This window comes from Micromys minutus (genome assembly GCF_963924665.1).
Source record: "Micromys minutus genome assembly, chromosome: 13".
In the NCBI taxonomy this organism is placed as follows: Eukaryota; Metazoa; Chordata; class Mammalia; order Rodentia; family Muridae; genus Micromys; species Micromys minutus.
In genome coordinates this window covers 4,750,510-4,872,150 of record NC_137982.1, presented here as the reverse complement: position 1 = coordinate 4,872,150, position 121,641 = coordinate 4,750,510, and the positions used below count along the sequence as shown (strand labels likewise).

The window sequence follows — 121,641 nt, the reverse complement described above, 5'->3', positions numbered from 1 at the left end:
AAGAGATCTGATGCCCTCTTCCGGTATGCAGGTTTACATTCAGACAGAGCACTCATAGATTAAACAAACAAACAAACAAAAATGGAGTTCTTTAAGATAGAGGTACAGAGGTCAGCTATCAAGGAGCTGCTCTCGTCACATGTCACTGTAGTCATGCAGTCCCAAGGCCCTGGGTAGGCCTGGCTGTCACCTTTCTTTCCCTGCCTCTACAGGGAAAATTCCTTGGTGGGGGATTGTGTACCTCTGCCAAGAATCTTGGATAGTCTTTTAATTTTTCTGACAAAAGTGTGGGTGAGCTTGTAGCTCTCCCAGGGGACCCAAGTTTAGTTTTCAGCACTAGGGAAAACTCCTTCTTTTGGCCTCAGCAGACACCCACATTCATGAGACATATACTCAAACATACACACACACACAGACTAAATCTTTAAAAATACATGCCCTGCCTCTGGTACTTTATGCTTTTATTACATATTTTATAGATTATAAACTTTAATAAAAACACTTATTATCTTCTTCTTTTTTAGATTTATTTATTTATACAAGTACACTGTAGCTGTCTTCAGACACACCAGAAGAGGGCATCAGATCCAATTACAGATGGTTGTGAGCCACCATGTGGTTACTGGGAATTGAACTCAGGACCTGTGGAAGAGCAGTCAGTGCTCGTAACCACTGAGCCGTCTCTCCAGCCATGTTATTTTCTTCTTAAAGAATCAATTACTTGCTGAGTGTAGTGGCACAATCCCAGCACTCAGGAAGCAAAGACAGGTGGATCTCTGAATTAGAGGTCAACCTGGTCTACAGAGCAGGACAGCCGGGACTGCATAGAGAAGTACTATCTAAAATAAAGAATCCGTTTCACGGGGAGCTACAAAGATGGCTCCATGGTTAAAAGCACTTGCTCTCCTTGCAGAGGACACATGTGACGGCTCACAAGGACCTGTGACTCCAGCCTCAGGGGATTAACAACCTCTTCTGACTTCCAAGGACATCTGCACACACATAAGCACATTCCTGAACACAGATGTACATATAGACACATAATTAAAATAAATCTCTTTAGTTTTTAATTTGTTTGTTTGCTTGTTTGTTTATGATTTTTCTTTTTTAATTAATTAATTTTTATAAGTACACTGTAGCTGTCTTCAAACACACCAGAAGAGGGTATCAGATCCCATTACAGATGGTTGTGAGCTACCATGTGGTAGCTGGAATTTGAACTCAGGACATCTGGAAGAGCAGTCAGTGCACTTCACCACTGAACCATCTCTCCAGCCCTATTTGTGGTTTTTCAACATAGGGTTACTCTATGCAGCTTTGGTTATCGTGGAACTTCCTCTGTAGACTAGGCTGACCTCAAACTCAGAGATCCTCCAGTCTCTCTACTTCCCTGGTGCTGGGACTAAAGGCATGTACCACCACCACAGCCAGTACACACACACACACACACACACACACACACACACACACGTGAATAAACTATGTTTTGTTTTGAGATAGTTTTACCATGTAACCCTGGATGTGTGGAACTCAATAATAGACCAAGAGTTTACACCTGCCTCTTGGTTCCAAATGCTGAGATGAAAGGTATGCACTACTACAGCTAATTTAGGATCAACTACCTTTTTTAATGTAAGTAGATGCTTCCCCTGCCTATGTGCCTGTACACCATATGCATTCTTGGTGCCCATGGAGTCCAGAAGAGGGTGTGGGATCCCCTGGACCCGGAGTTACAGACAGTTGTGAGCTGCCACAAAAGTGCAGTGCTGGGAACTGAACTCATGTCCTCTGCGGGAGCGGCCTCTTACCCATTGAGCCATCTCTCCAGCCTCAAACCTACTGTGTGTGGGGGGGGGGTGTTCTTTTTACATAGCCCTGGCTGTCCTGGAACTTACTATGTAGACCAGGTTGGCCTCAAACTCGAAGAGATACACCTACCTCTGCCTTTGAAGTACTGGGATTAAAGGTCTGTGCCGCCATGTTTGCCTTCTCAAATCTGCTGTTTAAAGAAAGAAGTATATTGAGAAAATGTTCAGATGTTCACTCCCCATTCCTAGCATCCTTCTTATTGTTTAAGACTTATTTTGTGTGCATGAGTGCTCCATCTGCACATACTCTTGCATGCCAGAAGAGGGCATCATATCCCAGAATAGATAGTTGTGGGGTACCCTGTGGCTGCTGGGGGTTGAACTGCCTCTGGAAGAGCTGCCAGTGCTCTTCCCGAGAAGCCATCTCTCCAGCCCACATCTGTCATTTTTCAATGGAGAGCTACATTCTCATCTGCACCGTTTTCTCTTCCCTCACCACTGAGTTGAATTCCCAACCCCTCAGTGGTTCTTAACATAATTGTTAACTGATTGGTTCTAAAGTATAAGGATTCTCTAGGAAAATTGAACACACACATACAGAGGGAGGGAGGGAGAAAGGGAAGGAGGGAGGGAGATTAAGATCCTTGGTCTACACCATTATGGAGCCTAGGAAGTCCAAACTCTTCAGGGTGCATTTGCAAGTTGCCAAACAGAAGGGGAAAAAATATTGCAAATCAAATCCAAAGGCCAACTATAGCAAAACTTATCCCAGCTTGATGGAGAGGAGTCTGTTCTACTTAACATTGCTCCAATGTGTCATGGCCCACCCACTTTATGGTACAAAATGTTCTTTCCTCATAGTCTACTGATGTAAATGCTAATCTCCTTCCAAATGCTCTCACGGAACAATGGTTGATCACACTTGGTCCCTCAGAAGTATAGGAGAGGGCTACTCATGAACTTTATAGACCAGAGAAACAGGAACATTTAAGGATCATTATAATGCCACCCAGCAGGTGTTCCAGTGGACTTAAGCAAAGGGCACTGTAACAGCACACACACCCAACACCTCTCCTGCTGATGACAACACTTCAAAGGTGGAGAAGAGCAGTTAGGCAGGGAGACAGAAGCCTGTTAAGACCAGTCTAGGAAGAACAAGAATAAGTGTGGAAAAGACAAGGACATGAATGAGGGTCAGGAAGCTGCTGGCCTAACTAGGCTAGGAGGTACAGGAGACAAGAGACAGGTGACATGAACCAGACCCCCGTGCTGTTCTGAGCTTTTACGTGTGTACATATAACCTTCAGAGCAACCCAATTCTATAAAGAAATCAAGTAAAGTGGGTGGTGGCACACACGTTTAATCCTAGCACTTGGGAAGCAGAGGTAGGCAGATCTCTGAGTTCAAGACTAGCCTGATCTACAGAGTCAGTTTCAGGACAGCCAAGGCTAAACAGAGAAACCCTGACTTAAATACAAAAACAAACACCAATAAACAAACAAACAAACAGAAACAAAGAAAAAGGAAGAAGAAAAGAAAAAGGGGGCAGAAACTGAGTCACACAGTCTGGCCTCATCAGTTAATGGGCCTGTGCTGGGACCACTGGAGATGTGAGCAGGCCAGGACCCGAGGAACCCAGCACGTGAAGAAACTTCATCTTGATGTAAGCTGGGATGTGGAGAATGGGTAGAGGAGTCAGGGCCATTTCAGACTGGACTGGTGAGCTCCAGTTTCAGAGACGAACCCTGTCAAAAACAAACAAAAGAAACCAATGTGGGGATTAATAGAAGAAATACTTGAAGTTGTTCTCTGGCCTCCGTACTCGTGCATGAGCACTCACAACAGAGAGAGAAGAAAAACCTTGAGGGAAAAAATAGAGAGAAAGGAAGAAGGGAGGGAGGGAGGGAGGGAGGGAGGGAGGGAGGGAGGAAGGGAGGGAGGAAACTAAAGGTTTGAGAACTGGCAGTGACTATGATGGCTAGCTATTGGACAGCCTTAGAAAATGTCCATTTTTTGTATACTTATGTGATAACTATTCTTAGTTTCAGAAGAAATATACTCAAATGTGGATGAAGTGTTCTGGTTTCAAACTATTCTATCAGAGCTGAGCATGTAATGTAAACTATGTGGATCTATAGAGAAAGGGCAGATTTGGCAATGAGCTAACGGAGATGGTGGATCTGGAATGGTCATGAGATGTGGCTTGCTTTCCTGTTTGAGTTTTGTATACAACATGACTTTAGAAGGTATTTGAAGAGCGACATGTAGTCAGGTGGAGAACCGTGCTCAGGCTTCTGAGGAACTCTGACCAAATCCAGTTGGAAGGAAAGTTCTCTAATGGCAGCCCTGCTTGCAAAAAGACATGCAAATTGGGTACAAATCCTGACTTCCTTATTGACTCTACCTCTGCCTCTGTCTTCCAGTCTTCTCCTTGTTCTGATCTGCATGGAGGTGGAGCCCATAGGGCAGATGGGGACAGTCCCCTGCAAAGGGGTATTCACTCTGCTGAGGTCTTATCCCTTACTTTGAAGCTTCGCATCTTCTATCTGCAGTGAGAACTCCTTTTCACCATGAGGCAGACAAGAGGGAACCCACTTACAGTAATGAACACACACACACACACACACACACACACACACACACACATACACACAGCTTGCTGAGCAAAACACGGATTATATTCATTCATGTGCCACACACGTCAGTAAGTGTGTATGGTCCATTGAGATGGCATCTTAACAGTGCAAGGTTCTGTACACTATTGAGCAAGGCACTCTTCTGCTGGGGCCAGTGTGCCCTTGGCCATGGAGTCAGCATGCCCAGGGACTGGTGCTTGGATCCCCATCATAGAATCCTATTGACCATATCCCCAGTCATCCCAAAATGGTCCCTAGGACCAATGAAGAGTCCCACCAACCCTTCCACACCACTTGGCCCACTACCCAGGACTTTCACTTTCTCCTTTGCCTCCGGCAGTCTCGGGATGGAATTTCTCAGTCTCTTGAGACAAAGCAAAGTCTCTGCAAGTTTATAGAGCAGTAACCAAGTGCCAGGTGTTTCATTAATGATCAACCCACATGTAAATTTACACAGCTTGGCTGATTGGTCCCAGGCTGACTTCTGTCTGCCCTGTCCTCCTCCCCTCTTCACTCCTCCTACCCACCTCTCCTAACCACCCTTCCTACCTACCCCGACCCCAGCTACCAAGGCTGCTCTTGACCATGTGATTAAAGAGAAAAAGGCCAGAGCACGAGTGTGTAGTCAGCTGCCAGTTAAGTCAGCTAAGATCTAACTACAGTTCACCCTTCTCCTGATGACACCATGGGAGCATCCTCGAGTCTCGCTCTGCAGATGCTAAGTCTGAGACCTGTTCACCACCACGTGCTGCTGGAGTGGGTCAAATCCAGCTGCAGTATACAGCCCATACATCACAGCTGGAGGCTGTCTGCCTGGCTGATGGCCAGTGGGAATTTATGTTTTGTGGATTGAGACATCAAGATTACAGGCCATAAGACAAAGGCTTTCAGAAAGGAGGTGAGAAGGGGGTGGAGGTAGGGCCCTTCTCTGCCCTGGCTGTTTCTTGGGGGCCAAGTGAATTGCCTCTCTCTGTGCTGTCCAAACACCTGGCAAAGTCTCTGAGCCAAGAAGGGTTGACTCTGCTCAGGATACCTTCCGTTGCAGCAGGGCGGGTGGCCTGAGGTAGCTGGTTACAATGCACCTGCAGTCAGCTCATTCCTCGGTTTCACTCGGTTCAGCCTGCGGAATGGCACCGCCTCATATTCAGGGTGGGTCTTTCCACCTCAGTTAACCCAGGCTAGACGCTCCCTTACAGATACACCCAGAGGTCTTCTGGCTAATTCTAGATTCTGACATGTTAAGAACATCGTATTAGGTAACCCAATGGGTCTCTCACTGAGACTCAGTTTCCCTTCAAGGTTGGCAGCATGTCTGTCCCTTCCCTGAAGCAGCCAGACAGGCTCCTCGGTCTTACCCTGTCCATCGGTTCAGTGTGGCAGGAAGGGTTATTGGCTCTGCCCTGAGTTACGACACACTCATGCTAGCTGGCTACTCCTCAGACAAAGGAGGAGAGTCCAGAGTCCTGGTCATCTCAGGTCCAGACAGCTCACTTGACTGTAAAAAGTCAGGTGATGCCCAGTGGTGGTGACACATGCCTTTAATCCCAGAACTTGAGAAGCAGAGGCAGAGATCTTTGAGCTCAAGTCTACAGAGTGAGTTCCAGGACAGCCAGGACAACTTAGAGAAACTCTGTCTCAGAACAAAACAAAGCAAATAAAACAAAACAAAATCAGAAATGACATCCCTTGAGGTGAGGGTGTATAAGGCATAAACAGAGGGAATTTGGGGTGAAAGTACGGAAAGCTCTGTGATACCCACCCAGGGAGCCCATGCTCCCTTTGATAAACACCACACCTGGCCTTTCCCACTGAGCACCAGGACAAGCCTTCAGCTGTGTATGGGATAGCTTCAATATTCTTAAGAAAATCTAGACTTTCTGAATTCCAACGTAAGAAGGGTTCTCAATGGTCTTCCTAAACCCAGAAACCGGTTGCTGGAGATATCAGAGGAAGGATTTGAACTCTGCTCCCACCACACTGTTCTTTCTCCCCACCATGCTCAGTTGACCAGGGGTTCATTCACCCCATGCTCTTTCTCAGAATGTCACCTCGTGGGGGATTGTGGGAGGACTTTGAAACGCTGTTTCTCCACCTTGGGAAGATTCTTCTAGCAATATGGCTACCCAGGCAAATGTCAGTAATGATGAGGTTGAAATGAAACCATTACATTCACATAATGGGTGAAAAACACAGAGAGAGGGGAAGGGGCCGGGAGGGGGGAGCCAGGCAAAGAGAGGAGACAGGCATATGAAGGCAGGATAAGAGAAAAACAGAAGACACGAAAATTTTAAAAATTAACATAGAAAATATCAATAAAGAGGTGAATTTTAAATCTGTGTTTCTATTTGATCGTATATTATTCTTGTGATTCAAACCGTGCCTTTAAATTAGTTTTGTTTTCAGACTTTTTGTTCAACGAAAAGGAGGAGAGAGTGCCACCGTGTGGTCACATAGTAAATTACTTCTCTAGGAGCTAGAGTACCCACAGCCTGCGAGAGGTTCCCCACTGCGGGTCGGGTTGATCCTGGAAAGAAGAATGAAGAGGCCACAGCCCACCCACCACCCAGCCCCGGTCGAGTCCAGGTCCTTTCCTCTGCCTACTACCCACTGAACTTGCACTTAAAGCAACGCATGCAAATGGGTGTTTGCCCACATCAAAATACATAAAGGAAGATAAATCCCAGATTCAGCCAGCTCCCTGGAAGCCTCACAGAGGACAAGGGCCAGTCAGCCTATTCTTGAGTTCCTCCTCTTCTGTATGTGCAATTGTAAAAGGCCAGAGGGGACCCAAGTTCAAGTCTCAGCACCTACATGGTAGCTCAAAATGACCTGTAGCTCTAGCTTCAAGGGACCTGATGCTTTCTTCTCATGTCCAGAGGTACCAGGCGTCCACACAGTGAGCATACATACTGTTTGGTTTCAGAAGAGAGACTGAGGTGCATACTTTACATATCAAAGCAGACCTGGCCCCCAGGTTCTCCCAGCATCCCTCAGTCCCTACCTGGCACACCCTGTCCCTGACCCAGAACTTTCCAGCCCAGGGGCTGGTTTGCCCTTTCCCCCAGGGGCTCTTTCCTATATAATTCAGACATTTCAATCTCTTTTTTCCCCCTCTCCTTCTCTCTCTGCCGGCAAACCCTTTTTCTCTTTCTCCCCACTCCCAACTTCCCTCCCCCATTGTGACTCCCCTGGCCTGAGTCCTTTGGGTCAATGAACTCACCAGAGAGCAGCTTCCCAATAAACCCACATCTAATCCGGCTTGAATTGGCTCACTTCGCTGGCAGAGAAATAATGTATCACATATCTTTAGGCAAAATGCTCAAACACATGAAATCGATAAATCTAAAACAAAAATTTTAATAGCTTGTACTGAGTTTCTGCAACTGGCACCTGAAAGTGAATTGTTATCTAACAGGGTGCTGACATTGTGGGAAAACGCTGACTGCTACGTTCTGACAAATACATTTTGGGCCTGCAGGTAAAGGAAAATCAGAGGCAGATTGTACAGGTCCCCTTCTTGGTTTTTGTTTCTTCTCCTCGCTGAGCTCCCCTTGCTTTAGTCTTTCACTTGAACTTGGCTATGGCCTGTTACCTGGGTTCCTGGCCCCTAGCTCTTTGTCTGTGTTGTTTCTCTTCTCAGCCACTCCTCTCAGTCCTGGCATCCATTTAGAGACCACTTCCCGGGGACTGGAGAGATAACTCAGCCGTTAAGAGCACCTGCTGCTCTTCCAGAGGACCCATGTTTGATTCCTAGCACCTGGTCACAACCTTCTGTAACTCCAGATCCAGTGGATTTGATGCCCTCTTCTGGCTCTGGTCAGTACTGCATGTTCACAGTGCACAGGCTTATGTGCAGGCAAAAGCCCATACACATAAAACAAAGTAATACACAGAAGTCACTTTTTTTTTTTTTTACTGGACCCACATGCATCTGGGTCCATGCTCCAAAGTTCTGTGCTCACACTGCATTTCCCACTTTTACATCACAGCGCTTGTCACTCCAAACCGTGAGTTTCTTTCAGATTGCTCTGCCCTACCTCACAGACCAGGAATGAGTTGGCATGGCTCCTTGTCTAAAATCTGCTGTGGTGTAAACATGCCCTTTCAAGATTCACATTAGAATATGAGACCTACACCAATGATAGGGGAGGTGATCTTTTAGGAGGGAACTGGACCAAGAGGTCTCTGGTTTCCTCATCCATAGCTCAGTGCTGCTATAAATGGGGCTGTGAGGGGCTGGAAAGACAGCTCAGTGGTTAAGGATGCTTGCTGCTTTTTCAGAGGACATGAGTCTGGTTCCCAGCTCACAGCTGCCTTTTACTTCAGCTCTAGGGCCCTGACACTCTCTCCTGGCCTCTGTGGGTGCTGAGTGCACGTACAAACATTCAAATGCAGCCACATTTGTATACATAAATAAAAATAAAACATTTAAAAGGGACTGGTGGGACAGAAGCATTTCTTTTAGTCTTCCGTCATTTGCCCTGCCTTAGAATATGTTTACCTCTATAGCCATGTGAGAAGGTACAACGGGGTTAACAGACCTTAACCAAGCACAGAAAAGGGAGGGGGAGGAGGAGGAGGAGGAGGAGAAAGAGAAGTACCTCATTTAAGAATGGATCCACGGAGTAGCTGTTGAATAAGCAAATGAATGACCATATCTTAAGGACAAAAGGAAGGCATGGCTTCCAGGACTGACCACTTACAGAAGCAGTGTTGGCTCCAGAGGCCAGCTGAACTGGCTTGGTCCAGGGCTGTGTGGGCCTGTCATGTCAAGTGGGGGTCTTGGTGTGAAGGCGCTGTGTCCTGGTCACTGCTCTCCCAGAGAGGGGAGGAATCTTAGCCTTATCCTTCAGTGGCAGCAAGCCCCACCCCTCCTATAGTGTGGCCACAGCTTCAGAGCTACTGTTGAACTGTTTGTGAGACACAGCAGCTTGAGGCTAGAGATCAGTAAACAATTGTGCATTCAGAAAGCAAAAGCTTGGGTAAGGTTACTGGAGGGAAGGGGGCGGGTACCATTATCGATATCAGTAGAGAAAGATTTGAATGAGACTTGGCTCAGCAGGAAAGACAGGCAAGTGTGAATGTATGTGACAAAAAAAAATGAGGGCTGGCCCCTGTCAGGGAAGGGCTTAAAAATGTTCTAAGTATGGTCTATTAAGTTTTCTGCATAGTGACTCAGTTCCCTCTGGGAGCTGGCTGGCAACATGTACCATCCAAAGAATATTCAAGATGTCTTCCTAAATCTCTTTGATGAAGAGAGAACAAGAGGCTGGATGTAGCTGTCTCCTACCTATGGCCACCAGCTGGGACCTGTATCCCCCGGAGCTTCTGTTGTGGTCTCCCGCTGCCGTCACAGGTCGGGTTCCCTCAGCAGAAAGGCCTCAAACGAAACATCTCTTTTCCTTACTCACCGAACCTTGGACTTGCAGTTTCAATGGGGCTTCCTGTCCCCACGTTTGTTTTCTTTGTGAGGGAAGTTTAATCTCTCCAGTCCTGGCTGCAAGAGCATGCAAATCAGCTAACAGTGCTGTTTGGTGGAGTTCTCTCTGTATGCAAAACCTCCTGGAATAAATCAGTCATCCCCAAACGGAAGGAGGCCGTGGGGCAAAGCAAGGAAAAGAAAGTGGGAACCAGGGAATGGGTTCTGTTCAAATGGGGGTGAAATGGCCCATGCTGGCCTGGGTACCCAGAGCAGCCCCCATTGACCTTTGTCTCTTTTGCTGCCACTAGATGGCAGCACGTGCCGGCCCTAGTACTTGGTATTCAATCTGTTCTTGAAGTTAGCCAGGCACAGGGTGGGTCCAAGGCCCCCACATTCACTACCTTACTTTTTTCTGTTTTGCTCTGCTGGTCTGTGGTTGTCTGGGAGAAACTCCATCTTTAAAAAGTGAGCTGAGAGGGAAATGGAATCTTGTTGGTTATGCATGCCCTGTAGTGGCCCAGGATCTAAGAACACGGGGACTACTCCTCGGAAGCCCCAGCTTCCGAGGAGTGTGATGCGGGAAGCCGGCACAGGAGAAGCAAAGGAGAGAAAAAGAGGACAGAGACAGAGGAGGAAAAAGAAAGGGGGAAGAAAAGGAGGAATGATGGGGAAAGAAGAAAAGAGGAAGAGGAAAGAGGGAGGGAGGGGAGGAAGGGGAAGAAATAAAACCTAAAGCAAGAGCCAGCTCCTTTGCGCAGCCCCCAGAGTCAGGGACTGTAAGTAAATGCTTGACTTTTAAATTTTAATAAGTTAGCTACTCTATTTCACCCAAATGCTACTCAAAGTTTCTGGAGAAATTTCCAGTGGGTTAGAAGCTTCTGTGAAGTTTTGATAAGCAAATGTGGCTGCACTTGCGCGCCCTGGTCATTGGCTGACGCTGCAGCCGCCAGATTTTGACACAAATAATCAGATTGAAAATCAGGGAGGGGAAGAGAAGAGGAGGAAAAACACAGAAACGAAAAGGAGAAGTGTCTGTGTAGAGACTCGTAAAGTTGACGGAGCTGAGAGCGGTCAGTGTGGAGGTTCTCGGCTCTCAGGACTCGGGCAGGACTCAGAAGAGGGACAGCTCCCTGAGGTGAGTGCCACCAGACCGGTGCTGGCTGGGCTCCGCTGAAAAGTTCCTGTCCTGAGTGCCCAAGGCAGGGAGGGTGTCTGCTTCCCTTTATAGTGAGAGGAAAATACTGTGATAGTCTCTCTTCTGGATGCAGCGATCAACACCAGGGGAGGGAAGGAGGAAGGAACACAGGCCAGTGCGAGATGTCCCCACAATAGCACAGGAATCATATTTTCTTCCTGTGAATTTTGTGAAACTTCATTTTAGGTGGCAAACTTCACCAAGATGCACAAAGCCTCTCTCTCTCTCTCTCTCTCTCTCTCTCTCTCTCCACACACACACACACACACACACACACACACACACACAAGGCACTTTTCTAGAGGCACCTAGAAGGCTCCGCATCGGTGTCTCCCTGGGCTAGAGCTGCCCTGTGCCAGGACCTCAGAAGAAATTGGTAGGTCTGACAACCTCAAAAGTTCCTGGAATAACTAGGGAGTCAGACAACCTCTCCTTGGGAATTTACTGAAGGGGAGTGTCAAGGTGAGGCAGACCAGCCTCTGGAAAGCACAGGATTAGGAGGGGAGACGCTGCCAGGGTTTCTTGGCTCTTTGAGCATCTGTAGCTCTTCTCACTTAGAGGAAAAGGTGAGTTTGAGTTGTGGGTTCTTTAGAAAACACGGCTCATGGCAGAGATGCCCACAGAGGCTGTGGTCTGTGACTGGGTCCTGAGAAAGCCAGCATCTTTAGGGGACTACTATGGGGAAAGTCAAATCACCTCTGGCTGTGGGGTCTGGCAGCCTGAGTGCTGGCAGAGCTGTGCCTACGCACCCATGCTCTTCCAAGTCCTGCAACGTCCTGTATCAGGAGAGGGGTTAACATTTTGTTCAGGGATCACCCTGTAGCAAGCTCTTTGGGAAAGTCAGTTCTGGATGACTTAGGTCTGACAGGTGGGATCACCCCAGTGGTCCTCACCATTCCCGGCATTTCAAAGAAGGTGGGTGCGGGTCCCTCTAGAGGTTCTGGGGAACAGATAGCTCAAGGTCTCCCTTCACTGGGACACAAAACTTGCTCCCAGGCAGAAATAGCAGAAGGCTCCTAGGCTGAAAGTATTTGCATTGATTCCTTTCTGGTGGCTATCCTGGCCATGGTGTGTGTGTGTGTGTGTGTGTGTGTGTGTGTGTGCGCGCGCGCACGTGCGCGCGCGTGTTTTTTGTTTTTTGTTTTTGTTTTTTTGCTCAGTTTTGTTTCTGTGAAGGCAAAACATGTCCATAAAATTAACCATTTTTTGCTTTTGAGTTGTGTCGTGTTCTTGTGCATGGGTGTGAGATTGAGTCTGCCACAGATGTGCACTCCCAGGTCCCCAGCTCCTCCCTTCTCCCCTTTTACACTATGTAGTAAAAAAACAAAAAAAGGCCCTTAATTTCTGATCCTTCTCCTCCACCTCCTGCCCTGTGTCCTGAGCTACTTCCCCAGCCCCTTTCTTCTTTTATTTCATTATTTTTTAATCTCTCCTGTCGGTTTTTAATTTACGATTACTATCGTTAACTAGGCATGGAGGCCTTTAATCCTGGCACTCAGGAGGCAGAGGCAGGTGGATCTCTATGAGTTTGAGGTCAGCCTGGTCTACACAGAGAGTTCCAGAACAGCCAGTGTCTCTTAGAGATACTCTGCCTCAGAAGAACTACAGAGAGTACTGCTGTTGTTCGTTCGTTTTGCGTGTAAGAGAGATTCAGGACTCACATGCCACAGCACGCACGTGGAGGCCAGAGAACAATTTTATGGAGTCCATTTTCTTTCTGCCCTGTGGGGTTCTGGGGGCTGAATACAAGTCCTCAGGCCTGTGTGACATGTGTTTCACCTATTGAGATAGCTCACTGACTCACTTTCTCCCGTGTTTGACCAGGCTAGTCCAGAACTCACCGGCTCAAGCAATCCTCCCAAATTCCTCCCAAGTGTCCAGGATTTGAGATGCTTCCCCCCTATGCTGAACTCATCTTATGAGCTATTCCTTAGCTATGGAGTAGATCCATCTTGCTCAACCGTGGTCACCACGAATCCCCAAAGCTGTGTCCTTTTGTGAAACCGAGATCCCACACCTATTAACCAATAACTGTTCCCCCTGCCCCCCCCACTAACCTCAAATCTACCCCAGTCTCTATGAGCTTGCCTAGTCAGTGCAACTAGATATTTGTCCTTCTGTGGCTGGCTTATCTTGATCTCCATATTTGAGGGGTTCATCCTGACACGCATGCTGAAATTTCCTTCAATTAAAAGTCTGAATCATATTGCGTGCCTGGCTGTACCTTGCCTATCCATCCTGCCCGGACAGACACCTCTCAGCTCTTGAGGATGGTGTTTCTGTGAATGTCGATGCTCAGAGTCTCTGAACTCTATGCCTTGGTGTACCCCTGAAGGTCATGACTTCGTGTATTTATTTGGTGGGATTGGGGATTGAACCCTGGGCCTTGCACATGCTAGTCATGACTTTAGGCTCCCTAAGGTGACCCAGGCTGTGATCCTGGCTGTGACTCCGTGATATGATTCTGCAGCTTCTGTGTTACCTCCTTCCCTTCTGTCCTTACACATAAGGAAGTCCAAAGGGTCCCCTGTAGCTAACCCTGAGAATCAACCCAGTCTTGCCCAACCCTCCTGAAAAGGGAACCTAACTGGCCAGTGTCTCAGGCAAGGTAGGCCAGTCCTGAGCTGAAGGTCAACAGATTGTACATGGGATTTTAGAGTAAAGGGGAAGTTTAGAAATCTCTTAGCCCAACCGTCTCCTCTGAGAGATAGGAAAACCAAACCCAGGTTAGCAGTGCACGCGGTCACAGAATCAGACTCATCTCCCATAGGCTGTACATGGTGCCTGGAGTCAGGAAAACCAAACCCTGGTGAGCCCACTACACTCAAAACATGGGAGTATAGGATGCTACAGCCCTCCGGGCAGCCCCAGCTGCGGTTCTGACTAAGGGTCCATGGACTATGTATAGGGATGGAAACTTTATAAAGGATGCTGACAAGGGGCCTCTTTCCGGAGGCCAGATACCATCACTGTCTCTGTTTTATGAAGAAATCCGAGTGTCTTTCACAATCTCTGCCCTGAGCTCTTTCTCAGAATGGTCCGGGTGAATCAAAACTGAGAGGTTGTTAATTAACTACATTATAGGTAATTGGTTCCTCTTTCTTTCCTCCTTCTTGCCTTCTTTCTTTCTTCCTTCTTTCCTTCCTTTCCTCCCTCCTTCCCTCCCTCCCTCCCTCCCTCCCTCCCTCCTTTCTTTCTTTCTTTCTTTCTTTCTTTCTTTTAACTCAGCTAACAGAGACCCAAAAGAAATTCTCTGGGTGCACTTGGCCACTGTAGGCTTGGGCGTCTGACCAAGTGCTGGCTCTCCTGGCCCAGAAGGGGAAGGGTAGAGTTAAGGCAGCCCAGTTGGAGGAAGCCAGAGACCCAGGACCCAAGTTGCTCTGGGTTTGGGTCACTGACCTAGGGTGTTCGTTAACTGGACCACAGGTGAAACTGCCTTGAAGGAAATCTGTTTTTATCTGCTTTCCAAGTGAAGCTGGTTAACCCTGTGTGCAGTCTTTGGGGATCAGAGGATCAGACCTTTGTTTCTAGCTCCCACCTTCCTTTGATACTATAATCTATACCAGTGGCTACTGTGAGGAGCAGAGAGTCAGCATCCTCTCTAAGCTTTGAGATCCCCACCTGCAACCCAGGGACACTTCCTACTTCCCTGTCCCTTGGGACACAAGGCATGGAGTAGAGCAGCCGCCATGGCTTGGTTTCCACTTTGATGTAGTGACTGTCTCAGTGAGGACTTGACATGAAAGGCCTGGCATAGCCTGTGGCACACAGACCACACTGAATAACATTTGTCTCTCTGCCGTGAGTATAGAGGCCCTGGGCATCCACCCCCTCCCCCTGCTCAGGATTTAGAGTCCCTCAAGTGAAGGGTTGGGGAGATTTGGGGACTGGGGGCCAGAGGGAGAAGCTCAGGAAGGGAGGGGGCAGGAGAGGAAGGCTGGCCCTGGGAGATAAGGTCTGGCTGCTATGTGTACCAGGATGAGCAGAGGCCCTTCCAAATCCTTTGTTTAGAGAACGAAGAATCTGTGGGTGGAAGAGACCCAAAAGGCTAAGTCCTGTCCTTCATTTTAGAGTTCAGAGAACAGAGGACACTAAACTTATGCAGGCTCTCTGGTCCATCCACAGAGAGCCCACTGGGTTGAGCCTAGCCTCCCTCCTGGTCCTTTCTTGGTTGCAGCAATGACTGATACGGAATCAGGCCCCTTCTTCGCTGATCTAAATATAGGCCTCACAGCAAGAAGTGCTTGACCTGGTTACCCTGCAAACAGCCCCAACCACTGATACTTCCCAGAGGGCTCTGGGCCATGGAGCAAGTGGACTTAAGACCTCTCCTGCATGGTTTTGGTTCACCCCCTGGAACAGAGGTGACTCAAGTGCCCTTGCCACAAGGCTGTCTTTCCTAATCTTGCCTCCCACCCTGCTCAGAGCCGAGGTCTTATCACCCAGCCTTCACTGTTATTCAGAGGCAGCCAAATCCTTTTTCCCCGCCTTTGCTGAGCATATCAGAGATGCAGCCTTCAGTGAGGGGCTGGTCCTGGGTGGGCCTGGAACTCCTCCCAGGCTTTCTGAGCTTTGGCTGAACAGTCAGGAGTATGGTGAGGATATAGGACTCCAAGGGGACTCTCTCTCTCCTGGGACCATGGGGGCATTGCAGACTAGGCCAGGGGTAGGAGCCACCAGTGGGAGAGCAGTCCTATGCTGTCTTAGAGGGCTCAGCAGAAGACATCTAGGGAGGTCAGCATGGCTCCTACCTTATGATCTGGAAGGACCCTTTGACTCATTTGGGCCTCCAGTTCACTCCCCGTCCCTGACTAGGAAGTTAAATGATGATACCCACCACTGGCACTGGTGGACATTCACCGCTCTATCCCCATCCACAAGAAAACTGAACCTCCAGATAAAGTGGACGGGTCTCCTCAGGTCTCTTTCCATGATTAGCAAATGGAAATCCCCACCATTTCTGGACAGCGGACTGCAGCAGCTCCCCCTGCAGGGAAACACAGGCTTTCAATTAAGTCTCTGCCTCACTAGCCTCAAGTCCCTTTAAGCGCCGCCCCACCCCCACAACCCCTGCCAAGGGTGGGCAGTGAGAACCTGAGATGCTCACCAGCGTTCTAGGCTGGATAGCACACCTTAAAGTAAAGGAAACCAGCCCGGAGAAGTGAAGAGTGCCCAAACTGAACGACGGGCAAGCTGAGGGTCTTCCCTCATGAGCTTCCGTTTTGGGGGTATTGTTGTTTGTTTTGCTTTGTTGAAACAGGGTCTCACTGTGCTTGTCCTGGCTGGCCTGGAATAGGCTCTATAGGCCACACTGGCCTTGAACTCAGGGAGATCCAACTGCCTCTGCCTCCCGAGTGCTGGGACTAAAGGCATGCACCACACACCTGGCTTCTCCATGAGCATTTGGTCTAACCTCAGATTGTGTAGTCTCTTACGTGTGTCAAACTGGGACTCAAGAACAACTTTCTAAAATTTGTTGTTTGAGGCAGGGTTTCATATAACCCAGGCTAGCCCTGAACTCAGATATAGCTGAGGATCACTTTGACCTGTTACTTCCTCAGCCTCCACTTCCCAAGAGCTGGGGTTATAAGAATGCACTGTCATAACTGGTCTTATACCATGCGGGAGAATGCAGCATGCACCATTCCAATGAAGCTGCACCCCAACCCTAAATGCACTCACTCCACCAACTGGGCTGCAGCTCAACCCCTCAAGTACAACCAACTGGGGTCCACATGTGCCTGCTTCAGGGACCCCAGGTCTGCCGTTCCTTCTCTTACCCAACACAGTCCAGGCTGATTCAAGTTTCCAAGTATGAGTACACACTTGTTTAGTGACTATTCACCATTCTGGGGGGCCAGGTGGTCAAATTAAAGCGTCAGTAAGTTGGGTTCCTTCTGGAAGTCCCAAGAAAATCAGTTCATGAGTCTCTCTGAGCTCTTGATAGCAAGAAGCAGTCCTTAGCATCCTGAATCTCAGAGAGGCATGACTCTAATCCCCGCTTCTGATACAGAAGCAGTCTCCCTGCACCCACTTTTCTCTCTTCTTGTAGGGAGGGACACTGGTCACTTGGGGAGCAAGGCCTATATCTTCAGGCACATCTTAACTTGAAGTGATAGTCACAGGTTTTGGGTGGATGTGAACTTTTGGAGAACATTATACAAACCAGCATGGGGTGGCATGCCATGGTTTCAAAGGAATACTGTGCTCTCAGCCTCTCCCATTCCTCCCTTCCTCCCCAGCAGGTGTGGAGCACACTCTGAAAAATGCCAAGGTCCTTTCTAGTGAAGAGTAAGAAGGCACACACCTACCACCAGCCCCGAGCACAGGGTGATGACCTGGTCTGGCCTCCTGCCATAATTCCTGGTAAGTCTGAGCTTAGGTATGGCCCACGTCATGCCCACTTGGCACTGTCATGATGATGCTGTGGGATCTCTTCTGCATCTCTTAGCTGTCACTGAATGAATGAATGAACAAGTGAATGAATGAATGAATGAATGAATGAATGAATGAAATACTCATCTCCTCTAGCTTTTGGAGTTCTGAGAGCATTGAATTTGGAGCCAGGGAGGGACTATGGCTCCAATTGAAGACTAAAGTCAGGGTGCTCTGGGTTCTCCCACCTTTACCTGTCCTGGCGCAGCAACAGGCCGTCCCTGGGTCCCTTCTCCCTGAAAATATGATACTCCTCGCTCTCTGTGGGCATTTCAGAACTAATGGTCGTGACTCATGGGTCTTGTCTCCTCACAGTGGCAAAAGAGCATACCCAGAGTGACAGCCCTGTTTTCAGTACACTGCTTCCAAGCCAGACCTTGGAATGGAACTCAGTCAAACAGAAGCAGGAGATACTGCTGAACCAGAGCCTTCCCAAGATGGCCTCAGCCCCAGGTACCCAACCAGGGTCTCCACTGCCCCCTTCAGGTGCCAGAGAGAAAAGTGATTGGCTCTGTGGTAGCATTTCGTTCGCTGGGTCATGAAGTTGAGGAGCATCAGTCACTAGACGCCATCTAGACTCTCAGCTTCGGCTGGACACTTCTGGACAGGCATTTGCTCTAGATGAGGAGTTCTGTGTGTGTGTGTGTGTGTGTGTGTGTGTGGCAGCTGTGAGGTCCACAGGGCAGTGGGTGGCCTGGTTGTCCCCTAGTGGGAGGGAGTTGAAACTTCAGTGAAGACTCACACCAGTGGTACACAGTGGAGCTGCACATTGGAATCTTCAACAAGGAGTCACCAGAAGAGATAGAGCACCAAAGCACCTTATTTCAAAAGTAATCACCTGAACCAGGAGTGCCAGTCCATGCGTTTAATCCCAGCACTTGGGAGGCAGAGGCAGGCAGATCTCTGTGAGTTGAAAGCCAGTCTGGTCTATGTAGAGAGTACTAGAACAGCCAAGGCTACATAGAGAAACCATGTTTAAAAGGAAAAAGAGAGTAAGGGAAGGAAGAAAGGAAGAAAGGAAGAAGGGAAGGAAGGAAGGAAGAATGAATGAATCCTCTGGTGGTAGTTAGGAATACTCACTTGAGTACCACAAGGCAGCTTACAGTTTTCTGTGGCTCCATCTGGAGAATCCAGCACCCTCTTCTAGCCTCTAAGGGCACCTGCACACACATAGTACACACACAAGTACACACGTATGTATAGAAAGTTAAAAGCAAATCCTTAAAATAAATCTCCCACACGTGTCTTTGTACAGAGGGGCCTCTTGTGACATCCCAGCCCCAGGATGGGGAATCACCACTCTCTGAGTCACCCCCTTTCTACAAGCCCAGCTTCTCTTGGGATTCGCTCGCCTCCTCATACAGCCACAACTACCAACAGACCCCCTCCACCATGCAGTCGGCTTTCCTGGAGCGCTCCGTGAGGCTGTATGGCAGCCCCCTTGTGCCCAGCACTGAGTTCCCCTTGGACTTCAGCCTTCGCTACTCCCCAGGCATGGACACCTACCACTGTGTCAAGTGCAACAAGGTGAGTGATGGGCGCGGGTGGCATGTGGGCCCTGCTCAGCACCCTTTCTTTCTAGGACACTGGGCCCTGCTCCTATTTATGGTTGGATTGTTCCTATGCTGGGAATCTTGAGGCCATGCTGGGTTCAGACCACGCCCTGACTGTCTTGCCTTTGCTTGACTCGAATAAATTCTTGGGGGATAGAGAGAGGTCAAAACACCTGCCCCAGCCCACAATAAGAAGATATCAGGAACAGCATCGATGTGGTTCTGGCTAGCTCTGGCATTTATTTATTTATTTATTTATTTATTTATCTATTTATTTATTTATTTAGAGACAAGACCTCGTGTAACTCAGGCTAGACCTGAGCTCTCTTTGCAACCCAGGACGATCTTGAACTCTTAATCCTTTTCCCTCCATCTCCTAAGTGTTAGGATTGCTAATATGCACCACCACTACTAAAAACCAGTGGTTTTATGCAACAGGCTAGCACTCTGTCACCTGAGCTACCCCTCCAGTCTCCTAGCCCTGAGATCTTACCCAACGGGTTATTCAGCCTCCAGATGGGCATGGAGGTGCCTTCTGGCTCCCTCCCAAGCCCCCATTTTATAGACAGGAAACTGCCACAGAGAGTAAGAGACTCCCTGAGGTGTGTAGCCGAGCCACGGGACCGCCAATGAGGTTCCCTTTTCCTGCTCCATCCTGCTCTGGAGCTAGCCCGTGGCCAGGATGACCACAGGCCTGGCTTCTTCCAGGGACCTGACTCTTTGCTCTGCCCCAGGTGTTCTCCACCCCTCATGGGCTAGAAGTGCATGTCCGCCGTTCTCACAGTGGAACCCGGCCCTTTGCCTGTGACGTCTGTGGCAAAACTTTTGGCCATGCTGTGAGTTTGGAGCAGCACGCCCATGTGCATTCCCAGGTAAGCAACTGACAAAGGCTGAAGGGGACACAGACAGGTGGGGGAGGAGCGAATTCTCTCTCTTTGCCTCCTTGGGTCTGAGTTGCCTAACATACTAGGTCTCTGATTGGTTGGCATGGCTTCGCACCCAGTTGGAAGGAACTGGGGTTTAGGGACAGGAGCTGGAGCATATCTGTGAGAAACCACCTTAGGCTCTGGGTGGTCCCCGCGGGCATTCTCAGTTCTTGGAGTTTTAGAGTTCAATTTAAATGCATACCTCACCCCATCTCTCTCTGTGGAACAGGTATCTAGCCAGCACTATGCCTGCTTCCAGGTCACATAGGCCAGATGAAAGTGGGTTACCAGCACCTGGGGAGGTGGGAAAGGTGGTGGGACATGACCCTAGGGGCTTCCACCCCTCAGCAATGGACCAGCCAGACCACAGCCAGAACTGCCCCGGTGCAGAGATGAGGAAACCAACCGACACCAGAAATGGCTCCCCCAAAGCATATGGTTACTGAGCCGGTGGGTGGGTCTCAGTTGGTAGAGCTCTTGCCTAGCATATACAAAGCCCTTGGTTTGAACCCTAACACCAGATGAACCAGGAATGGCGGTGCCTATAACAGAACTTGGGAGGTGGAGGCAGGAGGATCAGAAGCTCAAGGCTATCCTTACCTACATAAGTTCAAGGCCAAGCTGGACTACACAAGAGCCTGTCTTAACTAAATTCAGTCAGCATGTCGACAGCTTTGAGAAACTCACTCTGTGTTACTGGTGATTCCCTGAAAAACTTCGACCAGTTGTTTCATCAGTCAGTCAACAAACACACCCTGAGGCTGATTTTGAGAAGCATACTGAGAAAGGTACAAGTAGATATCTCATAGGAAACAAGTCAGACCCCAAGCCTCAGTTCAAGCCAAGGAAGGAGGAATAGGATGGGGTTCTTCCTGCTCCTCTGGACCCCTGTTCTTGAGGCCACCCCAACGGAGTGTCCTCTTTCTCAGGGTGTCCCAGCCGGGTCCAGTCCTGTGCCCAGCTTGGCTGTCCCGGGCCTCAAGGCCCCACCTGCACCTGACCCCCCAGGGCCTCGTTTCCTCCGGCAGGAGCGGAGCTTCGAGTGCCGGATGTGTGGCAAAGCCTTCAAGCGCTCATCCACCCTGTCCACCCACCTGCTCATCCATTCGGACACTCGGCCCTATCCCTGCCATTTCTGTGGAAAGCGCTTCCACCAGAAGTCGGACATGAAGAAGCACACCTACATCCACACAGGTGAGCCCTCACACCTACATCCACACAGGTGAGCCTTCACACCTACATCTGAGCACTCACACCTACATCCACACAGGTGAGCCCTCACACCTACATCCACACAGGTGAGCTCTCACACCTACATCCACACAGGTGAGCCTTCACATCTACATCTGAGCACTCACACCTACATCCACACAGGTGAGCTCTCACACCTACATCCACACAGGTGAGCATTCACACCTACATCCACACAGGTGAGCGCCCATGCTGAGCCTGAGGAAAGGCCATATAATCATCTTCCTGGGTTCTAGGCACCCCATCATTGCCAAGAGCCTCCTTGAGAAGGAGCTGGAGGGCTGGACAATCACTTGATGTAAAGAAACACTAGCAGGAGAGCCAAGTCAACAAGGGCCCAAGGGCAGAAGGAGGCCAGCATGCGGATTCACCCACCTCTAATGTTCACTTTGTTCGGTGTACCTCCGTGCTTCTGTGGGTCAGTCCTTGCTCAGCCATGGTGGTCTATTGAGAAATAAGAAGGCCTGTGCCAGCTTGGACCAGCTGAGAAATCCAGAAATCCCGAGAAAGACCGTACCAGTCACCTGACATATTATTGTGGCATAGATGTCTGACAAAGGCAGCTTAAGAAAGAGTTACTGTGCCCCATAGTTTGAAATGGAGCCCATCACAACAAGATGGCTCAGTGGTAGGAGCATAAGGCAGCTGGTCACACCTCTGTAGGAAAGAGAGGCCAGAAATGGGCAACTTGCTGTCTTCCTTTCATGGAGTCAGTCCCACCCCCGGAAAATGGGATGGTGCCAGCCATGTTTAAGTGAGACTTCAGTTAGACCAATCCAGAAAATCCCTCATAGATGTTCCCAGTAGTGTGTCTCTTGGGTGATCTCACGTCCCATCAACTGACAGTCAGAAAGGCATTTGGCAGTTTTGCTTTCTTGCTTACTGAGACAAATTCTCATGTAGCCGAAGCTAGCCTTAAAGTTAATATGTAGCTAAGGTTGACCTAAACCTCAAACTTCTCTGCCTCTACTTCCAGGTTGCGGGGGTTACAGATGTATACATTCTCCCCCCCCACTCTTGTTTTGGTTTGGTTTGGGGATATTTGGGTTTTTTTTTTTTTTTCTTTTTTTTCTTTTTGGTTTTTTGTTGTTGCTGTTGTTGTTTTGGAGGGAGGACAAGGTTTCTCTGTGTAGCCCTGGCTGTCCTGGAACTCACTCTGTAGACCAGGCTGACCTCAAACTCAGGGATCAGATTGTCTCTGCCTCCCAAGGGCTGGGCTCAAAGGTGTGGCCACCACACTTGGCTATTTCCCCATTTTCTAAGGTTGCCCATAAGAATGAGTGTGTGCAGGGTAGTGGCTGCAAGCCTGGCACTGCCACCTGCCTCAACACTGCTGTTCGTCCCTCCCCTAGGTGAGAAGCCCCACAAGTGCCAGGTGTGTGGGAAAGCCTTCAGCCAAAGCTCCAACCTCATCACCCACAGCCGCAAGCACACCGGCTTCAAGCCCTTCAGCTGTGAGCTGTGTACCAAGGGCTTCCAGCGCAAGGTGGACCTGCGACGTCACCGCGAGAGCCAACATAACCTCAAGTAAGACTACTGGTCAGCCTGAAGGCCAGCCTCGAGATGCCAGTCTTGATCCCAAGCCTCCTGGAAGCAGCATTACCCATGAGCCTCTCTGCTTCTTTAGAGACTGGGTGACCTCAACCAAGCCATGCTCCTTCTCTGACTGCAACAAGGCGTAGGAGGAGTCCACTCTGGCCTTTCTGAACCGAAGCAGCCACAGATGACAGATGTACTCTGGTCTCATCCACTGCCAGATCATAGGAAGCTACAAACCCCTTGTGGGCAGGGATGGCAAAAACAGGCAAGAGTCAGGATCCACAGAGATCTCTTGCTTGCTTCTCTGGGTCTGGTGACTGAATTTTTTAGGGATTCTCTTTCTGGCTGCCACAGTCAGAGTTATCCCCTGCCCTAGAGGTCTGGCACCCCTCTGCTTCGGCCAGATATGCCGGCTGTCCCCCACCTCTGACCAAATTCTTCTGCCCACTGGGAGTCTGGCTCCACAGGCTGTGAAACCAGCAGTTGGCTTACAGAAGCCTGCTCCTGTCGGTTGATATAAACATAAATAAAGATGGGTTTGTTTACATGTGTCCCTGTGTGTAAAGTGCCTACTAGGTGCAGGGGACTGCCAGAGGACTTGAGGGCCTTGATGAGGAGCTAACATACCAAATGAGAAGCATCATGACAGGCGTCCAGGAGGATGTGCCTAGGGCTGCTGGGGGCAGTTATTAGTTTCCGGCCGCAGCTATAAGGAATCCCAGACCTCTTTAGCATTGCTCTGTGAGTGTGGCAGAGGGAACTTGGCAGGAGTGATTAGGTAAAGCCTGACGAGCTGTGTTACTTCACATGGGACTCTAAACCTCTCTGGCCTTCAGCTTCATTGAGCTACACTGTAGTCATGACAGTCCTGTCCTGGTGGGGATATTGGCAGGATTCTCTGACTACTCATGGAAAACAGTGCAAGCACTACTCACTATTCCTGTTTAGCGTCCTGCCCCCCACCCCCTGAAACAAGGCCATTCCAATGCCACCTCTTCCATGAAGCCTCCCTTGGTCATCCCAGCCAGAGGTTCTCTCCTCTGACACTAAGCTACTGTGTCCCATGCCCATGACCCAGGAGCTGCTTATAGACCTCTGTACACTGTTCTGGCATTGGTGTAGGCAGGAGAGTTTGTGGACATTTCCTCTAGTCCATACACCCCTCCACAAGGCACATGACATTGTCCTATTTTACAGATGAGACAACTTAGGTTCACAGAGCCCAGTGTATATGTCTTTGTGTGTGTGTGTGTATGTGTGTGTCTGTGTCTGTGTGTGAATGTGTGTATCTATGTGTATGTGTGTGTGTGTATGTGTGTCTGTGTGCATGTATATGTGTGTGCATGTCTGTGTCTGCATGTATGTATGTGTGTATGTATGTGTGTGAGTGTATATGTGTGTGTTGTGTGTGGTGGTGGAGTGTGTGTGTGTGTATGTGTGTGTGTGTATGTGTGTTTGTGTGTGCATATAGAGGATCAAGTTCAGGTCCTGGTACTTGCAAGTCAAGCTCTTTAACTACTGAACCATCAGTTGAACCCAACCATGGTCTCTTGAACTGACTTACTTATGATGTTTGGCCCCTGGCAACAAATGTAAGGCTTTTCCTGACCAGAGAAGGCAAGGAACTGGCCCAAAGCCACACTTAGTGTTCTAGGTGTGTGTGTGTGTGTGTGTGTGTGTGTGTGTGTGTGTGTGTGTGTGAAATCCTAAGGAGATAAGTGTGAAGGTAGTGGGTACTCTGAGCCTACATGCATTCATGTACATTTGCGTTCGAGCGCACACACACACACACACACCTGATTTGCATGTGCTTTGTTTGCTAAACAAAACTAAGACAATATCAGGGTTTCAGCCACTTCTGCAGTGGGGCAGGGTAGGGCCAGGACAAAGCCAAGCAGAGAAGGGAAAGCCAGTGGACATGGTCCTCCAGGTTGGCTGAGGTAGAGGGTGGGTGAGGTCACGGGCAGTCTGTGTGCCCCCAATACAGAATGGGAAAGGACCACAGCCTCAGGAAAAGATGTAGGCTGGATCTCCATTTCATATCACAGACCAACGTAATATGGGCACAGGTGCCAGGGCCCAGGCTGGGAAGGCTTTGTGGCCCAGGCTGAGCTGGAGTGGTTCCATGCCCAGAAGTCAGTGGGTTCTGAAGGATGGGGTTCACATAGGCAGCAGCCCAGGGGCTGAGGAAGTCTGGACACAGCCAGCTATAGTCTCTGTCTCTATCATGGCACCTCACATCGAGGAAGGTGGAGTCAGTGGCCTGCCCACCTATTGGAATTTGCCAGAAGTTAAAGACCCTTCCTAGCTTCCTATCTGGCCAGAAATTCCCACCACCTGTATCACTGGATGAGCTAAGAGACACCACCCAGCCCTGTGGAAATCACCTGTCTCCTGCCATTTGTTACAGAGCAGACAGGGCAACCCTCACTCCAGGTCACAGGGCCTCAGGAGCTGCCAAGTGTGTTGGGAGGATGGGAGTTCAAAGAAGGCTGCCAGCCCTCCCGCCTCTGTGGAGGGCAGGGTAGGTATGGTGGGGGAGGGCAGGGTAGGTATGGTGGGGGAGGGCAGGGTAAGTATGGTGGGGGAGGGCAGGGTAGGTATGGTGGGGGAGGGCAGGGTAAGTATGGTGGGGGAGGACAGGGTAGGTATGGTGGGGGAGGGCAGGGTAAGTATGGTGGGGGAGGGCAGGGTAAGTATGGTGGGGGAGGGCAGGGTAGGTATGGTGGGGGAGGGCAGGGTAGGTATGGTGGGGAGGACAGGGTAGGTATGGTGGGGGAGGGCAGGGTAAGTATGGTGGGGGAGGGCAGGGTAAGTATGGTGGGGGAGGGCAGGGTAGGTATGGTGGGGGAGGGCAGGGTAGGTATGGTGGGGGAGGGCAGGGTAGGTATGGTGGGGGAGGGCAGGGTAGGTATGGTGGGGGAGGGCAGGGTAAGTATGGTGGGGGAGGGCAGGGTAGGTATGGAGGGGAACCTATACCAGGTGGTGCTGGGGAGCCCATACAGAGCATCAGCCAACTACTCACTGGAGAAGAACCAAACAAACGCTCTCAGGCTGTAAAAATGGCTCAGTGCTTAAGAGCTGCTACTCTTGCAGAGGACCCAAGTTTGACTCGCAGCACCCACCTCAGGTAGCTTCAGGAAAATCCAGCCTATGGCCTCCAGGGGCACCAGCACTTCTGTGTACACATGCACATGAACACACAAAAAATATTTTAAAAAACAATATTTTAATATCAAAACAAATTGGCCACATTAGGAAATGAACTGTCATATAAAAATCTCTCCTTAGTCGGCTGCTTGACACTGCACCCCCAGTTCTGGGCTCCTTTTGAATATGGGTGAAGCCTGGCCCATGGCTGCCATGTAAATCACTGATAAGGATGGAAATGGTCCCTAGGTCAGCTAGGACTGTGAGTGGCTGAGTTGGCCCCATACTGTCTGTCTGTACGGCTGCCAGAGAAGAGGAGACGGGGGTCGGAGGTCAGGAGGCAAGGCCGGATCTTGGACATTTGAGAGCGAGAAGTAGGAGTCCATTCTACCTTACGATTGAAATGGCCCCGAGGGGTCCCTAAAGCCCAGCTGTGGCCCTTCCCATCATTCAGTTGAGCCCTAGTCCTTGCTGCTCTTGGTGACCCCACTTTCATGGGTGACCTCAGCTTCCAGATTTGAGAGCCTTTTCTCCACCCTGTCAATGCCCTGTACACCCCATACATCCTCTCAAGGGGCTGTGTAGAGTTCCAGAGGGGAAGATCTGAGGATGCGGGAGAATCTTGGCTCTCTGGGTTCAAATACAGCCAATGCATCCTTGTGGTCATATGGATCCAAATGGAGCCAACGTGGACCAACACAAGGGAACCATGCTTTGGCGGGTGACTGAAGTGGACAGGCACCACCATGGCCCTCCTTGGGGAGTGGGAAGTGTCCCAGGACAAAAGAAGGAGGTGAGGATAGACCATGAGAGAAACACACTCTGCCGGACCCTCTAGTCCCAAGTACTCCAGGAGAACAGCAGGTCTTCTCCTCACGTGCACGGTGTCTCCTCTGTGGGAGCACAGTCTTCTTTCCCTTCTGTAAGTCCACTCAGTCTCACATCCTAGCTCAGGGGCCTCAGAAAACTGTGATCAACCCTCAACTCTTATTCCACTCCTGGGGGGTGGGGATGGGTGTGTATCCTGTCCATGAAAAAAGGAGGAAAAAAGCACTCTCAGGGACCATGAGAACGAGCTGGCCACATGGCTGGTGGTACATCTGTACAAGCCTAAAAAAAAAAAAAAAAAAAAAAAAAAAAAAAAAAAAAAAACGAGAGTGTGCGTTTTAAGAGCTGATCTGAAGGGGTGTGCCTATACAGCTGACCAGAAGCACCAAAGTATCACAGCACAGCATTGTTAAAACAGCAGAGATCTTCTGGCCTGGCGCCCCTCATGACCTCTGAGCCTGCAAGCTGAGGAGAGGAACTTCATGGAGGATACCGAGGTTGAACTAACCACACCCAAGCCTTTCCCTATGGGGTTTTTCTTTATGATTCGCTTGTTTTATTTTATGTGTATGTGCACTCAGGCCTTCACAGGCAGGTGCCTGCAGAAGCCAGAGCGACGGCACTGGATCCCCTGGATCCTGAACTACAGATGGTTGTAAGCCTGCCATGTGGATGCTGAGGCATGAACCTAGTCCTCTGCAAGAGCAGCCAGTGTGTTTCCCTGCAGAGTCGCCTCTCTGTCCCCTTTACCCGTTATTTCTCATCATCCCTAAACAACATAACAATCATTTACATCACGTTAGCTGTTATCAAGTCACGGGGAAATGGCTTAAAAATACGAGAGGAAAATGGGGGAAGAACAGTCTAAAATAAATAGAGTAGGGCTGGAGAGAAGGCTCCGTGGTTAAGAGCACTGACTGCCCTTCCAGAGGTCCTGACTTCAGGTCCCAGCAACCACATGGTGGCTCACAACCATCTGAAATGAGATCTGATGCCTTCTTCTGGTGTGTCTGAAGACAGCTACAGTGTACTTACATATAATAAATAAATAAATATAAATAGATAGATAGATAGAGTATTCACGGGGCTGTGCATAGGTTGTTTGCAAGTATTGGGCCACAGTGTGTGCCAAAAATACCAGCTCTCATGAGGTAGAGGCCAGAGGATCAGAAGTTCAAGTTACATAGAAGGTTCAAAGTCAGCCTCCAGTAGGAAGAGGTGTGCGTCTATGTGTGTGTGTGCCTGTGCACACTATATATCCATGCAACAGGCGTGAATGATAACACTATCATTGGTATTTAAGGTATTTAAAAAAGACTCCCTCAGCCCAAATATAACTTGAGTTTTATATTTGAGGTTTATATTAATTTGAGGTTTGCCTTTCTGCCCTTCCTTTCAAACTGCCGGCCCCTCCAGGATCCTGTTCATGGCTCCTTGGGGACAAGCTTCTTTTTGCCTTAGCAATGTTGGATAGCAGATGCTAGGTTCTGTCATTTGGGGCCGATACCTAGTTGTCCCTAGTAAATTTAGGTCCATGGGGACCTGGATCCTTGGCAGTTGGGACAGGATTCTCTAGGTAGACCCGGGCCCTTAGGAACTGAGGTCTGGACCATGGACACGTGACCCTTCCCAGGATACACGGTCTTAGTCTGGGAAGATGCCACCCCAGTGACCCCCATAGATCTAGCTGGGGTTGGGCCCTGCCATGGGGCCAGGCTAGCCCTGTGCTTCTTGGGGACCGTGCGTGCAGAAAGGCAACTGGAGGGAAATCTGAGGCAGGACACGTTCTGACCTAGCTATGCTCAGGTTTGGCCTGATAAGTTTATCAGCCTGTGCCGGCTGCCAACTGTCAGCATGGAGCCTGGCAGTGGGCTGGGTGGGAGGACACTCCTGGGTCGATAGCGCCTTCCAAGTGTTATCAGGAGCGCAGTGGCCCAGAGCGCGGGAAACGGGGGGGGGGGAACAGGAGAGAAAGAGAGACTTCCAACCACTTTACCCAAAGACTAGAGCTGGGAGGGGGCAGGGGCCTCAAGGTTCCTGGGGCCCTGACAACTGCTGAGACACCAGGAGACACAGCTGAGAAACAGTCCCAGGCCAACGCAAGCTGAGGACCCTGTCACAGACATCCAGCAAGGAATAGGGCTGCTGTGACCCAGCTTTTGTGCAAGTTCTGGAGAAAAACACCCTGTTCTCTAGAAGGTTCCAATGCCTCAGGACACATGAGGAGAAACTTTTAGAAGCACAGAACATTCAGGCCATGTCACTAGTCTTTCCCATGCCACCCCCCTTCTGCCCCAAGTACCCTGCCCCTTCTACCTCAGGTAACAGGTAGACTCACTTCACAGTTAGCAAAGCCACTAGGCTGTCCAGCCCAGCACTTTTGGATGTCACGACCTTTGCTAATGAGCTTACCCTTGTCCAGGAATAAATCCACTGGACCTCAGAGTAAGAGTAGATACCTGAGGTGGAAGACAAGGACCCAGGAGACCGGGTGTGCAGGGGAGACAGGGTCCTCAGACACTTCCTATCCCAGCTTCTCTAGGACTCTGGGATGCACAGGGAAAAGTCACTTGGGATGATGTCACGTCTGGTGTTCAGCACAGCGGCACAGAGCCTGATTCTCTGCTATGAAAACCATCTATGGAGAGAGTCACAGATCTCAGCCGGTGTTAACTTTGAGAGTGTGATTTTTTTTATATCCTTTTTGCTATTTTCTTCTGAGGTTTCCATGGTTTTATAACAAAAAGTGTTTTAGGGAGGAATCCGGGGAAGAGCGATTATGCATTCCTGTTTTAAAAGGGAGAAAAGGGGTAAGGGGTGGTGAAGCTTGTGCCCTAAGTTTGATCTCAGCATGGTGGTACTCCCAGTGCTTGGGAGGTAGAGGTAGGAGGGTCAGGAATTCAGTGTCATTCTAAAAACTATAGTGGGTTTGAAACACTGGAGCTGCTTAGGACCCTGTCTGAAATAAATAAACAGTAAAGAAGGGAGAGGGGGAAGAAAGTCAATAAAAGGAAAAGAAAGAGAGAAAGGAAGGAAGGAAGAAAAGACAGACAGACAGACAGACAGACAGGAAGGGGGAAAGCTCCTGCTGTGTTTCCCTGCCAGCTGTGAAGAGGGGTGGTGAGCTGTGCCTTCCAACCCAGGACACCAGTCTGTATCTTTAGGTCTTCCTTCTGCCTACATGAGGCCCAAGCAGGTGACTAGGGTAACTATAGAGCAAGCCTCGTGTCCCGGAGAGTCGTAATGAGAGCTGGACCCAGGATCCTCGCAGAAGCACAACAATGGTCTCGCTGAGTTGAATGTCACTCACGCAGATCCATCACTGGTCTGTCATCACCAGGCAACCTTCTAGGAAGAAAGATCAAGGTCTCGGGATGTCAGCCAACAATCTCAGCTTCTCCCTAGGGGTGGAGGGCACAGAGCTGATGAGAGAGGTGTAGCATGGGGTGAGGGTGGTGATGGTCACCAAGTCAAAGGGTGGCCTGAGGAGGCCTCACCAAAGCTCTGGACATGTGTGTGGGACGGGGGCTATGGGATGACATGGTGCATGGGATGCTGGCTGCGGGCACGGCTGGGAGCCTTGGTTAGAAGGTTCCTCACCTTTGCCACCCCTCACCTTGGCCATCTCTGGGATTCTGAACCTTCCACTTGTCTCCCCAGCCACCTGTAGACTGCTTTTGGTTATTTTTCTTTCCTTTTTGAAACAAGCTCATGTTATGTGGTCCAGACTGGCATCACATTTGTCATGTAAACCAGACTGGCTTCAAACTCTTGATCCTCCTGCCTCAGCTTGCTGAGTGCTGGGATGATGGGTGAACCACCATGCCCAAACCCCTTCTGTCAATCCTTGGACGAGGGAATGAATGGCGGAGGTGGCAATGGTGGGGAAGAGAAGCTTGCCTACTGGAAAGAAACCACACCACAGAGATCCATGAAGACCGGGACAATAGAAAAGTGACACTCGCTACGCTTTGCTCACCTCCTGCCTGCCGCTGCTGATAAGAGGCTAAGATCTAACATTCCTTGGGAACCCACGCAGCACCAGACAATGGGAGAAGAAGCATATTTAACAAGTATGAAGGCTGTTGCTACTACTCCCATTCTCCTGGGAGATAAACTGAGGCCAGAGAGGTTATGCCACTTGTGGATTTATATATCATGTGCTGTAGCCAGCACTTGCCAATGCCCCTGAGGCTGGACCCCTGTTCTTCCTGTTCTTCCTGTTCCTCTACCCCGGTGGCTTGTTCCTTTGTCATATTGCTTTCTCCCAACTATCCTGCTCCTACCCTGACTCCATGTTTCCTCAGTAGCTCCCTCTCTTCTTCAACCTGTGCCATGATATCAACGCTTCCCATGAGGCAGTGGGGCACAAGAAATGTGGCTGTCAGTATTTTCCTTAGGAACAACTCTGGTTTGGGGGCACAGGCCCAACTTTCCAGGTCAGACTGGGGCACAGGTGGCACCCTGCCGTTAAGTGATGGTCTCAACTGTGGCACACTCCTCCCTCGACCCTTCCACCAGCTGCAGCCACAGGCGCCAGGCAGAAGCTCGGAGCTATTTCTGCCAAGGGTGACTTAGAACTTCCTCCCGGATCTCTTAAAAATAGAGGGGTTATCATGGTCCTCAGACCCCTTCCTCCACGTGGGGGATTCTGACATGATTTCTGGGGAAGGCCTGGGCCTCTGGCCTCTCTAGGCCGCACAAGGACTTATCTCTGAGCTCAGTTGGGCAGCAGGAAGGGACCAAAGCGACCACTGTGGGTAGCTCTTCCTGTGCCCAAAGTCCCTTTTGGGAGCAACAGGGGATGTGGCCACAGACTCAGGAGTGTCAGTCACCTCCCTTCCTCAGGGCAGTGGTTGCACACTGGCCTTCAGGGAATCAGAAATAAACAAGGCAGACAGCATCCTGGGGGAAGTCCCGGTTGGTTCTACCTTCACTGAACCGGTCTGTCTGCCCTCTCTCTGTGCACAGCAGAATCAATCCCCACTCAAGTGCTAGGTCCTGGAGAGGGGCTGGGGGTTCGGGCACAGCACTCTGCAGAATGTGTACAGAGGAGAAATGTGAGGGAAGTGTGAGGCAGGCAGGCACACCTTTCTTGGCCACTGCCTCTACTCCCCAGCCTGTTGTCTCCTTTGAGGATTTGGTGGCATCAGACCGGTCCCAGACTTTTAAAAAACAATTCCCCTAAGAGTTGGAGAGCCCGTAAGACGGGTTGGTTCTTCTCTGGGTTGCTTCTTGTGAAGCAAGACTTGGGAATAAAGGATATTGGGAGAGGGCTTTGAGAAACCAAGGGAGTTTCTAAGCCCAGTCCTAAGAGTCAGGGAAGTTTGCTGAAGAAGTACAAGGGAATTTGATCTGCTAAAGAAGATGGCCATTAGTGAGGAAGACAGGTGCTGAGACTGGCCAGAGAGACCAGGCCCCTCTAGGCCCCTCCAGGCCGGTCCCAGCTCTTCCTACCTGAGAGGCCTGACCCAACACTACCCTTCCGGGGCCTCACACCGTCAATGTGTATACCAAAAGATCTAATGTATCCCACCATGGCCACTGTGACTGTCCAGACAATCACAGGGTGCAGAGAAGCAAGGGAGGCATGCTTCCCCCACCCCCACCCCCGCCCCCGCCCCCACCCCCACCCCCACCCCCGCCCTGTTCTCCAGAAACTTCAGAGCTTCAGGATTCTGGGCTCAGTCTCCTCAGGGCAGCTCTACAGAAGACGTCAATCTTAGCTAGAAACTGTCAGCTCTGGGTTTCCTCCTGATGGCTCCCCAGCGCCCCTTAGCTGAGCCTCAGACTTATCAGAGCCCTCCAGCTGCCTGGACCCCCAACCCCCTCAACCACCTCCCCAGCATGACTCAGCAAATCTTCCCTTGGTGGGGGAAAAACAAGGATGAGAAATCACAATGTCAGATTACAAAGCCCCAACTGTAGGGCAGGCCCTTGGCTGAGAGATAAGGAGTCTGCCCCAGCACCCAAAACCCCTGTGCAGATAAGCCCTGGGCCGCTGCAGGTACACACTGGGACATCTGAGAGGAGAGGCAGAGCAGTTGGATGGCCCTCAGTGACCCTGCAAGCTGCTCTGTCACTGCCCAGAGAGCTGGGCAAAGAGGAAGCCCTGGTGTTGCCATCCACCCCCGTCCACAGGACAAGAAAGAGAAGGGCGGGGGCCTTTCTAGAAAGTTCGAAGGGAGGGTACCCCACAAATGCCCTTCACAGATAGGGTGTGGGTGTCTCTGTACCAGCTCAGCCTGCAAACTGTGCTCTTTGCAGGACATTTGTCGCACCCTTTCTGGGCAGCGCAGCCGCTGCTGTGTTGAAGAAGTGAGGCCTAGCCTCAGGGACCAGGCCGGTAGCATGCAGTCTGGGAAAGTCATTCCCAACCTGGAGAGGTGGGGGCTGGGGGTGTTTTTGGATGATGGGATGAAGGTCCTAGTTGATCTGTGGTAGCCATGAAGACCTCTGGGAGATCCTTGCTTTTCAGTCTAGAGTCAGCAAGCGGGAACCTCAGGAGACCCTCTGATCATGAGGGGGAGGCTGGACAGAGGGAGAGGTGGGGATGACATGCTGGGAGTTGGACTCTCTGCTGCTTTTCGTCACCATAATGCTCATTTCAAAATGAGGGATGTGTCCTGAGAGCTAAGGTGCCCACAGCAAGAAGGCGTGACCCCAGGCTCTGGCCTCTGTTTCCCAGGCTTTGGGGACAAGTGACTGCTGGAATGGAGGTGTAAACAGTCATAAAGCTCAGCACAAGGCTTGTGTACAAGGCACAGATCCACGCGTCCAGAGTCCCAACCCTGAGGGCTCTCCTGCAGAGTTCCCCAAATCTCTGCCATACCTTCCTCTTCTGGGTTTGTGTTTTCTGGAGCTGCAAAAGGGAGAGACGGTCCAGATGAGGTCTTCAGACCCTCAGCGTGGCATTTTGAAAACCCCAGGATGCTGGGATGGGGAGATGAGTAAGCAATCAGAACCCTTGCTGCTCCTGCAGAGGACCCAGGTTTAGTCTCAGCACCCACATGGTAATTCTCAACCTTCCAGAGCTCCAGTCCCAGAGGATCTGAGGTCCTTTTCTGGCTGCTACCAGAACTGCATGCATGTAGTACACAGACATACATGCAGACCAAACACCCAAACACCCATACACATAAAATATAAATAATCTTAACAAAGCAAAACTGCTCGGCTGTGGGGTTGAAGCACTTGTGCCATGAGAAGCTGATTGGCCTGGAGCTGATCACAGCATTGCTTACTGTGATGGTAAATCTTGTTTGTCATTTTGGCAGATACGGAATCAGCTATGAGACAAGCCTCTGGGAACATTCTGGACTGCATCCGCTGAAATAGGAAGACCCACTCCGAATAGGAAGGGGCCCAGATATAAAGAGGTCGGAGGGAAATGCTTTTGGGTTTCACCTGCTTATTTTTCTGTCTTATGCTGGCAAGTGCATCTGCTCCCGGGGAAGGTCACCTCCACTATTGCTGCCATCCATCGCTGACTCTAAGGCCAGCTTTTTTGTCCTTCTATGGTGGACTGAAACCACGGGCTCTCCAGGAGTACTGCAGGGCTTCGGTGCTAGTCTGGGACAGCCAAGACAGCCAGTCCTGGAGCCTGGGAAGCTCCTGATTCTCAGCCTCTCTAGTGAGATGGCCACTGTTGAGTGATGCATGCATCATTGTGTAACCAAACCTAGCAATAATATATGTTCATTTATTGGTTCTGTGCCTCTAGAGCAGTGTTTCTCAACCTGTGAGTTGTGACCCCTTTGGGTAGAACAACCTTTTCACAAGGGCCACATAAGACCCTTGGAAAACACAGATATTTACATTATAATTCAAAACAGTAGAAAAATTTCTGTTGTGAAGTAGCAACGAAAATAATTTTATGTTTTCGGGACGGGGCGGGGGGAGGAGCAGGGAATCACTACAACACGAGGAACTGTACTAAAGGGTCACATTAGGAAGACTGAGAACCACTGAGCTGGAGTCCTGGCACACCCAGAGTAGCCAGAAAGTGGTGGTCACCCACAAGCCCACTGACAGTGAGCATGAAAATATGCCTTATGATGGATATCGTGTGGCCCTGAGAGAGAAAAAAACATTCTGACATGTGTTACAACAGATAACCTTATAGAAACCACAGTCCATGAAGGAAACCAGTCACAAAAGGTTCAGGCTGTGGGATCCCTCCCAGACTGCCTAGAGGGGGTCCTAGAGGTAGAGTTGAATGGGGGCCATTTGGACCAGTGGGATTAGTATATGCAAGAAACCAGTTGACAAACTCCCTCCCTGTCCCCCCCCCCCCACACACACACACTGGAAGACCTGTCTCTACCTGAGGCTACAGGAAATGGACAGAGCATGCTCAGAGAAAACCTGCTGCATGCAAATGCAGGAGGAGCAATGTTGCGCAGGGTCATGAGTCTTGTAGCCCAGTTCTTCTGAACACAAGCATTTTACCCAGTTCAGTAGCTTGTAACCATTCTCAGGGAAGGGGGAGGGGCGTGGGGCGAGGGTTTGGGTTCTTTTTGTTTGTTTGGTTTTTATTGTTGTTGTTTTGTTTTCTTAGGTACATCAGTGTTCTGCCTGTGTGTGTGTCTGTGCAAAGGCTTCAAATCCTCTGGAACAGGAGTTACAGACAGCTGTGAGTGCTGTGAATTGAACTTGGCTCCTCTGGAAGAACAGCCATCTCTCCAGCCTGAAAGAAACCTTTCCTTCTTTTCTTTCTTTCAAGATAGGGTTTCTTGGCTGTTCTGGAACTCACTACGTAAACCAGGCTGCCCTCCAACTCAGAGATCCTAAAGGCGTGCACCACCACCAACCAGCTCCGTGCTTAGCTTCTGTCTTTTTTTTTTTTTTTTAAGATTTATTTATTATATGTAAGTACACTGTAGCTGTCTTCAGACACACCAGAAGAGGGCATCAGATCCCATTACAGATGGTTGTGAGCCACCATGTGGTTGCTGGGATTTGAACTCAGGACCTCTGGAAGAGCAGTCAGTGCTCTTAACCACCGAGCCGTCTCTCCAGCCTCAGCATCTGTCTTTTTTAAAAACATGTATTTTGAAATTTGTACTTACTTTAATATGGAATGCGTCATAGCTTTGTGTGTCGTCCTTGCTCAGGGTCTATGTTAATCTCTGTATTGTTTCAATTTCAGTATATGCACTGCTGAAGCAAGTGCTGTCTGTTTGTTTGTTTTGAGGCCGGGTCTTCCTATGCAGCTCTGGCTGGAATGGAACTCACTCTGAAGGGCAGGCTGGCCAAGATCGCATAGAGATCTGCCTGCTTCTGCCTCCCGAGTGCTGGGATTAAAAGTGTGTGCCACCATGCAGCTGACTGAGGGAGATGTGACTTGGTCTGGTCATCAGGCTTGGGGTGTCAAGTGCCTTTACCCACTCGGCCACATTGTTGCCTGCCTTTCTCTTTCTCCCTTAATAAACTGTCTCTGTTTCTATTCCCACATTATTGTGATAGAACCGCAGTTTGAGTCCAGACAGATGCAGTTCCATGTGGGAGACGTTTATTGGAGCGGTGGAGACAAAAGGGGGAAGAAAGAGAGAAGAAAGAAGAGGAAGAAGAAAGTCAGGAAGAGTCTGCTTTTTATTTAAATCATGATATAACTGCTTGCAGGCAAAGATGGGAGGTAAACCAAATGGACGCTGGGAATGTATGGCCATTGCCATGGCAACAGATGAGAAGTTCCTGGTCACCTGAGGGTACCATCACTGCTGGGTTCAGAGGCAAAAGCAAGTTCCTGATTCCAACACCCCTGGTGCGAGTCTTTGTTTGGGAGCATAAGTATTGGGGAAACTTCAGTGGGTACCCTCAGAGCTCTGACCCACGCCAGCGTCAGTACTAGGCATTTGAGATAGGGATGAGGACTTAGTGCTTGACCGAGACAAAGTTCCAGTTTTACAAGGCAAAAGTCCCAGAGATGGGAACGCCGCAGTGTGAATGAGCTTCCTGCACGAACCACACATAGATGCGGTTAAAATGGACATTTTGTTCTGTGTATCTCTGCACCAACCTCTCCTCAAATGAAACATCAACTGGTTGGCACAGAGTCTTTGCTTTAGGAAATCTTAAGGACCAGCCCAACCCCCACATCTCACATTCAGAGAGAGAACAGGGAGATCCTGGAATGGGGCCCACAACCCTGTTCTCTGATGGAGCTGTGAGGCACCTGCAGGGCTGTGGAGAAACTTCTGAGAGACTCCCCTTCCAGGAGTGACCTTAAACACCAGAACCCCAGTGCCTTCCTCTTAGACTGCCTTTGCTGGCCTTTGAGCTGGGAACAATGACCCCTGTGCCCGGAAGCAGTTCTCTCAACGGTTCACCTCTGTGTCCCTTCCCACCCGACAGGGAAACTTCTCCCTAGTTTAAGGACAGCCTGCAGACACTATCCCTCCTGGTCATAACTGTCATTGTAATCTTAGTACATGGGGGGCTGAGACAGAGACCTCCTTGGTCCTGCGAGACCCCGGTTTTGTTTTGTCTGGTTTTGTTGTTGTTTTTAAGCGTTATGGTTGAAATGAGGCTGAGTTGAAGGGGTACTTGTTCATCCTAGTGCCACATAACTAACTAGGCCTGGTGGTGACACCTACCTGTCATTCTAGCACTGAGGAGATGGGTGGAAATAGATCAGAAGTTCAAAGCCATCTTGGCTTGCAGCAAGCTTGAAGTCAGCAGAGGCTACATGAGACCCTTTCTCAAGGGAGTAGTGGGTAGAGGGTGGCTGGGGAGATGGCTTGGGGATAAGAGGTTGCAAGGGGCCTGAGAGATTCCCAGCATCCTGGTCAAATGGCTCACATCTATCTGCAGCTCCAGCTCCAGGGGATCTGACACCTATGGGCTCCCCAGGTACCTAAACTCATGTGCGTGCACGCGTGCGTGCGCACACACAGACACACACAATTAAAAAATAATAAAGTTTTAAAATTTCATTAAGTAGCTATGTGTGTCACCATGGAAACACATTTTGGGGAGGTCTTTCCTGCTTTTCCAGCATCCATGAAAGAAATTCTTTTCAATGGAGGACTGAAAACTGCCCCGTGTGTCTCCTCACCTGACTTGATGTTGGTGGCTGAACAGGAGAGCCTGTGCCTGTGTGATCTACCTGCCTATGCTTCAGAGTGCTGGGATTGAAGACGGATTCGCTAACTTAAAGGTCATCTGCCAAAGGCTTTTTAAACCTAAGACCCAAGACCCAAGGGAAACTAAGGTCTGGTGTTGGCTGGGTGGCTCATTCTTCTCTCAAACCCAAGGACAGTAGATCCCATCTCCCCTTTTCTTTCTTTCCGTTTCTCTTCTTCCTGACAGCAGGTGGCCAAGGACCTAGGGAAATTCCTTAGTTTTTTGTGCTGTAGATTTTGCTGGTTCTAGCAGAACGGGGTTCCTTCCATGTCTCAACGCGCCTGGTCCACACTCTCTTGACGCTGCGGAGGGAGCATGGCGCCTCCTAGTGGCGGTACCGCGGAGGAAGCTTCAGAGCGTGGACACTCCACAGTTCTCAAGTCCCTTAGCTTCTTCACCAGGGAAACGAATTCCAAGCCTGTCTGATTTCTGTCAAGTTCTAGAAGAATAAAAGCCAGGGAGACCTGGTGGGATGCTACGAGCTCACTATAGGCAGGGCCTCATAGAAGTAAGGTCGCTAAACTTCCCAAGGATTACCCTGAGCTAGAAAAGGGGTGGTCACAGTGAGGATACCAGGACCTATGGAGGTCCTGGAGCCACAGTTAGTAACTTTGCTGTAGGGAACAAAACGGATGCGGTGGGAGAGCCAGAATCCTCATAGTTTGTTAAAAGGTTGTGCTTGTAACCTGGAGCCATATATATGTCTGAAGAGAATGGGGTTTGCCTCCAGTCCTGCAAAACCTTTCAAGATGAAACAGCCCACAGCCCACAGGACGGACACACTATCACATACCTCAGAGACCCCTGTGCCTTCTCACAGGCCTCAGCAACAGAGAGAATCAAGTTGCTACAGACCTAGTGGGGAAATGTAATAAAGGCTGACAAATCACAGATGTACACGCCCTTCCAGCCAGTGTCTCCCAGATTCCTACCCCAAGTGTAAAAATACACAGCACAGTGATTCACTAGGGCAGTGTTTGTGTTGGTACAGGCTGGAAACAACCTAAGTGCCCATCCTAAGGGGCTGGCTAAATAAATCATGGCCCAGTGTATGGGGAACAGTGTGTGTGTGTCGTTAGAAATGAGGAAGTGTTCTGTGAATTGATTCGGGAGTGATTGATTCCACGATATGTTGCCAAGTGAAAAAAGGAAGGGGAGGAGGGAGTGTCCAGTAAGAGGCCATTTGTGGTCAGCTGAGGGACAGATGGACTTATATAGCAATGAGTCATGCGAGAACCCCCAGGGGAGTCAGTAAAAGAACCATTCATTACAGAAAGAATAGAGCAATAGAGCCAACTTGTGGGTTAACTGTTCCCCTTTTAAGTGGGGGTGGAGTATGTGTACTATTTTGGGTTCAGGGGTTATATGTTTTCTCCAACAATATGAAGAAGGAATTGCCCACATCAGTCATCTTCAGAGAAAAGTTGGACAAGCATGAGGACCTGAGTTCAAATCTTAGCACCCATGCAAAAGCTAAGCACTACATGCCTGGATCTCAGCACTGTGGAGGTAGAGACAGAAGCAACCTTGGGTTTGCTGGCAGTACAGTGCAAACTAAAGAGTGAGCTCTAGGCTCAGTGAGAGGGAGGCTCCTGCCTCAAAAATAAACAAGGGCCTGGGGAGATGGTTAAGAGTGCTGGCTGTTCTTCCTAAGGGCCTGGCTTGGGTTCCTAGCATCCAAATATTGGCTCACAACCATCTATAATTCCAGTACCAGGGGACCCAACACCCTCTCTGGACTCCATGGTGTATAGCCGTGCATGTAGGCAAAACATCCATACACATAAAATAAAAAAAAAAAGATTTTCAAAAATGCATTAGGTGGAAGGTAGGCAAGATGAGTCAGTGGGTAAATGCTCTTGCCACTAAGATTGATAAGCTGACTTTGATCCCATGCGGTCAGATGAGAAAACCAACTTCTACAAGTTGTCCTTTGACCTGGACAATTGTATCACAGCATCTCCGCCACCCCTCTCTCTCTCTCACACACACACACAGATGAAGTAGCTTGGTGTCTGAAGGACATCAGAGAAAGGGAAAGCACCACTGCAGGGCTGCTCATAAGAGCCAGACTTCAAGCACAAGGACAAAGAAAGGTTGAAAATAAATATAATAGGCCCAAAATGCATCTAGAATAAAACTGACACAATTAAAGAAAAAATGGCTAATTTTGCAGTCATAATGAGAAAATTCAACTACTTGTCATAGTACAAGAGACTCAAAACCAAGTGTAAATAAATACAAATCAGAAGCAAACAAACAAACAAAAACATGCAATCCTGTACTTGATGCCTGGGGAATATTGGTAAGTTTTTCTCATGAGTACATTCAAACCAGATTAAAGTATATGAAAGCAAGGTTATTGGGAACTAAGAAGCCAGGAAAGTTGCCATGGGGAGGGAGACAGAGGGAGAAGGGGGGGCATGTTTATGCAGAGACAGGGAGAGGAAGTAGAGGTGGAGAGAGGCAAGTGGAGAGAGGGGACCAAAATGTCTGAATTATCATAGAAAAAAGCCACTTGGGAAGGGGAAGTCCAGTCCTTGGACTAGAAAATTCAGGGTAGAGGGCAGTGTATGACAGGTAAAGACTGAAGGATGCTGGGAAAACCTGGAGGCCAGGTCTACCTTGGTAGGTAAAATATGTCTCTCAGCCCCTTGTTGTGGGTCTGAATCCGAACAATTAAATGTCCTTTTTTCCCCCAAACATCTTTTCTTTTTCATTATATTACCTATTTTGTGTGTGTGTGTGTGTGTGTGTACTCACACAGTTGTACCAAGGTACACATGAGGAGGTTAGAGGACAACTTTAAACAGTTGGTTCTAACCTTTCACTACATGGATTCAGGGATGGAACTCAGGTCTTGAAATTTAGCATTAAGCTATCTCACCGGTCTGCGACCATGTATTCTTTCAAACATTTCCCAGAACACTTCTTCAGACAGACTCTGCTGGACACAAAACAAATCCAGACAAACTTCAAGGAACAGTCAAAGAGGAATGTTGCTTGCTCTCAATAGAATTAGGCTAAAAGTTTATAAATATCATTTAAAAAATAACCAAATTTTGGCTGTTGGTGATAGGCTTATAACAGAATGTCTATATTAAAGAAAAAAATCAGCTGGGCTGTGGTGGCCTAGGCCTTTAATCCCTGCACTAAGGAGGCAAAGGCAGGGGCAGGTGGATCTCTGAGTTTGAAGCCAGCCTGGTCTACAGAGTGAGTTCCAGGACAGCAAGAGCTACACGGAGAAACCTTGTCTTGAAAAACTTAAAAAAAGAAAAAAATTTCAGAGAATATTAGAATATGTTTGCAATGAAGGATGGAGGGGGGTGAATCTGAAAAGCACCATTTCCTTTGATCATTCTTAAGTTGGACTAAAGGAATAAAGTCTCTAAAGGAACCTATAAAAGATCTTCATGAATTTAGAGCTAAAAGATTTTTTAGGACACCATGAAATGAACTGTAGTCACAAAAGAAAAAGCAAGTTACATTTTAGTCAGACATTATACCTTTAAATACTACAGTGTTTTGCCATACAGAAACTGAAACACTCACCAAAACAAACAAACAAACAAACAAATAAACATTCTAGAGATGTGGCCCAACTGGTAAAGTGCTTGCCTACCTCATACAAAGTCTTGAGTTTGATCCCCAGAACCACCAGACCAGGCCTGATGTTGATAGAGAAAAGTATAAGGTTTCTAGGGTTCTGGTCCTTTGCAGACTTGGTGCGTTAGACCCGTGGTGGGGGGTGTCTAGTGGGGCACAATCTGGTCCCTGAATGGAGAGGAAGTCAATGAGGGAAGAAGGAGGCTGCAACCCCACTAGTCACCTCCAAGGGTAAATCTCCTAGGAGACCTCCCACTGGACTCCACCACTTCCCAGTCACCACAAGCTGGAGGCTTAGCATTTTACATGTGGCCTTGGAGTTGAGCACATCTTTAGTTCCAGACAAAGAGGGAAACAGGTTTCTGTGAACTGGAGGCCAGGTCTACATAGTGAGTTCCAGGACATCCAGGGCTACATAGAGAGACCCTGTTTCAAAAACAAAACTAAACAACACAAAACAAACATAGCAAAATAAAGCAAAATAAAATGGAATCCAGGTGAACATATATCCTTGGGGGTTTTCTAGAGTCAGACCACAGCAATGGAGGGGCAGAGAGCATGGTCCTATGGTCCTATGGTCGGCTTGTTGCTTGTGGTGCTGACACAGATCTGGGTAAATTCTATTTCATCAAAATCTCAGCCCACTCTTCCTTCCTTTCCTCTTTTTTTTTTTTTTTTGAAGGCAGGTGAATAGACTCTAAAGAATCTCAGATTATAAAGCCAAGGATGACCTTGATCTTCTTACCTTCATCACCTAGTATTCAGATTACAGGTGTGCACCGCCACACCTGTTTTACTTTTAAATTGCATTTTTATTTATTAGATGTGTTATTTTATGTGTATGGGTGTTTCGCCTGCACGTTCGTCTGTGTGCTACGTATGTGCCTGGAGCTCTTGGAACTCAGCAGAGTGCATTGGATTCTCTAAATCTGGTGTTACACATGGTTGTGAGCCACCAGATGGACGACAGGAACTGAGCCTGGGTCCTCTTCAAGAGCAGCAAGTAATCTTAGCTACGGAGCCACCTCTCCAGCCCCTGTATTTATTTGATTGTTTGGTGAGCAAGGGGAGTATGTGCAGAAGTCAGGAGACAACCTCTACCAGTTGGGGCTGGCCTTCTACCACATGGGTCTCAGGTGGGATTTTGATTGGCCAGCCCTGCCATCTCAGCCGCTCTTCCTTATTTTCTGACACGGGGTCTTTCTGAGACAGAGTTCAGCGTTCACTGGCTGGTCAGCAAGCTGCCGGAGACTACCTGTTTCTTCTCACGCGCAGTGCAAAGGTGACAGGGGAGTTTTGTTTTGTTTTTAACATGCCTAACTTTTACATGGAGGCTGGGGATTTGAACTCAGCTCCTCGTGTTTGTACTGCCTGAGCACTTTGCCCAGTGAGCCAGCTCCGCAGCTCCTCGGTTTATTTAGCCTCACACATCTGCTCCCTCATGGAATTTCCAACAGGATGGATTATGGCTCTGGAAGTCCAGAGGACTTCATCCCCTTTAGTTCTGCACTTTCAGGTTACAACAGCAGTAAATGGTCCCGGACTTGGATGGGCCAGTATTCCTGGAAGCCACGCCCACAGAAAGGGAGCAGCAATCTTTTATCTGCACACGGAAGTGACTGCAGGCCACACCCATGCATCCCATTCCACCTTACTGCATTCCCAGCTCACTTCCCCTTGGCCAAGTCCCCCATACTCCGGAGACTCCCAGCAAAGTGTGACGGAGGGCAGCATGGCTGGAAAGGGACGGGTGTCTTAACCAAATGCAGTTAAAAACAAGCTCCCATGTGAGCACAGTGATACAGGGCCTCCCAAGGCCTTCTGAACACCTCGTGTAATTGAGGGGCTGCGGTGCTTAAATTTCATTAGCTTTACTGTGAATGTGTTTTGGCTAGGCAGCATTTTGAAAATAAAATTTAACTTGGAGACATAAACTCTATCTATGAACAAGCTCTAAAGCCAGGTCTTGTACTTGGTTTCATTTTGATTTGGGATGACAAGCTGACCGGGAAGGAGAATGCCAGTGAGGTTGTTTGTTCCTCTTGGAAGAGAAATCTGTGAACGACTCCATGTTCGGGTCCTGTCAGTCATTGTCACTCAATGATGAGAACCTGATCATGTGAATTAGTGGGCACCGCTGGACCAGATGAGTAGCAAGAATACTAGCTGTGGGACTAGCAGAAGCCTTTCAGGAGGCTGTTGAACTCTAGAGAGCTCAGGCTTGGACTGGGGTCTCTCAGTACAGCAATTTATGCATCTTCCAGGATGTCATGAGCACCTACCGACAGCAGATGGAGGACCTGCCTCTGTGAATGCTCTGTCGCCATCTGATGGCCAAAGATAAACATTACACTTCCTCCAGTACAAGGAGACTCAAGCAGGGGAATATTAAGCACCTACTGTGTGCACCGTAGACTGACCTTGTGCATACAGTGAGTTATACCCCATCTCTATTGAAGCTCAGAAGAAAATATTAACACTCCCTTCACTCCTGGTTCCTCCAAAGGGACACTGCCGACAATATTCAGTGTTCCGCAAAGCCCTGGCTGGGCGGAGTGTTACGCTGCTTTCCTGACGATGCTTTCCCTTGGAATTAGGCTCTGTTATGCAGCCAGCATCCCCTTCCCATTGCCTTGGGTCACCTCAGAGGATAGGACAGCTGACCTTCTCCAAGTCTGTGTGTCAGGGGGAGGACCTGAGGTTTGCCCGCACATGTGAACAGCTAAGGCCCAGAATGTCCTTAGTCCTAGAGCAGTGGATGGAGAGGTGTTAAGGGTGTTGGCCACCAAACCTATCTTCACACTAGTGTGCCCCAGTTCTGAGCCTTGGATAACTCATCTTGTGTGCCAGGGACTGTTGGAAAACTGAATCTGAAGAGGCTGGGTTCACGGAAATGATAAAATGCCATGGGCATGATTTTTTCCTTGATGTTATCTTTGCTAGGTGTAATGGTAGGTGGGACGGGGCCTAGAGATGGAAACCAGCACCTTGAACATGTAAGCACACCCTCCACCGCTGAGTGGCATCCCGTCCTCCGATTCCTTTTCTAGTTGTCCTTGCTACTCAGTGCACATTCTAGGAGGACATGCTTTCTGATTCATCATCCACCCGTCACACAGACTCCAGACATGCAGGAGACCACATTTCCTAAATGCCAAATGTGTGGACCCTGCTTTCAAGAGCTCCCTGATCCCTTTGGCTCCTCTCAGCTCCCAGCCTGCCCTCCCTGGCTCAGATCCCAGGCAGGACCAAGTTTCTCTCAGAAGCTTGGTCTGATACCCTCAGGTTGGTCCCTGTCTTCTCCTCCCCTCCTGCCTTTCTCCTTGGTTCTTGTTCACATATGGACATTCCTCTATGGAATTAAACGGTTCTTTGGTTATGTTCTGATCTAGGGACTGGATTGAATGAGTCAAGAAAGTTGCCTCATTCATTCACTGGCTCACAACATCTTTCCTGAATGTCTACTCTGTGCCTGCCCCTGTGTCCAGGTCTGAGAGGTCTGCAGCAAAGCCATCCTTACCCTTAAGAAGCTGCCAATCCAGTAAAGCAAGGCCAACATTAAGCAAATAAGACTGTGCTCCAGGCTCCCTGATGTGTGCATTTGAGTGCCGTGTGCACCAAGGAAATCAAACTAGGCTTAGGTTATCACGGAGGATTCCCCAGGGAAAAAGTAAAGCCAACACATAAACCTAAAAGATGAAGAGAAGCTGACAGCCAGTGGTGGAGGGAAGAGGGGTCAGGGATCCACTGCAAACAGGTCCAGCATGAGCTCTCTTTCTAAGATCATGTTTATATCATAAGGAGAAGAGATTACAGCTGAAAACCGAGAGCTTCACTAACTGAATGAGAGGTTAACTGAGGCTCCATGTAGTTTAGAAGCAGCTTTGTAGGTTCAGAAACCCAACGCCTCCTCATTCAGAGGCAGGAGCACCATGTTCAGCAAACAAAAACCCACCTACATAATCAGACCCTCACAGAACCAACAAGCGATTAGCCTATGTTGCAAATTTTGCTAAGCAGGCACTGTATGTGTGTCCCAATATGGGATGCGATGTGCATCTAATATTTTACTGTCATCTCTGCAAGATGACAACAAGGGCTTTGAAGCTTTTATAGCAAACTCACAGAGGTGGGATGATGGGAAGTTATCAGTTTGTTAATTTACAATTGCACTCAGCAGTAAATGTGCATGCTACTTACAATCTCCTTTCCGGAAAATTAAACCATCAGATGATGCTTAGAGAACAGGGATAACAAAAATACACATTGCAGGTTTTTCTCAGGATGTGAAAGACTGTGAAGAGGTCTCCTGGCTTCACTACCCAGGGTAGTGGAGTGGCAGAATGTGAATCCTAACTGGAATTGTAGGCCAAGAACTAAACTCCTTTAGTTCGCTTCTCTTTAGCACATATCAGCAGTGTCTGCTGTTAGCTGATAGCTCACTGTGCCCAGGAGGGGCTAGACGGATAGTTCAGCAGTAGAGAGTGCTTGCTGCCCCTTCAGAGGACCTAAGTTCAGTTCTTAGCACCCGTGCTGGGCAGCTTGTAGCCACCTGTAACTCCAGTTATAGAAGATCAGACATATTCCTCTTGTCTTTTCAGATATTCACATGCGCACGCTCCCTCCAGTAAAGAGCCCAAACCTCTTTATACTTCATATCAGTTCGTGCTTTTCCTTTTTAAAATGCCAAATTGTCTAAATTTTGCAGCGGCTTATTCTGCTTTAAAATTTTTAAAGATGAAAAAAATGTGGATATGAGTGTTTTGCCTGTTTGTGAAACCACATGCATGCCCGAAATATGTGTCAGATTTCCTGGAACTGGAGCCATAGATTGTTATGAGCCTCCATGTGGCTACTGGGGACCTATCCTGGTTCCTCTGCAGGAACAGCCAGTACTCTTAACCACAGAGCCAACTCCAGCCCGTACTGTGGCTTTCTAATCCACCTACATCAATGAGATCTTTGTTTGAGACATCACTTTAGAAATCTGGGGTCTCCTAATATTCTCAAATGCAGTTCCCAACGTTCCTACCTTCAGGATGCAACTCCTGCATGAACTAGGCTGCCTGGTCTGAATCCACTTTCGCCTTCCTAATCCACTCCTCCACACAACAGAGGTCTTTAGTGGAAGAAGCATGCCTACCTCCGGCTTTCAATGTCTACTGAGAGAATTCGCCTTCTCCATTGCTGAGACCCTTGAGATCCAGTTCCAAGAGATCAGCCCTCAATATATATACACAGGAGCAAGGCTAAAAGGACTCCGCAGACTGTTTTATTTGTTTGACAGCCGAAAACCATCTCACGGATGGGAGGCGGGCCAGAAGACGCCTTGGGCCCGCCTTCAAGCACTCATTGGACAGGATATCCGGAAGAACCCGGTCGAATCCTGGCTTGTCCAGGTTGGGTCACGTCCTCGTCTCGCCCTTTTGACCAACCCTCTTCATTTAAAAATAAAAAGCCTTCGAGCCTCTGTGGTGTCGTAAAAAAACAGATGCTGTGGCGCTCTGGTTCCTGGAGGCCTTCGAGTCTCCCTGATTTAAGGAGACGCGAAGGGTAAGGAGAACCGGAACCATTCCTTCGCGGAACCATTGAGGTGAGGCCTCGAGGAGCCATTTGAGAGAGGACCGCGGCGGGCCCGGACCGGACTGGTAGGCATGGCGGCGATGGAGCCGGACGCGGACCCGAAGGCCGCCATCCCTGTGGACCTGCGGCGGGAACGGCGACTGGTGTGCGTGGAGTACCCGGGCGTCGTGCATAACGAGGTCAAGATGCTACAGACTCTGGGCGGCGAAGAAGGCGTCTCTCGAGTAAGGAGCTGGGAAACTCCAGGACCGCGGGAAAGGAATCAAGTCTACCGAGTGGGCGGGACTAACCGGCGGGAGAGTGGTTACCTTGGCAACGGTTACCTGTTATGACCAAGGCATTGTTTTTTTTCAGTCTCCAAATGTGAGTAGCACACTTAGCATTTGTCCCAGGACAGTGAGCTGCTCTGACCTTACTGCTCTTGGTAGAAAACCGAAGCACGGGAGGAAAGATTAAGAACTTATGCACCACCTGTAGTTGAAACTAGAAGTGATAGAATTCGCTGACCTTGTATGTGGTAAGCACGTACAAAGTGCTTTAAAAAAAAAAAAAAAAAAAAAAAATGCCACAGTCCTTGCAATCCCCGGGGCAGGAACTGACAACATCTGCGTTTTACAAGTGAACAGGCCACACAACTAGTAGGGGAACTAAAGTTTTGCACTGAGGAATCTTGGAATATTTCTTTAGAAATGATTTTCCTGAACATCTTAGCATAAGTAGATCCTGTCGGTTAATATCTGGCTCCTTCCATTGATAATTACACTCAGATTTCAGTTTGATAAATTTATTACCTGTTCATGTGTTACATTTATTACTTGGCCCTAGGGCTGTAAACTCAGAGCTAGGACCTCTCTTGTTCACCTCTGTACTAATTTCTGTACAAGTTCCCCATTTTAACACAGCAAGTATGTGGTTAAGTCCTAACGAAACTGGGCAGTAGTAACGCACACCTTTAATCCCAGCATTATACAAGCAGAGGCAGGTGGATCTTTGAGTTTGAGGCCAGTCTGGTCTACAGAGTGAATTCCAGGACAGCCTGGGCTAACAGAGAAACCCTGTCTCAAAAAGAAAAAAAAACCAAACACCAAAAAGTACTTCATAATATCCTAGTGAACTAGATACTATTTTTAGTTTCAATTTTCCTGATAAGGGGGCAGGGAAGAAAGGTTAAGCCAGACAGTCTCTACAGGTATGACAGGGAATTGAATTCCAGCACAACTAGAGTCTGAACTGATGCTTCTTTTTTTTTTTTTTTTTTTTTTTTTTTTAAAGGATTTATTTATTTTGTGTCTGAGTGCTTTATCTTCATGTATACCTGCACACCAGAAGAGGGCATCAAATCACATTACAGATGGTTGTGAGTCACCATGTGGTTGCTGGGAATTGAACTCAAGACCTCTGGAAGAGCAGCCAGTGTTCCTAACTGGTGAGCCATCTCTCCAGCCTGCTGCTCCTTTTTTTTTTTTTTTTTTATGAGTGTGGAAAAGAGCTGATGGAGCTGGTAGAGTTTCCATTATTTATGTTAGGACATTGAGAGAATCCTTATTGTCCCTTACCCCAGGTTGTGGAGGGACCACCCTCCACAATTCATACATTCTGCTTGGGTTTCTGGAGTGCTCCTGATGTGCCAGGCCATGTCTGGGCTCATCCCTGCTCTATTAGGTTAGAGCTGTGTGTTTTCTGAGAAGGGGAGTTGAGTCTTAATTTTTAATTGTGTATACAGGTGATTGTGGAAGCCAGAAGAGGGTGTTGGGTCCCTTAGAGCTGCGATTACAGATGGGTGTGCACTATGCCTAGTGTCTGGGTGCTGGGAACTGAACTCCAGTCTTGGGAACTGCAGGGAGTGCTCTTAATTTCTGAGTCATCTCTTCAGCCCCTAGGCTTCTTTTGACCATCATGTTTTCCCTAGCTTGCTACTGAGCCCTTCATGAAGTCCCCTGTCCTGAGTATTAGGAGTCAGGAGTTGAACTTGTGGGCGGTGAGTGGACTGAGCTAGTGTACACTGTTGGTTCACAGAGACACACCACTGACACTGCATATCTTTTACCAAATGTCGGGCAAGCATCTGTTACTGGGAGTTAGGCACCAATGTTTTAATTTAACACTTGTAACAGTATCATGCAGGAGGTGGACACTATTCTTTGGGGTTTTGTTTGTTTCTTTGTTTTTTCTTTAAGAAGGAGGAACTGGGGCCTTAAAGGCTATTGGTAATAATAAACAATGCCTGCCAGAAACTATCAGTTGAGTCCTGGAACAGGTGGGTAGTTTCAGTTTGAAAGTTTCTGTCTATTCAGAACTAAACAGGACAGTAACCCTGCCTGTGGTACGCGCGCATGGTGAGTCCCTTTGTTTCCTGCACTTGATAGGTGATGGCGTTTACTTAATTAGCAGCTTCCTCTCACTGTATAGCCTATTGGAAGGAGGCTCTTAGGCTTCATTCTCCTTACTATTTAAACATGATAAACTTGGGTTTAAAAAGTGAGTCTTGGGCTGGAGGGATGATTCAGTGGATAAGAACACCGACTGCTCTTCCAGAGGTCCTGAGTTCAATTCCCATCAACCACATGGTGGCTCACAACTGTCTGTAATGGGATCTGATGCCCTCTTCTGGTGTGTTTGAGGACAGCACCAGTGTACTCACATACATAAAACAAATAAATATATCTTTAAAAACTGAATTAAAAACACCCATATGCATAAAAATTTTTTTAAAAGAAGAATCCTACTTGGCCCACAAAATGGGGAGCTCACAGAGGCTAAAGGGACAATCAGGGAGTCTGTATGGGTCTGAGTTAGTCCTCCACATACATGTTACGGTTATATAGCTTGGTATTCTTGTGGGACTCCCAACACTGGGAGCAGAGGCTATTGCTGAGTCCTTGCCTGCTTTTGGGACCCATTTCCTCCATGTTCAGTTGATACTCTTGGGAGTTCTATGCTTTTCTGAAGGGAAATGGAGGAATGGATCTTGGGGAGAGGGGAGGTGGGAGGCAGGGGGACTGGGAGGCCAGGAAGGAGGGAAAACAGCAGTCAGGATATACTATATGAGAGAAGACTAAATTAAAAAAAAAAGTTCTGTAGGCATGAAGAGCTGGAAGTAAAGCATGTGCCTCTGGCCCTTCCTGAGTCACTGTCAGCTGGGCATTGTGGGAAGGGGAGCAGAGCTCTGTTGGGTGTTCAGCTGTTCACTGCGTCCCTGTCTCCTTTGGCATTGCTACAGATCTACACTGACCCTACCAAGAGGCTCGAGCTCTACTTCCGGCCTAAGGACCCATACTGCCATCCAGTGTGTGCTAACCGTTTCAGTACCAGCAGCCTGCTGCTCCGGATCCGGAAAAGAACAAGGCATCGGAGAGGTGTCCCAGGAGATGAGGCCCACCCCCAGGTCACGTTTGACTTGGAAATTCTTGGCACCATCTCTACAATTTACAAATTCCAGGGTAACTGACATCTCTAGATGTATCGGGTGATTTCAGGGCTTCATGTGGTGCCACATGGAAAGTGGGCTAGGGTATGCCCATGTCTGAGGCACAGCCATTTCTCGTTGTGTGCATCCTCTTTAGTCAACAGTCCTTTATAGATTGTGGATACACTGCTCTGCAAACTTCTGTTGTCATTCATATGCTCTCTCTCCCCACCCCTTTCTGAAACAGTGTCCTAGTTTGGGCTACTATTGCTGTGATGAAACACATGACCAACTTGGGGAGGAAAGGGTTTATTTCACTCACAGTTTATTGTTTATTCCATATGACAGTTCATCAGAAGCAGTGAGGAACTCAAGCAGGGCAGGAGCTGATACAGAGGCTATGGAGGGATGCTGCTCACTGGCTTGTTCTCATGGCTTTCTCAAACTGCTTTTCTTACAGAAGCCAGGACCACCAGCCCAGGGGTGGTACCACCCACAATGGGCTGGGCCCTCCCTCATCAATCACTAATTAAGAAATGTTATACAGGTCTGTCTGCAGACTGATCTTAGAGAGGCATTTTCTTAATTGAATTCCCTCCTCTCAGATGACTGTAGCTTGTAACAAGTTGACATAAAAGCAGCGAGCACACAGGATTTCTCTGCATAGACCTGATTGCCCTCAAACTCTCCATGTAGGTCAGGCTGGCCGGAGACTCACAGAGGCCTGCCTGCCTCTGCCTCCTGGATGCTAGGATTAAAGACATGTTCCACCGCACCTAGTTTTCTCTCTTTTTATAAGTTTATTTTGTTTTTATATGTGTATATTCTACATGTAAGTGTCTGAAGAAAGGGTCCAATTTCCCGGAGGTGGAATTACACGCAGTTATGAGTCATCTGGTGTGGGAAGTAAACTTTAGATCTTGGAAAATCAGGAAGTGTTCCTAGCTCCTGAATCTTGTCTCCAGCCCTAACCTTAAATACTCTGAAGAGAAGCTAGCAGGCTGGGGAGACGGCTCAGCAGTTAGGAGCACTGGCTGCTCTTCCAGAGGACCAGGGCTCAATTCCCACATAGCACCCATGACTGTCTGTAACTCCAGTTCCAGGGGATCTGACACCCTCACACAGACATACGTTCAGGCAAAACACCAATACATGTGACATAAATAATTAGAGAGAAAAGCCAGGAGTCTATTAGAGTTCTGTGAGAAACCTTCCAGTTTTAAGATAAAGCATTGTGTAGGGCCAGATCAAACTAGTGGTCGGATTTCTAGTCTGAGACAACAGTGTTTTGGAGCCTTCTCTCAAGCTGGCCTTAAACTCTAAGCCCACTGAGCCTGTGCATCAGCCTCACAAGCAGTGCAGCTGCAGCATTTCGACGCTGCCTGCCGCCCCATCAAGTTTCCCCAGCTGACTCGGGTTCTGTGCTACTTTGAACTGGATGCCTAGTGTAGGATTCTCATTCAGAATTGCTCTTCCAGGGAACTGTGGGAAGGAAGCAGGAACACAGGAACTGGGAAGGCAGAGCCAAAGAGCATTCATGTTGGAATTGTAGCTTATAAGCCCTGACTGCCTGCTACCAAACTTTAAGTTAGCATGTACAGCAGCAAGTCTCCCTGTGATGTCTCCACACTGGTGTGTTGTTGTAGTTGTTCTTACCAACGTTTTCACACAAGCGCATAGTTTGCGTGAAACTCAACTCCCCACTCCCCACTCCCCAGGTTCGTGAAACTCAACTCCCCACTCCCCACTCCCCAGGTTCTTTAGGCAGGAATCTCAGTCTCCTTGTCTGTGTACTGGGGCTGCAGAGCCAGCAATTCCATAGGCTCTGGAGAAGACTCACAGATGGTGCATATTAAAGAGTTTCTAGGGGGTACTTAGCAAATGCTCCACATTCCTTAGCGGGTTAAACCTGCTGCCCTAATCTGAAGAGACTAGTGAGAAGACTCCAAAGAGAAAAAAGGAGCAGGAGAGGAGTCTGAGGCCAGCCTTGGTTACAGGAAAAGCATGTCTCAAACATGAAACAAAGGGAGAATAGGACCTGCACCCAGGGTCCCTTGGACTGGGCATTGATACACATTCTCCTGATAGATGAATATTCACCATGAGGATTGTCCTTTCAGATGGAAAGTCCTTCTTAATGTAGCACAGTTGTGTTTCTCTAATCGAGCCAGCACCCTGCTGCTCAGTGTGGCCGTGGCCCAGCAGCCCCTGTAGTGTGGTGGAAATACTGTATTGTAAGCAGAGGTGCACTGTGTTTTATGGATTAGCTCCCTGAGCTTTACCCTGCAGTTTCATGACTCCCCCCTCCCCACGTCTCCCCCAAGCCATTCTTACTGCATTAATTTGCACAGCCATCAGAGGGCGCTGCACAGCTCATTCGGCTTCTCCCTGAAAGGGTTTGGGTGTCAGCATAGCAGTGCCAGAGCCTGAGGGAGAGTCTGCCATCTGCTCTCTTGTCTTTCCAGGAATGTCTGACTTCCAGTACTTGGCAGTGCACACAGAAGCTGATGGCAGCCATGTGTCCATGTATGACAGAGTGCTCATGCGCAAGCCTGAGAAGGAGGAGTTCTTCCATCAGGAGCTGCCCCTCTACATCCCCCCACCCATCTTCTCCAGGCTGGACACCCCTGTGGACTATTTCTATCGTCCTGAGACACAGCACCGGTAGGTAGCCCCCAGCCTCATCCAGGCCCCAGGGCAGCAGAAGGCCTGGGGCTGAAGCATCAGGATTACATTCAGAAGGGGAGTGTCGTAAGCAGCGGCCTGGTGATCACACACTAGCTTCATTCTCAACATGCAGTGAAGTAGTGGGACTCAGAGCACCTGATAGAAATGGTCTCTGGTTTTACTCCCTGGTCATGACTGACAAGCCTCTCTTTGGACCTTGTAGTCACCAGTAATAGCACTACCTATGAAATGCTATATGTGAGCATTCCACACCAACCCAGGCTTTTTTGTCTCCTCTGTCCTCCTTATGGCCTCCTGGTTCCTGTCCTAGCAGAGTTCATAGCTAGCCCTGTAACACAGCCTTCTACCCTCTCCCTGCAGAACCTTAGCATGTTTGTCCCCCCCACCCCCCCCCACCCCCCGCTACCTCCCTGTCTGCGCACATGGCTGGGGGTAGCTGCCAGCACTTATCTATTTTCTGGGCCCTCCCTTCGGGCTGACGATGGTTGTGCCTGAATCCTGCTCACTGAGTATGGGCTGTGTTCTGAGGATAGGCCGAGGGTATCTCAGAGTCAGCGGGTATCTCTTACACAAAGTGTTGTAAAGTCCTAAATAAGACCACATGCAATTCAGTGAGATGAGTAATTTTACACAATCTGGACAGAATGGGGCTGTTGGAAAGGGAGATCCCAGGCATTGTCAAATGTGGGTTTTTTTTCTGGAGGCATCTGCACATTGGCATAGAGGAAGAAGAGTTCCTTTGTATAAGAGCCAGGACTGACTAATGTAGAAGAAATTAATTTGAGCATTCTCAATGTGGAATTAATAACGCTTACAGCCGTGGTGAAATATGGAGCCTGCATTTGGTCTTGCCTCCCGGCAATGTGCCAGTTCTCTGTCATCCCCATTTACAAAGGATGTGGATGAGACTTGGAGTCTCCAGGCCACATGGGAAGCTTGGAGCCTGGCCTTGCCCAGTCCTTGGGCCTTGCTTGGTCCTTTGGCTCACATGGTTCTTACTATTATGCTTGTGATGTTTAGAGAAAAGGTCTGTCTCTGTAGCCCAGGCTGGCCCAGAGCATATTGCAGCATGCAGGCCTGCTTCAGACTCTCTAGCCTTATCCTCCCAGTGCTGGGTAATAGGTTAAAGTCACCATGCCTGTTACCTTTTTAAAATGACATACACAAAGACAGCCTTTCTTGTTATGTTATATACTTCCCAGGGCACTGCTTTGGCTGGCTTTGTTCTCTCCTCTAACCCTGGGCCAAGTGCTGCTAATAGCTGAGGCCCAGTGGAGGTATCCTTGGGAAGCAGGTCAGCACATAGATAAGCCAGAAAATGAAAGCAGCTTTAGAGCCAGTCTGTGGTCTGCCTCCAGTGTTCCTTAAGGAGACTGTTGGCTGTGGGCAGTCTCCTTAAAGGCTTCCTGAGCCCCAGCCACCCTCACAATGTCTTTAATGTGCTCATCCATTTGCTCACAGCCTGTCCTGCTTTCCAGCCTCCAACCCACAACAAAGCTTCCCTGCCATGTAATCTGTTGACACCAAGTGTTGGTACAATTCCTCCTGCCATGTAATCTGTTGACACCAAGTGTTAGTACACTTCCTCCTTATCCTTCTAATCCTTGTCAAAAGGTTCCACCCTCTGAACAAGCAATCACATTTATGTGGGGCTTATTTTAATTCAGGGTTAAGATCCCTAGGCTGTGGCAGCAGGCTTAGGTCTCATCCCAAAAGTTGTATTGTTCCTGCTTTAAAAAACTGCTGTGAGGAAGATTTGATGGTGTATGCCTTTAATCTTAACATACGGGAGGCAGATCTCTGTGAGTTTGAAGCCACCTTGGTCTTCAAACGGAGTTCCAGGACAGCCAGGACTGATACACAGAGAAAACCCTGCCTTGAAACAGAGTAATCCCAAATGAACTGGAGGTGCAGTAGTGGATACCCATGTTCCAGTTACTGAGGAAGCTGAAGCAGGACACTCATTTCAGCCCAGGGGTTGGGACTAACCTGAGCAAAAGTTTATCTCAAATAAGTCAAACTGCTGGGACTGTAGATTCACACACTGGTAAACTGGTAATCCCAGCACGCACAAAGTTGAGGGTCATGAGTTTGAAGGCCACCCTGAGCTGACTTAAACAAAAGCTGAGAGTGGTGGTGGTGTAACCCCACCACTTCGGAGGCAGAGCCAGGCAGAGCTCATGAGTGTGAGGCCAGCCTGGTCTACAGAGTGAGTTCTAAGACAGCCAGGGCTGCACAGAGAAAACCTGCCTCAAAAAAAGGGAAGAGGCTTCAGCGCCTTCCGTGGTGCTCTTTGATGCCATGTTTCTGGGCTGTTTGGTCTGTCCCTTTCCTGTCTGCTGCTGGTTGTTCTCATTACGAAAATAAGTTGTGCTTGTTAAGAAGAAGCAAGTGTTATGCAAAGAATCAACCACAGAAGCATGCGTGCCGCTGCCTCCCTGCAAACCCTTTGCAGGAGGAGGACCGGTCACTGCGTATGCAGTGAGCCTGGCCAGAGAGCGCGAAGCCTGCACTTGGTATGATTGCTGTATTCTTACTTTTTTTCTATTGCATTTATTTATCTAATTAGTGGTGTGTGCCTGTGTCTTTGTGTGTATCATGTTTGCACCACTATGCCTGGCTGCCTCGCTGCTTTTTCAAAGTAAAACTTCTGATGTGCTTTTATCCTCTCACAAAGTAACTGACACATGTAGTTGGAAGAACATTACGTAGAAGACAGAAAAGCCCCTGGGCTGTGTGCTGCACAGAGGGGCTGGTGGGCAACCGTCCACACTTCTGTAGGTCATGGCTTGGGGCCAGCTGTCTTTGGGCCCATGGATATGACCCTTTTTCTTCCTTATGTAATTGGGCAGATTCCCAGCACACAGAAAGAACCTGTCTTTCTTCCCAGGCACTGTTGATTTTGGGGGCATGGCTGGCCAGCCTGGGGGAGGAGAACCTGGCTGTCTACCCTCTGGGGTTGGATGTCCTACAGGCTGGGGTTGCAGAGGAGAGGCTGTTAGGATGTTGAGCCCCTTCTGTTCCTACCAACAATTCTTCACAGATTTAGGGTCACTGTGGTCACTCTTCCCTTACGCTCCTCTCTGAAACGAAGACCAGCCACCTACTTTCCTTCTTGAGGGTGTTGGGGGCTGAGGGAGAAAGTCTTTAAAGCAGGGTAGGCTGTCCCTACCTGGGATGGCTCCTGAAAGGCATATTTGGAAGAAAAGCACAGACTTGACCCCTTGTTTCATATTTTGTTTGCCAATGTGAAACCACTTGTTTGTTTTTTGAGTTTACAGTTGATATGTATTCATAGAGAAAAGTAGGATAAAAAGGGTAATGGGGCTAAGAGGTGGTTCAGTGGTTAGGGGCATTTGTTGCTCTTCCAGAGGTCCAGAATTTGGTTCCCAGCATTCATATCAGGTGGCTCACAACTTCTGGCCTCCTCAAAATCCACACACGGGCTGGAGAGATGGCTCAGCGACTAAGAGCACTGACTGCTCTTCTAGAGGTCCTGAGTTCAAATCCCAGCAACCACATGGTGGCTCACAACCATCTGTAATGAGCCCTCTTCTGGTGTGTCTGAAGATAGCAACAGTGTACTCACATACATACATCTTTTTTTTAAAAAAGACCACACACGTTGCGTGAACATATACAGACACATCCACATAAAAAGGGAATGATTGTGTGGATAGGATTGTGGCATCCTGGACACACAGTAAAATGTACTTGTGGTACTGTGGGGTAGGGCTGGTGTGGGGAAAACACAGGCCTATGCAAGGCAGTAACTGCTGAAGCTGAGGATGTGTGTGGGGGTTCTTGATGCTACTGTCTCTGGATCGCTGTTTCTCGCAACTATCCTTAAAGAGTTAGGGAGTTGCTGTAGGTGCTTCAGGAACTCTCCGCCTGGGCAGGTTCTGACTGGTACATGTACAGAATTTGTGCCTGTGTTTTAAAACTGCTTCTTTTAGCTGGGCATGTTGGTGCATGCCTTTGATCCCATCACTCAGGAGGCAGAGGCAAGCAGACCTCTTGAGTTTTAGGCCAGCCTGGTCTCCAAAGTGAGTTCCAGGGCAGCCAGGGTTACACCAAGAAACCCTCTCTCTAAACAACAACAACCCTGTTTTTTAAGGTTCATGGCAAACTGAGGAGAAGGTATAGATCTCTGCCCCTGTGTATGAGAAACACTGGTCACCCACCAGTAAAACGGTGCAGTTTACTCAGGTCCTTCTTGGGTTGGATGCTGTGGGGTGGACAGATAGGACCATGGCTTAACCTCTGGACTTTGGTGACATCATCATCTGTGCTGCCCAGATGCTTCTGAGCCAAGTGGAAGACCATTTGGCTTAGGTAGCTGCAGCCAGGCTTCTTGGGGCTAAGGCCTAGCTCCTAGCAGATGCTTTTTGGACATATTTCCTAATTTGGGTAGCTAAGGTACTCAGAATCTCTTCCTTGAAGGACCATCTTGAGAGTTAAGTGAGTCGTGTAAGTGGGCAGAGTCCACGACCCTGTCCATGTGCAGCTGATGGGCATTTGGATGGTGTGCTGCTCTGCACTGGCCGGGTGGTGGTGTGGTGCTAGATTTGGATGTTGTGTGGCTCTGTACTAGCTGGGTGGTGTTGTGGGGGGGCTAGATGAAGTTGCAGTTAAGAGGCCACCAGCCTTTTGATAGTTCCCTTTTCCATACCCCAGCTCTGAGATATAGGAGCCTTGCCCTCCTTCAGAGCTACTGGCCCCAGAGTTTCCCTGAGCCACTACAGGCTGTTACAGCCCCGTCTCACCCATGATGGAAACCTAAGGGCATGTGCTTTTCCCATAGGTAGTATTGGGATTTCCCTCCACTGAATCCAGAGACAGGGTATGGTCTACTGGTGAGGCCTGCTGGATTTATGCCTGCCTGGTCAGGCCTGTGCCTCAGATGGTAATCTAATCGTCTGTCTGTCCACAGAGAAGGCTATCACAATCCCTCTATCTCAGGGGAGAACCTGATTGGACTGAGTAGAGCCCGGCGTCCCCACAATGCCATTTTTGTCAACTTTGAGGACACTGAGGTACCTGAACAGCCTTTGGAGGCTGCAGTGCAGACATGGAAGAAGGCCTGCACCAACCCCATAGATCAGAAGGTGGAGGAGGAGCTGAGAAAGGTAACTCGTGCCCCACCTAGCCTGCTGGGCTACCCTACTGCATCACAGTGGCTGGCTCCGCTTTTGCTAGCACTGGCTGGTTTGCACAGGAATTTTGACCTCTAGCTGTTACATGTAAAAGATATGTCCAAAGCTGGGCTTGGTGACCCAGCCTATTACCCCAGGAGCAGGGTTAGTTGACTGGCAGAGTGAAATTGGGGCTAGCCTTGATATCTAGACAAAGTAATATTTAAAAAAAAATCAAAAGAGGGCTGGGAAGGCACTGCTGGGTCAAGTGCTGACTGGAAGTGCAAGGCTGAGTTCTCAGGACCTCAAGTCCTGCATTTACTAAGTTGAAAATGGTCCCTAGAGTTTTTAAAAAGTCCCTTTGGGGTGCCAGAGTCAGGTCATTGCTGAGATGTGGCTTGAATGTGGAGCTAGGTCTAATAGCCTGTGAGGAGCTATTGTAATAAACCCACAGAAACTGGCCACATGCCAGGCTATGGTGCCTTCACCCTGGGTGTAGCTGGAAACACGCCACAGGACACTGCACTTCCTCTGGCTTCCTGTGTTCTATGGCAGTGGCTGGATCTCTGCTGGGTCCACTGTCCTAAACAGTGGGTTCGTATGGAACTTTCTATGTTGAAGATGAAGTACACCCTGTTCTAGGACGGTGTCCTGCAGAAACTGCAGCCCTTACTGAACTTCAGTAGTCACCTGAGGCTTTCCCTGTGGCTCACCTTTGTTCTGACTCACAGTGCCTTGTATAGCCCTCCCCAGGACCAGGCTATACCCTCACCCCCTTCAAGTCCCACCTCCAGCACTTGCCTTCCAGGTTAGGAATATTGGGGATCTGGGGTTTCAGCATGTGCTTGCTCAGCCCTGGTGCTCCGTTTTATTGTAAACCATGTAAGGTTAGAGACTGTATGGTCACTTCAGGACCCCCACACTGCACAGTTTTCTTGCATAGCCAAGATGTATAAATTCATGCCTCTAAGGGATTTGGGTAGGGAGGAAGGGGTTACGAGTGACTGGTTGGTGTTGTGGGTTCCAGACACACAGGGACAGCTGATGTGAGAAGCCAGTAGTTGTTGGCGTTCATCTTAGACTCTGTCCTTGACTTTCCCCAGCTCTTTGACATCCGTCCTGTCTGGTCACGAAATGCTGTCAAGTCTAACGTCAGTGTCCATCCCGACAAGCTTAAGATCTTACTTCCATATATGGCTTACTACATGGTAAGTCTGCTCTCACCCCATCTTAGCTCCCACCAGTGTGGTCCATGATCCCTGACATATGAGAGCCATGGCAACAGAAGGCATGTACTTCCCAGCATCCCTGTCACCTGGCATCTTGAGACAACTTGTTAAAACTATTTATAGAGCTAAGAAGATGGCTCAGTGGCTAAAGTGCTTGTTGCACTGGCTTGAGGACCCCCAGCACTCGTGTGGTCGCATGTGCCTGTAACCCCAACACTGAGTCAGTAGAGTTGGGCAGGTCCTGGGAAATTGTAAAAATAAGTTGAAAAGTGAAAGAGACAACTAACCACACTCTGGTACTTCACACACATCCCCTACACACACATCACACAGCCATACACACAGAAATGTATGCCCACACATGTGCACACACACACACCAAGGCCTATTTACATAAACACAAAAAAGAACCAGAGAGATTTCAAAGCCCCTGTGTCCATCACAACCTTCTAATCTGGCTGTGTAAGGATGACTCTAAAGGAAGAAGCATTGCCTAAGTCTTAGGTAAGCCTTCTCTGCATGGTGCAGTAAGAAATTCCTGAGGGCCTGGCTCTGGGTGAGGCTACATATCACTGCCTTCATTCCTCCTGGAGGTGACAGTAAGAGTCTATTCTTATTTCTGAGGGAAAACTGGGCTCAGTGTTCAATGTCATGTCTTGGTTCTGCAGCCAACAAGTGTCAGAGCTACCTGAGGCCCAGGCCCCTTAGTGACAGCACCTCTCACCTCAACTCCCCATGCTATGTGGGGCTTAGTGGAAGAAGTCCAATTTCAGTTTCTCCCAGGAGAGGATGGATGTGGGGCGGCGTAGTTCAGAGCTTCCTACAATGGAGGGCATCCTACATGCCAAGGGAAGACAGCAAACAACGTGACCTTAGAGGTTGATGATGGGCAGAGGCACTGTTGGGCTCCAGCATGGAATGCCATCATCTCTCACTGAACATGACTTTTCAGTCTCACTGTAGTGCTTTTTGTGGAAAAAACAGTTGTCACACTAAGCCTTGGATACCAGAAACAGTGGTAGAAACTCCTGGTCTCACTTTATCCTCACAGATCCCATCAGAGGGTGGGGTCTAGGGCCAAGCTTTGAGAGCTCAGGGGGTCCTGCTGCCTCGTTGTAGGCCTTGTCCCCACCTGCATACTAGAGGACCCTCACACTCAGTATCTCTTTGGTCTCCAGATAACAGGCCCATGGAGAAGCTTGTGGATTCGATTTGGCTATGACCCTCGAAAAAACCCAGAGGCCAAGATTTATCAAGTCCTTGACTTTCGAATTCGTTGTGGAATGAAATACGGTAAAAATAAGTTTACTTTCTGTCCTTGTCTCTGTCCATCATTTCTAGCACTGTCCTTACCCCTCCCCCCCAAAAAAAAGGACTTATGTGTATGTATCTGTGTGTTTGAATAGCAGCACATGTGTGTGCAGGAGTGTACTCCTGTGCATACCCTTGAGAGCCAGACACAGGGTCAGGTGTCCTGGGTCACTTTCCACCTAGTCCTTCAAGGCAGATGCTTTTTTGAGCCTGGGGCTCACATTTTCTCAGTTGGCTAGAAGCCAGAATGCCCCAGTAATCCTGTCCCTGTCGCACACACCCAGAGCCTGGATTGGTAAGTATGCATGCAGCGTGTCCATCTTGCTGTGGTGATGCTGGAATCCCACCTCTCCAGCCATTTCTAGCACTCTCTTCTATTCTGGAGCTGAATAGGGATGGCTCAGCAGTTAAGAGTTCATCTGTTTACAGAGGACTGTGTTTTTATTCCCACCACCCATGTCAGATAACTCACAAGTGTCTGTAACTACACAGTTCCAGAGATACAGTGCCTCTAGTCTCCATAGGCACCTGCATTTACATATACATACACATATACTATATATATAATAAAACATATATATAGTATGTGTGTTTGTTTATTTATTTATTTTTAAAGAACCAATGTCTAGCCAGACATAGCACATACCTTTAGTCCCAACATTCACAAGACAGAAGCAGTCAGATCTCTGTGAGTTCAAGGCCAGCAGTCTTCATAGTGAATTCCAAGGCAATCAAGGCTATATCATGAAAACTCCAAAAATTAAGTCCATTCCTATGGAGAGACTAGGCTAGAAACATTTCTGTATCCCTCCCTAGCTCCTCCCACCACTGAGAGTCTATGGAACAATGTGAAGGAACTTGGAAATGGAAGCGCTGGCTCTTTGCTGGCTGTGCTGTGGCCCTCTAGTTATAAGTAATGACTGTGACATGGGTCTTACTTCAGTATTTAAGCCCAGGATGCCAGGGAACCACATAAGGATTCCAGCATGTATCCTAGGTATGCTGGTACCCATCCTTTCTGTGGGTGGCATATGGAGCTAGCCACCACCTACTTCCTTCTGACACTTGGCTCTTGCATGTAGGTTATGGCTCCAGGGACATGCCTGTCAAAGCGAAGCGCAGCACATACAACTACAGCCTCCCCATCACAGTCAAGAAGACATGTAAGTGGCTGAATGGTCATCATCAGGACATGCAAGGGAGGTGGGCACTGGACTACAAGATGGGAGGGTCTGCTGGCCATTATTACAGTCAGATGCAAAAGGTCAAGTGGGTGCTAGGACTCACTGTACCAAAACACTGTCTTGCTTCCACATAGCCAACCAGCCTGTCACCATGCATGACCTGAAGCAGGGCCTGGGCCCATCAGGAACTGATGGTCCCCGGAAATTGACCTACAATAAGTACAAGCTCAAGGTGAGTGCCCTTCGGCTCCAGTGGAAGGTTGGGTGGGGGCAGGAACGGGCAATTCTGAGTGGCCCTGGGAAGGGTCTTTGACTCAGTTCTTTTCCTACCCAGTGCCTTTGCATTACCCCTCAGGTCCCTCCAGAAACAAAGTGAGAATTTGGGGTGCCATCTACCCAAGGTCATGAGGACCTAGGGCCGTCTAGGCAGAGAGGTGGTGACAGGTCCTAGAGAGGGAAATTTGACCACAGCAGATGTGTGCAGCTACCCCTGCGGAGCCTGGCTCCCTGAGGCCTATAACTGCTGCTGGGATGTGGGGGTCAGACAGAGACATGAGCACAGGCCAAGCCAGAACATCTGGGAATCAGCTGTGTGGTGAAATGCATTATGGGATGCACACAGCCCTCCAGGGCTCATGCTTTCATCAGCACCACCCAGCAGTAGCTAGCACACTCCACACTTTTCATGACTGTTCCACCGTCCTGGGAGAGGCCAAGCTAGTGTGTCTCTACCCTGGAGTCCCTGCTTAAGTATCTGTATCAGAAAATTTAAGTTGAACAGAGACAGGTGACATGAGGGAGACAGCTGTCTCTAGTTCCATAATGCCTTGGCCATCAGTGTCTGGGGGCCTGGTCCTTGGCTCTGGGGCTATATTCCAAGTGGAAAGGGGGACAGTGATATTCATCAAACCCTGCCTTCCTCCCCTAACAGCAGTCGAGGGAGCATGCAGGGTCTGTAGAGTGAGTAGAAACAGCCATTGAGGAGCACTGCGGCTCCTTTTGGAAGGTGCAGAAGGCACAGCCCAGCATGGCTCCCATGCTGTAAGCTGAGGAGGGCCTGACTACCTCCACCCTCCCAGAACCTCCTGGGGAGTAAGAGCCTCCTCTCCTCATCTGCTGGCCAACCCTTTAGACTTTCATGAATGCCACAGCATGGGTGTCCCCAGCATTATTAGACCTGGGGTCCTCTGCAGCCATTCCATCTCTTCCCTATTTTCCTCAGGATTCAGTCTACATCTTCCGGGAAGGGGCTCTGCCACCCTATCGACAGATGTTCTACCAGCTGTGCGATTTGAATGTGGAAGAGTATGTATGAGGGTCTGTGCCTAGGGATGGCCCCTGGATTCTGGGCTGGAACTCTCTCTTCCTGTAGCTGGGCTCTTAAGACTTGCCCATTGGGAGTTGGGTACAGCCCTGCCGTATGTGGTGGGCTGTAAGGCTCCTGACAACTACAGGCTTGCACTGTGCCCTGTAGAAAACAGCCCTGCTTGCTAGTAGCAGTCTTTTCTTACAGGTGGGGTTCCTGATCCTGGGCACCATCAGCCTGTTTGTTCTCAACCACAGCTAAAAAACACCAAGAGTAGCCAACAGAACTGAAGGGGACAAGGCCAAACAAGGCAGCTTGTGGGACCCAGGGGAAGCCTGACTGTTAGCAAGAGAGCATCTCTGGGAATACATCCAGTGTTGTGCAGGGTTTTTTTGTGGGGAGGGGGGACACTTTTCAGAGACTGCAAAAGTTAGGGAACCCAGCTGGGACCATTTGTCCCTGCAAGCTCTCCATTACCCACTCCCTCTGAGACATCTGTCTGAGCATTGTTTCCCACGTAGAGACTCCCACTGGCATCCTGTTTGCCAAACCTCCTGCCCATAGACCTGCATTAGAACTAACCCATGAGCCCTATACAAGGAGTCACACGCTGGGGTTCTGTATAAGCTCCCCACCAAGCCCTGTCCTTGGACTCTATCCCTGCAGCTTCCTCTGCCCACAGGTTACAGAAAATTGTTCACCGCAATGATGGGACAGAGAGTGTGTGCACGGAGAAGGATGGGTGGTGCCTCCCCAAGACCACAGACCACCTGAGGGACACCATGTCACTCATGATTCTACAGACCATCCGCTCTGAGAGGCCTGGTGAGAGCCACTTGCAGGGAAGCCTTAGACCTGTTCAAAACAGGTCTGACAAAAGCTGACAAAAGGCTCTAGAGACCTTCATAGTATGCACAGTGGAAGGAAGAGGTGCAGTACAGGAAGGACAGCTCTGCCCATCCCCTCCCATGGGGCTGTGTGGCCCATGGCTTTGCACTGCAGCCCCCAGCTCCTTTCTCAAAACAAAGCCTGAGCGAGCCCCTTGGGCACTAGAAAGTGAGGTATTTGCAAGGTAGGGGTCTACCTGAGAACCTGAAGAGCAATGATAAGCTCTTGGGAAGGACTCCTTCCAAGCTGGGTAGCAGGCATCTGAGTAGAGCAGGCTTCCTGGCTGTGTTTGGGATGTAGGCTTCACCTCTTGGGAGCCCAGCCAAGACTTTGAAGCTTTTTTAGGAATAATGGTGTATGCCCTCTCTAGGTGCATTGGGCCCCAGGCTGCTCATGGTTCTCCCCAGAAAACATATCCAAACATGCCTTACTTCCTTCATCCCACCCTCCTGGTCCCCACCCTCATGCTCTGTGTGGTGGCTTCTTCATTGCTTGAGCCAGATACCTGTCACAGTGAGTGGTCTCTAAGGCCACCGAGAAGTCTGCGTTGGAACACAGCCTTCTTTCCTTCTTGTGCAGCTCTCTTCTCCAACACAGGTAAGGCTGATCGTGGGAAAGAGCAGCTGATGTTTGAATCTGGAGAGGAAGAGGAAGAGGAAGAAGAGGAGGATTTCAAGCCCTCAGATGGGAGCGAGAATGAGATGGAGACAGAAATTCTGGATTACGTGTGAGGAAGCTCCTAGGTAGCCAGGTGAGACCAGCACTGTCCTCACAAAGCCAGAACAAGGTCCCAATAGTGAGGATGGCCCTAGAAGCTCCTCTAAAGAGAGCTGGGGTCCTAACAAGAGGCCCTGGCTCTGGCTATGTCCTGCTACTTTGTGCTGTCTTCTGTCCTGGGCAGAGGACAACCACACTGCCATGCAGATGACCCAAGGCTACGATTAGTGAAAGCCAGAGATAGATATGGTAAACCTAGGGCACCCTTCCTGGCAGGGGTCATGTGAATCTAGTGACAAGGGCCTGAGGAGCCTGGCTGGCCAGGCCGCCCTTTGGTTTGGACACCATCTGTCAGGGGTAGCCTTGGTACAAGCCAAGCCCAGCCCTAATTGTCCTGTTAATATTCCTGGCTGTCTCAACATGGGGGCTGTGGGGGGGGGGTAAAGTTGAGAGTTTCCTCTTGCCTGCGGCTCTAGCACCTCATTTGTTCCTTCCCTCCTTCAGGACATGCTGGTATGCCATGACGGGACAGTTGGGGCAGGCCTGTGGGACGAGGACACTAGGCAACCCCAGGCTGTGCTCAGCCTGACTTCACCAAGTGGATGAGCTCCTCAGCCCCCTCCTGCTGTGCAGCCAGAGACCCAGTCCCTGCCAAGCAGGTCTCCACGGAAGGCCCCTGTGTGTAACCTCCCTGAGGGTGCTGAGCCAGAGATGGGCTATTGCCTTGTTTCTCTGTGTGGCCTCTGCCTTGAACAGCCTGGCACACTCAGTCAAGTCACAGCCATTCACAGCTAAATGCCTCAAGCCAGCCCATCCTCCTGACAAGATTGATGACCCGTTGTTTGATTTGGCCCAAGTGGGCACTCCTGGGAACTTACCAGCCTCACAGGGAATCAGCCAGCCAGACACCATGTCCCCTGCTTCCTGCTGCTTCAAAGAATGCTCAGCCCAGAGGCAGGAAGTAGCTTTTTCCCAAAGGCTAGCCAGCCTTGCCTGTCCCCATAGGACTTCTTTCATAGTGGTGGCCAGGGAGCTTCAGCAGGGAGCTTTCCCACTTCTAGGGCTGCCCATCCTGGTCCTTGGGGAGGAGACCTAGGTTCTGATCCCATCTGTCCAGAAATGCTTTGACTCTGGATCTGAGGAGGGTACTGAGTGAGGGACCTTATGCCCTCTGGAGGCCTCGCCTACACAGAGCCCAGGGAAATGGCCATCTTGCCTTAGGTTGGCCAGACTAAAAAGACTTCCTGAAATCTAGCCATACTTGGCAAAGTATTGTAAGTCTCCTGAATTCCCATGTAAATAAAAGTGCTTTTAATACAAAAAATATAAAACCCCCTCAGAAGTAAGCACTGGTGTTTGATGTCCTGGTTACCGGCACCTGACTTCATATTCCTGAGTCTTGTGTATTGCACCCTGTATTGGTTTGTTTTCTTTTGTGCCTTGCTGGGTGTGTTTGAGAAAAGGCCACACTTGTCACAACAGAACTACAGTACTTCATGGCACTTGCTAGCCAAGATTCTCAAGTAGGAGAAGGATTAGGATTTACTGTAAGCAGTTGGCTCACAGGAAAGGAACAGGTCTGTAGCCTTCAGGGCATGCAGTGAAGAGCTGCAGTCAAATGCAGCCTGCTGGCTCCGTAATCTCACCCCACTCTGCTGCTCACCTTGTCTCAGCCTGCAACAGACTGCATGAAGCACCCCAGCTGGGCGCCTAAGCATCTTGTCAGCACCCTCTGACGTAAACAGCATTTCATCAAAAATCAGCCTCAGAAACATCCGAGGTACTTGACCAAATGTTTTAAAGGTTGTTGTTGGGTGGCTTTTTGTTTGTTTCTTTTGAGACAGGCTCTCTCTATGTGTCTGTCCTGGAACTCACTGTGTGGACCAGGCTAATGTTGAACTCATAAGGATCCTCCTGCCTTTGCCTCCTGAGTGCTGGGATTGACGATGTTTACCACCAGGTCCACTTTGACCAAATAACGGTACCATATTAGTCATGTTAATATATGAAATTGATCACCATCCTTAACACCATTTCCAGTTATTTCTAGTCCTTTCCAGTGCTCCCTCCCCAGACTCTCAAGACTCATGTGTAATCCAGAGACATACATATACACATAACTTAAATCATTCAAGTACATGTGTTTAACAGTTGATAAGTTAGACAAAATACATGACAAAGTTATAAGACTACTTAGGGTCATTTAAGCCTCTGTTCTTTGTCCTTGTGGTGAGTCCTTCGGGCTGGTGTCTGAAGGGAACTATGCTCACACAAGCCGCTCACTGGCCCACGCTGAGCCTTCTGCACCCTTTAAGCTATGTCTCCTGGGAAGTGCAGACCCTGCCCTTGCTTTGCCAAGCACTCTGGCTGCAGCAGGCCTGGCCTAGGTTGTGGTGGCAGTTCTGCTTTATGTGGCCTCAAGTTGGTGGGTTTTGGCTTTTTAGGAAAAATTTTCCCTTGAACCCATTCACCTGCCCCTCCTGGCCAAAGGCAACCCCTTTTAGAATTACTTCCCTACGTCCTGGTGTGTGTGTGTTGGGTTAGTTTTCTTTGTGGTCCCTCTATTCGTTCACTTTGATGCCTTTAGCCCAGCCTTTCGGGAGTATGTGGTTTCTGAGCATCCAGTGTCAGCAACAGCCAGCACTATTAGGCTGTGTGACAGAAATGTCCTGAGTATGTCACTCCAGTGCTGTCGAGTGGACATGGGGGCTCCCCTTCCTGACCAGTGTCACCGAGAGCCTGAGACAATCTCCAAGCTGGATACAGAGGCCTCTTCTGTGCCCTAGGCCACCTGCCTTGCTCAAGCCAACGGTCCCCAATACAGAACTGCCTTTAGTGCTGGTCCTCAGAATCAGACCCAACATGTGTTTCCTGCTACTCCACCTCTGCTGTGTCCCAGCTTCCTGCCTGCCCCCCACTGCTCATCTGCATACCTACTGTGTGCCATGGAGACCTGCACACTGGATTGGGCAGAGCACAGGGACACACTAGTGGATGGTTCTGTAGGTCCCCTGATGGTTCTGGCACAAGTAGAGCTATGATCCGACCTGGGGATTTGGGCTCCCATTTGGGCTGCTGGTCTGGGAAGACTGGCTATGCCTGAGCAGCTGCTGTGCCTTCTCATAAAAAGCCATCCCAAGGCAGCTGAACACCTTAAAGGGGCCTCTTAAGACTTGGCTTATGATCTGGCACCAGGATAACCTTTTTCTGGTAGCTAAGATACGCATCCCTAGGATGGTGGCCTTTTCTCTGATGACCTCTTACTGGTCTTCACCTCCAGGCCCAGTACTCTCCCTCCCTCATTCTGTGCCTCCATTCCTTCCAGGCTTTGTCACTTTCTGCCTAGGTGTGCTTGGTATTCCCAGGGAGCCCCACCCACCCCTAGTGAGGCACAGACATGAGACATTACACTTTCTGAAGGTGCCACCAAGCCCTGGTAAGTGAGCCACCAAGCCAGGTTTTGCTCAGGGAGCTGCCCTTCCACCTGTGCTACCATGTCCTCCTCTGCCAGGACTGCCTCCTGCACCCAGCTCAGCCCATTTCTTGGGCTCTCTGAGTTACCAAGGATCAGCCACACCAGTGCCTGGTAGCATGCAGCCACCTCTGGCTCAGGAGTCCTTCATGGATTTCCCACTAAGGGAAGGGGGCATTCCTCAGGATGAAGTCCACCCATTTTTCTGAAGGTGGCATTGCATTAACTGAACCCTGATAGGACAGTGCAGTGCACCCAGCACCCAGCCAGTCTCCCCCCCCCAACATCTATGCCACCTGCCTCTGCTCCCAGATGGGCAGTAACCCACACAGGTGCACTGTGGGCACTGCTCCGGGTGCTCAGGGCCAGCCTGACCTGGGAAAAAAATGGACCATTCCACACCTGTGTGTCTATGTATACACGGCATGCACACACACGACCTTGGCTCCGGCTTCATAAATACTGGAGAAGAGGGGAGAAGGCCGCCTAGAAACATACCATGGAGCGCCTGGAGGTTCTGTTTCTGGGCCTCACCTGCTGCTTGGCAGCAGCTTATGCTGCAAAGGTAAGCCAGAACCGCCCTACAGGGGACTACTGCCCTCTCATTCATTAAGGTCTGGGGACTGGGAACAGAGCCTGGAGGATGGAGGACAGAGAGCTCAGAAAGGGACTGAGTAAGAGCCTTTTACAGCGAGCCCAAAAGCACCCTGAGCTCTGGTCCTAACAGATGCCCACTTTGTCGTGTTCACATGAAGCTCAGTGCAGCATGCAAAACTGCACTGGAATCTGACACCAGGAGCAGTTTTATGTAAGGACGTCCCATGCACTGTTTGAAATTTTATAATAAGCCCACCATTGCTCTGTGGTTTCAGGTAAGCCTCTACAGATCCTGGCCTTTAGGAAAACACACACACACACACACACACACAGACACACACACACTAGAGAATCAGCTTGCCTGACATTATACAGCAACCACATCCTGTTTTTGTTTTTAATAAACTTTCTCTCTTTTTATTTACTTATGAGTACACTGTAGCCATCTTCAGACACACCAGAAGGGGGCATTGGATCCCATTACAGATGGTTGTGAACCACCATGTGGTTGCTGGGAATTGAACTCAGGACCTCTGGAAGAGCAGTCAGTGCTCTTAACCACTGAGCCATCTCTCCAGCCCCACATCCTGTTCTTGAACAGGAATCTGAAATGTCTATTCCAAGTCAGGGCCCTGGCTCCCGAGTAACCTCCATTCCCTGCTCCTCCTGAGAAGGGGTGAGACCCACCTGCTGTGTGCAAGGCTCCTCTCCAAGTGCCCTGGGGAGGCTGCACCAGATCTTCTGGGGTGCCAGTTAATGCCTTTAACTGTCCTTCTCAGGGGTTGAGGGCGAGTCACAGAAATCGCAACAGATGCAGGAAGGTGGTGTAGGTCCCTGCACAGGGGCCCCAGCAATTCGCCAGAACTCCCCAGCCATTGGTTCTTCGGTTCTTGTCTTGCTTTCTTGGGCCCTGGAGACCATCCTCCCTCCCCTGGAGCCTGGAAGTTGGGGTTCTGATCCGGGGCTTCTGCCATGGGAAGGAAATCATTTTCTTTCTTGGAATAGATTTTTTTTTAGGGTGTTAGAAGGACTTGAACTGTCCCCCTACTACTCTACTGCCAGCACACCAGCCACTGGTCCAGCCTGAGGTCAGCCACTACCACACAGACAGACACAGACATACACACACAGACACACACACACCTACATACACACAGACACACCTATACATACACCTACACACACACACACACCTACTTACACACATAGACACACACACACACCTACATACACACAGACACACCTATACATACACCTACACACACATACACATACCGCTAAGCTAGCTTTCTGACTCCTTCCAGTAATCAGGAACCTTAGATGCCCCAGTGATCTGTATAGTTTCCCTGGCTCCTCTCCTCCAGTTTCCTTACCTAGTAAGGTCCATCAGCGTGGACTTAAAGGGCTGCTGGGATCCCAGCTTGGGCCTGTAGCCAACTACTTCCCCTACCTGAAACCTTGCACAGGGGAGAAGCAGGAGGGCCCAGTAATCAGGGCTGATCCTGCATGTGCCCTGGTCTGATGCAGGCAGCATAGAGAGGACATGCACTGTACAGAGGTTAGACAGCCTCATCGCAACAACTTCTGGTGGGAAAGCCCCTTCACTTCAGTTTGCAGGGAGAGTGGGCAGATGAGTACCCGACTCCAGACCTCTGGTTGAGGCTGGACACCAAGTAGCAATACTAATTGGCCCTGTGAAGACTTGGACATGGGGCCACCAGCTTCATGCCCATCTAGCTGGGCAGTGGGGAGAGGGGAGGGGAGGAGAGTGGGACCTCAGAAACCCATGGCTATGTTAGAAACATTCTGGAAGCATTGAGCATCCACCACTGTCTATAGTCGGACAGGCCTTCCTTCTGACAGCCATCAAGCTTTAGGGGAAGGTGCTGTGGCCCATCTTACCAGTGGGGAAACTGAGAGGGTCCAGGTCTTAAATTAGACCATCACTCCAGCTGAGATAGATGGAGGATGTGTCAGGGTCTGGGAGGAAAGGGAAACAGCCCCTCCAGCACTTGGCAGGGGACCTGCTAGCATCCTGGAGCCCGCTCAGTCAGCCACTCTGGATTCAGGCTAGCCATGCAAAAGCCCACTAATCCCGCCCTGTCTCACCTACAGTTGGGTGCTGTGTACACAGAAGGTGGTTTCGTGGAGGGTGTCAACAAGAAGCTCAGTCTCTTGGGTGGTGACTCTGTTGACATATTCAGGGGCATCCCCTTTGCCACCGCCAAGACCCTAGAGAATCCTCAGCCTCACCCTGGATGGCAAGGTGGGTGCTGCGTGCTAGGTGCTGGGTGCTGGGCTGGCCTTGGCTGGTTCTCTTCACACCTTGCCCTTCTCTCACTATAGGGACACTGAAGGCTACAAAATTCAAGAAACGATGCCTACAGGCTACTATCACCCAGGACAACACCTATGGGGAAGAAGACTGCCTCTACCTCAACATCTGGGTCCCCCAGGGCAAGAAGCAAGGTCTGAACCCCAGTTTCCCAGAGGATCCCACCCCCATCACAGAGCTCCACGCCCTGGTCTGGGTTCCCTTTGGTGCTGCCAAGCTGAACAGCCCTGAGATCGGCACTGAGGGGAGGAGGAGTGCCTACTGCTAATACTTACAGTCTGGGCTGAGCACCTGCTCCAACAGGGTTACTGAGCTGACTGGGGAGAGGGCCTGTTGGCGTCTGAAGTCCCTGTCTGCCCTTTCAGTGTCCCACAACCTGCCTGTGATGGTCTGGATCTATGGAGGTGCCTTCCTCATGGGGTCTGGCCAAGGGGCCAATTTTCTAAAAAACTACCTGTATGATGGGGAGGAAATTGCCACTCGGGGCAACGTCATTGTGGTCACCTTCAACTACCGTGTGGGACCCTTGGGTTTCCTTAGCACCGGGGATGCTAACCTTCCAGGTATGTTGGAACCTTTGACTGTGAAAGCAAGAGTAGTGAAAGTGTGAACTCTGTGAATTCTGAGCCCAGCAGACAGATGCACTCCAGAAGCTTCTAACCTGATACCTGTGGGAAGGCTCAGAACCTTCTTAACAGAGTTGGGGTACTGTGAGATGCAGGAGCCTAAGACAGCTGCCAGGAAATGAGAGAGGCCAAAGGACAGACAAAATGACAGATGCAAGATGAGTCCTGGAGACCAATAGTGAAGCCAAGGTAGAGTCAGGTAGACATAGATTCCATTTGTTTTTTTTTTTTTTTAACATTTATTTATTTTTTTATCTTATGAGCATACTGTTGCAGACACACCAGAAGAGGGCACTATATCCCATTACATATGGCTGTGAGCCACCATGTGATTTCTGGGAATTGAACTCAGAACCTTTGGAAGAGCAGTCAGTGTTCTTAACCCGCTGAGCCATCTCTCTAGCCCCTACATAGATTCCAAGGAAAGACAGATAGGAGGAGGTAGCGTGCAGAAAGGAGTCAGGCCAAGCCACCAGTAGTTGTACCTCCCACCCTTTTACCCCTCCCATCCCTCCCAGCCCTCCCATCCCTCCCAGCCCTCCCACCCCTCCCACCCCTCCCAGCCCTCCTACCTTTCTGACCCCTCCACTGCTCCCACCCTCCCTCCCCTGATATTCCCCTTTAAGCTCAGCCTCTAGGAGATCCACCATTTGCCCTCCTGGGGACTGGTTGCCTCCTGTTTTCATGGCTCCGTGTCCCTAGGTCACTCATGTGTAGCCTCCTCCAGCTTTAGTTGAGGGCCCTCCTGACGAAGGCTCTCCCCTTACCCTCAGGTAACTTTGGCCTTCGAGATCAGCACATGGCTATCGCCTGGGTGAAGAGGAACATTGCAGCCTTTGGGGGGGACCCCGACAACATCACCATCTTTGGGGAATCTGCTGGAGCTGCCAGTGTCTCTCTGCAGGTCTGAGGCTCTCTGGTGTGGAGGGTCTGACTCCAGGATTAAGGGAAGGAACCAATGGGGCCTGGGATAGTGGTCAGAGCAGGATATAGCTGGGAGCCCTGGGCCCAGGTACAGCCTATTGATAGAACTTCTGGGTGTTGCAGACCCTCTCCCCATACAACAAGGGCCTCATCCGGCGAGCCATCAGTCAGAGTGGTGTGGCACTGAGCCCCTGGGCCATCCAGAAGAACCCACTTTTCTGGGCCAAAAAGGTGAGCACACAGGGCAGGAGTAGGCAGGGTGGGGACCGTCCCCTTCCCATTCTGTCCCAGACCTTCTGCTTGCTCTTAGTCATTCCAAACCTCACCACTGGCCTCCTCCAACCTCTCACCTCTGCCCTTTCCCTAGATTGCTAAGAAGGTGGGATGCCCCACGGAGGACACTGGCAAAATGGTTGGGTGTCTGAAGATCACAGATCCCCGGGCCTTGACACTGGCCTACAAGTTGCCCTTGAAAAGCCAGGAGTGTGAGTGGCGTTCCTTGGAGGGAGGCATGTAGGGTGGAAGAGGAAGGCCCTTGCAGGGCAAGACTGAGCTCCTGAACAAGACAGAAAAGTGCCACATGGGCCTGTCTCTACCTCCTAGCAGGCCGAAATGGTAAAGAGATGTCTCCCAGTACTCCAGGCACTTCTAAAAAGCCATACATGGGCAGGCACACACCTTTAATCCCAGCAGAAAGGAGGCAGAAGCAGGCAGATCTCTGGGTTCAAAGCCCACCTGGTCTACAGAGGAAGAGGCCAGCCAGAGCTACACAGTGAGACTGTCATAAAAAAAGGAAGGAAGGAAGTCAGGTCGAGGGAAAGAAGGAAAGAAGAAAGGATGGACAGAGGGAGAGAGGGAAGGAGAGGAGCCAAACATGAGTTTCAAATGGCAGAAACCCATACACAGTTTCAGGGAGATGTGTAGACCCAGACCCAGGGTCCACAAGGAGACTTTTTTTTTTTTAAGATTTATTTATTTTATTCATATGAGTACACTGTAGCTGTCGAACACACCAGAGGAGGGTATCAAATCCCATTGCAGATGGTTGTGAACCACCATGTGGTTGCTGGGACTTGAACTCAGGACCTCTGGAGGAGCAGTCAGTGCTCTTAACCACTGAGCCATCTCTCTAGCCCATGGGTGGCAACTCTTAAGCATCCTTGTAAATGTGGCAATCATTTGTAAATTTCCAAATACCTCCTGTGGCATATGGTTCTTCCAGATGGAGCCGCCACCAGCAAACATGAAGAGCCAGTGTGCTAAGCCTCGGACATGGGTTTTTTTTCTTTGCTTACCCCCCCCCCCCAAAGCAAATCTAGCAGTCCGAGTGTTTGTGCCTTCCGTCTTCCTGTTTTCTTTCCATGCCATATCAGAGCCAGAGCCTGACTATGATGGGCACTCTACCTTCAAGCACCTCTGCCACTCAAACAGGCCATTTTATTTACAGAGCCACTGAACAAAGCCTGGCTGTGCTGGGCCCAAGGGAAGCCAGGGACTGTCCTATTGAGGTATAGAACAGGCTGTCTGGCAAGCCTGGAAGGCAGACAGGCCTCACACATGGCTTGTTTCTGGTGTAGGTTCAACTAGGAAAGAGGAGCAGACAGGGACTCTCAAGCAAGAGAACAGACAACTGTGGTCTACTGAGCACTGGACTCTCCACGTGGTCATGAGACAAAGTCTGGGAATGCTTCTTTCTGGCATATCCAGAAGTGTGCCAGTGACATCTAGCAGATTACACTAGGGACACTGCTCAGCATCCCACACACAGGACAGCCACTCCTATCTCTAGCTGATTGTGGCGAAAGGAACCTGGGGCTGGGATTGAGGAATCTTGGTCTGGTCCAAAAGTCCAAGAGGAGGAAGAGGCAGGCACTCTAAGGTGTAAGCTCTTGGCTCTCCCACCCAGACCCAGTTATGCACTACCTGGCCTTCATCCCTGTCATCGATGGTGACTTCATTCCCAGTGATCCCATCAGCCTGTATAATAACACTGCTGACATTGACTACTTGGCGGGGATTAACAACATGGATGGCCACCTATTTGCTACCGTTGATGTGCCTGCTGTCGACGAGACCAAACAGGATGTCACAGAGTGAGCAGGGGTAGGGGTTGGTGGGCCCAGGATGAGAGGGACGGAGGTGAGTGCTGTGTTGAGAGGGCAGGTAGACATGCTCCTGTCAACATCATGGCAGTCCAGCATGTTTCATCATCCCCAATGCAGGCAGGACCTCTACAAGCTAATCAGTGGACACACTGCCACCAAGGGGCCTAAGGGTACCCAAGCCACCTTTGACATCTACACTGAGTCCTGGGCTCAGGACCCATCCCAGGAGAACATGAAGAAAACAGTGGTGGCCTTTGAGACTGACATACTCTTCCTGATCCCCACGGAGATGGCTCTGGCCCAGCACAAAGCCCATGCCAAGTGAGGTTCTGGGAAGCGGTTGGCTGGGGAGGCTCTGAGGGCTGCCTAGGCTTCTTTCAAACTAAACAATGAACATGGCTCTGGGCTTCCCCTCAGTCAAGGTTAAAAGTGTAATAGGAACATATCCTTGTCTAATCATGTGAGAAATATGAGTTGAGGTGAAAAACAAATGCTCCTTGACCCTGGATTGTGGGAAGGAGGAGGCTTCTGAATATTGTAGGGTGGAGACACAACATTGAATGTGGGCTATGGCATTTCTTTCCCTTATTATCAAGAACTCCAATTCAGAGCTGGGGGTGGTGCACACTTTTAATCCTAGTACTCACAAGGCAGATCTCTGTGAGTTCAAGGCTAGTCTGGCCTAACTGTAAGTTCAAGGCCAGCCAAGGCTACATAAAAAGACCCCGTCTTACATAAACAAACCAACAACCCTAGTTTTTTGGTGAATCTTGGGGTCCTCCCAGGCTCTATTCTGTTCCTCCTGACCTCTCTTCAGTGCCTACCTCCCAAGGGATGCCCTACCCACCCAGCTGCCTCTACTTCCCGCAGGAGTGCCAAGACCTATTCTTACCTGTTTTCCTACCCTTCACGGATGCCTGTCTACCCAAAATGGATGGGGGCAGACCACGCTGATGACCTCCAGTATGTCTTTGGAAAGCCCTTTGCCACTCCATTGGGCTACCGGCCCCAAGACAGAACTGTCTCCAAGGCCATGATTGCCTACTGGACCAACTTTGCCAGGAGTGGGTAAGATGTGTGGTGGAGCCCAGGACCAAGGGCAGCAGACTTGAGGGCTCCTCTGTCACTGTGGCCCTGTAGGCCTGTTCTCTCACGTGAGCAAACTTCTTATCCTCAAGCCTTGGTAGCTAGTTTGCACATGAGCACTCATCCCCGGGGCCAAGCACACGTTCACAATGACAGTCTTGAAAGGTTGGCTAGGATGGTCAAGCTGTTTGTGCAGAGCTGTCTAGGAGTACAGCCTGCAGTCTCTTTGCAGGCCCCTGCTCAGTCTCTTCTCCCTCTGCAGGGATCCCAACATGGGCAACTCACCTGTGCCCACACACTGGTACCCTTATACCTTGGAGAACGGCAACTACCTGGACATCAACAAGAAGATAACCAGTGCTTCCATGAAGGAGCACCTGAGGGAAAAGTTCCTGAAGTACTGGGCTGTAACATTCGAGATGCTGCCCACAGTGGCTGGTGACCAGGGCACCGTCACTCCCCCTGAGGATGACTCAGAGGTTGTTCCTGTCCCACCTACCGATGACTCCCAGGTTGTTCCTGCCCCACCAACAGATGACTCTCAGGCTGCCCCTGTCCCCTCAACGGGTGACTCTGTGGAGGCTCAGATGCCTGTCGCCATTGGCTTCTAAAGTCCTATAAACGGGCTAGAGAGATGGCTCAGGAGCTAAGAGCATTCACTGTCCTTAAGGTCCTGTGTTCATTTTCCAGCCACTACATGGCTGCTGACAACTGCCTGATTCCATCTACTGGTGTGCAGATGTACATGCAGACAACATGCCCATATACATAAAATACATTACATAAATAAAGTCTTATAAGCCTTGGTCCCAGGGTTCTCCTCTTATTAGCTCTCTCTCAATGAAGCCTCAGCCATCACCAGCTTGTATTTGGTCTTTGCTCCTGAAACAGTCCGGAGGAAGGAGGGACACCCTGTGAATGGTGACAGGCACTTGGTCCATCCCCTCCAATTCCCAGGCTGCAGAAGTCAAAGGACTATCTTTGGGGCGGAGCAGTATAGTGGGGAGTGAGGGGGAGGCTCTTTCAGACAAGCAGATCCCATCTATGAGGGGCATCCTGCCGCCCTGGCCAGCATGTGTGGCAGAGGGGCAGGGCCACCTGAGGCACAGGCAGCTATAGGAAGCTGGAACCTGCTTCACAGCCACAAGAATGCTAATGGGAAGAAGCACTCGACAGCTTTAAGCACTGTGCTCCAGCTCCCCAGGCACATGCAGCAGAGGGTGAACCCTAACAAGGTTATCTGGAGTGTCTTGGCCTTAGCAAAGGGGTTGGCCAGTGTCTGCAGGTCCTTAGACTTTTACAAAGGACTTTCAAGTTCACTTGTCCCTAAACTGTGACCAAATTTTCCACAGGTGTGGGATGGCTTTCTCTTGGTCAGGAGCTAGAGGCTTTTGCTTGGAACCTAGGTCCTGCAGTATTGCCCACACTGGTCTCAAACGCTGGGCTCAAGGGCTCCTGTGCCACCAGCTTTCTGAGAAGCTGGGCCTAGGGACTATAGCTTAGAACAACTACTTACATTAAACAAGATAATTATGTTTTAAGTCAAGTTTTGCTATCTCGCTCAGGCTAGTCTCCCAAGGGCTGCCATCTCAGGGATGTGACACTGTGTTAAGCCTGCATGTGACAAATTCTTAAAACTGCACTAAACAGGTCAGTACGGTGGCTGAGCAGGCAAAGGCACTTTGTGGAAGCCTGAGATTTAGAGTTTCAGCCCCAGAATCTACACAAAGGTGGAAAGAGAGAACTGACTCCATGAATTTGTCCTCTGGCCTCCACGCCTGCACCCACCCCAGACAATGAGAAATGCTAACAAGGTGTGATGGCTTGAGCCAATTGGACCATGAGAGTTATCACCAATGCCACTACCTGTTTCTCAAACGGTTCTATCACCCAGACAGGAAGCTGGGCCTCTGAACACCAAGCCTCCCTCCCCTTCCCCAGCCCCTTGTGACCCGCTGTTTCAGACTCGTGTAGGGTGATGGAAGAAACACTCCCCCATGGTGTCCAGCCCTGCTCCTGGCTGAGCACACTCCTGGTCTCTTGCTGGTGTCTGAGGATGCCAAGTACTCCTTCTGACTGATGCACAGTTGGTAGCATGCTCCTGCTTCCAAACTGGAGTGACTCGGGTCCTCTACTTTTCTTTGCTGATCTAAAGGCTTTTGATTTTGTTCATCTTTTCAAAGAACCCAGTTCTCTTCCATTTCTCTCTGGTATGTACCTCCCCCTCCCATTTTCATGTGTTCGATTTGCATATGTGTGGCTGCATTCACTTAGAGGCCAAAGGTTGATGTCAGCGACCATCCTGGACAAACCCAGGTACACAGGCTATGTCTCCAGTACCCAGATCCTGCTTGTTTTTAAAGACTGGTTTATTTTTATGTGTATGAAGTTTTACTTAACGTGTTCATGTGTCACGTGTGTGCCTGGAGGCCAGAACAGGGCATCAGTTTCTAGAAAATACATGTGGTGGTAAGCTGCCAGGTAGAATCCAATTCCTGTCCTCTGCAAGACCAATAAGCAAGAGCTTTCTAAAAATCACACCAATTTACTTATTTATGAACACACGCACACATGTGGTGTGCATGGTGGTCACACTTGAAGGAACTGGATTTTTCACCACCATGTTGGTCCTAGGGAGCAGATTTGGGTTGTCTGGCTTAGTAATGAGTGCTTTTACCTGCTGAGCTGTCTTGCTGACTTACAGCCTGCAATTTTTCTTTTTAAATATTTTTAACTCCTATCTATCTATCATACATGTGTATGAATGTTGGCTGCATGTGTCCCAGTGCCCGAAGAGTCAGATCTCCTGAGTTTCAGGTGGTTGTGAGCTGTCTAATACTGGTGCTGGGAACCAAACCCAGATCCTCTCCGAGAGCAGAAGCCTCTGGGCTCTGCCTTCCACACACTTCCCTGATACCTCCCCACGTGTATGGTCTTTAGAGCCATCTCTCCAGAGACCATCATCTGACTCCAGCCATTCAGAGGCCACTCTCTCTGTGAGAACTCTCAGGGAGTGCAGACGCCATAGCACAGAGCACAGCTGGTTTTAACTAGTCTGCTGCACGAGGCAGGTGTGTGCTCCTTCGGCATGCCTGGGGAGGGCAGCTGCCCCTTCTATGCCTGCATGAAATCAACGGAGAATCCTCATGAAAGAGTCAGAAAACCCTCAGTGACCAGGCCGTAGTAGAAACGAGATTTTAATATAATATTCAAGTCTAGCATTTTCTATTTACAACAAATAAATATTGCCCCACCCCAATCAGTAAACTTTTTACGTTTTATACAAATATCCAGTCATCTTCCTCCTCCCCACAAGCCTCCCACTGCATGAAATCTTGTGCAACCCGGGACGCGGCGGTGGTGAATAGCACATTCATTGGTGTGGGATTCAATACCAACCGGGCAGCCCAGGAGAGGGCTTTTCTCTCTGATCCAAGGGAGGGCTTGGACTCCTGGTGGGCAAGACTCCCTCACTCTGTAGGCCCTGAAGGTGGAATCTTTGGTGCAGCCTGAGAAAGGCTAGAGTGTGGGAGGAAAGGCTAGAACCTCCATGAAGGCCTCAGGCCAGTGCCTGTGGGCACGAGGAGAGAATGCAGTCGGCAGCCCTGCTGGGTGTGTGGATGTCCTGGAGCGTCCGGGAGCATGGGTGGCAGTGATCTGCACCTGGGGAGGTGTCAGGAAAGCGTGGCGGACAGTGTCCAGGGCAGGCAAGGTTCCACGCCCAGTTGGCAGCACTCCTTGGCAAAAGTCAGCTAGTCCTCTGGTTCCAGAGAGCAGAAGGCACCTAAGGCGGCGAGTGGTCCCCGGAGGCCAGGTCAGCCTGTCAGTGGCAGGTGTCAATCCCGGCAGCAGGAGAGGTTCAGAGTGAAAGTGGAGTCTGGGGATAGCCTGGGCTGGAAGGTGGGCAGATGTACCTGTGTGGCCACTCTTAGTCTGCAAGTGCTTAGTCCCCAGCCAGCCAGCCCCTGGGAGACGTCCTTAGAAGATGCCTTTGGCAATTCTGAGTCCCTTCTGCTTCATACGAGGGAGGGTGGAGCTGGCTCCATGCTTGACTTTAGCCCCCTTAGTGAAGGTCCGCTTCTTTAGGATAAAGTCATAGTTGGCAGTAGAGTTCATGGCATAGAACACATTGGCGTTTTCTGGAATCTTCAGCTCTGATGGGAGAGGGACAAGGAGTGGTGCTTATGTGGCTAGGATGCCCTCACCACTTGAGAGCCTCCTCCCGGCCAGGCCACATCAGGGTCCTACGACTCCTCCAATCCAGTTCCAACAAGGACCTCTCTCCTGTGACCCCATTCGAGGACAATGAGAGAAGGGGGAAGTGTCCCCACACCACACCCTTAATGGCCATCTTTGCTGGCTGGCACTTCCTGGAATCCACGCTGCCTTTCTTGACGGCTACTCACAAAAGCTCCAAGGACCAGCAGAGGGCAGAACCTTCCTCTGGCCTAGAATCTGTCCATCACTACCAAGCTGGACTTGCTGCTCCTGCTGACCCTGTGTCTGACTCTAGTTCCTTGGCCTCTGTAGGCCTACTTTCCAGAAGGTGGAAGGTGGGAGGTGATTCCCTCACTCTCTCCACATAACCCAAACAGTGTAAGAAGCTGAGAGAAGGTTTGAAATATAACATCTGGATACCCTGGGAGTTACTGTGGACAGAGGCAAATGGTGGGATGGGGGGTGTTCAGCTTTCATCAGCAGTGTCTGCGATGACAACGTGCATGGTGATGTCTCTCTCTAGCATTAACCTGCTGGCCAGAGCCTCCTTTTGGGGAAAAGGACAAAGGCACAGAGCCCCTGAAATTCTCCAAGATCCTTGAGAATGGCCTGGTTCTTTTCTTTATCTTTTTAATTACACGCGTGCATCTATGGAGGCCCAGAGAGCATCACACCCTGTACAACTGATTCATGGAAGTTGTCAGCCAGCTGCTGTGTGTGCTAGGAACCGAACTCAGATCCTCTGCAAGAGCAGTACACATGGGATTGTAAATGGTCACGAGTCACCATGTGAGAGTGCCTAGGAATTGAACTCAGGACCTCTGGAAGAGCAGTCAGTGCTTTTAACTACCGAGCCATCTCTCCAGCCCACAAGTACCTGCTTTCTTACCTTAACCGGACAATGTCCCCTCTGGCAGGCCCACATAGGAGCCTCTCTCACCTCTTGCCTCTTGTGGGGAGGCCCAGCAGCAGATGCTGGGGCAGGGAGGAAACCCTAGGTGCCAAGGGCTGCTAACAGCTTGCTGTGGGCACCATGGCCACACTTAACTGCTACTGTGCTTTCTAGAGTCCCAGTCTAGGAGCTGGGCAGGGGCCGGTGCTGCCCGCCCGCCCCCAGGCCCTAGGCAGCAGTCTGACTTACTATGATCCTCTGAGATGATCTGCACCAGCTCATAGTCCTCCGGCTCGTCCTCATCTAGGTTGTGTTTGTCCATGGCTTTCCGGATGACAGTCGGAGCCTTATCCTGGCTGGTTACCTGAATTAGAATGGGGAGCAGGCTATTAGGACAGGGTACAGTGGCCTACAACAGCCTGCCACCAACTCCTACACAGCCCTGGGGAGCTGTGTGACCCTGAAGACAAAAAAGCCCAAGGAGCCAATAATTTCCGCTCCACCGGTAAGAAAGCAGCAGCCAATGTTCACTGGCCTGTCTTGCCCTGCCCTGAGGCTGTGATGGTAGGCAGTACAAGCTAGCTGGGGGAGGGGTGGGGGGCCTCAGTCATGGGGTCACCCAGGTGAGTGTGACTAAGCACTATTCCAGCTCCAGGCACAGCCCCCCCCCCCCCCGCCCCCAAGGCTGACCCAGCATGGCAGCCATCTGCAGCTCAAGCCCCGGCAGGTGGGAAAGGTCCCCTCTGTGCCCTCCCATAATCCTAGTAGATCCCATTGGCGCCACTTCAAGTAACATCCACACCGTGACACCGCGACTGCTGACTCTGCCCATGACTATCAGCCTGCTCTGGCCCTGCTTTCCTGAGCTTCGACTGCAACAGACTCCTAAGCAGTCTGCCTCCATCTTGGTCGACAGCCTATCTCCATGGACACACCAAGTCACCACTGACCTCTGTGACCTCTGTTTCAGCCTCCAAGACAAAGTCACGGGCTTTACAGGTCAATGGCGCCCTGACTGACTCTCCCTTACTTCCTGTCCCATTGCCTCGGGCCTGAAGCCCTGGGGGCCACAGTTGCCTGGAGACTTGAGCGTACTACTTCTCTCCCTCCTCACAGGTCCTGACCAAGGTCTCCATTCTTTTTTATGGTTTAAAGACGGGCAGCAGCAGGCGTCTGTGCACGGGGACACAGGCTGCCAGCTCACCAGGATGCTCTTGTACATGTTGCCGTTGTCCACGTCCAGGCTGACCCGGATGATGCAGCAGTCGCCCACCTGCTGGTTGTAGAGCGGCAGTGGGGAGCTGGAGCTGCACACCCCCGAGACCGAACGCTTGTGGGTACGTGTGGTAGGCACGGGCGTGGTAGAGGCTGACGAAGACGAGGTGCTGCTGGAGGCCGAGCTGATACCAGAGGTCTCTGGGGACGACTGGGAGGCTGACTCCCAGAACTGTGGGCGACAGCAGTGTCAACAGCAGCCTAAGTCATGAAGGGCCCTGAAGGCCAGCAGCCAGCTCTGGGGACTTCTGGGCCCCTTGCTGGACAAAGTGTGAGAAGGGCAGAGGAGGGAGCATGGGTGGTCACCTTCTTTTCCTGGCCATCAGGAGACTCTGGGACAAAGCTCATGTTGATCTCCTCCACGTCAGAGCTGGAAGAACCCGCCGAGTGCACGCTGAGTGCGTCAGTGATGTCCCCGCTGCCGAGGTAGGGGCTGCACCGGAGCTGGTCACAGGATTTGGAGTGTGCACTGCTGCTGGTGCTGAGCTCCGTGCTGGGAGCCTGGCGGCTGCAGGTGGAACCGATTCACCTTAGGGGTCTTCCCAGGGATACCAACCTTCACTGCTCAGCCTCAGCCCACCAGTCCTGCTTTCCCTAGATATCTGAGGGCTCACCCCATCTCACAGAGGTGAAAACTGAGGTCCAGATTGCTGATTCAACTCACTCTAGGCCTGACTGGTGGGTGAGGTACAGCCCTAGCACTTACTCGCTCCAGCGCTTGACGATGGCTGTGCTTTTCTTGCTCCTCAGGGTGTTGCTGGCCGACTCAGACGGGGGCTCCAGCTCACATGACAGGTTGTAGCTAAGGTAGAGGTAGCTGTGAGGCTACCAGGAGCCAAGCTGGGGCTCCCATCAGGGCTAGCCCACAAGTTGGGTGGGAGCCTGGGACGCAGCTATCGCCAGGCAACAGTGAAGACACCATGACACCCCCACTCCAAGCCCCGCCCCCTCACCTCTCAGCCTCACTGAGTCGGTCCATGGCTCGGAACCAGGCTCCAAAGTGCTCCTCAGGAGTGATGCTGTAGTTGTTGCAGGCTGACTGTAGCAACTTGATCTGGGCAATGACTTCGAACTCCTGGATCAACAGACAACAGGGTGGTGATGGGCCTATGTGGGTGGGGCAAGGGCTAGCCTCTGGGTCTTTATCTACTCCCCCACTTACACCCACTCAGACTCCCGCCCTGTTTTCACACCCAAGTTCCCTTTGTATGGAATAGCCTCTGATGAGTGTACCAAATATCACCATAAATCAACACAAGGATGGAACACATGCCTTGCCCAGTCCATGCCCACCTCCCTATTCTCTGAGGGTGGCAGCTTCTCACCTTCCTTCTCTTTTCAAAGTTGATCAGTCTCCCCTAGAAGACAGACAGCCTTAAGAAAACAGCCACCTTCTACCACTTAAGTCCTGCCTACCTTCTGCATTACCACAGACACCCACTAGGGGGCATGAGGCACCCACACCTGGCTCTGAGAACCAGTATGGGGAAACCAAAGGGCAGAGGGTAGACATTTCTGTCCAACCCACTTGCTGTCTGACCTTGGAGTGCCAAGCTTCACTCTCTTGCCCAGAGCCATCGTCTGAGCGTCATGCCTGTCTAATTGCCAACCCCCTCCTCAGTTCTACTGTCAGAACTCTGCAAAGTCTCCAAGGGGGCAACTCCAAGCTCTCATGAGAACCAGAGCTCAGGAGTCAGTAGAGGGCTCTGTTCTCCCAGCCTCAGGCCCCACCCCTCAGACCTCACTCATCTCACACCTCGGGCCCAGGTTCACTCACATATAGATAGTCCTTCATGGCAGTGTCCAGCATCACCAGGTCAGTGAGGAATGTGCCCAGGTAGGGGACAGTGCCCTGGATGACACCCTGGGGCATCAAGTGGGAAAGAAGCAAGGCTCAGGGCCCTCCCCACTACTCACCTGACTCCAGCCCCACTTTCACTTAGAGCAGCTCAAGAACCTTTGCCCCTTCCCTCCCAGGGTCCCCTACTGCCCCAACCCCAGGCTGGTGACATCTATAGCCTCTGCTCATACCCTTCCCAAAGAGCTCTGCCAAGCCCTGACTCTGATGGTATAACTGGTGCTTGTCCCCAGAGATAGAGCTGGTCACCTTGCCACAGGAGGTAAGGGCCCGGGGAACCCCTTCCTCCCTCAGCCTCCGAGCCACTCACTGTTTCCTTCTGCCGCCTCTGGGCTCTCCTGGGGTTCATCTCCAGGGTGGCGAACTTGGAGGTTCCTTCCTGCCAGGGTTGAATGTGACGACAATGAGATTTTCTTCCTCTCCTGAGCCCAACCTGTGCTCTGATCCTGAGCCCGGCTGGGCCAACGTGTCTACTGCCACATTTGGTATGTGTCTAGATCAGTGTCCTGTTCTAACACTCACTGGGTATGGGAGGAGGGGACTTTGTGCTCCCCACCGTGAAGTTCCTAGGGACAGCATTTTAGGAGTCTTCTAAACTCCATCCACAGTTACCTGGCACTATAAGAGGGGCTGCTTGCCCCCTCCTCACCCTCTTGCTCTTACCCACCCACCCTCTGTCTCTTTTATCTTTTTATAAACACAACAGTTGGTCTTGGTGGGGGGTAGGTAGAGTGGGGCATGAGGTGGTCCTAGGCATCAGGGTTTTCAGAAACTTGAAGGTAACTACAACAGCTGGTGTTGACGTCACTGTCCAGTTCCAAGTGTTTTGAGCAGTAAGAGACACTATGTAGTGTTAGAGAACATGGGTTCCCCTGTGGATTTGATTTTCTCATCTATAATATTGTTATAAGGATTAAACTAATATTTAAAACACAGGAAGGCTCAATTCCTGGTCCCTAGTGCCATCTTGACTGGCTTCCTGCAGCAATGAGGGCGTGCAGTCCGGTGACCTCCTACACACCCCTCACTTCCCTTAGACCTCATTGCCTCCTGTAAGCTCAGCATCCACTTGCCAGACAAGAAAATGGAGGCCTAGACATTGGCAGCACTTTGCATGGAACCCCACGGGGACCCAAAGGAGTGCAGCCTATTGACTGGTGTCCTGTCCTCTGGCCACATGATTCATGGTAGGATGATCTCTAACTGAGCTCTGTCACAACGGAAAGGGATAAAGCATCTCAAGTTCTTTGCTCTACACCCCAGGTGGGGCCTGAGACCGAAGCTTCCCAGCTCCACAGGTCCTTTAGCAGAGTGCTTTGTCCTTTAAGGACTCTGGGCCCTGAAGGGCTATCTCAGCCTGAGCTGTATAGATAGCAAGGGCAGGACCGATATATAACGCTGCTTTTTCATGTAGAAGCTTCTAGGGTGAGACAGAAAAGTGAGTTCATCAGTCCCGGATACGGACTAAGCTGCCTGGGCATCCTGTGGTCTCAAAGGACAAAGCAGTCTACCACCATTCCTCGTGCTGGTCAGCAGTTACTGCTTCAGGGCAGAGGGGAGAGCCACCTTACAAGCATATCTGCACCGTGGGACTAGATGTCTGGAATGGAGGATGACCCCCCCATCCCGGGTAGCCTCTCCCCTGGGACAAGCCTAGCAGCAGAGACAGAACCGGATGGCTCAGGGAAGCCGCACTCTCTCCCAGCAGGAAGCTGCAGACCTGCTAATCCGGCTGGCTCACCTTCCTGCAGCAGCCTGGCTGGCTGTCCCCACTACATCAGATTACCAGAGGCCTACTGTTCCACCAAATGCCTGCCACCTGCCCAAGGAACAAAGTCATCCTCCTCCTCCTGTCCAGTCTTGACAGTTGGTCAAAGGCTTTGGGGGAGGAACCGAAACCCTGACATCTCCTGTCCCCCTGTCCCCACACACCCTTCCCCCAACACTGTGTCTGCCACCTCACCTTGATGAGCAGCTCTCTGCTCAGGGAATAGTTGTTCTCATCAGAGAAAATCTCCGACAGTTTCTGGAACACTCGAAGGCTGTCCCTGGAGGAGGCACAGAGCGACGGCAAGGGCTGGGGAAGGCGTGCACCAGGGCCAGCATGGTGGACAGCCCATTTCTCCTTACAATAAAGATTCTGAGCTGCTGGAGAAGAACCCTAAACATGGTTCCACTGAAGACTACCAGAGTAGGCAGAACTGCGTTTTACTTTCATCTGGACAGCTCTGTGGCTGTGTGCAAGCATGAGACACTCACCTGCTCTAATCAGGTGTGCACACTGAGCTGTGCCTACCAGTGGACCCACCCCTCGGTCTTTGCTGCTGGTTTCACTGAAGGTAGAGCCAGCCTGGGATATACTAGGGGCTGGGGCTGGGGAGGCCTACCTGGAGACCTCTTCCCACGTCTTCTTTAAGCGGTGGATGGCATTGCTCTGTAGGGCAGAGAGGATGGCGTAGAGGGAGGAGAAATTCTTGAGCACTCTGCACTCCTGGGAACAAGGAGTCTGTGAGTGAAGTCCATGGATGAACCCCTCCTTATGCCAGGAAGCTCCCAGAGGGCATGTCAGGGACACACGCTCACACAGCAAAGTGTACAGTGCCAGGAGCGAGTGTATACCTGGCCATGTAACCCTGAGGTCTATGAAAAAAAAAAAAAAGAAGAGGTCCCCAGGCCCCTCCTATAGCCTACCCTGGCCACCTCGATCCAGTGTTCCACCACCCGAGCCCTGTCTGGAGCCTTCATACTCTGGTCCCCAAGGCAGGTAGTGATGACACAGTTGGCCACATTGTTGAACTGGGCGACAGTGGCGCGGATGGTAGGTGCGAGGTGCTCCTTGCCCTTCTTATCCCGCTGGGACCAAATGGAGCCCAGGCAGTGGTAGGGCACAACTTTCTTGAATAGTTCCTAGGGAGGGATCGGTGTCACTGTCACCGGGCCCTGCACAGCCCAAAGGGCCCAAGCCACAGCCCTGCCCCCAACTTCCGAAGGAACCCAGTGCAAGGCAAACCAGGCAAAATGAAGGGGAGAAGAAAGGTACCCACAGCAGTGGCTCATACCTGCTCAGAGAGCATCTGCTGCCCTCCCTCCCCAGCAAGCACACCTGCTCACAGCCCTGCCCTGTGTCTCAGTCTCCAGTGCACAGTAAGCACTTCATAAGAGCTGAGGTTAGGGAGGGAATGGAGAAGGGTGACCCAGGTGCACCTTGTTGAGCACCCCTCCATCCCTAAGAGGTGGGGACGTAGGCAAACAGACAGACAGAAACACACACACATTCCATGACCACCATGGGGGTGGGAAATCAATGCCTTTGAGTTAAGTAGTATGCCCTAATCACATGTTTGTTAACAGTGGAGCTAGGACTTGCCCTGGGATACAGGCTCTGAATCAGAAAACAGGTCTAGACAGCAGAGGACAAAAGGAAGCCTGCCTTGCCCCACCCCATGAGCCACTCACTGCGTCCATCAACGTAAACTGTTCAGCCACCAAGTCAGGAGGGAACAGCAGGACGTGAGGCTTCTCATCCAGTCCGTTCTCTGTGGCTTCAGGCAGAGACCAGGGGGGCTCTGATGCAGGAGCAGGCACGGGAGCCGGCTCGAGCTGGAGGCTCTGTGAGATGGCGGAGTCCAGCTCTGGAGCAAGTACTAGGGATGGCTCAGGCTCTAGAGGCAGCGCTGGAGCTGGTTCCAGCTCAGAAGCTGGCGCCACCACCGGGCTGGACGCCAGCACTGGTACTGGGGCTGCGGCTGACTCTCTTACTGGAGTTGATGTCACTGCTCGGCTGGGTGTCAGCAGTGCGGGAGCTGGTTCTAGCTGTGAAGCCGGTTTCAGAGACAGCACCGGAGCTGGGGATGGGGCTGCAGGAGACAAGATGCCTACTATGGCTGCCTTGTCCAGAGCACTTCCAAGACAAAGAATCACCCACTGCCAGAGCACGAGCCTGTCCCCATGACAAGATGCTACCCCAGACTGTGGTGTACTACCTACTGGGTCCCAGGCCTGCTCTGGCTCCTCACCCTCAGGCTCAACCTCACTGGGCTCCAGGTCCTCCAGCTGGGCCAGGAGAAGGTGAGCACGGCGCTCCAGGTCTGAGCCAGGCATGTTGAGCTGCACATAAGCCACCAGCTGCTTGAGGCAGGGAAAGTCCGGAGGTTGACAGAAATCCTCTGAGTACTGGTCCAGCCAGGTGCCCAAGATGGAGGAGATGGCACTGGGGACGTGAACAGAGTCAGAGGCATGGCTCCTCCCATCCTCCCAGAGCACCCGCTGTGCCTCCACCCACAGTTCCCTTTGGCTGTCCAAGTAACTAGACAGAGCTACAGGAGAGAGCAAAGGCTCGTCAATGGATTGGTGGCTCCCTGCTTCTTTCAGGAACTGTTCCCACTCCTGCCCGACACTACTGGGATGTAAATCCCGATGGGCTTGTCCTCTAGTCTGCCACTCAGCCAGCTTCGAGCGTTGCCTCAGTACCTATTCTTTGTGAGTCAGGTGTCACTGCATTTTCCTGAGGGACACGGGGACCAGCTTAATGCCCACTCCTAAAGAGTGAGGCTGCATGTCTACTGAGATGGGCTACGGGAAGGGTTTTCACAGTTGCTGGTTCTGTTTGTCTGTCTGTCTCTCTCACTCTCTCTCTCTCTCACACACACACACACACACCTCCACTCTGCTCCTTGAATACGCAGTGTCACCCTGAATTCTGTCTTCCTTCTGATGCAGCAGGAGCCCTAGACCTCAGGCCAGCAGCAGGAACCAGATGTGTGGCGCCTACAGTTTACTTAGCTCTTGTTTCCCCCAAAACTTCCCTCCAGATTCAAAGCCTACTTACTTTTTGAGTTGGTCCTGCGGTCCACCGTCCTCACTGGAGTAGGGGAGGATGCAGCCATATCTAGAGGAGGCCGTGAGGGCGTCACATCTACCGTACCTGCTTATGATGTCTAGTGTTACTGGTCGACTCCCTGATGGGAACGGAGCCCAGGGAGGCAGGGACTGACTCTCTGCTCTTGTCACAGAGTTAAGTGCCTGGCAACATGGCTACACAGCAGCTGTTTTATAGCTCAGACACTTCAGCAGACCTGGGGCCTCTCAGTTGATTACCACAGGGCCATTCTTGTTCTGTGTGTATCTAGGCTGAGGTGCCCCCTCCTTTCTATGTAGGGAACCTACTTAGTCTGAGGCTGAGGAGAGAAAGCTTCTCCACAGAGGAAGGGAAAGTCATATAAACCCCCACAGGCCTTAACAGCTCAGGCTGGGGCTGCCCTGATAGGGCCCATCTAGTTTGGTCCTGACTACAGCCTAGAGGATGTTTACCATCAAACTGGGGCTCAAAGAGACACAAGGCATTCCCAAGACATTGCCAGGAGGAAGGGCGTCCCTGGGTCTGGGGTGGTGCTCACCTTTTGAACAGCAGGTCTAGCACCTGCTGAGTGGTAGTGAAGGCTCTGTAGGTGCACAGGAAGACAGTGACATAGGAAAGGTCACTGCCCTGGAAAGCAGGCACCAGGTGCTCCACCAGCTTCTCCAGAGTACCAGCCTTCACTGTGCGCACCTTGCAGGTCTCGTAGAGGTTCAGAGCCGACTCGTTCTCACACTGGGGGGGGGGGGGGCAAGAGAAAGGCACAGTTAGTGGCAGGGTCATGTTCTCAGGGAAGCTGGAGGCTAGAGCTCAGATCATCACCTCCTGTGCACCCTCAGTAGAATGTGGCCAAAGCTGGGACAAGAGGGTCTCTGGTTTTAAAAAGTCTTAGATTTCCAAGCAGAATTTGAAGTGTTGAACCCTTTAGGGTGATTTCTTAGGTGAGTGCTAACATTCTCTAACATACTCTGGGGGAGGGGAGGACGGGATGTTCCAAACTGAACGGCCGGCCCATCCTAGAGGTGGAAAGACAGGTGGAAACTCCAGGGTCAGGACGTGTGCTATCAAGACCCAGAACATTCCCTGAGTAAGTTCAGTGACTCCAGGGAAGAATCAGGCTGGGCACCAACAGCAGCGAAGCCTGACAGCTGTGGAGACAGGGTTGCCCTCTGGAATATTATGTGGCTGGGTCAGGCTCAGCTTCTCAGCTCAAAGGGCCAACAAAACTTACTCTGAGATAAACTTGCAGGGAAGTGTATACATGTTGAAGAATTTTGTCAACTCGATACATCTGACAAAATTCGAGTCATCTGAGAGAAAGAAGACCCAACAGGGAGAATGCCTCCATAAGACTCTATGGACAAGACTATAAGGCACTTCTTAATCAGTGCTGACACGGGAGGCCCAGCACATTGTGGTCCTGGGTTCTGTAAGACAGCAGGCTGAGCAAGCCAGTAAGCAGCGCCCCTCCATGGCTTCTGCATCAGCTCCTGCCTCCAGGTTCCAGCTCTGCACGAGCTCCTGTCCTGACTTCCTTCTGGGATGGACTATGATGTAGAAATGTGAGCCCAGTGAACCCTTTCCTCCCCAGCTTGCTTTTGGTCATGGTGTTTCTTTATAGCAATAATAATTCTAAGACAGCTTACAAAGCCTTAACTTTCATTCGCTGGGGGTAAAGGGCAGCCCTACTATGTGAAAGGATTTCTGAAACTAGGAGGAAGGGGGAGGGGAAGTAACATGTGAGGACAGATATTAAACCCAGCAAAATATTTAAATATGCATGGCCTTATGGGAAATGAGACGCAATGTCAATGGTGCTGTCGCTCACCTGTCGGTAGGTATATCCACAGGACTTTTGTGCATGGGCTGGGAAAAGGAGGGAGGGTCGGCTCAGAGTTGTGAGAGGAACTGAGACCCTCAAAGAGAAAACCCTCCTGGTCTACTCCGTACTTACGCCTAGCCAGCGCTGGCCCTTGGTGGCTCCTGGGTGTAGCTGAACCTTGCGCAGGGAGATGGAGTAGATGACCCCGTTGATCAGCTCCTCCCCAATCTCCTGCGTAGAGCTCTGGAAAGACAGTAAGTACATCAGGGGTCTGCTGCAGAAAGATGGCACAGACTGGGGGCTCCTGGACTTCCAGCATGAAGAAAGTGGAAACCCAGGATTCCCTCCCCACCTGGCTCCTCATGATCTTAAGGCCAACACCTCAGTAACCTGCCCCTGCCTGGTACTGGACCGCCCTACACCAGTCTACCTGGACAGGTACTGTTACTCGGCCATTTCAGAGAAGGGTTAAGTGGAAGCTGAGGTAGTCAAACTGTCTCGTGTATATGACAGAGCTCCCATCTCAAGACCCTAGCATGGTCACAGGTGGCACTGGCCCTCAGAAAAACCTAGTCCCCAGAGCCCAAGGCCCAGGTCACCCACACTTTCATCTCTCTGTCCAGTCAGAGGTTCCAGGCTGACCAAGCAGCATCAGGCAATTCTTTCTAGCTCAGCGCTGAGGTCAGCATCATGGGTCTAGGGCAGGTGCGGACACTGACCTCATCTGAGGCCACTTCCTTCCCTTTCTGCTCATTCATGCTTCTGAGACTTCTTGGGCAATAAGGGGGTTCCCAGCTGGCTGTTCTTCCTCACGTGAGTGGAGAACAGCAGCAGTGCTGGGGATCCACAGAACCCTAAATCATGAGGCCTATTTGGGGAAGGAGGGGGTCATGTGTCTGCCTCTCTAGAGCAGAAAGGAAACCTCACTTCCCCTACACCCCAGGCTCTCTCCTATTCCTGCCATCTGGAGGAGGGGCATATGTGGGATGGAGGGGACCTGGTTCCTGGAAGTCAGTGGCTAACAAAAAGGCTCACAACCCTAAGCAATCCTGGACCACAGCCCAAGGAATTTCCCTTCAGAGACCAGTGGCGCTGTCATCAGCTGACCCCTGACCCAAATCTACAAGGTTCTTTCAGGGGAAATAAAGGAGATCATGGGTCTGGGACACCCACTGTGTCGGCTCAGCAGTTCTTAAAGTCAGGGCTAGGAGAGTCTTCCTTTCCCAAGGAGCCTGGCCACATCTGGCATCAGCAGCAGAGCCAGGGTCACACATGAAGCTCCTGCCATAACACTGGGTTTCAGCCCGGGGAACACCAGTACAGTGCTAGCTTGCAACAGGCTTTCATTGCTGCCCACTGGACAGAAATGTGCCCTAGCCAGGCGCACCCCTAGGAGCAGCTGGACACAAGCAGCAGCGGCCATCTCTGAGCAGGGCTCAAAGGCAAGGCTTTGCTCAGCCCTGGATGTCTGCTGCCAGCCCAGCAGCTGGCCTGGGCCCTGTGGGAGTGTCATGTGATCCCTGCACCCTTCCCCCACCTGAGGGAGGCCATTCTGCCCGCTGGATGGGGTTAGGGGTGCAGACAGGTGCTGAGAGCCATCATGCCTTCCTCTGGGGCGCTGACACCCTGTTGCACAGATGGGAACTGTTCCAGCCGTGAGGAGCTAACCCCATTTCCTTCAAACAACCACAGCAGGAATGAACCAGACCACATCACAATACCAAGCTTAGGCCCCTTTGCACCAGATACCAGAGAAAACAGAGATGTCCAGGCCTGGTTAGAAAGCAACAGAGAACAGCTTCTCCCCCTAGTCTAAAGATCTGTCCTCAGGTTCCTCTGAGGTTGGAAGGGCAGGGACCGTGTAAACTAAGGCCACCTTGGGCTACCTTTGTAGCAGCAACCCATATAGGACGCCTGGGGCAGGCATCCAGGAAGCCTCTGGGCTCCAAGGGAGGAATGCCACATGGTTGATTGTGTCCTTAGAGAGGATCATCCCCTCCCACCTCCCAGACCCCCAAATGTACAAGACCCCCAGGGACCTGGGATGAAGCTGGTGGCTATGTTTAACACACTTGGGTCAGTCGCTTGAGAGTGAAAGTGTCCCTGGGAGTCCTGGGAGTAAGCCACCCCCACAATCACAGTCTGAGCATAGCCCAGAGCTCCCAGAATGGGGTGTGTCACCTGATCAAAGTTCTCAGGGTGGCAAGCCAACAGGATGTATGTCCCCAACTGAAAGAGAGGGAGCTGCAGGCCAAACCCAGAACAGCAAGTAGCAAGGGCCTCAGGAAGGATGGGGATGCCAGGCCTGTGTCATCTCTCCCTAAAGAGCACTGGTAGTGTAATGGTCTGTCCAGTCAGACCCTGGCTGCCTCTGCTTCAGGAGGCCTGGCAGACGTGGAAGAGTTCAAGCAGATCACTGCTTCTCTACACGTTCAGAGGCTCAGCCTACGTGATAAGCCAAGGGATTCTTAGTGACTTACAGAGTCACTAGGGTGCCCCAGGGCTCTTGCAGGTTCCTTGCGGAACTCCTACGGCTCTGGATACATAGGCCCAGGACCAGACCCATGCACTGTATCTCAGGAGGAGTCTCACTCTCCAGCTTGGCTCAGTAAGCTGACCATGAGCCGAGAGAACAGCAGCAGCTAACAGGTCACAGGGTGGGGGCTGCAGCTGACCAAGGATGGCAGACGACACAAGAACTGGGAGATACGAAAGCCGACTTGTCAGAGGACCACCTGGGACCACTCGACCCAGACAGCAGCTCACTCAGAGTCCTGGCCCTTGCTTGGAATGGAGCTTCCAGAACAGGGAGGAGGCAGTCCAGATGCTAGTGAGCAATCTCAGGCTTTTATCATGGTGGTAGAGCACCTTCCCAGTTTACAGGTAGAAACCAAGGCCCAGGGGAGAGGCCAAATAGACAAATACACAAGTGTCCAGGTTGAGGTGAGAATTCAAAACTTCTCAACCCCAGGCCATGAGCTCTGACGGGGGGGGGGGGTAAGATGAAAATATCAAGCATTAGAATCCTCCATCCCAGCTCCAGCACTGGGTGGACAGCCTAGGTGCCAAACCCTCATGGCAGCCCTCAGTGATCAGAGGAAGCCTCAGCTAGGGACTTTTCAAGGTGCCGGTGCCATGGCAGCAGGGGAGCACCAAGACCTCAGAAAGAAAAGTCTTGGGCTTCCATGTTACGTTTTGTTTTACATGTACTTTATACTCATTGTAACTAGTAAGATTTCAATGCATACTATCAAACCTTTAAAAAAAATCAAGTACTGAAAATATATTCATATAGTTTTATGCCAAAATGCTTTGAAAAATCTGTACACGTATCTGTTTTTTGTTTTGTTTTGTTTTAAATAAAGTTGTAAGAAAAAAAAAAGAAAGAAAGAACAGTCTCAGGCCTGTGCAGAGGTCCCATAGAGTCAGATTCAGGCCCAGGAACCCTCCTGGTCAGCCCGAGTTCGACTATTGGCCGACTTAGCATTTCAGGAAAGAAAACTAAACTCAAATGGGGAGGAGAGACCCAACCCTTCAGCTCAGAAAATCCACAGCTTTGTCCACCCAGTACTGCTGCCCATTTGCAAATGGCCACTATTGGACCAGAACTGGGAGGGGACATGCCCCAGTCCTCACGAGGTATAAAGCAGACCCAGCTGAAGCCACACACTCACACCACTCCATGGTCATGCCATCCAGCTACACAGGACTTCCTGTCCTAGGACTTCTGTACACTTAGTGTATCTAACTCTCCCAGTATGGTGCCCAGTGGATGACACACCCAGGTAGGGACAGATAGATGCCTACTCAAGTAGAGCCAGGAAACAACAGCCAGGACTAGGATTTTATCCCCAGCCTGTAAGGACACACCCAGAGCTGGCTACAGCCTCTGCCAGAGGCACACCGTCAGGGCAGGGTCCAGCCACCAGTACATAGATGCTAGGGAGAGGCTGAAGACAGAAATGACTTCCTCAGGCTACACAGCAGGTAGAAGGTGACCAGGCCGGTGGCATCACACCCGTGCCTCTGAGCAGAGGTTTAAGAACGTGTCCTGAGGAATCGCTCCGCTGAGGCTGGCTCCACTGCCGGGCTGTCAGCTCACTTGGCCCATTCCAGGACTCCTCTGGTTTTTCTGTGTAGCTCTGGCTGTCCTGGAACTCACTCTGTAGACCAGGCTGGCCTCAAACTCAGAGATCCACCTGCCTCTGCTTCCTGGGATTAAAGGTGTGTCACCATCACCTGGTCTGGGGCTCAGAGGGGCTAAGCTGGCATTCCAGCACAGCAGCCTTCCACAGAGCTCAAGCTCTGTGCCTCTTGGGTTCAAAAGGACAGCTCACCTGCAGGTGTGACCCACAGGACAACGGCTGCAGGCAAAGGCATCAAAAGGAGGGGAGCGTGCCAAGAGAACAGCCAGTGAGAAGCCCTCAGGTTGTCCTTTCTCTGGACAGCTAAGCTTGTTTGGAGCCTGAGCTCCTGTATTAGGAAGCAAGCCACGCCAAACTCTCATTGGGCTGGGGCTGCTTACTCCCCTGGGGTATATTCTTGATAACACAGCATTTGTGAGCTCATCAGAAATCCAACTCAGGGTCGGTGCCAAACTATGAGACCTTCCAGAAGCTTCCTTGGAGCTGAGGGCCAGTGAGAGGTCTACCTACAGTCCTGAAAACTGTCCAACCACCTCGCTGACAGTCAGTCCCTGTTCCTGCCCTGTTAGCAATCTGGTCCCTCCTGCTCCAGAGCTGCCCGGAGGCTCCCAGGAAATGGGCTAGCATGTCTCTCGGTGTCCCAGACTAGAGACAGAGGACCAGTAGCGGCCATCTGGGCTCCTCATCCTTGTCTACTGTGCCTCCGAGGAAAGCAACTGTAGAAGAAGGAAATCCTGGGAGGGCACAGCTTTGATGGCCAAGTCTCCTCATGAACACAACAGGCTCTAAAGTTCCTCAAGGCTGCCCTGTTAGAGTCAGCCAGGAAGTATCTCTAGAAGATTATCTTGTGTACACACACACACACACACACACACACACACACACACACACACATTTATATCTCTGAATTTTCAGTGTCAAGGAAACAAAAGAACCCTGAGGTAAACTAAGAGCTGCACACAGTGTGATCAAGAAACCAGACAGCTCAGAGGAAGAATCCCTGGCCTCACTGTGTCCAACCCACACAGCCTTCAGGCATCACAGGCAAGTTGCCAGGGTAAGAAGCCTGCCTGGCCTCTGCCTCTGCAGTTGACCAGCTCAATGAGTGCAATCTAATTAGTTGTTTCATTTGTTAAATGAGCTATTAATAGCCCTGACCCCCCCAAAGGACAACATGCATGCAAATTATTCAGCCTAGGCCCTTCCACCAAGCCCTAGCTGCTGTTAGCTATTATGTTAAGCCCCCGGTTCCACTGTTCCCAAGGTCTCAAAGTCTGAGGTACTTTCACCTTCTCCTGGGCTCATCTCACTTGACCAAGGCTTTTTTGCAGTGCTTGGGTTAAGCTCTATGCACAACCTATGCTGGCTCCTACTGCTCTCTAGCCATCTCTACTGTGTCCTACTTACAGCTCTTACATGTAGCAGGCACCCCAACCCCAGGGAACAGAGTCTGTGCTCAAGTCCTGTCTGCGACCCTTCCTGACAACAAATTTATCTAGGTCAGGGTGCTGGCATCTAAACTGGAGGTCTGTGTGAGCCAGGGGAAACATGGTACTGGTGCCTGCTGCCTGTAAATACTACAGATCCACAATCACTCTTGCCAGGACAAAGCTGAAGCATGGCCTGTCACAGGAGCATGAACCTCATGACCTCCATGAAGCAGACTGGCACAGGTCAAGCTAGGTCAGTGGTGGCTTGACTTAGAATTGGGAGGGCAGGCTGATGCCCAGATGTGTGAGGACATCTGGCAACCCCAGGCTGATGGAAACAAATGGCGGAAGAAGAAAGGCAGAGACAGAGAGTGCAAGGACTTCAAGTGGGTCAGCTTCATTTCTGGACCTGGGTCTGCTACCAGGAAATCAGCCTCAGGATGGAGATGGGAGGGAATTATTGGCAAATCACAGGGATTTCCCTGCCCCCTCCCCCAGGCAAATGCTAAATGGTCATTGTGTTCAGTTTCCGGTTGTGGCCTCCTCTCCTGCCAGGACCCTGGTTTTCCTGCCCCAGCCAGAAGCTTCCCCTCAGATTTCTAAACAGTGGCCAGGCTGCATGACAACACAGAGGCCTGGAGAGAGGGGCAGCAGAGGCACAGGCAGTAGCAACCTGTGCAGGGACAGAACCTTTCCTTAGCCCTGCCACAAAGGGTCCTAAGGGAATGTAGTCAGACCGGGCCAGAGAGAAGCTTGACACCCCCCCCCCCCAGGAGTGATTAGGCCAGGCCCTTCCAGCACACAAAGCCGGAGACTTTGCCAGACCTAATGAAAGCCAGATGAGCAGGGCTGGTGGCGGGCCTCCCACCACCAAGCTCCCCAGAGCCTCCTCAGCCGCCATGAGGGTGAGACCACTGGGTGAATGAGAAGCTTGGCTTGGGACACCTGCCAAGCACAGGAGGCCTCCAGGCCTGGGGTCTCCATGACCAGAGCTCCCAAGTTTGCTTTGTCCAGGCCTTCGCTAGGCAGAGCAGGATGGAAGGTATACACTGAGGCGGAAAGAAGAGGGCACTGCTGGGTGTTCCTACCCAGGACACTAGAAACAAGCTCCTACCCACATTGATTACTCCCATCTTCCACACAGAAAGGCATGGTCTCCCCTCTCTGAATCCTCTCAAACTCTTAAAAAGCCCCGGTGTCGGCATATTTTCTAATCAGGCAGAAATGACTCACGGGTAATCGTGACTGAACACCTTAAAGTCCTCTTACTGACTGAACACTTGGTTCCACATGTTGGAGATCAGCCCATCCCAACCCCTTCCTTCCACTGCCTCCTCTGAGTAGCCTTGATGTTTCTGGGTCATTAGACCTATGTCTTAGTGATAGGTATTCAAAGGCCCCTGAGGTTCCACTCACCTCTAGGAAGTCTAGGACTGTGCCACCACAACCATTTGCTGGTCCACTATATTGTCTGGCCTCCTCGTGTCACATGCATTAACAAGGATTTGAAACGAGGACAGGCACTCATGGTTGGAGTATTCACACACCACAGACGTGTCAATAGTGAAAGCATGGAGGGGCTTAAAGGTCTGATTGACTGCAGGAATTGGGGTTGTCACAACTGTGATGGGCGTGAGCAGGTACTGGGATAAATTGAGGGGGTACGAAAATTCAGCTCTGATCCCCAACTATTGCTGAGGGTGTGCTGGAAGTTGTAATGCCCAACTGGCTGCCCCGTGGCTGGTGCAGCAGGGGGATTTTTGAGGAAGGAAACCCCCACCCCCACACAATGCTGCAAAGGACGTTGGGCCTCAGCTCACCCACCTCCAGGCGCGGCAGATCGGGGTCGAGCTGCGTGAAGCTGTGCAGCACCACCGGACAGCTGTCGGGGACGCCCACCTCCAGGCGCACGGCGTCCCACACGCTGCGGCTGCGCCGGGAGCCGGGAAACAATGGCTCGGCGCCCCCTACGGGCCCGGCCGCCTCGGCCCACATGCGCTGCACCATGGACGAATCTCAGAGGCGCGGGTGGCCCGCGGGCCGCGAGACCCCGGGCGGCGCGGGCGCAGGGCCGGGCCGGCGCGGCTCCGCGCGGCTCCGGCTCTGCGCTGCTTGAGCTCTTCGCCCGGGGCCCGGCCTCGCTGATGTCAGCTGGGGGCGGGGACTGCTGGGGGCGTGGTTTCCGAGGGCCGTAAGCCTTCTCTAGTAGCCAGGCCTGGTGGATAGGGCTTGCACACCCAGTCTGTGTGTTGTGTGGGCGTGCTCATGATGCTGTTTTGCTGAAATCAGATCCACTTCCCGGGAATTCCAGTTACCACGCCCCCTAGCTCTGTAGCCTCAGTTTCTTCAACTGGAAAGTATGGGTTATGAAAATGACTTCCTCCAAGAGTGACAGAGGATGTCATGAGGTCACTGGCTATGTGCTCATATACCAGAGCACGGGGAAGGGTAACCCTGGGTATTGATTGGGCTGAGTGTCCAGAGGGCGTTGGCATACAGCCCAAGCTCCATTGGGAGAGGGGAGCTTTCAGCCTTAGCACCACTCACCACAGCCATGCACAAACTAGACAGTCCTACTGTGCAAAAGAAATGCTAGTTACCTCTAGGTGAGGCTGTATACTTTTAAAAGGCTTGTTTATTTCATTGTATATGTACGGTTATTTGCCATGCATGTGTGTACACTGCATATGTGCCTGGTGCCTGAGGGGAACAAATTTCGAGTTGCCATATGGGTGCTGGGAACTAAACCCAGGTCCTCTGGAAGAACAGTAAGTACTCTTCAGCGCTGAGCCAAGGCCTTATTTTCTCTGAAAAATTTGTCAGAAAGTATTTGTATGAGCAGGCTCCAGTGATAAGTAAGAATTAAGAAAAGGCAGATTTGGCTTGGGGTGGAGATCCCCTAGGGCTGCTCAGAAGTCTGGGGCCCTGCCCTATCTCCGGGAAGTCCAGGTATGTGGGGGCATATCACAGGAAGGCAGTGGCTTCCACACATTCTGTAGGCTTCTCCCCAGCCCCATTCCAGGGCCAAGGATCCAACAGCAGCTCAGCTTTGCTTCCTGTGTCCCCACTGCTCTTTCTTATTCTCGCTTTCTTTTTCTAAGGGCCGCTTCTCTCAGATCCTTAGTCCCCAGGCATCACCCCTCCCACCTCAAAGGGGAAGAGGAAGGAGTTAATCCTCACTAATTTGCAGGGATGGATGTGGCGAAGGTGAGGTCCCACCATCTACTATGCCTTTCTGGCTTAGTCCACCTGTTTTATCAAGTTCCTTTCCTCGTTCTGCACGGCTGAATCTCCCTCCTGGAAAGTCTGTTCATGGATATCACATGCACAGATACAGAAACACAGATACACACATGCGTAGGCAGATACCCAGATACACAGACAAAGAAACTCCTTGCTCCCACAGCCCAACAGCTCAAGCCTTTTTACTCTGACCTCTTTCACCCATGCAAGCGTCCTCATGTCCTTGTCTGCTGCCCTAGATGGCACAGGGCTCACACACTTAGCATCCTCAGCACCAGCTGTGACTTTCCAGACACTTTTAGAAAGCGGAGCCCTCCCCAAGGTCTCCTCTAAGCTTTCCCTCATGATTAGCCCCAACCTACAGGGTATAGGAGAGCAGGCCCATCCTAAGAGAGAGGATAAGGACAGCATATGTCACCACCCTAAAGAATGTCCTGCAACCCACACCTAAATCTAACCTCAATGGGGGAACAGCAGGAGTCAGAAGGACATCCTCAACACACCATCAGCCTACAACCTATGGAAATCCTGCCTGTAGGACAGACAGGTTCCTTTTTGCTAATAAATCTACGGGGGTGGGGAGGTACACAAAAAGAAGAGATACCAGCCAGTGTGTGGGTGTGTGAACCTGATACGAACAAACTGAATGTTACACGGCCAGGCCCCCTCTCACCCTCGCGTGCATTCTAAGATACCCAGCAGGATCCTGAAATAAGGGTAACAGTGGACTATACTAGGTACCACAACCGTCAGAGCAATGACTCAGGCAGCCAAGTGGCTCACTAGCAAGCAGAGTGTTTGGGTATACTGGGCAAGGATGACTTCATGTCGGGGATGGGGTGCGGGGAGGAAAGGCTTCATTTCATTATGCTGCTCAGAACAGCGAGAGATTTGATTCTAGGGTTTTTCACTTACTACTGAGAGCAGGGTCAACCTTAGGTATCTGTACACTACTGCATACTGATGGTACTGGACACTGTTGCTACTGCTGCTCCCCCTCTTCCTCTTCTCTTTTCCCTTTTGAGGCAGGGTTTCTCTGCATAGCCCTGGTTGTCCTGGAATTGGAGGTCTGCCTGCCTCTGCCTTCTAGTGCTGGGATTAAAGGCATGTGCCACCATGCCTGGCTGGACATTGTCATCTGGACTTAGACACTGTTTCTTAGCCAAAACTATGGTGCGGTTACTGTTGAGAGTTCTATGGCTGTGCTGGGAGTTGTGGATGAACTGGTGTTATTAAGCTTTATGCCATGTTCTCTACCTTGAGTCTATCTGGGATTTCTCTATAATAAAAGTTAAAAGAACAAAAGGGGTTTGGCTGAACGATCAACTCAACTCTAAGGCTCCTGGGGCTCCCAGCAGGCTTAGAAGCTTCAGACCCTGGGGGGATGTAGTCACCCTGGGCTAGATTTGAGCCATTTCTATGTGCTTTACTCTGCCTGGTCACTGACAGGGTCCTGAGAACAAAGCAGCCCCAGGCATTGGGTCCCTGGGAAACTGAGCCCTGATCCTCACATGTTCATAAGGGAGGCTGGGGACAATCCTGGTGGTTGTGGGTGAGTCTAAAATGTGAGGCTCACCTTAACCCTAACACCTGGGCTGTCACTTAGCACTGCTCTTCTCTTTACGAGAGAGACGGTTACAAGGAACTGGCCTCTCTCCCCTTCCTCGTCCCGGCCCTCACAGGGAGGCACAACAAACCCTCAAGAACAACGCTGACTTACACAGTTGGATGATGTTCCTCAAAGAGTAAGACTTTGAGCCGACAGTCGGAGACTAGAAGCAAGCCAAGAGCGCCTCACACGTGTATTTTGTTTGGACTGCAAAGTGTTTTTAAATGTTTGAGCCAACAGTAAAAGGTCAGGTGATTTCACATAAGAATCTGAAATTCAGGCGTCTCCTGTAACTCTGGGTGACTCGACCACACCAGCAGTGTTTCCACACATGATTAGATGCCGGGTGGGAGTTGAGGGGCATCTGTGGGCTTTAACTACCCGGACACCATCCCTGATCCCCAAATCTGCCTAGGTCCCTGGAGTCTGGCTTCCTGTCTTCTGAACCTCCCCTGACTAGGATCAAAGTATGGCCTCGCCCCACTTCGGTGAGTACATCACAGTCCTTTCAGGCTGTGGAGGCTGTCCCCACAACGGTTCCCAGGGGCCCAGTTCCATGACTGCTGGGTAGCAGACAGGCAGAGCCAGACCTGGACACCAGGCAATGTCAGGATAGCCACAGAAATGAGCCAACACCTCTTCACACCCAGGCTGGGCCACAGCCAGTGAGGACAGCAGCCAGGTGGGCCCTGGTAGAAAACTCTTTTGTCTCTTGTCTGGCCAAAACCTGCAACCCCAGCACTGGGGAGGTTGAAGTAGGAAGATCATGAACTTGGAACCACCCTAGGCCACAGAGCAAGACCCTGCTTCAAAACAGCAGACTTTCACCTCTGGCTGGCAGGTAAAGGCCTGCCCACTCGTCTGTCTGTTGTTCTACCTTTTGAGCTCATGGCAGGAGGACACTGCTAGGGTGTGGCCCAGCCCAGCTCCTCTGTCATTTCCCGACCAGGGCATCATCATTCCTGGCCTGCCTGGGTTCTGGGGTGGCCCTGTGTGGGTGTGTGAGCACACACCTTGGCAGGAGATGACGCACTGAGTGGCCCGGCTCTACCCTGGGCCCTGCAGTCTCCAGGAGCCTTGTATAGAGGAGGGGACTGAAGTAGCAACTCCTCCAGGAGGTCACACTGGGTGGAGGGATGTGACATGATTACCCCAAATCTCTGACCTCACATACAGTTACTATCCAAGGAAAACTGGAACAAAACAGCCTGAAGCTCAGTGGATGCAGGCTCACTGCCAGACAGTGCAAGCCTGACTGAGTGTAGTCCCTGGAGCCCAACTAAGTTCCAGCGAAATTGTCTCCTGACCACCACACATGTCCACATACATCACACATACATGCATACACAATAATAAATAAGAGAGGCTGGAGAGATGGCTCAACTGTTAAAAGCACGTACTGCTCTATCAGAGGACCTTAAGTTCAGTTCCCTGCATCCACAGCAAGCTCTAACTCCGGCAACAGAGGATCTGACACCACTGATATCAAACATCTATACCCACCCACATGCAGACATACACATCTAAATATAATTAAAAATAATAAACTTGTCTGTAATATGTGTATGCCAAATGATTATTTTACACACACACACACACACACACACACACACTAAACCTGGGGCAATGGAGATGGCCCATTTAAGGACACATGATTCTGGATCGGCCTCTCTGGGTTCATGCTCTGGGTTCAGCCTCAGGGAACTCATGCTCTGGATTGTTGCTCTCTGTCCCACCAGGCCAACTCCACGCCGGGAGCACTCAGAATGAAGACCAGTCTGACTGGCACCAAGAGAAGGAGCAAGAACCAATGTCACTCTGATGACTGCCCCTCCCCAGTCACAAAATACCCACTGTGGACCCACCCACTGTGCTCGATGACAATCCTGGGGACCACTAATGCACCAGGTGCCATGTGAGGTACATGGAGGCAGAGGAGAAAGCCAATGGGGACACAAATACATAGAAATGGAGATGGAGACTCAGAGCTGAGCCCAGAGAGAAAACGAAGGATCGAGGCCCAAAGGACAAGCTGTGGCCTGTGTGGTAGCTCCATATGTCCCACAGTGTCATCAGTTCCTAAGCCTAGAGAAAGTGACATTTGTCCCCCAGCACACCCCCAAGAAGACCCTGGCATCCCCTCCCTGGAGAGTGGTCAGCAGGCTGCCAGCCCTGCTCTCCTCTTACACTCAGCCAAGTGCCAGGTGGGAAGCCCTACCTACTCCTTGCTCCACATCCTCAGAGCCCCAGGCACACCTCAGAGTTCAATGTCTCTCCCAGGAAGATGGAGACACTAAGAAGACAATGAGAACAACATACCAGCTCTCGATTCGAGTCAAGACACAAAAGCCGTGATATCCAAGATGCACCATTCAACGTGAGCTGCCGTGACAGCCTACAGTCATGCCACGGCTGGAGACAGGTGGCCAGCCAGAGCTCACACACAGCACCCCAGCCTATGAGCTGACACTGGGTACAGGAGACAGAGTCTCCTGGTGCTTCTAACCAAACTCCTTCAACCGGTTCTGACAAGGAGAGTAAGGAGCCCTAAGGTACCAACTCCCACAGCCCAGGCCAGGTCTTGGCTGTGACTTCACAGCTTTTCCCAGCAAACACTCACCTCAGCAGTAGGTACCAGAAGAGGTTCAAGGCAAGGTGTTGGAGGAGTGGGAGGGTGGGCAGTGGTGCGGCGGGCAATGGCCCACCGCCTGGCAGTCACCACTGAGACACAGGCAAAGAACACTGATCCCTTCCTCCCCCTGGGCACAGTAGGCCTAGCATGGACCCAGTCTGCTTCCCGGGCCATAGTAGGGTGAGAGCCCAGTGGGGGAGTGGGCTCTCTGGCAGGCTGTCGGACAGTGTGTCGGTCGCCCTCCTGCCCCAGAGGAATTGAGCCCCAAGAGTGCCTAGGCCTGCTGTCACCTGCATGGCTGTCATACCTGCTGCTGTGACGGGCAGGGCCAGGAATTCCCGCTTGTACCATGCCACGGGGCAAGCAAGGATGAGTGGCCAGGACTCTGTTCTGGGCTGGCCCAGAAATCTAGCCCTAAATTACACCCTTCAGGTGGGCCCAGCTCTCTCCTCCAATTCTCTCTCACCAAAACCTCATCTCTCATCCCACTGATCTCCCTCGGGAGCCAGAAGTCTCTGCACTGTGATCAAAGCCACCTTCATCAGAAGCAGAGTCACCAAATGAGCATAAGCCGGGTCCTGAAGCCCTGCTTCCCACTCTAAAAGACTTTTCTGACCACCAAACTCATAGCTCCTGTCCCAGGTATCCGGCATGTTTTTTTTGTTTGTTTGTTTGGTTGGTTGGTTGGTTGGTTTTTTTTTTTTTTTTTTTTTTTTTTTTAAGATGGTGTCTTATAGCCTAGGGTGACCTCTACCTTACTATGAAGCCAAGGACGATCTTGAACTCCTAATGCTGGGATTACAGGTGGGATTACAGCCCACCAGGCATAGTACTTCATTTTAAGCTAAGACCAAATAGGGTGGTAAAAACTGAGTACCACCATTGCCAAGATTTCAGGCACGAGACCACAGAAAAACTAGGTGGGTTGTCTGGCCAGTCAGGAGATGGTGATAGGCTTTAGAGCAACCCACCATCCTTTCCCTGAGTTTACTACAAAACAAACACTGGGAGCCACTAAATGAGCTCAGCACACCCCTCTGACACACAAGAGCTAGGGTCAGGGGAAGAAGGCTCCCCCCAAGGTCTCACTGGCTCCTGTAGCAAAGTCCACAGGCTGCTTCTGTCTGCAGCCACAGACCTATCCCAGGGTGAATAGGTAAAAGCCAGGCTGCATCTTAACATTCCTGGAACTCTGGCTAGGCAGGCATTCAGACCAAGGTTGAAAATGGAACATTGGGATGGACATCCAGCACCGAAGAGGCAGGAAGCATTCAATCTTCAGTGGGGGTGGCGGAGACCCAGCATCCAGACTGAGTCCTGCTAGCACCCTACTTCTACCCTCTGAGCAATCCACATCCTCTTCAGTGGTCTTCCTGTGCAGAGCGACTGACCAGTTGGCTCAAAGCGTTGGGGGGGGGGGGGTGTCAAGCCTTGGTCCCTGTCCCTGCTTGGTGTTGCCTCCTATAAGACTTGCAAGCACTATACCCCACTCCTCCGTATTGGCCTCTCTCCTGTACTGCCCACCTAGCCATCAGCATTGGCTGGTACAGGTTTACCCATGAGAAAGGGGTTTCCCCACAGCGGCCTGTGGAGGAAGTGGGAAGGGACCAGAAGGGCAATAGCATTGTGTTAGTGCCTTTGATGAACAAGCATTTATATGGATTTCCTGACCACCAGGTCTGTACAAGATATAATTCCCGCCTCTGATGCACGCTCCTTATTGCCTGACACTCCATCCCTCCCAGCATCCCCCAGGCCTAGTACCCTCATTTCCCCAACATGCCCTAACCTTTAGCTTCGGCTGCAGGGCTTGATCCTGCAGCTGTTTATGCTCAAAGGGCGGGGCTGCCTGAGGCAGCAACACTGAGCAGGCTGAGAGGGCTGGAGGGTCTGAGTCACAGCCAGGTCAAAGAACAGGACCAGAAGGACCAGCTGCCACTCCTGACGCTGGGGTTCCAGGAGGAGGGACCAAAGGGAGGGAGGAGCCAGCAGGCCTCCTGCCCCTCCTCCCATCCACATGCTCCCGGCCCCACCCTGCCACAGGCTGGCCTGGGAGAGCAGGCCCTTTGTTCCAGGCCCTAGGGAGCCACGTGACACCTGTCACTGTCACTGCCTGGAACTGAGGATGGCCACAGGAGCTCAAAGCCTGTGGGCTCTAGGGGCTGAGTATAGCCCCTGCCACAGGGACAATGCACCACCCTGCCAGCACACCAGCGTGTATGCTCCTGCCCATTCTCTCAGAACACATGTCATCTGCTCTGTCCTACACGCCAGTAGCCCTGGGAGAAGGTACCTTGCCACTCACACAAGCCTGTGTGGTGTCCCTTGACCCAGTGCTAGCTTCTGTGGGGGTACTACCTCTGATGGAGTGTCTTCCCGCCTTTCAGAGGTTGTTTAGAAACAACTGGTGGCTGTCGCTAGGAGCTGTGACTCAGCTGAGCGATGACTTCCAGAGCTGTTTACTCGGTATAATATCCTGTCCAGGAGCCTGACTAGGGCCACGGCTCTGCTCTTCTTTCCTGCTGCCTGTTGACCTGACACTTGGGGTCCTATGGGGGAAGGGAGAGGACAGTTCCTCTACCCCACACACACCAGGAACTGGGCCCGTCATCAAGTCACCCCACACATGTTCCTGTGGTCCATGCTTCACCGGCTTTTCTGGGGCCAGGGAGAGTGCAGGCCTCAGGTTAGAGGAGTAGGCCTCAGCTCTGACCAAAAAGCCCCAAGCAGAGGTCTACCATCCTCAGTACTCCTCAGCCCCAAAGCAAAATCTACCCATGGAAAGGCCCTTGTCCCCAGTCAGGCTGGGCCTTTAGCTCTTCTCAGTGAATAAAAAACATTTCCTATCCAGCCTGGGCCAGAACACTAAAGCCAATGTCATTATCTTTATGGTAAAGCTGGGAACACGGAAGCCCAGAGAGGGTAATCTTCCTGAGGTCACAAGGCCATGGCGATGCTCAGATGCATTCAGTTCTCAGGGCTGCCTGCTTTCTTCTACTCTCAATCAAATTAAAGCACAGAAAATATGTATTCCTGGTAGCACTGACAGGCTATGGCTGCAGAGCTCGTGTTACTGAGTGATGGTCTGTCATGTGGACAAAGCCTGGGTGGGGATAATGACTTCCGTTTCCCCTGACCGATACCTTTAACCTGGTTGGTGCCTGGAGTCCCAACTATTAGGTCTGAAGGGCAAATCTTTTCCACTCATGCTGTAGTTCAGTTTGGTGATTTCAGGGAGCCCTCACTTAACAAAAAACACCCAGAGTAGACATCACTGAATTACCACAATGAGCCAGTCAAAAAGGCTCCCTCAGGGTTACACAGCAGAGCCAGCCATCTAATGCTGCTGGCTGTAGCTGGTTCCTAGCCACTCCTTCCCAAAATTGCTTGCCTTTCTTAAAAAGACCAGGATGCCTTTGTCCTTGCAGTGCCACCCGTGGTCAGGGTGACAGGGGGAACATCTCAGGAATTCCTGGGGTTTTGAAGGTCCAGAGCCTCCAAGTGACTGATGGGAAAGCTTCATAGAGCCATGGGGTGTTTGTTGCCTTCTCCGGCTCTGGACTGGGGAGGCCAGGAGCACACCTGCCCCAGCATGGGGAAAAGCCTAGGGGGACCAGGCTCAGGTTGACACCTGAGGCCTGCCCCAAGCACAGCAGTACCTCAGAGACTGGCTCACCACAGGGCTTCCCCGTGCTGGCTGCCTGCTGCCAGGCCTTCTACCAGACCACTGAGTCATGCGGTTGCCAAGAAGGGGAGGGTCTGAGAATAACTGCCTGCCGCAGCCACTCCCACTGGCTTTGGGCCCAGCAGGATCCAGCACTACCAAGAAAGAGCTTGAAGCTCCTCTGTGGGGCAGCTGGAGCTCTGCCTCCTGCAGCCTGGGCCTGCCCCCAGGATGTCCTGCAAGTAGCCTACCTCCAACTGGAAAGATCTAAGTGGCAGCTGCGAGCTAGGATCTGGACAATTCTCAGCCACCTGATGGCTGTGTAGGTCTTTTTTCCTTGTTGGTCCTATCCCACAAAAAGCTAATCTCAGCTTCAGACAGGCTGTATGTTTAAAAGAAATATTCAGTGGAAACACAACAGGGTCTTGCGTGGGCCACTTGTTTAGAAGAATGGTACCCCAAAGCTGCTCAGAGTTGTTCTGCGGAAGAACCAGGCATTTTTGCTAATTAAGAGCCACGACACCTTTGCAAAATGTAACCAACTTGGCTTTGGCGACAAATGCTACAGGTTCTAAACCTGGTCAGTTAACTAGGAAGGCCACAGGATCTGACCATCTAAGACCACAGGGCCCCCTGGCCACATAGCAGTTTGCATTAGCATCAACCTGATGGAATCTCCTAGCACCTAGTACATGCCAAGCACTGTTCAAAAGTTGGTGATACTCTAGCCAGCAGAGCAGATGCAAACCCACCTTCAGCTGGGAGACACTGCTGCCTAGTGTGCATGAGGCCCTGGATCCGAACCCCAGAAATGCACAAACTAGACGTGGTGGTGCACACCTATCATTCTCACACTTGGGAGTTGGGGACAGGGGAGTTGGGAATTCAAGGGCATCTGTGGCTACATATGAACTTGGAGGCCAGTCAGGGTTACAGGAGACTTTATCTCAAAAGAAATATTACACAAATCCCCTCAAAAATCCACCTCTGCTCCTTCATGAGTAAACGACATGTTTGAAATCAAGACTGCCATAGAGAGGGAAGAGCAAGGTGGGCACAGAGAAGGCCATGGCAACTATCAACAAGCCAGGGAACCCGAAGCTTCATGGGCACAGTAGCTACGGTGTCCTGCTTCTCCTCTACACCCACGGCTAAAATGTGCTTGAAGGCAGAGGCTCTCACAAGTATTGACAGCTAAGGGGATGCACACGTGCAATGTGTAACAACACACACACCAACACGGCTGTGTCAACTTATGGCCTTCCTTCCTTCCAAAACTGGAAGGGACGGGAGCGGAGTACCTGATCCTGGAGGACCAGGACTCTGCTCCCAGCATGAGTAGGTACCTGACTCGGCAGACTCATGAGTACCTGCATAGACAGGTGGCTCCTGTGGCTTCCAAATTCCTATTCACAATTCCTCAGGATCCCAGAGCTTCATGGAGGAGGAAGGGTGCACTGTCTGCCCACCTGTCCACTGGAGGTGTTGTCTTACCCCAGAGAGGAGTGAAGTAAAACCCGAATGCACAGCAAAGCCGGGGAGGCAGCAGCCAGGCTCTCTGGGAAGCAGGCACCCTTTTCCTAAGAACAAGAGCCAGGTACTTCCCAGAACTCATCTTTCCCTGTGAAGCCAGTTCAGCACAAGGATCTTCCCTCTTTCCTGGCTTGTCAGAAGCAATTTTAGGCAGTGGGTCTCTGGTCATTGGCTAACTGTAGGTTGTTCTGGTGCAGCTAGGCCTGAGCAGAGAAGCCCACACCAAGGGACACGGAGAGCTGGGAGAGGCTATGGGTGAGCGGAGCCCACAGCCAGGCTCTTGTGCCCAGCAGGCCATGGTCATCCAGGGTTCGGGAACCACAAGAATCAGGACAAATGGGCCCTTGTGGTGCGGGGGACTGTTTGCTGTGCCAGGGACACTGCGTGCCCAGAGCTGCCACCAGCCTGCAGCCCTGGGCTGGGAAGCAGAACTACCCTTTCAGAAGGACCTCCCGAGTTGCCCTGACCTAAAGAGGGCTTGAGACTCCAGCTGGATGCCAGGAGATGGCAGGGCTGGTGCCTGCTGCCCTCTTTCCCACAGAACTTTTCCAGCAAGGATGTTCCCCAGCCTGGGGGCTGGTACTGCTTTGTCCCCCACCTCCCACCCCTCCAGCTACCTGCTGGCTTTCTACCAACCCTAGGACTTTGTTCCTTCAGTGGTGTCTTCCCAAAAGGCACGACTATTAGATGCTCACATCTGTGGACCTAACAGAAAGCAAACTGCCAGGCCACCTCTCCTGCTGGGGCTTCCTGTAACCATGTCCCCATCTGGTAAGAGAATGACCGTGCATGCCAGGCCCAGCCACTGAGGTGTTAGGCAAGACACAAATGGTTATCAACACATGACAAGATCAGAAAACAGACACGGAGGCAGCTGAGGGTAAAGGCTCACCTCCCCACCCCACAGCCAGGATGTGACAGGCTCCGCCACACAGCTACCTGTCCCTTCACATATACACTGGCTCAGTCACCTGTACGTCTGTCATGTCTGGACACACGCACACTACTGAACCAGTGACAAGGGCCTGTATTTGCGGAGATAGTCCCGAGTCACTGGCACGCACTCAGACCACACACTGATCTGCGTCCCCAAAAGGCAGTAAGTGACACAGCTGCTCCATCTTGAAAGGCCCAGAGGCCTGAAAGGCACAGCATCTTTCCCACACAATTACCCCACAAGGACAGAGTGTGACCTGGGGGCTCACTCCCTCAGCGCCTACATCTAGTTTCTGTGCCCAGCAACTGCTTCTGGCAGGGCTGCTGGGATCAGCGCAGGAAGAGAGAGGGCTATGTGAAGGGATTTCCCAGCCCTGGCTGCCGGGAAGGAAGCACTCTTAGAACCCCAAAAATATTGAGGATATAAATTTTAACCCCTTCCCACTGGACTCCACCTGCCCACATGCCCTCTCCAGCCTGCAATTGTCACTCGGGCCACTCAGGCCTGCTCTACACCAGGTGAACCACCCTGCTCTTAAAGACCATTCCTGTGCATGGATGGTTCAGCTCAAAGGCCTGAAATTGGCCCTGGGAGGCAGTAGATGGGGGCAAGGCCACCTCAAATGACTCAGACAGTTTACTCAACTTCTCAGGGTCTGTCTGGAAATATTTGTGAATTCAATTCAGACTCTGCAAGTGTCCCTGCCTGTTGCCTGTTCCAAGGGTAGACACTTCTGGAAAAGCCTGTAGCTATCTGCCTTCAGACACCCCTGTACCTCTAGAAAGCTTGCTTGTGTACTGTCAGATGTCTGAACACCCTCATACACACTCCATGTCTCTAAGTCTGCAGGGGAGGTCCTGAGGTTTAGTGTTGAAGAGCCTGCTCAGGTCCAAGCCAGGATTCCCACCAGCCTGACTTCATCCTCCCGTCTGACTTCCTTCCAGACAAGTCAGACCTGCTAGCACCTACCCCCTGTGACAGGGGGCAGAAGATGATGCTGACAACCAGGGCTGGGCCTCAGCCAGGAACGTGTGGATTCCTTTTGGGGGGGAGCCCCAAGGTCTCAAACTCTTCTCCACCCTCCCAGTTTGAACTTTACTGGGATATCTCACCCACCCCCAATCTTTTGAGACATGTCATCTAGGGTCAGGATGGAATCCTGGAAGAGATAGAAGACAGGCTAGACAGCCCCCCTCCCCTCATCTCCTTTGGTAATAGAGGACCTCAGGCAGTATTCAAGAGAAATGTCTTAGCCTCTCCAGGGAAGCAGACTTTAGGTTCTAACTCAGGTCAGGGAGAGCAGGGAAAGGACTCACCCCGTTCATCCAGCCTTGGAAGATTAAGAAGCCTCTGTTTCTTTAATTATGCACCCAGTCTATAAAGGGTGGGGCTACAAGGCCAGGGCACAAAGCTGTGCAGAGGGTGGGGTGCCCATGCAGTGGTGGGTGGGGCTGTGTGCCCCGATTTCCACTCCCTCCACGCTGAAATAGCATGAGCAGGGACAATCTTGATCACTGCTCACTCCATTCTTCCCCTTGTTGAAGTTCTCACCAAGGGCTTGCCCAAATCGTGCCTCTGTCCCTCACAGAACAAGCAAGCCTCACTCAGGCCAGCCCAGGCTGTGACCCAAGGTTATCCAGTAAGAGACTGAGTGGTGTGACTCCCTCCTGGGTCAAGGTGTCACCAACAGCTCACACCCAGACTGAATGTCTGGGGGTCATAGCCTCACACCTGCCCCACTCCAAAAGTCTACCCTGCCCACCAGCTCCTTCCTGCTTTCTCCTGTGCTGCAAGGCCAGTCCAGGTGGTCAGAAGCCACCTCTCGCTCAACTGTGTGTGCCCCTGGGCAACCTTCCAGCATAGGGTTGGGCTCCACACATGAACATAGCGCCCAAGGGAACCTATAGTTAGATATTCCCTTGCAGGGAAGCCAGAAGTAGGAATTTCCTTGGAGAAAGGGGAAGGAGAGAGAACACACAGACAGGTTCTGAAGAATGGTGGCACGCACTTTTATCCCAGCACGTAGGAGGAAGAGGTGGGCACATCTCTGTGAGTTCAAGGCCAGCCTGATCTACATGGTGATATAGTTCTCAAAAATAAACAAACAAAAAACAGAATAGCTTAGCGATCATCTCAGGATATTTAATACCAAAGCCTAGTACTCAGCTGCACAGTGTGCCCGGAGTCAGCTGCCTCAACCTGAAGCCCTGGAATCTACCAGCTGAGGCAGACTCACACAAGTGCAGGCCTAATTTTCAGGGTGGTATTTATGTTTAAAGTGGTGAGCACAAAGGAAAAGGGGCAGATGAAGAAAGGGGCAGATGGAGAAACAGGTTAATAAGAATCTTTATGCTGAAGTCACCTGGCTAGTTAGTATCAAAGTTGGTTTGGGACCACAGCCTTGTATTCCAGGGACTCCAAGGGACTCTTGGTCTTTGCCACACCTGAGATACCACCTTGCCCCAGGACTAGGGAGTCTGGAGCTACAGGGTGCTTCTGTATGGGGCGGGGTGTTGTTAAAACATCATGCCTGTCCATCTGGTATGGTTGGCATCAGGCTACAACTGACTGTAGCCCTGATTCTGAGTTTTCTGACATTCTGCCACTGTGCAACAGTCACTCATTGGTTGCTAGGGGACTGGCCTGCTCATAGACAACTGCAGCTCAGGGTGATAGGAAGAGGGAGTAGACTGGGGTTTTTTCTTTCTGGAAGGATTCAGGGGGTGAGGGCTGCTGCTAGGTCCTATATGGAGGTGTGGGTAGATCGACCATAAGAGGTCCTCAAGCAAACTCAGAGCTAAGACCCACACACAGGCTGTGGGAAAGCCCCTAGCTGGGAGCCTTCCTGCAGGTATTTTGGGGGACTGTGGTTGCTAAGCAACTGTACTAGGTTGCCATGGGAACTCTCCCTTCTTCGGGGACTTGTCATTTTTAAGGGGATGTCACATTCCTTCCCATGTCTACCTCCTCAGGCTGTCTCAGCTACCTGTAAGGTATGTAAAAGTGAACATAGGGGTTCCCAAACCTACTCTGCCTACAAGGAAGCCACCTATCCACACCTCTAAGAAAAGACTCTCAGATTTGGAGGGGGGGTGCGGGGAGATAGGTCTCACAGTATACCTCAAGATGACCTTGAACTCATAATTCTCCTGCCTCAGCTGGGATTACAAGCATGGGCCACCGTGACCCTCTAAGAGAGGATGCTCTTGAAGCTCAAGACCCAACACAACACAGAAAGCAGAGTTGAGGCCCTCCTTAGAGTTCGGGGGATGAAAACACTGTTTAGTTTGGTTTACATCTCCATTCCTGCTAACCACCACCTTAGGGCCTTCCCACCCTGCCAGGGCTCTGATTACTGGAAGCCCAGTATAACTGGAAGGCGTTCTGGGCCCTAGCTCTGGTGCCTGGGCTGGGTCCTCCCTGGCTTGTCTGTAAAGGAGTGTCACCTGGGGCTTGCCACTACCCAACTAGGGGTTGTCCCCTGCCCAGCCAACCAGAAGTAAGGTGCCAGCCCGGAGGGAGAAGAAAACAGGGGACAGCAAGCAGCTGACTCACAGAGCTCTGGGCAGATGATGAGATGCTGAAGTAGAGTCAAGGGCTGTCAGGACTCCCACCACTCCCTGGCATGGGATCCTTACCCACCAAACTTATGTTTAAAGTGGTGAGCAAACAGGGAAGGGGGATGAGCTCAGGTCTCCTCCTCAACAGCTACCAGTGACACCCTGCTGCTCACCTGCTCTGACTCTATTTCCTTCAGTGTGTGTCATCTATGATGACTTCTGACCTGTTTACAGTTTGCTTTGTCTCCTGGCAACCAGGTGAGCCTTTGTGGAAACTCACTACAGGGCAGTGCAGGTCTGGACTTCTTCCACACCAGAGGTCATAGCACCACCTGCTGGTGCTACCACTGGTAGCCTCCAAGCCTTCTTACAGGAGCGAAATTCCTGCCACGTGCCCCTAATACCTAAAGGAACCTGAACTTCTCTATACCCTCATCACAGGCTCAGCTGTGTCCTTCCAAAGACCTTGGGTCCTGCAGATACAGTCAACACAAGGCTAGATTGGGATGGATTAAGGTCAGGCAGAGTTCATCACACACACACAGGCAGCCCTGTGGAGGCAGAGGACTTGGAGTGATGTGTTTAGGGATTTAAACCTAAGGACGACAGCCCCGCCAGAAGCTGAAGTGGCAAGGATGCTCTCCTAGTGCCTGAGAGGAGGACTCACTGGTGTTGCTACCTCGCTGTTTAGGCTTCTGGCCTCTAGAACCATGAGAGCAGGTTTCTGTTGTCATTCAGTATATGGCATCTTGCTAGAGCAGCCACGGGGACACTACACAACGCACCAGGCCTGTCACCTTTCTGTCACCGTTATGCCTACCTCCCTGACTTGGATGGTTGTGGCTATCCATCTATAAATCTAGTCTCAAAAAGTAGAGACAGAGGATCTCCAGAGCAAGCCGGCCAGCATGACCAGCCACATTCATTGAGATCCTGCCTCAGTGAATACATCACCTACCATATCCATGTGCCCACACATGCCTCCAAGCACTTGCAAGAGGATCTCTGTGAGTTCGGGGTCTACAGAGTGAGTTCCAGGAGACCTAGTGCTATATAGAGATCCTGTCTCAAAACAAACCAAAACTACAAAAAGCAAACAAAATACATGCATGTGTAACATATATGCATATATATGCACATACATGTGTAACACACATACCTGAAAATGGAAAAATGCTAGGGCAACCAAGCTCTGTGTCCATATCCTTCAATCTCAGGAGGTTAAAGGCCATGTGGGTCACGTCACCCATCTCTGCCCTGTTTTCCTAGGGTAGCCACAGTGTCTTCTCAGGGCCTGCCTGATCATTCTGGCATCTCCTTGACTGTGTGTGTGTGTGTGTTGGGTAGGGACGGAACGTGGTAGGGATATAAACCACAGCAAGCCTGGCTCTGGGCAATGGTGCAGGGACAGTCATGTCTTTTCTTGGTCTCCTCTCCTAGTCTACAAGTAAGCAAAATAAGACAATGCAACTCGGGCACCCCTCCCAGTGGCCCCCACCTTTCCTAACCCCATCCCCCTGAAGCATGCTGGATTTGACTAGTTTCCAACCAACAGATACTATGACCACAAGGTCACTACCAATATTTGATTTAGAAAGTGTCTTGAGTCTTACAGGCTTTCTCTTGTTTCCTCCTGGTCCTTCATTTTCCCTGCCCCACTCAGAGGAAGCACGTTCTGATGCTACAGGCTGTCCTACAGAAAGGCAGGTTCACGTGGCTAAGAGCCCAAGGCCCTCCTGGATCCTGCCACACTCGAGTGAACTTCAGGGTGGCTCTGCCCAGCTGAACCAGCCTGGGTCTTGTAACATGAAATGGATTATTATCAAGGTGGGGGGGGGCATTAGCTGTGAGTTAGGGGAAGACTCTCACACCTTGGAGGATAAGCAGAACTTCTGCTTCTCCTCTTGCATTCTTGGGAGTTCTCAAAGGGCAGAACCTACCTACAGCCATCATTTTAAGAGCCACACCCAGGAGCAAGGCATCCACTGGTTGGAATTCAGGCATGCAAGGCACTATGTGGAAGGATAAGAGGAGACGGGGGGGGGGGGCTTACACCCAGCTCACTCTGAGGACAGGGATGGTAGTTGGGGGAGGCTTGGAAGAGTGGAACACACAACACCCAAAGAATGACTCTTAGAACTCTTCCTCCCCCCCACCCCCGGTGCTCCATTAAGTACAAGGACACTGCTGCCCCCCAGTGGCCAGTACCAGCACTACAGCCCCCAGGCAAGAAACCCTGAAAACAAAACACAACCTTTTGTTTGCCTGTTGTCAAGGTAGCAGGTCTCCTAGGCCCCAGCTGGGCAAAGGAACGAGACCTGTAGGTTTCAGGGGTTACCACAAAGACCTCAGAAGCCTCATTTCTCCTCTCTTCCCTTCTGATGGCTCTGGGGCTCTGGCTCACTCAGGAGGCCTCCTCTTTCAGTCTAGGCAATGACCCTGACCCCATTACCAAATAAGAACCACACGTTCTAAGAGGATGGTCTTGTCCCCGGACCCTGGAGAAATGGTCTAGAGTTTTGCCTCCCTCTGAGTTACCCTGGCCTTTAAGTCACTCAAACCATAGGTTGCTCTCTGCTTATCAAATCCACCAGGGGGAAGGCATTTTCCTAGAATTTTTATGGGTAATAAATAGGTCCTTGAAGGAGAACCAAAGCCAGAAGGCATTCCACAGGCCCCTGGAACGCCCCCGGGGAGGGGGCGGTCACTAAGGCCAAGCACCTTAAGGTGCAAAGGAGGAAACTGAGGTCTCAACAGCCTCCTCCACACTAAGGACCTCCGCCCTGCCCTCCAGGCTAGTCTGAGGATGGTCCCTGGTAAGCAGAGCCTGGGAATCTTAACACCTCTCGGTCCATCAGCGCCTCCAGTACAACGGGCACCCCCCCCCCCAAATGTTGCTAGGAGACTGGACGCCTCAGCCCCAGGACAGAGCTGCCTCCTGCCTCTTCTTCCACCTCACCACACCACCTCCACTGTCCCACCCTCTTCAGAAACCTAGGAAGTCTGTAGGATCTATCGAGAGTGAGTAGGGCTGTGCGCTCCTGCCTGGGTGGACTCCACAGAGGGGGTTACCCAGTGTTCCCCAGGACCTCGGGAGACTCACTCCCAAAGCAAACCCTACGCGAGGGTTGAGCCCTGACCCCAGGGGCCGGAAGCCTTTCCTTCTCCGCTGGTCTCCGCCCACCTGGCGTGCTTCTTTCTAGACCTCAGTTTCTCAATTGTACTGTGACAGGTTGGACGCGGAACAGCGTTAAGTGCACGCTCTGCGTGGACGCGGCCCCGCTCGGTCTCCGGGTGGGTACCGACCTCGTCCACACCCACTGCTACAGGGCCCCACGCCGACTCACCTGGCAATCTACCATCATCCTCAGCCTCGGCAGCTCATCGCCAGCCCCAGGGCGCGGCCCGGGGCTCGCAGAGGCCGCTCGCCTCGGCCCGCGCGCGGCGCAGCGGGGCGTCCGGCTGCGGGGCTCATGGCGCGGCCTCCGGTCCCCGCCAGGCCCGGAGCTCCGCGGCCCTCGCCAATGCCGCTCCCATTGTCTGCGCCGCGCCTCGCCTCGCCGCGCTCCCGGCCGTTGGGGCCTCGCTGCTCGGTTCCGATGGAGCTCTCGGGGCTCGGGACGGGTAGGCGGAGACAGCGCGGCCCCGCCCCGGCCCCGCCCAGCTCGCCCGCAGGTGCGAGGGGCGGGCCCCGGTGCGCGAGCTCGGGGACGCGCTCGACCTCCTTCCACGCCGGGCTCAGAGGACTGGACTCAGGACGTCGGCCTGGTGTCCACGGCCCGGCGCGCGCACGTGACCCCGCCTAGCCGCGCGCACGCGCTGCGCACCGAGCGCTTCGCTGGGCTGGTCTCCCCTGTCTCCGCTCAGCTGCCTGTGGTGTACTCCTACCCCGGCAGAGTTTAGAGTCACCGTCACGGGTGATGAGTCTGGGTGGACATGAAGATCCTGGACACTGTTACCCAGGCACTCCGACGCCACCTGCAGACTCAGCTTGGTGGCAGTAGACTGTGAGACTGGCAGGAAAATCAAGTCGCTCCTCCAGTCCCTTCCTGGACCTCCATCTCTCCTATCCCTTCTCTTCCATGTCACGATGGAGAATCAGGTTGCTTCTGGCTGGTGTGAAGGTTAGGAGAGAACCTAAAAGGAGGTTCTTGTACCTGGGGATGAGCAGGTGTTGGGGTCTGGAAAGTTACTTCCACCAAGGAATCCTTGATAACTCCGGATTAAGCCTCATTTTAGGAGTTGGAGAGATGGTTCAGCTGGTAAGGACGATTGCTGCGTTTCCAGAGGACACACGTTCAGTCAGTTCTCAGCACCCATTCTGGAACTCTAGTACTGTCTTCTTGCTTCCATAGACACCAAGGATACACATAAATAAAAATAAATCTTGCTAGGTGTGGTGATGTACACCTTAATTTCCAGCTCTGGGGAGGCAGAGGCAGGAGGATCTCTGTGAGTATGAGGCCATCCTGGTCTACATAGTAAGTTTCATGCCAGCCAGGGCTACAGAGTGAGACCCTCACCCTCAAAATAGATAAATAAAATACTTAAATAAAAAGCCTCCTTTATAATGAGTAGTGGAACCAATGTGTTCGTTCTCTGTCCTGTGTTGGGCCTTCCCCAGCCAGCTTCTCTACAACCTTTGGAGGGCTTCCACTTCCCCATTTTATTTCGAAGCACACAGGGGCAGTCACCAACCCAATTTCTTTTTTCTTTCTTTCTTCCTTTCTTTCTTCCTTCCTTCCTTCCTTCCTTCCTTCCTTCCTTTCTTTCTTTCTTTCTTTCTTTCTTTCTTTCTTTCTTTCTTTCTTTCTAATTTACTACTTCTTATGTGCCACATGGAGATACAAGCAGTTGGCTGAGGGCTGGAGTAGTCAAAATAGCTGTCCAGGAAGCACACATCCCATTTGACGGGGTTCTGAGAGGTAGGTGACCTGCCCAACATTGCACAGGCCCTAAAACAAATTCCTAAACTGATGTTCATTCTTCAGCCTCTCAGCTAGCCATTCAGACTGCAGGGTACTCCCTAAATGTCAGGTTCCAAGGGAAGCTCACTGCCCACAGGACGCTTGGGAGGGGGGATCGGAGCAGCGCAGGTGATACTTAGTGAGAATGTATGGGGAAGCAGAGGAGCACCCACTCTGGAGAGCAGCAGAAATCAGGCAGGATTCCAGGAAGATGTGTCAGTAGGGCCAGTTGCCTGGAAATTGCCCTCCATACTCTGGCGGAAGTGGCCAGTGAGTGACGTGAAGAGTTGTGTGGCTCAGCCACGATGATGGACATTGCTGCCCATGAAGGGACAGTGTGTGAACCCGGAGCAGGTGCTCTGTGGTTGGACGCTCCTCGGGCGCTATCCACCTTTTGTGACATGGTCCCTTTTACTGACCTGAAGCTGGCCAATTAGGCTAGATTGAATGGCCAGTTTGTTCCGGGGTGCTGACTGTCTCCGGCTCCCCTGTACTAGAATAACAAAGTGTACCACCACATCTGGCTTTTTCTAATTCTTTGGGAATGTCCCATGAGCACGGCGTTTACGTCATCTTCTTCCTCCAGCTCCTCCATGACTGTTCCACTCCTGAAATTCTTGGCTTATTTTTTCAGTAGTTATGCTCAGTCTATCAGTACAGTCTGCAGGGCTGGAGAGACGGCTCAGCCGTTAAGAACACCGGCTGCTCTTTCAGAGGTCCTGAGTTCAATTCCCAACAACCACATGGTGGCTCAGGACCATCTGTGATGGGATCTGTTGCCCACTTGGGAACAAAGGTGTATATGCAGACAGAGCACTTGGATACATAAAATAAATAAATGCATCTTTAAAAACCTAAACACATTCAACTGAGTTCATTTAATGTTGCACATGTGTTTAGGACTAACCTTTTGGGATTGGCTACCTCATCAGGGAGTTTGTCCCCAAAGACTGATTTGCCTTCTCCCAGCAAACATCAGTTACCTGTAGTTCTCTCTCGAGGGGAGACGCCTGTGAGAATTTCCCTATTGTCTTAGTTCGGGTTTCATTGCTGTGAGGAGACATGACCATGACAGCTCTTATAAAGGCCAACATTTAGTCCTGGCTGGCTTACAGTTTCAGGGACTCAGTCCATTATCACCATGGTGGGAAGCGTGGCAGCAGGCAGGCAAACACGGTACTGAAGAAGCCTAGAGTTCTGCACCTTGATCCAAAGGCAGCAGAAGGGGACAAGCATAGGAAGCCTCAAAACCCACCTATACAGTGACACACTTCCTCCAACAAGGCCGCATCTCCTAATAGTGTCATTCCATACGGTCAAGCATTCAAGCAGATGAATCTATGGGGGTCAAACCTATCGAACCACTGCATCTATCCATGTTGGCATGTTGATAGGTGGCGTTATTTTTTTTAAGTTTTATTTGGATATTGTTGAGATTTTTCTGGGTGATGCTCCACCGGCAAACATAGAAGACACTATTTTGATGTAGACAACCACCATATCCTGCCTTGGTCTTCTGGCTCTTCCAGGTTTTCCACACCGTCTTCTGTGATGGTTCCCGTGCCTTAGGTGTCAGGGTTGTGGTTTAGATTTATCACCTGGGTCTGGGTACCCCATGGTCAGTTCTCTACATTTTTACCAACTGTGGCTTTCCACAATGCTGCAAAAAGACACTTCTTCGGCTATAGCTAAGTATTTAGAGTTCTGTTAGAAATTTTATTGGTTTTGAAATGACCTCACCAGCCGTAAGTAGTGGGTTACCTTTTTGTTGTTTTGGTTTGGTTTGTGAGACAGGGTTTCTCTGTGTAGCCTTGGCTGCTCTGGAACTCAGTCAGTAGACCAGGCTGGTCTCACACTCAGAGATCCACTTGTCTCTGCCTCCCAAGTGTTGGGTTAAAGGCATGAGCCACAATGCCTGGTGTGGGTTTTTTGTTTTTGTCTTAAACATAGCAAAACATGGTGTGCTGGATAGTTTATGTCTACCTGACACAAACTAAACTCATTAGAGAGGAGGGAACCTCACTTAAGAAAATGCCTCCTTTAGCTGGAGAGATGGCTCAGCCATTAAAGTATAGGGTCAACAAGCAAAACTATAAGGAACCAGGCAAAGGCCTGAGCTGCCTGCAGAAGAGGCCATATAACCAAGCTGGTTGGACATGGGCATAAAACTAGGCTGGGAAAGATCTTCCGTCTTCACCCCAGCTGGCCAATGCTGCCCCAGACCTGACTTCCTGAGTCTCCAAAGAGCAATTCCTTGAACACAGGTGCTATCTCCCCCTGGCCCTGCCTCCCCGCCAAGCTCTGCTTCAGACCACCCCTAGGCCTGGCAACCTCAGACAGGTGCTTTCTACCAAGGACAGAGGGTTCAGTCTGTTCCAGCTCTTCTGGCTAGAAGCCCCAGGGGCTCTCCTGCCAGGCTATGCCCTTGTATTGGAGACTCTGCCTGGCCACTTTTATAACCACCCCCATTTGGCAGATAAACTACAAGGTCTAGAAAAACAGGCTCAGCGTGAGGCTCCAGCTTTGCCAGAGATGGGTGGGTTATGGGATACCTTCATGACTTCAGAGTATATCCTCAATACTCACACAGGATATACTTCCATGGAAAAGATGCTGCAGCCTAGGGAAGTGTGTACCAGGTAGGGAGACTCTTGATCAATATCCGATTTCATCTCTGCCTGGACCTGAAGGGCCTTTGAGATTCTGGAGCCAGGCGGTTACACCCTCTGACCCTGGCCTATCTGTCCCACTGCCCTGGGACTGAAGGTACAATGAAGCTATTGAGCAGTGCTACCCTCTGGGTGTGACTCATCTGTCCCCACCTTACCCAGGCTCCCAGAACTGGAACGAGCAATCTGTGGCAGCAGTCAGCTTTGGCTCTATCTCCTGGAATAACCACTAACCAACCCTCACCCCACATGGATCGTTTGAAA

General features: G+C 50.9%; 4 protein-coding genes across 8 annotated transcripts; 3 read left to right on the top strand and 1 right to left on the bottom strand.

Moving 5' to 3' along the window:
- Positions 1-17,327: 17,327 nt before the first annotated feature.
- Positions 17,328-22,757, top strand: GFI1B (growth factor independent 1B transcriptional repressor; the record flags this gene model as incomplete). Of its 2 annotated transcripts, none has more annotated exons than XM_080928193.1 (6): positions 17,328-17,427; positions 17,812-17,949; positions 18,752-19,023; positions 19,784-19,921; positions 21,004-21,169; positions 22,579-22,757. In XM_080928193.1, the coding sequence occupies 6 exons, from the start codon at positions 17,328-17,330 to the stop codon at positions 22,755-22,757; spliced, it is 993 nt and encodes a 330-aa protein (XP_080784319.1). The 2 variants fall into 2 exon arrangements, with proteins under 2 accessions (XP_080784319.1, XP_080784318.1); XM_080928192.1 differs by having other exon boundaries at positions 20,905-21,169.
- A 24,119-nt stretch (positions 22,758-46,876) lies between these two features.
- GTF3C5 (general transcription factor IIIC subunit 5) lies at positions 46,877-66,252 on the top strand. 2 transcript variants are annotated; one of them, XM_080928062.1, is made up of 12 exons: positions 46,877-47,283; positions 50,280-50,499; positions 52,931-53,129; positions 58,087-58,282; positions 59,392-59,496; positions 60,696-60,810; positions 61,911-61,991; positions 62,147-62,244; positions 63,235-63,317; positions 64,001-64,143; positions 64,804-64,957; positions 65,428-66,252. In XM_080928062.1, exons 1-11 carry the CDS (start codon positions 47,131-47,133, stop codon positions 64,935-64,937), a joined length of 1,527 nt encoding a protein of 508 aa, XP_080784188.1. In that variant the 5' UTR covers positions 46,877-47,130; the 3' UTR covers positions 64,938-64,957; positions 65,428-66,252. The 2 variants fall into 2 exon arrangements, with proteins under 2 accessions (XP_080784188.1, XP_080784187.1); XM_080928061.1 differs by having other exon boundaries at positions 64,786-64,957.
- A 2,642-nt stretch (positions 66,253-68,894) lies between these two features.
- Positions 68,895-76,679, top strand: CEL (carboxyl ester lipase; the record flags this gene model as incomplete). The annotated part of the gene is made up of 11 exons (XM_080927311.1): positions 68,895-68,960; positions 71,108-71,258; positions 71,339-71,461; positions 71,693-71,890; positions 72,727-72,857; positions 73,001-73,108; positions 73,245-73,362; positions 74,784-74,970; positions 75,100-75,303; positions 75,853-76,050; positions 76,331-76,679. The coding sequence occupies 11 exons, from the start codon at positions 68,895-68,897 to the stop codon at positions 76,677-76,679; spliced, it is 1,833 nt and encodes a 610-aa protein (XP_080783437.1).
- Positions 76,680-79,238: 2,559 nt separating this feature from the next.
- RALGDS (ral guanine nucleotide dissociation stimulator) lies at positions 79,239-117,285 on the bottom strand. Of its 3 annotated transcripts, none has more exons than XM_080928163.1 (18): positions 117,089-117,285; positions 91,121-91,231; positions 89,708-89,901; positions 89,140-89,235; positions 88,328-88,521; positions 87,768-88,168; positions 87,003-87,218; positions 86,699-86,802; positions 86,275-86,359; positions 84,622-84,690; positions 84,231-84,317; positions 83,779-83,811; positions 83,407-83,528; positions 83,160-83,255; positions 82,760-82,961; positions 82,383-82,625; positions 81,428-81,542; positions 79,239-80,222 (listed from the first exon to the last, which is right to left on the bottom strand). In XM_080928163.1, exons 1-18 carry the CDS (start codon positions 117,104-117,106, stop codon positions 80,047-80,049), a joined length of 2,562 nt encoding a protein of 853 aa, XP_080784289.1. In that variant the 5' UTR covers positions 117,107-117,285; the 3' UTR covers positions 79,239-80,046. The 3 variants fall into 3 exon arrangements, with proteins under 3 accessions (XP_080784289.1, XP_080784287.1, XP_080784288.1); XM_080928161.1 differs by lacking the exon at positions 117,089-117,285 and adding an exon at positions 98,388-98,639; XM_080928162.1 differs by lacking the exon at positions 117,089-117,285 and adding an exon at positions 98,388-98,639 and having other exon boundaries at positions 89,140-89,199.
- Positions 117,286-121,641: the final 4,356 nt, after the last annotated feature.

What these genes read in the sequence shown, in the direction of transcription:
- GTF3C5 (XM_080928061.1), top strand. Translation starts at nt 47,131, where the DNA reads ATGGCGGCGATGGAGCCGGACGCGGACCCGAAGGCCGCCATCCCTGTG. An exon ending in TGCGATTTGAATGTGGAAGA is followed by an intron (nt 63,318 to 64,000) that starts GTATGTATGAGG and finishes CTCTGCCCACAG; the next exon opens with GTTACAGAAAATTGTTCACC. An exon ending in CATCCGCTCTGAGAGGCCTG is followed by an intron (nt 64,144 to 64,785) that starts GTGAGAGCCACT and finishes CTTCTTGTGCAG; the next exon opens with CTCTCTTCTCCAACACAGGT.
- RALGDS (XM_080928161.1), bottom strand. Translation starts at nt 98,570, where the DNA reads ATGGTGCAGCGCATGTGGGCCGAGGCGGCCGGGCCCGTAGGGGGCGCC. An exon ending in AGTTTACGTTGATGGACGCA is followed by an intron (nt 87,219 to 87,767) that starts GTGAGTGGCTCA and finishes ATCCCTCCCTAG; the next exon opens with GAACTATTCAAGAAAGTTGT. An exon ending in ATCGTCAAGCGCTGGAGCGA is followed by an intron (nt 82,962 to 83,159) that starts GTAAGTGCTAGG and finishes TTCCACCTGCAG; the next exon opens with CCGCCAGGCTCCCAGCACGG.